Genomic DNA, 119,740 nt, shown 5'->3' with positions numbered 1-119,740 from the left:
AAATTTCAATCCACGTCCATTATGTCCCCTAATATACCTAATTTTAAGGGTCTAACAAAAAATCCTGCAAACTGATTGGTCTCCGCACCAGATTTTGCACTCTCCAGTTTTAGTAAATCAACCCAATTGTTTCTATGCTGCTGTGATGTCATCATGCATAGCTTCTACTGTCCCTCAACTGCCCCTCTTCTAGAACATGTATTTGGTCTGGTTTAGACAAGATATACAATTTTAATTTTTTGTGAAGAATCACCAACAAGTGGGACACAATTGTGAAGTGGAACAAAATCTATTGGATATTTTAAACTTTTTTAGCAAATAAAAAACTGAAAAGTGGTGCGTGCAAAATTATTCGGCCCCTTTTACTTTCAGTGCAGCAAACTCACTCCAGAAGTTCAGCGAGGATCTCTGAATGATCCAATGTTGTCCTAAATGACAGATGGTGATAAATAGAATCCACCTCTGTGTAATCAAGTCTCTGTATAAATGCACCTGCTCTGTGATAGTCTCAGGGTTCTGTTGAAAGCGCAGAGAGAGCATCATGAAGACCAAGGAACACACCAGGCAGGTCCGTAATACTGTTATGGAGAAGTTTAAAGCCGGATTTGGATACAAAAAGATTTCCCAAGCTTTAAACATCCCAAGGAGCACTGTGCAAGCGATCATTTTGAAATGGAAGGAGTATCAGACCACTGCAAATCTACCAAGACCTGGCCGTCCCTCTAAACTTTCAGCTCAGACAAGGAGAAGACTGATCAGAGATGCAGCCAAGAGGCCCATGATCACTCTGGATGAACTGCAGAGAACCACAGCTGAGGTGGGAGAGTCTGTCCATAGGACAACAATCAGTCGTACACTGCACAAATCTTGCCTTTATGGAAGAGTGGCAACAAAGCCATTTCTCAAAGATATCCATAAAAAGTCTCGTCTAAATTTTGCCACAAGCCACCTGGGAGACACACCAAACATGTGGAAGAAGGTGCTCTGGTCAGATGAAACCAAAATCGAACTTTTTGCCCACAATGCAAAACGATATGTTTGGGGTAAAAGCAACACAGCTCATCACCCTCAACACACCATCCCCACTGTCAAACATGGTGGCGGCAGCATCATGGTTTGGGTCTGCTTTTCTTCAGCAGGGACAGGGAAGATGGTTAAAATTGAGGGGAAGATGGATGCAGCCAAATACAGGACCATTCTGGATGAAAACCTGTTGGAGTCTGCAAAAGACCTGAAACTGGGACGGAGATTTATCTTCCAATGAGCGATCAAAGGCTTGGTCTTCAGTGAGCAGAGAACCGGTGACTGTAAGTCCATTCCACACTGGGCTATGGAGAGGGAGGGTGGGCTGGCTCAGGCTCTCAGCGGCTCATCGAGAGGCTAAATCAGCTGCTGGTCCAGGCATCTGGGTAGATCCTTACATTAAAGTTGGGATCCCTCCAGAGTCTGGAACAGCTAACTAGCTTGCTGTTAGCTGAATAAGGGTCACAGGAGTGTAGAACGAAGGGCACTCCTGTGATCACCAGGAGAAATGGGGCCAAAAGAGCTTTTAACTGAATTCTCCTTTAAACTTGGGATCCTGAGACTTTCTAAACAGAGCCTGTTCACTGTCCTCACCTTAGGATTATTCTGTTTGTTTGGTCCTGAAGCCCTACTCCAGAGAAGCCATTGCTTCCATACACTGCACTGTTGATGGTCAACAAGCCAGAGACAGCTGTAGACAGTTTGGAATAAATGGTGCTATAATATTTGGCTTTATGCTGTAAATTACTGTGTACAGTTCCAAAATGTATTCAAAAGAAGGAAACATGGACTTTAGAGGCACATCTGTAGCGTTGATATACAAAATTAACTTTTATTAATTATTAAAATTCACATTATTTACATAACATGTTAAAAACAAAACATGATGTTTGGTCTAAACGACCACACCACCTAACACAACCAACTATTACCACAGTGGAACAGATCAATCAATAATCATTCAAAATGAGATGATGTCAAATGGAAGGAGCAGCTGGTTGGTGGTAGAGACGTAGTGAAGAAAACTCTACATGTTACGCGCCCTTAAGCATTTCTTCAGGAGCTTGCAGAGGTGCATAGTAACAATACACGCAGGCAAACCTGGCGGGATTATCCTCCAATTAGTGGTGTCTCATGCCTTAAGCATATTAATCATATCCTCGATAGCGCAGGGGCGTGGCCAGCGACCGGGATGTGAGGACATGTTCAGCTTGAGCTTTGTCAGTGCCACACACATCCTACAGCTATCCTGCTAACCCGGCCGACATTCATGGGTCTCACTTACCCCCTGTAGTATCCAGGGAGCATTGTGCCCTTTGGGAGATGGTCAAATACGGGACACCGATGGAGGAAGCCCCGGGATTCGAGCCGCCATTGCCGACATGTGGACCGAAGCAAGATGGCGCCAGCCAGAGCGGGGAGAACACACAGTGCCAGCCTGCCTTTACATCAGTGCCCTGGAACCAGACCGCAGGGAGGGATGAGTTGCAAAGATCCCCCCCTTACTCTGAGCCCGGAGGACCCTCTGATATTCTCCCCTGATGAGGACATTAATCCTGCAACACCCAGAGCAAGCAACACTGATATAGGCCCCGCAGAATCATCCCTAGCTCAAATCATGGAGGCCATCCAACACAGCGTCACTTACCTCACAAATGGACACTATTAAAACTGAGTTATCCTTCCTTAACCATTTCAGCCCCAGAGGATTTTACCCCCTTCCTTACCAGAGCACTTTTTGCGATTTGGCACTGCGCCGCTTTAACTGACAATTGCGCGGTCCTGCGACGTTGCAACCAAACAAAATTGACGTCCTTTTTTCCCACAAATAGAGCTTTATTTTGGTGGTATTTGATCACCTCTGCGGTTTTTCTTTTTTGCGCTATAAACAAAAAAAGAGCGACAATTTTGAAAAAAAAATATATTTTTTACTTTTTGCTATAATAAATATCCCATTAAAAAAAAAAACAAACACATTTTTTCTTCAGTTTAGGCCGATACGTATTCTTCTACATAATTTTGGTAAAAAAAATTGCAATTAGCGATTATTGATGGGTTTGTGCAAAAGTTATAGCATCTACAAAATAGGGGATAGATTTATGGCATTTTTATTTTATTTTTTACTAGTAATGGCGGCGATCTGCATTTTTTTCGTGACTGCGACATTATGGCGGACACGTCGGACACTTTTGACACATTTTTGGGACCATTTACAAAGCGATAGGTGCTACAAAATTGCACTGATTACTGTGTAAATGTGACTGGCAGGAAAGGGGTTAACAATAGGGGGCGCTGCAGGGGTTAATATGTTCCCTATGGGAGTGATTCTAACTGTGGGGGGAGGGGACTCACAAGGGGAGGAGACCGATCAATGTTCCTCTGTACTGGGAACACACTATCAGCCTCCTCTCCTCTGACAGCATGGATCTTTGGATGTTTACATACACAGATCCACGGTCCTGCTGTGTTCCCGGGCAATCACGGGTGCCCGGCGGACATCGTGGCCGCTGGGCACACGCACCGGGTCCCAAGCGATGCCGCGGGTGCTCGCGACCTAGACGGGCGGGAATCGGAGGACATCATATGAGATCCCATCTGTGGGCGTCATATGTCTATAGGCCGGGGCTGAAGTGGTTAAACATGATGTCCACACTATATTGGCGAATTATAGGATGAGACATGAATCCCCATGCGACCCCTGCCACCCGGGGCCCCACCACGTGCCATGATTATTAAACTGCTTCACTTCAGGGACAGAGAAGCTGTCCTCAGAGCGGCTCGGGAGAAGGGCAAAGTATCCTGAAATGGCAATGGAATTACCATATTCCTGGACTTCTCGGTAGCAACGCAAAAGCAAAGAGCCACATTTCTAGCCATTAAACGCAGGTTATGTGAGGTCCATATACCATACGGCATGCTATACCCTGCACGCTTGGGAATCATTTACCAGGGCAAAGCCTACTTTTTTACAGATCCCAAGGAAGCGTCCCACTGGGTGGAAACCCTGGGGCATCCAGATCGCAGAAACCAAAATAGGAGATCTCCTCCCCGTTAAGGCTCCCCTTTCTTCACAACCAGCCGGGACAATTCTGTTGTACGCCATCCTCTCCTGACAACAGGCAAACGGGGATGTGGGAAAACAAAGATGGTTTGAATATTTTACTCCCCTCATTCCCTATCACCCCACTCAGTTTTCCACAATTGTTGGGGTAGACTGAGTTCCACATCCTCTAACGCAGAAAGTACATTCACTACTGATCTTGGAGGACAACTAATACCTGGCCATTTTCCTTGTTGACCACTTTCTCCTCCTCTATCCCATGATACTTCTCTACTTTTTGTGTGCTGGCCGATCTGCTACTTTTTGTGTGCTGGCCGATCTGCTCCTTCAGACTCAGGGTTACCACACATACTTATACTGTGTGGACAAGTGCAGATGGAAACCTATGGCTGTGAACTTTAACACGCTCCCCAGGGTTTGTTAGTTGGGGATCTGTGCCATGGCCCTCATGCTTGGCAAGTTTGGTTATGGGAACAAAGCTCTAACAGGTTGGGGAATGGGAGCCGGGAGGGTTAGGGGGGGGGGGGGGTGTTGAGAGACTCTTATGTTTTTCTTTTTTACTATTGATGTTATCCATATGCAACACTGGTATTCACAACTATATATGCAGTCGATTTATGACCTCTCATGCCCACAAGGCACAAAACCGGTAAATCTAATCAATGGGCTACCACTACAAATATCTAGGGTGGGGTACACCTCTCATGGTGAGCTGGACCCCAAGATGTTGGGGCCTCCTGGCGGGCCCTGGAAGGTGGGCTCCACCAAACATAACTTATTCATACAAATGTCTACATTACGCTTAGTATCATGGAATGTTCGGGGCTTAACTTCAAGGTCAAACGTTCATTGATGTTTGATTATCTGGCAAGACATAATCCGCATGTGAACCTTCTCCAGGAAACCCACCTCCAGGGATCGAGGGTCACGGCCCTAAAGAGAGCAAAAATTGCCTACGCCATACACTCCACATACGACACAGGCACATCCATCCTTACAGCCAAATCAGCTCCTATCACCATCAAACATGTCAAAATTGACCCGAACGGATGCTATATTATTGTTGTACTTGAACACCTAGGCAAGCCCTACACGATAACCAGTCTATACGCTCCCCCTCCCTAAAGTATTCTTTGAACGGGTGATGAACTCCATACTGGCGATGGCGGAAGGCCCCCTATTGATAGCGGGCAATTTTAAAACGGTCCTCGATAACTCTATAGATAGGTTTAAATGTTCTACGATATCCCCCACACCCCTATGTTCATTTCTGACACAATTTGATCTAGTGGAGATCTGGAGGTGGAAACATGGGGACAGGAGGGAGTAATCGTATCAATCTGTAACACACGGTACCCTATCTAGGATCGATCTATGTTTGGTCTCATCTGACCTGCTAAACAGGGTGAATGAGGCCAGATACCTCCCCAGGGTGGTATCTGATCATTCCTCTCTTATGGTGGACCTTGCCCTGGGTCCCCCCACTTCTTATCAGATGTGGCAGCTAAGTCCTTTGTGGCTGGCTGATCCAGCAGTTGTGGACCAAAGTGTAAACAAAATGAAATCCTACTGGATACTTAATCGGCAAGGCACCTCCATCCCGATGACCTGGGATGTTTTTAAGGCCACCACACGAGGCGCTTTAGCCGCGGCAATTGGGCAGGCCCGCAAGGCATCCCAGTCCAAACTGATGGACGCAGAAGGGGATCTTAAGAAGGCAGAGGCCGCCTACTCTGCAGCCCCTGCCCCTGAGACACATGCCACTTGGAAACATAAGTCCAGAGAATTGGACTTGGTCCTTTTGGAACGCACCCAGAAGAAATTGCTGTATCAGAATCAGCGACTCTTAGAGTTCGGTGACAAAAATAGTCGATTAGAGGCATATTTACCTAGACCTGACTATCAGCCATGCAGCATCCCGAGAATTAAAAATTTAGAGGGCATAGTAGTAGAACAAAACAAAGAGGTAATGGACGCGTTTGTCAAGTTTTATTTCTCGCTATATGCTACTAGAGCCCACTATACCATTGTGGAGCTGGATGACTATTTAGCTGAAATAACCAAATATTGGCAAAACTCCAGGACGAACAGGCCTCACTGCTGAATGACCCTCTGACAGAGGAGGAAATAGGGGAAGCCATACAATCCTTTGCCAGGAACAAAACACCGGGATTGGATCGATTCCCTATAGAATGGTATATGAAATTCAGGGACATACTAATACCACACCTACTTAAAATATACAATTCTGCTATGAAAACAGGACAGTTGCCGCCCTCTATGTAAGAGGTGCTGATTGTCCTCATTCCCAAACCCTATAAAGACCACCTACTTTGGGAATCATATAGGCCATTATCACTGATTAATTCAGATGCTAAGATTCTAGCCAAAGTGCTCGCGCGGCGACTGAACGCAGTCATCACTACTATTATTGGTGCGGATCAATCTGAGTTCATCCCGGGGCGATCAACCTCTATCAACCTCCGAAGATTGTTTACCAACCTACAAGCTACACACAATAAGACAGGTTCTAGAGCCCTGCTGGCCTTAGACGCACATAAGGCATTCGACTTAGTCGAATGGCCATACCTGCCGGAAGTCTTGGCGAAATTTGGGTTCGAGCTGAACCTTTATTAGATGGGTTCAACTACTCTATCTGAAACCCACTGCTAGATTGAAGGTAAATGTATCGGTGTCTGACCCCTTTCTGATAAAGAGAGGCACCAAACAGGGATGCCCCCTGTCGCCGCTACTATTTGCGCTAACTATAGAACCTCTGGCGGCAATGATAAGATCCAGTAGGGAGGTGGCAGGACTGACGATTGGGGGTCTAGAAGAGAAAGTATCGCTATATGCGGATGACATGTTAATATACCTTTCGGACCCCCAATCGTCTCTCCCATCCCTGCTGGAGATGATCAGGAGGTTTTGGCCACTTCTCTGGGTTCCAGGTTAACTGGGACAAGTCCCTTCTATTCATGATAGATCAGGAATCGAAGGTAACGCTACCTCACTCCTGCCCACTACAAATAGTCACCTCCTTCCGATTATGATTCAACACCCACTCTCCTCCTACATCAAAATTTATTTGGACCCTCTCATTAGCAGAATGAAAAACACATTAAAGACATGGACTAGCCTCACTCTGACAGTGCTAGTCAGGATAAATATATTTAAAATAATCTTCTTACCAAGATTCCTATACATCGTGAGTAATTCACCAGTATATGTTACAAAAGTAAAATTTAAGGAAATAGACTATCCTCATCACGTTTATTTGGAAAGGGAGAGCAGTTAGAATTGTCAAAAATACTTTACAACTACCAGTACTGGAGGGAGGGCTAGCACTACCATGCCTTCAAACCTATTATATTGCCTCACAACTGACCCATGCACATGGTGGTTTTATCCAGAAGCCAACAATGCGACCCCGGCCCTGGAAGCAGCTATACTCGCCTCCTATGAGTCCCTCCAAAACCTGATCCACCGTATGTCCCTTAGAGGGAGAGAGGGCACCTCCATTCTTGCAATGACTGAAAGGGTTAATCCTGTGTCTAGGGTGGTCCCTTCAACCTCTCAGACCTTAGATCCAATGTATTGTATAAATTCAGAGCGCTCTGGAATCAATTCTCAAAGGACAAATAAAACCACACACACACCATGGCGTCCTTCGAGAACTAATTGTATTGAGTTATTACAAAGCGATTGATATAGTATATTTCACGTCATACAGAATAAGACATGCGCAGTAGACATCAAGACGATTACAGCTGGTCAAGACAAAAACGCTATTGTTCTTTGTTCTAAGCTAGCTGAATTAATATAAGAAAAGATACATAATTCCTTCTGTAGCTAAAGAATGCTGAGAAACAGTGTGAAGGTTATAGATAAGTGTGTGAGAACACATGAGTTAGAAGAATCTCATGTTGAGACAGTTATCTGAGAAGTTAAAGGGCTGTTCAAACTGTACATATTCTAAAATGGAAGTTTGTGGATATTAAGATGGCTGACAGAAACAAGATGGATGCTTAACATAACCTTTCAACCCCCTCTTAAGTCATGGAATGACTTCTACAGATCCGCAGCCTCCTGAAATCTACGGTTCTTGCTACGTTTGTTATATTCATTTACATAAAGCTGCAGATATTGTGTATATGCGTGAGAAGGTTGGTCTGGTGTAGTACACTTGCTAATACAAAGTAGAATAAGCTTGAAAATCAGGTAGCCTATCAATCCTAACAATAGTACTATGATACTCATAATCACTATGTCCTTTAACCATGAAAACATTCCACCTAAACCCAAACTAAAAAAGGGGTTCCATCCATAATTACCTATGTCCCTTGCTTGTTTCATTAATTCATTTACCTGTGTTCGGTGTTGATTAATAACATCATAGTAGTCTGGGATTTCCAGGCTGGTATTGTGAAATCATGTACAACATTCATAATCTTGGGTCATTTCGCATAAACCTGTCAGAGCTGCACTCATGCTTTCAATAGCCAATTCGTGTAACTCTAGTTGTCTTCTAATTGCTTTGAGCTCGACATTGAGCAGTCCTATATCTTGGGAGTTTTTTTCCATAACATCATTTATTAAACTAGTGTAGTTATTTAATTTGTCCATCATGGTTATGCCCCATCCTGTCCAGGATGGAAACCATGTCCATGACTTATCTGAAGTAGAAAACATAGGTGGGGTTTCTCTCTTGTATTTATAAGTTAACCTATGTACTGGACTTGAAGTAACTTGTATGTGATGTTCCTGATTCTGGCCTAGGTCTGACATGACTGGTACCAACTGTGCTAAATAACACCATCCTTTCACTCCTGCGGGGATCCATGGGTAACAAATTTTAGCACAGCATACGTATGTATTGTTTCCCAATGAAAAACTTCTTAGAGAACTACGTTGGGGCTCAGTTCCAGCCTCAAATGCAGCACTTACAAGTTTACTCACAAGTATCCCAGATGTTGTGTTCCTGTATGTAGTAAGTTCACTAATGGTGTTGTTAAGGGATTGATTTTTGTAACTACACATATGACCTATGATAATGTTACTGGTGTGGAAGGGAATACCCTTTGAAATGTTAAATACAGACTTGGAACACATACCTATTCCGTTGGATGTATTGCCTAACTGAACACACCACTCAGGTTCATGTGTCTTTCCTAAAGTGTAAAACATAATACTCTGATTGCGGTACCCTTCCGAGACATTCTTAATACTTAAGACTAGAGTATTTTCCAATAATGACTTGAGGTTCAGAGGGACAGCTAAAAGTGGGATTTTAGCAGTTTCTGGGTGCAACTTACTACAAATCCAGCATTTTTCATATCCTGACTTTCTAGCATAAGCATATTTAAATTTTAACAGTAACATTTTTTCAGAAAAAAACTTGTTTCTTTGATCAATTCATTAGAGACATCTCTTTTACTGCGATTTCTGAGGTGAAAGTCAGTATGGTTGGTGTGTATTTCACTTTTACCACATATGAGTTTCAAGGCACCTAAGTCTTCAGGATGAAAGATACAGTTAGTTATTATCCACACTGGGACAAAGATCAGAAGTAGAAACATCACCAGAAGGCAAAAGGCCTTCCCAGAAGTCTGTGGTGAAATGAGTGACATCACTGTCCTTTATGTCTGTGCTTGTCTTTTGAGGACTTAAAACACCTGCTTCACCTCTTTTCAGCCTTTCTTGAATTCCTGGGCTTACCGTGTTTCCCCGAAAGTAAGACAGTGTCTTACTTTCTTTTTATCCCCAAAAGCCCCACTATGTCTTACTTTCGGGGTATGTCTTATATTGGAAAAAAATTGTCGAATTTTTTGTTTTAACCATAAAATTAACATTTATTAACAACCTGAACAGTATTGTATTCACCACAAAACAGTTTTATAAAAGGAAGTGCCAAGAATGTCTTGTTACAACATTGCATAACATGTAAAACAATGAAAAATGGTAAGAACGAACAGTGGAATACTGGAAGATAAAACAGATTTATGTGTGATACAGTACCACCTGCTGTATTTAATCCAGTGTGACACCTGCTGATACCCACTGGGTTACATACAGCAGATGATACCCAAGTATGCCAGTGTGTATGTTTTACTGATGTATGATTAATACTGTGTGCATTACCGTATTTTAAGCAGGAGGCGGCAGTGACAAGTGCAGGGGACGGCGCGGTGACGTATGGAGAGGGGGACGGCTCAGGCGTGGGTAGGAGGCGGCGCTCATTAAGATCAGAGGGAAATGGCAGACGTGACGACGTATAGAGAGGGGGACGGTGCGGACGTGGGCAGGAGGCAGCGCGCAGCTAGATGAGAGGGAGGCGGCAATACCCCCGTGTTTCCCCGAAAGTAAGACATATGTCTTACTTTCGGGGTACGGCTTATATTAGCCGACCCCTCTGAAACTCCCGATACGTCTTACAATCGGGGGTGTCTTACTATCGGGGAAACAGGGTAGATCAACCTTCTTTACTCTGCTGGCATGGATCCAAGTAGGACTTTCCTCTGTAAGGATGGCGGTCCTGGTGACGGCTACCACTTTGGTCACTGGTCCGAATGGAACCTCTTGCGGCTTTCGACCTTTCTGAAGCCTCTGGACCACAACTTGATCACCGACCTGGAACAGGTGGGTTGGTACCTGTGAAGAAGAAGGAGAGGTGCGAGCAACTCTTCTTTCAACAATATCAAGAGTTTCAATCACTTTTTTTACATATTCCTCCAGTATTTGTTCCAAATCACCTTTCTCTACCATCAAGGGATGATTAGCCCACGGTGTGGGGAATGGCCTACCTATGAGTACCTCAAAGGGGGAATAACCCATCACACTGTGAGGGGTCATTCTGATTTCAGCTAATACAGCTGGGAGAACTTTTTTCCACTTGCCAAAATTCCCACCCGTAGCTTTCCTTATCCTGTCTTTAATTGTTCTATTCATTCTTTCTACAATTCCTGAACTCTGTGGATGGTAGGGGAGGTGAAATTTCCAGTCTATTTTTAGAACTTTTACAAGATCTTGGCAAATTTTAGCTGTGAAAGCTGGGCCATTGTCTGAATTTATGACATGTCCACTATGACCAAAAGATATTGTTGTTTCTTTCCTTCTTTGGGCATATGTGTAAAGTCTATCTGTAAATGGGTAAACGGTGTTGTTGGGTACTCAAGATGTTCATGCTTTGATTTCTTTGGGTTTGTTGGATTGTTCCTAATGCAAGTGACACATCCCCTTACAAAAGCTTTGACTAGATTAGGTAATCCTGCAATGAAAAAATCTGCATCTAGAAGTTCACATGTGGCATGCCATCCCTTGTGACCAGTGGCGGCCCGTCCATAGGGGGCGCCCGGGCGCCGCCCCCCCTGTGTGGTAAAAAAAAATAAAAAATAAAAAAAAATGTCAAAAAAAAAAAAAAGTTTTAAAACTGCCCCTTTAAAAAAAAAAAAAAAAACGGTCTTTAAGGAAGCGCTCGAGCGCCGGTCACACTGCACGCCGGGAAACGCCACGCCAATGCAATCATGAGATTGCAGGCGTGGCGCTTCATTTGCGGGCGTTTAGCCCGCCTCAGGGCGCTTTCTGAAGCGCTGAGTAGCTTCCGCCCGGCGCTGTAGTATGTGTTACTACGGCCGGGCGGGCAGTTTGATTGACATCTGAGTTGACTCAGATGTCACTTCCTGTCTTCTCTCTCCCATCTCACCTGAGAGAGGAAACAGGAAGTAAGACGAGTAGAGCGGTGCGAGGAGCGGCTGCGGAAAGCACACAGTCAGGTAAGGTGTGTGTGTGTGTCAGTGTGTGTGTGTGTGTGTGTGTGTTATAACCTATTCAAAGACATTTCTCTTTAGTAAACATGCCCTGCAAGGGTCAGCACAGGATTACAGCACAGCATTGTACAGTCTAGAAGGAACAGCAGGTCAGGCCTCACAGGGGGAGAGAAAGCAGTCTGCTATTTGTCATCTGTTATCTTCAGTCTGCCCAAGGAGTGAGATTCGGAAGAGAGGAAAGCTCTGATGTCGGCTGGGCAGAAAAGCAGTGATCAGGGCTGCAGTGTAGTACTGTTTGCCTGCTTTTCCCACCTGTACTGGAGCTCTCACTGTCCGATCCAGTCACCCTGGGTCACAGGCCCAACCGAAATACTCTTTGTTTAGTATTACTGGACAGAAAATTGAATGCTGAACAATAATCTACAGGTTTTTAGAATGCAATTTGCACATGTCGAACGATATTATTATTAATAGAATATTAATATTAATATAAAACTGTGTGTAAGGGAGGGCCATGATACAGTCATAAACTTGATGGCCACTCCTCAGAGGCTTAATTGATCAGATGGCCTCTGTCAACACCCCTTTGATCCCAGAGATGCCAGTTTGACCGTTCTCATGTATGATCAACCAAAAAACATCTGTCAAGTTCCATACTATAATCTTGGAAATTTCTGGGTGTGGCTTATGAGAAGTGGGAGGGGCCAACCCTGGATGGGCGGGGTCTTGCGCCCCCCCATCCTAAAACTTCACCAGCCGCCACTGCTTGTGACCCAGTCCATGGTATTGTGCAATGAACAAGGGGGCGCTAGCAACAGGAATACACGGCTTCCCCTCTTTGCAGATTAATCCTGTTTTAGGATCCTTTTGTACCATCCCATCACAGTTCCATTGCGCAATATCATCAGGGGTGGCAAAAGCCTGTAGTTCCGTGAGCCAATGTGTCTCTTTCAGGAAACATGGCTGAGGTGTTAGCATGGGCATTTGAATGTTTGCCTTTTGTGTAGATGCAGCTTCTTTAGCTATTCTGTCAGCTAGTGCATTACCTTTGGCTATATCAGTCATTTGGCCTGTATGTGCCTTACAGTGCATGATAGCTAGTTTTGAAGGCAACTGAATTGCATCTAGTAATGCTGTGACTAGGTCAGAGTGTGAGATGCTCTTTCCATCTGCTGCCACATATCCTCTGCGAAGCCATATTACACCATGGTCCCAAACCACACCATGAGCATACCTGGAATCAGTGTAAATGTTTACCTCTTTTCCTGCAAACAGCTGGCATGCACGGGTTAATGCTATCAATTCAGCAGCTTGTGCAGACTGATAGGGTATTGGATTGGCCTTGAGGACAGTATCCGGCAGTTGGACAACAGCATATCCTGCATGATAGACATTATCACTCGGTCTGCTGCAAGAGCCATCAACAAAAACTGTTTATGCAGTAGGAATTGGTACTGAAAGCATATCTGCTCTAGGTGAAGTGTCCTGATGTATTGATTGTATACAGTCATGAGGTGGTGGTAAGTCATCCTGTTCTCCTTTAAGACCTAATAAGGCATTCAAAATTGGAGCTGGGCCAGAGTTTGTTTGAACTCTTTATTTTCAGGTTTGGATTGGACAGGAGGATGACTTCATACCCACTCAATCTTTGTGCTGACATATGCTGAGTATGTAAAGTTTTGAGGAGTGTGGTAACGCTGTGTGAGGTGTATAAAGTAGTGTTATGGCCCAAGGTAAATGGTGCTGTCAACTCTACAACCATAGAACAAAAAGCCAACGCTCTGAGACAAGCAGGCATGCCTTGCACCTGTACTGGAACCACCTTTGAGAAAAAAGCTACAGGGCGCAGTCTCCCACCATGTTCCTGGGCCAGTACTCCTGCCATGGTTCTGCAATTTTCCCTAGCAAACAAGTGAAACATTTTGCTAAAATCAGGGAGGCCGAGGCTCGGGCTGGTAACCATTGCACTTTTCAACATGGTAAAAGCATTTAACATTTCATCAGACCATTTTACAATGTCAGACATTTCAGAGAGGGTTGCTTGTCTCAATATATTGTCATAGAAAGAACAGTCAGGTATCCATTGGCGGCAGTAACCAATCATTCCAAGAAAGGTTAGCAGGTCTTTCTTGGTAAGTGGGCGGGGCAGACCCACTATAGCAACAATTCTTTTGTGACTGACTTTCCTAACTCCCGGAGACAGCTCAAACCCTAGGTACTCAACCTCCTGTTTACACCATTGTAATTTTTTCTTAGACACTTTGTGACCACACGTATGTAACCATTTCAATAAGGATAGGCTATCAGCTCGGCAGTCCTCCTCTGAAGAACTACAAATCAAAAGATCATCAACATATTGCAACAGTACAGAACCATGAGGGGCAGTCCAAGGCCTGAGGGTGGCTTGGAGTACTATAGAATAGACCACAGGTGAGTCTATATATCCCTGGGGCATTCTACACCAGGTAAACTGGCAATTGTGTTGGTCAATCGACACAGTAAAAGCAAAGAGTGGCCTTGTCTCCTTGTCTACAAGGACAGAGAAAAAAGCATTCTTTAAATCAATTACAGTAAAACATTTGGCTGTTGCTGGAATGGAGGACAGTAGAGATGGAACATCAGGTACAATGGGTGCTATTGGCACTATGAGGTCATTTATGGCCCTCAAGTCCTGTACAAATCTGAAGGAGCCATCCGGCTTCTTTACAGGGTTAACAGGTGTGTTGTATGGAGAAATAATTTCCTCCAGGATTCCATCCTGCAGAAACTTTTTCACCATTGGCACTATGCCATCCATTTTTTCTTTAGAAAGTGGATACTGTTTATGATAGATAAAAAATGCACCTTCTTTGAGAGTGGCCTTGTATGGTGTGCATGAAACAAGTCCTACATCCAGATCTGATGTAGACCAGACCTGGGGGTCTATATCCTCAAAATCTTCTTCACTATTTTCTTGTGACAGCATCAAAAAACCTGGTTTGCATGCTACTATAGTGATTTTATCTGAGGAAATGTCTAGACCTCCTTCTGAGTTGGTTCTAATTGTGATTCCTAGTGGCCCAAACAAGTCTCTTCCCAACAAATTTACAGGACACCTTGGTATTATCCTGAAAGAATGTGTGCATATGGTGTACCCTTCATCATCTTCTATTGGTAGGGGTGGAGTCCTATATGTTTTTGTCAGTATCCCATTAATTCCCAAAGAGGGTTCCGCTGGTTCCCATTTGCCTCTGAAATGATCTTCACAAATAGTACTCCTAGTGGCCCCGCTATCAACGAGATAGGGGAGGAGTCTCCCATTTATTGAAATAGCAACCATTGGACTGTCAGTGAAATCATCTGAGACAAAAGGAAAAGCTGGGACACTACCCTCCGGGCCCCATCATTGTTGTTGATTTCCCCATTTGATTGGAAATGTTGGACCTTGTTGGATGGATGCCTGTGGTTGTTGTGTCTGGTTAGGGACAGAGCTGGAATCGGGAGTCTGAGGAGCGGTGGGGTGAGGACACTGACTCACCCAGTGATCCTCAGCACCGCAATTGAAACATCCATTGTTTCTAGAGCGACTCATCCCTCTTCCATTTCTGTCTTTAAATCTGCCTCTAAAACTTCCTCTGCCTCTAAAGTTCCCCTTCGTATTCCCTTGGAAATGTTGTGTGGAGACATCTTTCTGTGAAAGAGCTTTGCCAAAGTCAGTTCTAGAAAGTGTTGACCATTCAGTAATCATTTGTTTGACTGGGACCACTAAATGGGGTTTGAGATTACTCAGGAAAGTCTGGATCAATAATGGATCCAAAATTGTCAGAATACCCAAACCGGCTTTCTGTCCATCCTGCCATATGATCCATCCAAGGGTTAACTAGGCATTGCTCCGCACATTTCATTTTCCTATGAAAGCAAAACAATTTACCTTGCTTGACTGCCACCTAGCGGTGCAGACAATCAGACAACGGTGTGAATCAGACAATTAGACAATACCTCAACCTAGATTCCTTTACCAAAAATAAATCAGTACTGTCCGAGATACTTTTTTTATACTAATACAGCTACAATCACTTCAAGACTGTAACAGAATAAATTTGGAACAAGTTCAAGAGTATTTCAGACATACAATAAACACACAATCTTGCTCATGGACCTGCTGTTTTGTTTCAGACAAATTTAAACCACAGATGAATTTAACTTGCAATGTACATTAATCTGTTTACCTTTCACAAAATAGCTTTACCCAAATTGTAACTTTATAACCTTCAGGAATACTACTCACCAAGTATGCCTTTTGGTTCTGGAAACAAAATAGCAGTTCACATATACACACTCAGCGCAATTCATTCAGCGTGATACATTTAAAGCAAAGCAGTTATACAATCATACACAAAGTTTACACAATACATTGATCATCAGTCACCAGTTCTGTCCCGAACAGAACTAAAACTCTAGAGTACTCTGTAAATTTTTCTAGGTCCCCAAAACCTATTCTTCTAAGATCGCCAAGATCTTTTCAAGTGTCCCCAAAACACTATATGACCCCCAAGGTCATGACCGGTCAACTTATATATACTTATGAGAGGTTCTATAACCCAACAGCAATCTCTGTGGGATGGAAGCCAAGTCACACACCTGACACCTGGACTCCGGCAAGTCAATTTCACTCAATAAGAATAGAATTCACTTACCGAGCCGTTAGTAGCTTAGTAGTAAAGTAGCTTTCCAAGTCCGTTAAGGGTTAAATAAACATCCATCCCGGACGAGCCCCCAGTTCTGAAAGGGTTAATCCTGTGTCTAGGGTGGTCCCTTCAACCTCTCAGACCTTAGATCCAATGTATTGTATAAATTCAGAGCGCTCTGGAATCAATTCTCAAAGGACAAATAAAACCACACACACACCATGGCGTCCTTCGAGAACTAATTGTATTGAGTTATTACAAAGCGATTGATATAGTATATTTCACGTCATACAGAATAAGACATGCGCAGTAGACATCAAGACGATTACAGCTGGTCAAGACAAAAACGCTATTGTTCTTTGTTCTAAGCTAGCTGAATTAATATAAGAAAAGATACATAATTCCTTCTGTAGCTAAAGAATGCTGAGAAACAGTGTGAAGGTTATAGATAAGTGTGTGAGAACACATGAGTTAGAAGAATCTCATGTTGAGACAGTTATCTGAGAAGTTAAAGGGGTGTTCAAACTGTACATATTCTAAAATGGAAGTTTGTGGATACTTACGGATCTTTAAACTGACTAAAATGTTGCCATCAACTAAGCACAAAACCTACTCGCCAAATACCCCATTATGGGGAAACCCAAACCTGCGGGAATTCTCCCGCAGAACGGATGGGGGATAGTGGTCAAAAAAAGGGGTGAAAATGATATTGCATTTATTCTTAGATAACAGGTACAGCCTATTTCCTTTATTGACAGATACGCCACATAACGTCTATGCAGTTAGGCCTGCGTACCATAAATGTTCAACCCTTTCCGCTAGAACGAATGCTAACGGATCCCTCTCATACTAAACTAGTCTCAACATTGCACTCTACTACTCATAGACTTAGCAACACGGCCAACAAATGGAAAACTGACATCCCTGAGCTGACGGAGGACATCTGGCAAGAAATACTTCCCCTCCAGGTTCCTTCGGTCATATCTTCCCGAGATAAGGTCATACAGACCAAACTGCTATATAGATCTTACTTCACATCATTATTATTGTTTAAACTCAACAAATTGCCCCCCGCAATATGCTCCAGATGCAACATGGCTGATGGCAGATTCTTCCATCTAATGTGGGAATACAGTTAGATCAGGAAATTCTGGTCGGAGGTCACAGCCTTTATTAGTTCCTTGACCCACCGTCCGTATCGCTCCAGACAGAGTGAATCTGTCTCTGACAGGTGCTGTGGCCGCGTGTATATATGGTCGGGGTGTATATACACACGGCCACAGCATCTCTCAAACAAAGACAGATTCACTCTGTCTGGAAAGATACGGACGTGGGTCTTCGTTACATTTACTGGCTCTGGCTTTAACACTGTTGGAGCTCTACTGACCCATACACTTAAAGTGGACTTTACATAGGAATAGCCATATTGGGCTTCCTCTTTCCATGTGTATGGTACTAGTGCCTAGTTCTAAGTTCCCTAGTTTCGCTTTTAAGTGGAGAATTTAAGTTTCCATCTATGGGTGGCCAAAATAAAGGTCAGAAGTAGCGTGTCCAGGGTTTTAAAAAATTATTTGTGTATTGATGTAGGCATGTGACAAGTCACATACAGACACTTGGGCAGAAGGATCATCTTAATGAGATTAATCCTGCCTACCACAGACAGGGGAAGTTTGGCCCAGACAGTAAGTTTCTTCACTTCTAAAGTGTTGATTTTCCCTGTTAGATCTGAAAGATCTGATTTTTCGCCAACTTTGTCCGACCGTGTGTATGCAACAGTTTCGGACAAGATCCGACGGGCAGAATCCGACGGATTTGGTTGTGGAAATCTCTGACCGTGTGTACAGGGGCTAATGGCATCCCAGTCTTAGGGTTCAATATTGAGTTGGCCCACCCTTTGCAGCTATAACAGCTTTCAACTCTTCAGATGAAGTTTGAAATAGCATATTAAGAACCAATTGACCAAGACATTTTGGACAATTTCATGCTCCCAACTTTGTGGGAACAGTTTGGGGATGATCCCTTCCTGTTCCAACATGACTGCCCACCAGTGCTCAAAGCAAGGTCCATAAAGACATGGATGAGCGAGTTTGAGGTGGAGGAACTTGACTAGCTTGCACAAAGTCCTGACCTTAACCTGATAGAACACCTTTTGGATGAATTAGAGCGGAGACTGCGAGCCAGGCCTTCTCATCCAACATCAGTGCTTGACCTCACAAATGCACTTCTGGAAGAATGGACAAACATACTCAAAGACACACTGCTAAACCTTGTGGCCAACCTTCCCTGTACAGTTGAAGCTGCTATAGCTGCAAAGGGTGGGCCAACTCAATATTGAACCCTACGGACTAAGACTGGGACGCCATTAAAGTTCATGTGCGTGTAGAAGCAGGCATCCCATACTTTTGTTAATATAGTGTATTTAAATGTTAAATTAAAGTTTGATATTGGACATGTCCATGCCTCAATGTATGAAGTACATACAATTACAAATACAAGTGCTCTGCATTTGTTTACTAGTCCTGCAAAACAGCACTGAGATACTTTGTTTGTGAATACAATCGTATTTCGATCACTCAGATGATGAGATTACTTTGTGAAAATGGGTGATCGATAACGTATGACTGTAAGTTACAATCTTATCTTGACTATCTATTGAAATCCACTTTCTCGCATGTGGCATATCAATTAAAGGAGTTTTTGACTATAGATCTATTTTTCCTACAGATCTGAAAGAGACTGATCATAAAAGGAATCGCTCATTTATCATTGCGTGTATGCAATTTTTTGGTTATATTTTGAAAAAAATAAATACACACACACACACACACACACACATAATAAAAAAGATTTAAAAATAATATTTTTTTTGTTATATTTTTAAATGATATTTCCTCTGATTCCTCTTGTATTGTAACTGTATTGTCTCCCCTCATGTTGTTGTAAAGCGCTGCCCAAACTGCTGGCGCTATATACATTCTATATAACAATAATTATTATTATTATTAGGGCCCTCTGATTCCTCCTGTATTGAATTGTATCTGTACTGTCTGCCCTCATGCTGTTGTAAAGTGCTACGCAAACTTTTGGTGCTATATAAATCCTGTATAATAATAATACAATTAAAAAATAAAATAATAAAATATTAAAAATGAAAAATAATAATATTTTTAAAAATATATTTTAAAATAAAACATAAAAAAAATTATATGTATTAAAAATAAAAAAATATTAAAAACTATACAAAAATATAATTTAAAATAAAAAAAAATAACATAACATATTTTTTTTTTAAATAGATCTGAATTTTGAAATTATAGATTCATTTCTTCCTATGGACCAGAAAAGGAATCACTCATTTTTTATCAAAGTGTGTATGGCTACCATAGGGGATTAGATTATTTTACATAATGCCTGCAAAAAAAAGGCAATTAAAAAAGATTATATGGCCTCTCAGAAAGCAGTTCTGCTTCCAATTGCAGCTAGCAACACCTCCACTTCCTGGCAGCTCTCCTCCGGTATGTTACTGTATGTCACCAGCAGAGTCAGTCCCTGTGCATAGTACAGAAGACGTGATCAGGGTCACAGCCACTGCTGCTTCTCTGCAGGATCCCAGGCACCAAGGTAAGACTTGACCAAGACCGGGGCTCAACAGAGAGCCAAGTGTGACATGCCAAGAGTCCATTCATGGCTGGCATCCCATTCATACTGCAATTATATTACTCTGTAGTCTGTGCCAAGGACTCGCATCCTTATGGGGGCCATACACATAACGATCTGATCAAAAAACAATCAGATAATATGATCAAATCTACGAATTATCAAAAAGACAATCATCGATTTTGAGCAAAACCGATCAACTTCATCGAAATTACTCTGATCAGTCTGGCTAGAAAAATTCAATTGTAGAAAAGAAGATAGAAGATAATACTTAAAAAGAATTTTCTAGCCAGACTGATCAGAGTAATTTCGATGAAGTTGATCGGTTTTGCTCAAAATCGATGATTGTCTTTTTGATAATTCGTAGATTTGATCATATTATCTGATTGTTTTTTGATCAGATCGTTATGTGTATGGCCCCCATAAGGATGCGAGTCCTTGGCACAGACTACAGAGTAATATGTGTAGAGTAATATCAGTCTGGCTAGAAAAATTCAATCGTAGAAAAGAAGATAGTAGATAATACTTAAAAAGAATTTTCTAGCCAGACTGATAAGTGTCTTATCAGTGATGTGTATATCTCAATAAGTGTATGTTGCATCATATGATCTTTTTTTTTTTGATTCTGGTTGTTTGAACGATTGTTCAGTCTATTAATTTGCGGAGTTAGGTTTGATATATGATTAAAAAAAATAAAAATAAAAAGTTTGAAAGCAATGTTAAGTAAACAGCATTCAACAAATGCTAGCAAGATTTCGCTTTTTATTCCTACATATAACATATCAAATTTATTTGTACATAGAAATATCTATTTAAAAATCACAGTTTAAAATACCTATTGATTAATTTGTACCAAAAAAGTATTAGTGTACATATCCATTATTATATCGATACCTTTTTAAGTTTTTGTTGTAGATTACAGCACAACATATGGGATTAGACTGGGTCGATTATGCTATTTCAAACTTGTTTTCAATCAATTTTGATCTTATCAAATAATTTTAATTAGTGCGTTGGTGCCTGCCCAATCTTCTAGACTTATTTTTCTCCTGAACAGTAAAAATTGATCTACAGTATGATCGCATATAAAATCATTCTGTGTGTTTGGCCACTAGGGATGAGCTGAACACCCCCCGGTTTGGTTCGCACCAGAACTTTTGAACGGACCGGAAATTCGTACAAACTTTAGAACCCCATTAAAGTCTATGGGACTCGAACGTTCGAAATAAAAATAATTTTAATGGCTAATATGCAAGATATTGTCCTAAAAAGGGTTTGGGGACCGGTTCCTGCCCCAGGGGACATGGGTCAACGCCTCATTTTTTTTTTTTAAAACTGACTTTTTTTGGGAGCACTGATTTTAATGACGATTAAAGTGGAAAAAAAAGTGAAATATTCCTTTAAATATCGTGCCTGGGGGGTGTCCAGGGCTCGAGTGCTGCGGGAACGCATGGGAACAGCGTTCCCGTACTATTTCCACAGCGGGAACGCCGTTCCCATTAGCTGTCTGAGCAGGGCCGGCTGAGGCTATGCAGCGCGTAGTCCGCGCCGCTCCTCAGCCGCCGAGTGACTGGTTGCTAGGCAGAGGCCGCTCCGCATCTAGCAACCGGTCACATGACTTCGGCGTGGGCACGCACTGGCACGAGCCCGTCAGTGTGACACACGCTGCGCGCCGGACTGTCCTCCCGCTCCCCTCTACCCAGTGCCTCCTGGGGAAACAGCCGCTGCAGTGCACTTTGAGTTTACTTCTTCTCCCCCCAGAACAGAAGGGAAGAAGAAAATACCAGGAGGTCAGTCACTAGTAGTGTCATGTGTAAGTAAGTTGCATTCTGCAATACCCTGCCAAATTGCCAATACTCATCCATACTCTGCAATACCCTGTCAATACTCATCAATACTCTGCAATACCCTGCCAATACTCATCAATACTCTGCAATACCCCGCCAATACTCTGCAATACATACCCTGCCAATACTCTGCAGTACCCTATCAATACTCTGCACTACCCTATCAATACTCTGCAATACCCCGCCAATACTCTGCAATACCCGCCAATACTCTGCAATACCCGCCAATACTCTGCAATACCCGCCAATACTCTGCAATACCCGTCAATACTCTGCAATACATACCCTGCCAATACTCTGCAGTACCCTATCAATACTCTGCAATACCCTGCCAATACTCTGCAATACCCTATCAATACTCTGCAATACCCTATCAATACTCTGCAATACCCTGCCAATACTCTGCAATACCCTATCAATACTCTGCAATACCCTATCAGTATCAATACTCTGCAATACCCTGCCAATACTCTGCACTACCCTATCAATACTCTGCACTACCCTATCAATACTCTGCACTACCCCGCCAATACTCTGCAATACCCCGCCAATACTCTGCAATACCCCGCCAATACTCTGCAATACATACCCTGCCAATACTCTGCAATACCCTGCCAATACTCTGCAGTACCCTATCAATACTCTGCAATACCCTACCAATACTCTGCAATACCCTGCCAATACATACCCTGCCAATACTCTGCAATACCCTGCCAATACTCTTCAATACTCTGCCAATACTCTTCAATATCCTGCCAATACTCTGCAATACATACCCTGCCAATACTCTGCAACACCCTGCCAATACTCTGCAATACCCTATCAATACTCTGCAATACTGTGCCAATACTCTGCAATACTCTGCAATACCCTGCCAATACTCTGCCAATAAATACCCTGCCAATACTCTGCAATACCCTGTCAATACTCTTCAATACTCTGCCAATACTCTGCCAATACTCTTCAATACCCTGCGAATACTCTGCAATACCCTGCCAATACTCTGCAATACCCCATCAATACTCTGCAATACCCTGCCAATACTCTGCCAATAAATACCCTGCCAATACTCTGCAATACCCTGTCAATACTCTGCCAATACTCAGCCAATACTCTGCAATACATACCCTGCCAATACTCTGCAATACCCTGCCAATACTCTGCCAATACACACCCTGCAATACCCTATCAATACTCTGCAATACCCTGCCAATACTCTGCCAATAAATACCCTGCCAATACTCTGCAATACCCTGTCAATACTCTGCCAATACTCTGCAATACTCTGCAATACATACCCTGCCAATACTCTGCAACACCCTGCCAATACTCTGCAATACCCTGCCAATACTCTGCCAATAAATACCCTGCCAATACTCTGCAATACCCTGTCAATACTCCGCAATACTCTGCCAATACTCTGCCAATACATACCCTGCCAATACTCTGCAATACCCTGCCAATACTCTTCAATACTCTGCCAATACTCTGCCAATACTCTTCAATACTCTGCCAATACTCTTCAATACTCTGCCAATACTCTGCCAATACTCTGCCAATACTCTTCAATACTCTTCAATACTCTGCCAATACTCTGCCAATACCCTGCCAATACTCTGCAATACCCTGCAATACCCCATCAATACTCTGCAATACTGTGCCAATACTCTGCAATACCCTGCCAATACTCTGCCAATACTCTTCAATACCCTGCCAATACTCTTCAATACTCTGCCAATACTCTTCAATACCCTGCCAATACTCTTCAATACCCTGCCAATACTCTGCAATACCCTGCCAATACTCTGCAATACCCCATCAATACTCTGCAATACTGTGCCAATACTCTGCAATACCCTGCCAATACTCTGCCAATACACACCCTGCAATACCCTATCAATACTCTTCAATATCCTGCCAATACTCTTCAATATCCTGCCAATACTCTGCAATACATACCCTGCCAATACTCTGCAACACCCTGCCAATACTCTGCAATACCCTATCAATACTCTGCAATACTGTGCCAATACTCTGCAATACTCTGCCAATACTCTGCAATACCCTGCCAATACTCTGCAATACCCTGCCAATACTCTGCCAATAAATACCCTGCCAATACTCTGCAATACCCTGTCAATACTCTGCAATACTCTGCCAATACTCTGCAATACATACCCTGCCAATACTCTGCAATACCCTGCCAATACTCTGCCAATAAATACCCTGCCAATACTCTGCAATACCCTGTCAATACTCTGCCAATACTCTGCAATACTCTGCAATACATACCCTGCCAATACTCTGCAACACCCTGCCAATACTCTGCAATACCCTGCCAATACTCTGCCAATAAATACCCTGCCGATACTCTGCAATACCCTGTCAATACTCCGCAATACTCTGCCAATACTCTGCCAATACATACCCTGCCAATACTCTGCAATACCCTGCCAATACTCTTCAATACTCTGCCAATACTCTGCCAATACTCTTCAATACTCTGCCAATACTCTTCAATACTCTGCCAATACTCTGCCAATACTCTTCAATACTCTGCCAATACTCTTCAATACTCTTCAATACTCTGCCAATACTCTGCCAATACCCTGCCAATACTCTGCAATACCCTGCAATACCCCATCAATACTCTGCAATACTGTGCCAATACTCTGCAATACCCTGCCAATACTCTGCCAATACTCTTCAATACCCTGCCAATACTCTTCAATACTCTGCCAATACTCTTCAATACCCTGCCAATACTCTTCAATACCCTGCCAATACTCTGCAATACCCTGCCAATACTCTGCAATACCCCATCAATACTCTGCAATACTGTGCCAATACTCTGCAATACCCTGCCAATACTCTGCCAATACACACCCTGCAATACCCTATCAATACTCTTCAATATCCTGCCAATACTCTTCAATATCCTGCCAATACTCTGCAATACATACCCTGCCAATACTCTGCAACACCCTGCCAATACTCTGCAATACCCTATCAATACTCTGCAATACTGTGCCAATACTCTGCAATACTCTGCCAATACTCTGCAATACCCTGCCAATACTCTGCAATACCCTGCCAATACTCTGCCAATAAATACCCTGCCAATACTCTGCAATACCCTGTCAATACTCTGCAATACTCTGCCAATACTCTGCAATACATACCCTGCCAATACTCTGCAATACCCTGCCAATACTCTGCCAATACACACCCTGCAATACCCTATCAATGCTCTTCAATATTCTTCCAATACTCTTCAATATCCTGCCAATACTCTGCAATACTCTGCAATACATACCCCGCCAATACTCTGCAATACCCTGCCAATACTCAGCAATACATACCCTATCAATACTCTGCAATACCCTGCCAATACTCTGCAATACATACCCTATCAATACTCTGCAATACCCTGCCAATACTCTGCAATACATACCCTATCAATACTCTGCAATACCCTGCCAATACTCTGCAATAAATACCCTATCAATACTCTGCAATACCCTGCCAATACTCTGCAATACATACCCTGCCAATACTCTGCAATACCCTGCCAATACTCTGCAATACCCTGCCAATAGTCTGCAATACCCTGCCAATACTATGCAATACCCTATCAATACTCTACAATACACACCCTATCAATACTCTGCAATACATACCCTGCCAATACTCTGCAATACCCTGCCAATACATACCCTGCCAATACTCTACAATACTCTGCCAATACTCTACAATACATACCCTGCCAATACTCTGCAATAACCTGCCAATACTCTGCAATAACCTTTCAATACTCTGCAATACTGTGCCAATACTCTGCAATACCCTGCCAATACTCTGCAATACCCTATCAATACTCTGCAATACCCTGCCAATACATACCCTGCCAATACATACCCTGCCAATACTCTGCAATACCCTGCCAATACTCTGCAATACCCTGCCAATACTCTGCAATACCCTATCAATACTCTACAATACATACCCTATCAATACTCTGCAATACCCTGCCAATACTCTGCAATACCCTATCAATACTCTGCAATACCCTGCCAATACATACCCTGCCGATGCTCTGCAATACTCTGCCAATACTCTTCAATACATACCCTGCCAATACTCTGCAATACCCTGCCAATACTCTTCAATACTCTGCCAATACTTATTCCTGTTTGTGGGATATTTTCTAATGGGCTGTGTAACAGAATTTGGAACAGGGTGTATTTGTGGTAGAAATTCCCTGCGAGGGAAAGATCATCACCCATTGTGTTGATTGTTTTGTTTGACACGTTATTTTGTTTTTGTAAACTGGCACTTCACAATAAATGTTGTACTGTATTTTCTGTGCAGTATATATGCATATGAGCGTACCTTTTTTTTTTTTTTTGGTGGGGGAATGGATCTTGGGTGGGAGTTCCCACACTTTTTTTCCCAGGACTTGACCCCTGGGGGTGTCTATAGTATGCCTGTGAAGTGCCACGTGTTTCCCGTGTTTAGAACAGTCCCTGCACAAAATGACATTTAACAGAAAAAAAGTAATTTAAAACTGCTTGTGGTTTTAATGTAATGTCTGGTTCCAGCAATACGGATGAAAATCATTGAGAAAAAAATGGCATGGGTAGCCCCCCCTGCCCATTACCAGCCCCTTTGGGTCTTGTACGGATATTAAGGGGAACCCCGTACCCAAATAAAAAAAAAAGGAAAGACGTGGGGCCCCCAGGCCCTATATACTCAGAACAGCAGTATACAAGCGGTGCAAACAAGACAGGGACTGTGTAGGTTTGTTGTTAAGTAGAATCTGTTTGTAATTTTGAACTGTCCAGAAAACATAGGGAAGGGTTATCACCCCTGTATAATTTATTTGGCCGTCTGTCTTTTTTCATCTCATTTCCTGCTGTCTCCTTCTGTTTGCAAGTAGGAGACGTTTGTAAGTTGGATGTTTGAAAGTAGGGGCCTGCCCTATATGCTCTGCAGAAATGGGGGCCTAAGGCGTTGGTGTTGCCACAACACTGTAAGCCCTCAAAGTGAATCTTGGTGGGCGCTGAAGCACCCTGCTGTGAACGATTATATCAAGAATTGTATTTACATGCCATTGTTGAACAGTGGTAGAAAAATTGGGCCTTTGGTGGTTGTGGTGGTGGTGCTGGTGCCACAACACTATAAGTCCTCACAGTTACTCTCAGTGGGCGCAGGAACGGGCCCTGCTGTGAAATATTATATAAAGAATTGTAATTACATGCCCCTGTTAAATAGGGGCTGAAAAATTGGGCCTTAGGCACTGGTGCTGGTGCCATGACACTGCAACCTCTCCCATATACTCTATTTGCGCTCGCGCTACTGCCTTCCTCTAGCTGAGTATCATCATCAGACCCTTCAAAACGCTGGGCATCCTCCTGGAGCATGTACCCAACACTGTGCTCAAACAGTTCTTTGGACTCCTCAGGAGGACATGGTGGGTCTAGGGAAGGAGTGACTGATGACATTGAGACGAGAGAAGAGGATGCGTTGGCTGCTGCTTTGCTAGTACCCTGAGCCTGGGTGAGAGAGGATGAGGAGGATGAAGAGGGCTTGGTCATCCACTCTACCAAGTCTTCAGCATGATGCGGCTTAACACATCCAGCTGCCGAAAATAAGGACAAGCGTGTCCCATGGCCAGGTGCTGATGACGATGCACCGCGTCCATGACCAGCAATAAAGGGTAGATACAGGTGTATACTGTGCTGGAGGCACACACTAACTTCTGCAGATGCCTGTATTAGAGAACAATGTGAAATTCTTTATTATGTTTAGAATAACATTTATTTATTTTTTGTTATTTTTTTAATCAAGATCTCCAGTTGTTTTTGTTTTTTATTGCAAATTATTATTTTTTTGTATGTCACGTTTCCACAACACCATTATTATCTTGTATTTGTAAATCTCAGAGAGGTTGGTTGGTGTCCCTTGTTAAATTGACATTGTATTTTTGAAATCTACCTGCCTACTCACAAACAAACTGTCCTTTTTGAAGAAAAGCACATAGGCAAGTATTTCAGAAATCAAAATACCATATATACTCGAGTATAAGCTGAAATTTTCAGCCCTTTTCTTTAGGCTGAAAGTGCCCCTCTCGGCTTATACTCGAATTGCCTCCATCTGCCTACCTGATCAGCATGTCATGCAGACAGGCGGCGGCCATTCCAGTGTTCAAAAGCCGTGCCTCCTCGTCTGTGATAGGCAGAACACTCAATTTCCCAGCAGTAAGTGTTCAGCCTATCACAAACATCCTCTCATCCTCGTCCGTGGTATGAGGATGAGTGGATGTCCGTGATAGACGGAACGCTGATTGCTGGGAAATTGAGTGTTCCGCCTATCACAGACGAGGAGGATGCGTGGCTTTTGAACACTGGAATGGCCGCTATAATGACATATTCGGCAACCCAACGCAGTTTGCTTCAGAAGTGACGTTAAATCGCTGCCATCTTGCTACACCCCACACTCGTCCACACTAAGGATACACTGAGAAGGGAGAAAGCGGACATCTTGTTACACCCACCGGAGTTTTGCATTTTACCAGATTTATAACAGTAAAAGTGAGTTTATATCTTCAAATACAGTACTTAAAACTCCGTCAGACTAGTTAGATGTTGAATTTTAATAGCAGCGGCATCCCTGCTCATCTCACAGGTTTAAAAATCTCACAGAAGTTCGCTGCATTTAAAATTCAACATCTAAACAGAACTGTATATCACTATATAAACTCACTTTACTGTTATAAATACGTGAAAAATGCAAAACTCTGGTGTACCAAGATGTCCGCTTTCCCCCTTCTTAGTGTATCCTTACTGTGGACGAGTGTGGGGTGTATCAAGATGGTGGCGATGGAACGTCACTTCCATAGCAAACTGCGAATATGTTGTTACACTGCCTTATGTTTTTATGACACGCTGATCGGTGGATGCAGAGTGGCACGCAGAGGATGCAAAACAGCAGACGGAGCTGCAGATCGGCACACGGAGGCATACACAGAGAGGATGCAGATTGGCACAGGTAGGCTGCAATGGACACAAGGAGGTACACAGGACACAGTGAGGTAGGCAGATCTGCACAGGTAGGCATGCACAGGACACAGGGAGGTATGCAATAGACACAGGTAGGCAGGCACAGGACACAGGGAGGTATGCAGCTGCACATGGGCATTGTTGACCCTCTTTTCCACTTAGAGTAGCTGCTGCATTTCTCAACCTTGGCTTATACGCAAGTCAATATGTTTTCCCTTTTTTTGTGGTAAATTAGGGGCCTCGGCTTATATTCAGATCGACCTATACTTGAGTATATACAGTAGCCATTTATTCTGGGTCATAAAACCATGAAACCAATTCTTCGTCCATGAACTCCTCCTCGCCCTGTTCATGGACTGGGCTTGTGTTAAAGTAAGAACCCCAACACCAAGCCCCCGCACAGCACAAACTCTACGACGAGTACGTACCCGCAACATGGCTTCAAAACGGTCGGTTGGTCAGAATGAACTAACAGAAAGCACTGAAAAATAGCAAGGCCTGAAAGAACGAGCTGAAAATCAGAAACGAGCGGACCAGAACGCAATGAAAATCAAATACGGTACTACTATAAATAGCACGCACTGACAAACAAATGTGAACTGACTGCACGCACTGAAGAACAGAAGCACAAACTGAAGTGCAGCAACGATCTGAAAAGCACAAGGATGAAAACGAAAATCGCCTCTAACCAAACTTCTACTAACACAAGATAAACACGAGATTAGCAGAAGGAGCCCAAAGGGTGGCGCACTGGCTATTGAACTTGCCTTTTCTAGTCCCGTCGTATGTGGTGTACATAACCGCATTCTTGGTGGTCGGAATTTGGTGTGATCGTGTGTAGGCAAGATCGCTTGAGCGGAATTCCGACGGAAAAAACGGTTGTGTGTACACGGCATAACAGGTTTTCTTTTAAGATTGCCCTGTATTTGGCTCAATCCATCTTTCCATCAACTCTGACCAGCTTCCCTTCCCCTGCTGAAAAAAGCATCCCCACAACATGATGCTGCCCCCACCAATGTTTCATGGTGTGTTCAGGGTCATGTGCAGTGTTAGTTTTCTGCCATACGTAGCGTTTTTATTTTAGGTCAAAAAGTTAAATTTTTGTCTTATCTGACCAGGGCACCTTCTTCCACATGTTTGCTGTGTCCCTCACATGGCTTCTCGCAAACTGCAAACAGGAGTTCTTATGGCTTTCTTTCAACAATGGCTTTCTTTTTGCCACTTTTCCTTAAAGGCCAGATTTGTGGAGTGCACAACTAATAGTTGTCCTGTGGACAGATTCTCCCACCTGAGCTGTGGATCTCTTCCCATGGGCCTCTCTGATTAATGCTCTCATTGCCCGGTCCATCAGTTTAGGTGGATTGCCGTGTCTTGGTAGATTTGCAGTTGTGCCATACTCTTTCCATTTTCGGATGAAGGATTAAACAGTGCTTCGTGAGATGTTCTACGCTTGGGATATTCTGTTATAACCTAACCCTGCTTTAAACGTCTCCACAACTTTATCCCAGACCTGTCTGGTGTGTTCCATGGGCTTCATGATGCTGTTTGTTCACTAAGGTTCTCTAATGCCACGTACACACGATCTGACTATCCGGCGGACTTAGTCTGCCAGACAAACCGCCGTAAAGTCCTCCGGACTGTCCGAACGAATGGACCTGCCCACACACGGGATTTTTCCGGCAGACTTTTGAAATGAACGGACTTGCCCAAACACACAGAGGAAAGTCCGTTCATTTTGAGTGCGGCTCCAGGTAGCCGGGACTAGCGAAGGAAGTCAATGTTGCAGCCAGAGGATGATGGGACTGTGACATCATAATGGGCGGGGACATCACCCGGCGATGTCCCTGTATAAGTCGCCGCACGCCCCGTCCCTGTCATTGCGGCCAGAGACAGCGACAAGGCAACATCTGAAGAAGAGAAGAACAGAAGAAGAGAAGAACAGAAGAACAGAAGGCGGCGAAGACAGCGGCGACAGAAGACTGGGCCACCGCCAGTAAAAGAGCTGGAAGAAGGAGCGGAGGCCCGGCAAGAAGAACCGAAGAGGGGGACAAGACCCCCGAAGTCGGAAGAAGACCCCCGGGCGGCGGCGAAGAAGAAAGCCGGGCGCCTCCGCTAGTAAAAGAGCTAGCAGAAGATAGAGGAGGAGTCCGGCGAGAAGACCCAAGACCCAAGACAGAAGAAGACCCCCGGAGCTGTGCAATAAACTATTTTTAACCCTTGTGTGTTGTGTTTTATTTACATTTTTTTTTACAGGTGAATGGGTAGGGGTACATTGTACCCCATACTCATTCACATAGGGTGGGGGGCCGTTATCCGGGGGCCCCCTTATTAAAGGGGGCTCCCGGATTCCGATAAGCCCCCCGCCCGCAGACCCCAACAACCAACGGCCAGGGTTGTCGGGAAGAGGCCCTCCCCATGTTGAGGTCATCAACATGGGGACAAGGTGCTTTGGGGTGGGGGGGCAGCGCGGCCCCCCTTCCCCAAAGCACCCCCCATGTTGAGGGCACGCGGCCTGGTACGGCTCAGGAGGGGGGGCGCTCGCTCGTCCCCACCCCCTTTCCTGACTGGCCGGGTAGCGTGCTCGGATAAGGGTCTGATATGGACCTTTGGGGGGGACCCCCACGCCGTTTTTTCGGCGTAGGGCTTCCCCTTTAAGTCCATACAAGGTGACAGGGCCAGCGACGTGTCAATCTCGCCGCCGACTGGAGCAGTGCTAAAATTAACGGACTTTTCTCTGTGCGGGAAAAGTCCATTAATTTCAAAAGTACGGCGGACTAGCACACACACGGCCGGACTGCGAGTCCGGCAGACAAATTTTGATGCAAAACTACTTTCTACTTTTTTTTACCCAAAAGTCCGCCGGAGCCCACACACGGGGGGATTGTCCAGCGGACTCGAGTCCGCGGCATTACAAACCTCTGCGGGTTTCACAGAACATCTGTATTTATACTGAGATTAAATTACACACAGGTGGATTCTATTTACTAATTAAGTGACTTCTGAATGTAATTGGTTCCACTAGATTTTAGTTAGGGGTATCAGAGTAAAGGGGGCTGAATACAAATACACAATACAGTTTTCACATATTTATTTGTAAAAAAAAAAGAAAAACATTTATCATTTTCCTTCCACTTCACAATTATGTGCAACTTTGTGCATCACATAAAATTCCAATAAAATACATTTACTTTTTGGTTGTAACATGACAAAATGTGGAAAATTTCAAGGGGTATGAATACTTTTTCAAGGCGCTGTAATGTACAAAATTCTGGATTATCTTTGTCTCCAGAGAGAGTAGAGTCTGATTTTTCAGTCTGTCTAAATTCATTTTTGTCCCTGAAAATGGCCTGAGTTTTCAGAATGAACTGCTACACAAAATTCCCCTTTTTGTGCGATCCAACATAGTGTATACAGTGGGGAATCTTTGGTTCACTCTTCTTTACAGATCTTCTCTAAATAGTTAAAGTTTCTTGGCTGTCTCTTGTCAACTTGAAGTTTTAGCTCCCTCCATTCTTCAGTGTCTTGGCTGAGGGAAGAAGGAGCTCATCCAAGATTTTACAATACACGGCCCCGTCCATTGGCCCCTCAATGCGGCAAAGTCAGCCTGTACCTTTAGCAGAGAAACAGCCCCAAAGCACGATGTTGCCATCTCTGTGCTTAACTGTAGAGATGATGTTCTTGGGGACATAGTCAGCATTTTTCTTCCTATCTAGCCGCTCAATTGTTATTACAAGCACTTTCGGAGGCGCCCTTGGCTGGGCTCTTCCATCCCATGAGGAGACCTAAGCTACTAGCCGGCACATTTGCCTAGTCAGAGACCCATACAAAGCTAGGATCAGCTTTGGTCAGGTCTGGTAACCAAGAAGCGATGACTTGACATTGCTTCCGGTTTACCTGGATGTCACCTGTGCCATATTGGTGTTCTGAATGCTTTCAAGGGCAGAGGATGGATTTGGGGTCTTATGAACCCCAGATCCCTCCATAAAAGGTACCCATCACATGCCTATTGTTGTAACAAAGGAAGTTTACATTCTTTGTGATAGCAATAAAACTTGTTGTCGTCCCCTCCCCCCAGCAGGCAAGGGGGAACGTGAGCATTGGTTCCGCGGGCAAACAGTGATTGTCTCACACATGTGAGGTTTTGACGTGAATGTCAGATCATGGGCAGTAATTCTAGCACCAGACCTCCTCTGTAAATCTAAAGTAGTAACATGTAAAGGCTTTTAATCGCCTATGGATAGTAAAATTTACATTGTTTGTCACCGTTGCATTGGCGTGCGCAATTTTAAAGTGTAACATGTTTACTTTTACTTGATGTAATATTATCTGTTATATTTTACAAAAAATTGGGTTATGTATTTTTTTTTTTTTACTTCATTTTTTTCTTCTTCAGAAGAATGAGTTTCAGTCCTCCCAAATGCTGCATTGTAAAACTATTGTTGTAGCCCCCGCCCCTCCAGGTGTATTTACCATGAAATACCCTTATCAGTCAATACAACTGGCCTGTGAACCCATAGAGCCCATAGATAGACACACAACAGTGCACTGCCTATCAGTCATTGACACTCACTAGAAGCTTACTATGCTCTTTCTTTTCCACTTACTTTTCTGCTTTTTAAATGCAGAAGATTGGGGGGAACTAACGAAGATTGTCACACATGGAAAAGTGCTCCAATTTCCAAAATGAATATATTCCTATGCTAAGGGCATCAATTTATTTTACCTAGGATTATACTTATGTTGAAAAAAAAAAAATGTATAGCAGTTTGCCCAGCGTGCTTACATTTGTTCTGTGAAAATGGAGTCGAAAAGACAATTGTTATTAGGCTATTTCTTAAGCTGTGTGTATAGAGACTTCCGCGCTCTATGGGAAAAAATAGGAGAGGGCGAGAATAACAAATGAAAAAAGCAGCAATCACTGAATGAGTTGTCTCTCACTGGTAAATGTAAATGAATAAAGATGTGATGCGCTAATTACAAAACATTCAAATAGCCACAATAAAACTAATAATGTGCAATTATAGAGCTGTATAAAGTGCAACCGTGCATAAATAAATCAGAGAATAACACTGTACATATATAACAATGAACTAAAGTGGAATTGCAATAAACCATACGGTGATTACCTAGTGCAAAAATCATAAAGTGACTCTATGTGCAAAAAACATGAATTTAACGTATATATCAAAATATAGGATGTGTGCACGTATTAAACGTGTAAAAAAATGAAGCCAAAAATATATATGAGCAAAGAAAAATAGACAGATTTTGAATCCAAGTGACAATTGTGATTTGTATAAAATGTCCCATACACAATCAAATCAAAACGTGCAATTCGGTAGGCACACTAAATTAAACGTGCAATGTGCTGGGTAATAAATCCATCCGTGGTGGTCCGTGCGGGTAGTGTTAATGCTATGCAATTACCTCACTGCTGTGGGTAACACAGCAAAATTAGTAATGGACACAAATCAAAATGTGCAATTCGGTAGACACACTGAATTAAACGTGCAACGTGCTGGGTAATAAATCCATCCGTGGTGATCCGTGCGGGTAGTGTTAATGCTATGCAATTACCTCACTGCTGTGGGTAACACAGCAAAATTAGTAATGGACACCAAGATGATTGCAGGGATGGCTGTATAAACAAATTTCTTTGGGAGACTTCTTTTAGCTTCCTCATGGATGGTGGGTAGACTCAGGGGAATAGATCAGAGAAAACCGCCATAGTGTAGTTGTTTTTTAAAATATAACAATTTATTTAAAGAGTTTAAAACTACTCACAAGTGAAGCAAAAGTAAGCACATTTGACAGACAGCAAGCAAAACCGGATACGAACGTCACTTCCGGGTTCCTACGCGCTACGTCGTCGAGACTTCAACTGGGATGATTAGCGCATTATTTCTTAAGCTGGTTGCATGATTTTCATTGAAACAGAACATTCCCAACTTGCCTATGAGACAGCACTACAGTGCCTTGAAAAAGTATTCATTCCCCTTGAAATGTTCCACATTTTGTCATGTTACAATCAAAAACGTAAATGTATATTATTGGGCTTTTATTTGATAGACCAACACAAAATGGCACATAATTGTGAAGTGGAAGGAGAATGATAAATGGTTTTCAATTTTCTAAACAAATAAATATCTAAAAAGTGTGGCGTGTATTTGTATTTAGCCCCCTTTACTCTGATGCCCCTAACTAAAATCTGGTGTAACCAATTGCCTTCAGAAGTCACCTAATTAGTAAATAGAGTGCACCTGTGTGTCATTTAATCTCAGTATAAATACAGCTGTTCTGTGAAGCCCTCAGAGGTTTGTTAGAGAACCTTAGTGAACAAACAGCTTAATGAAGGCCAAGGAACACACCAGACAGGTCAGGGATAAAGTTGTGGGGAGTTTAAAGCAGAGGTAGGTTATAAAAAAAAAATCCCAAGCTTTGAACATCTCACAAACCACTATTCAATCCATCATCAGAAAATGGAAAGAGTATGGCACAACTGCAAACCTACCTAGACATGGCCGTCCACCTAAACTGGCAGGCCAGACAAGGAGCGCATTAATCAGAGAAGCAGCCAAGAGGTCCATGGGAACTCCAGAGGAGCTGCAGAGATCCACAGCTCAGGTGGGAGAATCTGTCCACAGGACAACTATTAGTCGTGCTCTCCACAAATCTGACCTTTATGGAAGAGTGACAAGAAGGAAGTCATTGTTGAAATAAAGCCATAAGAAGTCCCGTTTGCAGTTTGCGAGAAGCCATGTGGAGGACACCAGCAAACATGTGGAAGAAGATGTTCTGGTCAGATGAGACAAAAATGTAACTTTTTGGCCTAAAAGCAAAATGCTAACAATGCACATCACCCTGAACACACCATCCCCACCGTGAAACATGGTGGTGGTAGCATCATGTTGTATGGATGCTTTTCTTCAGCAGGGACAGGGAAGCTGGTCAGAGTTGATGGGGAGGTAAATACAGGGCAATCTTAGAACAAAACCTGTTAGGCCGCGTACACACGCGCGGACTGTTCGCCCAACTTTGTCCGTCCAACAGTTTCGGCAAACAGTCCGCTCAAACTTAGCATGGACGGACATGGCCACACACGACGGACGAACAGTTTGCTGAAACCGTGCGCGATGACGTGAACGGCACGTACGACGGGACGAAAAATACGACGTCCTATACACTGCATTATAGCTTTCGGCGTGAAAATCCTTTCTGAGCATGCGCGCAACTTTGTTTGACGAACAAGCCTACACACGAGCGGGCTGTTCGCTGAAACAAGGTTTCAGCGGACAGTTTTTCGGAAATTCCGAAAAACCTTGTCCGTCCAACTGTCCGCTGAAACTGTCCGCTGAAAGCCCACACACGAGCGGACTGTCCGCCCAAACACTGTTCAGCGGACAAAGTTGGGCGAACAGTCCGCCCGTGTGTACGCGGCCTTAGAGTCTGCAAAAGACTTGAGACTGGGGGGGAGGTTCACCTTCCAGCAGGACAACAATCCTAAACATACAGCCAGAGCTACAATGGAATGGTTTAGATAAAAGCATTTTCATGTGTTAGAATGGCCAAGTCAAAGTCCAGACCTAAATCCAATTAAGAATCTGTGAGAAGACTTGAAAATGTCTGTTCACAGACACTCTCCAACCAATCTGACAGAGCTTGAGCTATTTTGCAAAGAAGAATTGGCAAAAACTTTAGTTAGACTTACCTGTAATGGTATTTTTCTAAGTCTTTCAGGACAGCACCTGGAGAGAGCGCAACTCCACCCATTTTCCCAGGAAACACTGCAGTTTCTTTAAAGACCGATCACTTCCACCATGGCCTCAATTGTTTATAGAGTACCTCCAGCCATGCTGAAATTAGATAAGCAGAACATAGCAATAACACCACATTTTATAACACAACTAGGGCGGGTCATCGGTGCTGTCCTGAAAGACTCGTAGAAATACTGTTACCGGTAAATCTAACTAAGCTTTTCTCACCTCGTCATCGAGGACATCACCTGTAGATAATAGTGAGTACTTACTCTATAGTGGGACCACGCTTGTGGAAAGGCTTGTCCATGTAGCCACCTTGCAGATTCTTCCCAGTGAAGCCCCTGCTCGTTCCGCCAAGGACGTTGCTACTGCCCGGGTCGAATGGGCCACTACTCCTGTGGAAGGATCTACCCCTGACGCTTTGTAGGCTTCCTTGATGGCCCTTCGCAGCCATCTTCCTATGGTGTTCTTAGAAGCACTGTACCCTTTACACGGGTGGTGGCTCCCGTGCGAATGCGTGGGAGTGACGTCATCGTGGCTTCGTCGAATGACAGCGGTAGAGCAGCGAGACCCACCGAGAAGATGGATGCGGCGGACTACAGGGGACAGCGGTGACATCGCTGGCTCCTGTGTCAGGTAAGTGACACATAATGGACTACTATGAGAGGCATAGTAGTCCATTATGCTTTACATTTGCAGGGAATCAAAGAGGAAGTAAACCCATTAGGGTTTACTTCATCTTTAATTAGAAAACAGGTGATAAAGGTGCTGGTTGGCTAAATTTTTCAAGATATTTTACAATTTTATATTTTACAATAAAGATTTATAAACAGACGAGTATATTTGCCTACAAGGGAGGGAGGTGTCTGAAGATCATGATGCCTGGTAACTTCTCTACAAAGTATGGTAGAACAATGAAAACGGTACCGCATGGAAGTGTATAAATGCATCTTCACTTTGAGACTAAAGACTATCTCCCAACTGTAATATATTGTTCTTTTATTGCAAGGTATCTTGGCCAGATCTACGCATCATACAGTTGGTGGCTTGTGAAAGTGTCATTGCCTAACATTACCGAGGAACAGTTGCGTCATGTTTTCCCTCAGAAGCAAAGATTTCTCAAAACTGTGTAAACAATGCAGATAACTTCTGCTACATTTGTGGTGAGGTTACATTTGCATATCAAAAAAGTTCAGTATGACGGCAGTGGTAAAAAAGGCACACCGCCTATATTTTGGATGCAAAATAGGTGATCCGGAGAAGAGTTGGGGCCCTCGTTATTGTTACATTACATGTGCAACTTATCTGCGTCGTTGGCTAAACAAGAAGAAAAAGTCCATGACTTACGCAGTCCCGATGGTGTGGAGGGAGTATGGAAATGTTACATGAAAAACCAATAAATGGATGGAAAGTTATGTTATTGGTATTAACAAAAAGATGCTTTTAGAATGATTGGTGTGGCACCATTCTCATTGCTATATCACATTTTGCAGAAAAGTTATGAAGCATAAGAGCACATCCCCCTTGTAATTTAGAATTATTTTGATGCATCTTTGAGCTGAAGCTGTGTCTTGGAAACTAGAGCCAATTAATACTCAGGACTTCATTTTTCTTTATTAGGCCTGGTTCACACTTGTGCGATGCGAGAACCCTGCAAATCCAATGTGGGCTCCCGAATCGCACCCAACACGCCCGGCAGTTCACACTGCCATATGCAAACTGCTGGGGAGTGTCATTATATGTTAACGACACCCCAATTTCAGCTTGCGTATCGCACTGCAAACTGACAGTTCGGACACGAATCATATCGCATATGTGTGAATACACGTGCGATCCGATTCTGGTCCAAACAGAAAAAAGGGTCCTGTGCGTGTTTGGACCGAATGCGGTGCAATATCAGCCATACTATCTGTATGACTGATATCGCACTGCACAGACATCGCATGTAATGTGAACAGCACTGCGCTGAGAATTACATGCGATGTCTGGCACCGCACAAGTGTGAACCGGCCCTTAGTAGCCCGTTCTGGTAAAATGTTGCTACTTTTATTTCTGAGGCTTTCTCCTTGTAGACCAGTGTTATCAGAGCAGCCCCATCAGTGATGCCCATTAGTGCAACCCAACAGTGCCTCCTCATGAGTGCTGTCTATCAGTGTTTCCTCATCCGTGCCACCTATCAGTGTTTCCTTATCAGTGCCACCTATCAATGTTTCCTCATCTGCGCCACCTATCAGTGTTTCCTCATCAGTGCCACCTATCAGTGTTTCCTCATCTGTGCCGCCTATCAGTGTTTCCTCATCTGTGCCGCCTATCAGTGTTTCCTCATCTGTGCCGCCTATCAGTGTTTCCTCATCTGTGCCGCCTATCAGTGTTTCCTCATCTGTGCCGCCTATTAGTGTTTCCTCATCTGTGCCGCCTATCAGTGTTTCATCGTCTGTGCCACCTATCAGTGTTTCCTTATCAGTGCCACCTATCAATGTTTCCTCATCTGTGCCACCTATCAGTGTTTCCTCATCAGTGCCACCTATCAGTGCCACCTCATCAGTGCCACCTATCAATGTTTCCTCATCAGTGCAGCCTAATCAGTGTTTCCTCATCAGTTGGAAAGAAGAAAGAAATGGCTGCACATCCAGAACTTCCGATTGCCCTTTATTTTGTTTCACAAAGATAACACCAAAGACACCAAACCATGGTTACGTAGACGCGTTTCACACATATATTTTGTGCTTAATCATTAATCATTGGTAATGATTAAGCACAAGATGTATGTGTGAAATGCGTCTACGTGACCATGGTTTGGTGTCTTTGGTATTATCTTTGTGAAACAAAATAAAAGGCAATTGGAAGTTCTGGATGTGCAGCCATTTCTTTCTTCTTTCCAAGTTTCCCACGGAGGCGGGTCGGGACTAGCACTCTGCAAGATACTTTAATCAGCCTTATCTTTATACACCTGGAGCAGCGGTTCTTTTTCTTGGATACTTTCCTCATCAGTGCAGCCTAATCAGTGTTTCCTCATCAGTGCCGCCTATCAGTGCAGCCTAATCAGTGTTTCCTCATCAGTGCTGCCTATCCGTGTTTCCTCATCAGTTCTACCTCATCAGTGCCACCTATCAATGCAGCCTATTCAGTGTGTCCTCATCAGTGCCACCCTTCAGTCCAGCCTAATCAGTGTTTCCTCATCAGTGCCACCTATCAGTGCAGTCTAATCAGGGTTTCCTCATCAGTGCTGCCTATCAGTGCAGCCTAATCAGTGTTTTCTCATCAGTGCTGCCTATCTGTGTTTCCTCATCAGTGCCACCTCATCAGTGCCACCTATCAGTGCAGCCTAATCAGTGTGTCCTCATCAGTGTCGTCTAATCAGTGTTTCCTCATTAGTGCCGCTTCATCAGTGTTCATCAGTGGCGCCTATCAGTGCCCATCAGTGAAGGAGAAAAATTACCTATTTTCAAAATTTTATAACAGAAACTAAGAAAACGTTATGTGTCATTCCAAAATAAATGGGTGCAAATTGCACTGCAAAGAATTGCATGTGATTTGAACAGGAAAGCAGTGTGATTCCTGTCCAAATCGAATGCAATGTCCCCCATGTCTCCTGTGTGTGTCTACAGAAAGGGATAAAGGCGCCATCTAGTGGGCAGTTTTAAAAATGTTAGAACTCACAGTACATATCTGGCCACATGAAAAATAATCTACATACTGTAGGTGCCCCTGTCCCGCTGATGACAGCAAATCAGGGCTGGTGGAGGTGCTCACAGGGAGGAGAAGTTTTGGGGACCCTGCGGGTATAGAGCGGAAGTGATGTCAGGTTGGGGGTGGCCCGCCTCTACATTTCCTCCAGCCCTGCGAGCCTCTCCAGCAGTGCAATTTGCGCCCATTTATTTTATAATGATGCAAATGATACCGCAAAGCATCGGTATCGGCAGTATTGATACTAGCAAATGCTTGGTATCGGCATCCCTAGTTTCTATTTTTGATAAAAAATCTAAGCTAAATGTTTGAAAAAAATAAAATGACCATTTTGACCAGAATAAAATATCTTCCACTGACAGCCTGTCTAATCACGGCCAATAAAACTGAACAATCAATGTCAATTCGTCAAAATGATTGAATCAGACCCTGATTGAGTGAAACAAAAACATGTTCAAACCAATTACAATTCTAGCCTAAAAAAAAAAAAAAAACGAATGCAGCCATCACACCTAATGATCGGTAAGCTTCAATAAATTACAGTTTTGATTTAAAATTGAATTTCGCTTTAACTGCTTTGCTGACCATATACTGTAAATATACAATGGCAAGGCAGCTCCCGTGGGCAAGATCACGTACCTGTACGTGATCCTACACTTCCAGGGCTGGGGCGCGCACGCATATCGCCGGAGACCCGCTCCCCCTGCGATTGGATACCGCGGGTCTGCGAATGCGATGTCTGCCAGGGCCCGCCGATCGTTCGGGACACAAGCAGAATATCGGTCTGCCTATATAAAGGCAGATCGCCATTCTGTGAGAAGGGAAGGTAGTGATCCTATGTTCCTACAAAGCAGAAAGATGGATCTCTGCCTTCCCACAATACAAGCACCTCCCCCACAGTTAGCAAGTGCTCCCTAGGCCATGGGTGCTCAATCTGTGGCCCTCCATTACAAGTCCCATCATGCCTCTGCCTGTGGGAGTCATGCTTAGAACTGTCAGCAACTTGCAATGCCTCAAGGGACTTGTAGTTCTGCAACAGCTGGAGGGTCACAGGTTGAGCACCCATACCCTAGGCACACATTTAACCCTTTGATCTGCCCTGATGTTAACCCCTTCACTGCCAGTGTCATTAGTACAGTGACAGTGCATATTTTGAAAACTGATCACTGTATTAGTGTCACTGGTCCCCAAAAAGTGTCACTTATTCCTCGTACACACGACCGAGTCTGCCGGACAATCCACCTGTGTGTGGGCTCCGGCAGACTTTTTTTACCCAAAAGTCTGGTGGACTTAGAAAGTAGTTTTGACTCAAAAATACGGCCGTGTGTGTGCTAGTCCGCCGTACTTTTGAAATGATCGAATTTTTCCCACACGGAGAAAAGTCCGTTCTTTTGAGCTAGCTGGGACTAGCGAAGGAAGTCAATGTCGCCGCCTTTGGCCCCGTCACCTGGTATAGACTTAAAGGGGTGGGGACGAGCGAGCGCCCCCCCCCCCCCCTCCTGAGCCGTACCAGGCTGCGTGCCCTCAACATGGGGGGTGCTTTGGGGAAGGGGGGGCCACGCTCGCTCGTCCCCACCCCCTTTCTTGACTGGCCGGGTAGCGTTGTTGGATAAGGGATCTCATATGGACTTTGGGGGGGACCCCCACGCCGTTTTTTCGGCGTAGGGCTTCCCCTTTAAGTCCATACCAGGTGACGGGGCCAGCGACGTGTCAATCTCGCCGCCGAAGGTGGCGACATTGACTTTCTTCGCTAGTCCCGGCTACCTGTATATGCAGACTAGGTCCGCCGGACTATCCGCCGTACTTTTGAAATGAACGGACTTGCCCACACACAGAGGAAAGTCCATTCATTTAAAAAATACGGCGGATAGTCCGGCGGACCTAGTCTGCCGGAAAAGTCCCGTGTGTGGCCAGGTCCGCTCGTTTGGACAGTCCGGCGGACCTCACAATGGTTTGTCCACCAGACTAAGTCCACCAGATAATCTGATCCATGTGTATGCAGCACTATTGTCCGATTTGTCCGCCGCAATGTCGCATTATTCGCTATAACCTTTGCGCAAACAAATCAATATACACTTAAAGCGGAGTTCTACTTAAAATAAATAAATAAATAATTAAAAGTCAGCAGCTAAAAATACTGACTACTAATAGTCAGACACTTACCCGTACCAGAGTCCAGTGATGTGGGAGCCCCGCTCGTCTCCCCCTTCTCTCTGTGGCACTGGCATAGTCATTGTGGGCGCCTGGCTGTGGCTTCACAGCCGGGCACACACTGCGCATGTGCGATGCGCGAGCCGCGTGACGTGCTTTTTTACCCAAAAGTCTGGTGGACTTAGAAAGTAGTTTTGACTCAAAAATACGGCCGTGTGTGTGCTAGTCCGCCGTACTTTTGAAATGATCGAATTTTTCCCACACGGAGAAAAGTCCGTTCTTTTGAGCTAGCCGGGACTAGCGAAGGAAGTCAATGTCGCCGCCTTTGGCCCCGTCACCTGGTATGGACTTAAAGGGGTGGGGACGAGCGAGCGCGAGCGAGCGCGAGCGAGCGCCCCCCCTCCTGAGCCGTACCAGGCGATGCGCAAGCCGCGTGACGTGCTGTGACTGGGACCTCTGACATGTCCCAGAAGATTGCCGAGAGGGGGGGGGGGGAGAGATGAACTGACTTCGGGAACTGCGGAGCCCCCAGGAGGAAGTGGGAGCAGGGACCCTCTAAAAAGAGGACATACCAAATGTGGCATGTCAGGGGGGTCACCTTCCCTTAAAGCGGAAGTCCCATTTTTGGGTGGAACTCCACTTTAAAGGGATTTTTTTTTACCAAAAATATGTAGCAGAATACATATTGGCCTAAATTTATGAAGAAATTTTTTTTTTTATTATTTATTGGATATGTTTTCTAGCAGAAAGTAAAAAATATTTTTTAAAATTGTCTGTATTTTTTTGTTTATAGCAAAAAAAATAACCAAATACCACCAAAAGAAAGCTCTAGTTGTGGGGGAAAAAAAAAGGATATAAATTTTAATTGGGTACAAGGTTGCATGACCTCGCAATCGTCAGTTAAAGTAACGCAGTGCCGTATCTCAAAAAAATGGGCTGGTCAGGAAGGGGGGTAAACCTTTCCAGAGGGCAAGTGGTTAAGTGTAGTGTTTCTGTAATTTTGCCCGGATTACTGTAGTTGGTTTATATTGTGTTCAGTGTTCTATTAAATATGTTATTTTTAAAGTTCCCTACATTTTTAAAATTCCAGGATGGATTATAAGAAGATAGCGGATGAGGTTTCCCAGAAGATTTTATCCTATCATGAGGATACCTCAAGCTGGAAAGTGGCCAAATCTACCGTGAGTTCAGATCATCCCAATAAGTAAAATACATCATTTCTGCAGAAGACAATGTCTAATGTGATCTATTGTTCCTCCTAGAATGATATCATTATTTCATGGAAACCATCCACTGAATACTCAGGAAATATGTAAGTAGCGACTGCCAGAGGTACGTTAGAGTGAAGGAGGTCCAAGTTGTGGGATTCTGTACCAGTGGTGACTGATGCTCAAAATGTTTGGGGGGGGGGGCAAACAAACTGAAAAACTCTGAAAAAAAAACCCCCATCAATGTCAGCCTCACTGTACCATCAAACGCAGCCTCACTGTGCCCATTAAATGCAGCCACTGTGCCCATCAAACGCGGCTATTGTGCCCATCAAATGCAGCCGCTGTGCCCATTAAACACAGCCACTGGGCACAGACACTGAAAAAATTCTGAAAAAAAATCCCTCCCATCAATTGCAGCCTCACTGTACCATCAAACGCAGCCACTGTGCCCATCAAACGCAGCCTCACTGTGCCCATTAAATAGAGCCACTGTGTCATCAAATGCAGCCACTGTGCCCATCAAACGCGGCTACTATGCCCATCAAATGCAGCCACCCTGCCCCTTAAATGCAGCCACTATGCCATCAAATGCAGCCTCACTGTGCCCATTAAACGCAGCCGCTGTGCCATCAAACGCAGCCACTGTGACCATCAAACGCAGCCACTGTGACCATCAAACGCAGCCACTGTGACCATCAAACGCAGCCACTGTGACCATCAAACGCAGCCACTGTGCTCTTCAAACGCAAGCCACTGTGCCCATCAAACGCATCCACTGTGTTATCAAATGCAGCCACTGTGCCATCAAACACAGCCACTGTGCCCATCAAAATCAGCCACTGTGCCATCAAATGCAGCCACTGTGCCCATAAAATGCAGCCACTGTGCCATCAAATGCAGCCTCACTGTGCCCATTAAACGCAGCCGCTGTGCCATCAAACGCAGCCACTGTGACCATCAAACGCAGCCACTGTGCCCATCAAACATAGCCACTGTGCCCTTCAAACGCAAGCCACTGTGCCCATCAAACGCAGCCACTGTGCTCTTCAAACGCAAGCCACTGTGCCCATCAAACACAGCCACTGTGCCCTTCAAATGTAGCCACTGTGCCATCAAACGCAGCCACTGTGCTCTTCAAACGCAAACCACTGTGCCCTTCAAGCACAAGCCACTGTGCCCATCAAACGCAGCCACTGTGCTATCAAATGCAGCCACTGTGCCATAAAACGCAGCCACTGTGCCCATCAAACGCAGCCACCGTGCCATCAAACGCAGCCACTGTGACCATTAAATGCAGCCACTGTGCCCATCAAATAGTGCCACTGTGCCCATTCAAATGCCACCACTGTGCCCATCAAAATTTTCCACTGGGGCCCCCCGCTTGCCATCTGCCCGACACTTACCCTTTCTCGGTGGCGGGACAGGCAGCGGGTGATGGCGGAAAGCTGGGGGGCCTTGCAGCGGGTCAGGCACAGTGAGCTGTGTCCTCCGTGCGTCTCCTGCTCTCCACCTGATAGGCGTCCAATCACAGCACCTCTCCTTTCAGCCAATCAGGTGATGGGTAACAGACCCGCGCTTCCTAAATGGCAGAGAGGCGGTTCAGTGTTAGAAAAGCAAATAGAGAAAATATAACCCAGAAGGTTGTGCTGAGGAGGGACTAATCGAACCAAGAAACCGGAAGAACCACATTCCACTGAACCAGAAGAGAAGGTATTCCTATATCATTGATGTATGGGCACCACTTTCTTTTTATGGAAAACTTGACCAAAGAAGAACTATATGGGTGTAGTAGGTTGATGTGTCATTTACAGATTCATTATAATTCATACATGTCCTTTTTTATCCCCCTATTCAGATACCGAGGAGAAGGGATAATCGAAGAAGTTCCAGAGAAAGTCATTCCATTTCTGTATATTGATGAACACAGGAACAAGTGGGACAAATCCTTGAAACTTTACTCCATCCTAGAGCACATTGACCAGGTTCTCCACCTTCTATTATACTTGTGATAGATTTCACTAGGGGTTTGGCTGTACAAAAAAAAAAAAAAAGTTGCAGATCATTTAATTAATGAACTCATACCTTATATGACTTGTTGTAGGCTGGTGTAGTTAGCTAGTCTGCCACTAGGTGGCTCTGTGTCAGAACAGAGTCTGGTTCTAGCAGACAGTGTCATCAGGTGCTAGGCCTCTTTCAGTTAGATCCCTCCTACAGTGAAGTCATGGGTGAGGCAGCACCCATATATAAGCCAGATTGGGAGGTGCTCTAATACAGCTGGGGCATGGAAGCCAATCACCCTAAACCAGTACATATATGACCAGCATGTGGAGGCCCGGTACAGGGCAGAAGGCTAGGAAGGAGTCGACCTGCACCGGCTGTAGACTTCCTGATCCTTATGTAGGTGGGAGCTCGGTTTTTTTTTTACACCAGGCCAAAAGTTTCCTGAGTAAGGCTGCTTTGCCCCCCCCCCCCCCCCCCCCAGGTCACCAGAACTGGTGTCCCCATTGGAAGATTTCCTCTCCATTACTTTACTGGGGACAACCCAAAATTTGGGATTTTCTTTTACTTTCAATGATAATGGTAAGAACAGGACAAAAAAAGGGGGTGAAGCTCCCTAACTGAGACATAAACAGTAATAATAGGGTTCTGATCCCTCCCAATCTATACAAAACTATTTAAAAAAAGTTTGCCTTTAGTATACTTTATAAATGTTTGTTATATTCCTTTAGTTATACTTTATATATTCCTGTATCATCAGCTCCATCTAGTGGCCAAAATGTGGTATTGTTTTCTAAAATACCAGAATGAGAAAACTATACCGTCTATAGCTAAACTTTACAAAAACAATATAATAATATAAAATAATAAGAATAAAAAATATGATAATAAAAAAAATATCAAGAGATATCAATTATATTCACACCTAAATGAAGGCCCAATTTGTCCTGGGGAAAAAAAAACATGGTGTAACTCACTCGGGTGCCTGGAGATTTTGCAGGGCCCGTTCAGACTTAGACAGCTGCCGCAGAAGAAAGTTGCAGTGATTTTTCTCTCCAGCAGCTGTCCATTCTGACTGCAGTAGGGGGCGCTGTGGTGTAAGATTCACTGCATCACACAGCTCCCTTTTTTTATAGATAATTTTGTAGCACTACCCCCGAAAGAGCTGCTGGTTAGATTTGGGCTTACCATTACCTTCAGTTCTCCTCGTTTCACATCTAGGGGTGTCCCGTGCAGGGCTGGACTTACCACTGGGCTTGACTGGGCTCAAGCCCATGGGCCCCGCCCAATAGGGGGCCCCACGGGCCCAGCCAAGATACATAGCTGAGTGTACTCGGCACGGCTCCACTCACAGTCACGCCCTATGATGGACATAACACAGGGACTGGGCGTGACTGTGAGCCGAGCCGACTACACTCGGCTACTCTCGGCTCCGCTCGATATCCGGCGAGAGGACTCAAGAGCCACCCGAGAGGACCCAAGAGCTGCCCAAGAGGACCCGAGAGCTGCCGAGAGGACCCGAGAGCCACCGAGAGGGCCCGAGAACAGTTTAAAAATGACCGAGATACAGAGTCCTGTGTATCTCGGTGGCGTCATTTTTAAACTTCAAGGCTGCAATGACACTGGACAAGGCTGCAGATGGGCACTGATAAGGCTGCATTGATAGGCATTTAAATGTAAGTTTTTTCCTTAAACTTTCCTCCTAAAAGTTTTTTTCCTTAAAATTCCCTCCTAAACTTGGGGTGCGTGTTATATGCCGATAAATACGGTAATGTATAGAAGGGAAGGCAGGGCCCGAAAGTGACTCAAGCCCAGGGGCCCCCACCACCCTAAGTCCTGCCCTGGTCCCGTGGTAGATTGCCCAATAACTCAAGAGACTGACAACAGATCTACTTGAATGGATTTTATTTGCCAAACGTAGACTCGAGATTTTTTTTACCCAAAAGTCTGCGGACTTAGAAAGGAGTTTTGACTCAAATATTGTCCGCCGGACTCGCAGTCCGGTGGACAATACGGCCGTGTTTGTGCTAGTCTGCTGTACTTTTGAAATGAATTGACTTTTCCCGCACAGAGAAAAGTCCGTTCATTTTGAGCGCGGCTCCAGGTAGCCGGGACTAGCGAAGGAAGTCAATGTCGCTGGCCCCGTCACCTGGTATGGACTTAAAGGGGAAGCCCTACGGCGAAAAAACGGCGTGGGGGTCCCCCCCCGGGTCCATATCAAACCCTTATCCGAGCACGTTACCCGGCCAGTCAGGAAAAGGGGGTGGGGATGAGCGAGCACCCCCCCCTCCTGAGCCATACCAGGCCGCGTGCCCTCAACATGAGGGGGTGCTTTGGGGAAGGGTGCAGGTGCGGGCATCATCCCGGTATACCCTCCGAAAGCCGAGTACGCACATCTTCGTACGCTCGGCGGGAAGGGGTTAAAGCTCAAAAAATAAAAAACGCACAAGAGATCAAATACCACCAAAAGAGAGCTCTATTTGTGGGCAAAAAAGGACGTCAATTTTGTTTGGGTGCCACGTCGCACGACTGCTCACTTGTCAGTTGAAGTGGCGCAGTGCCAAATCGCAAAAAGTGCTCTGATCAGGAAGGGGGTAAAATCTTCCGGGGCTGAAGTGGTTCATTTTGTTGGACTAGTAGAGTCAAATCAATATGATCGTCACCGTTATTGATGTTTTGTGCTAATAAAGTTTTCTTCTTGTAGGACACGGTGATCTGTCACACCATCACACACAGTTCTGGGATGGGGCTTATTTCATCCAGAGAGTTTGTGGATTTAGTACACATTAGGAGATATGACGGAGGAGTCGTCTCCACTAATGGTGAGTGCGCTTCTGTCATTATTATTTCTTTTTCATCTTGTGCACCTAATTATGAATCCACCCCTCTGTAAATGAGTCTAAAGCTCCCATTGGATGGCTGCAGCAGGTGGGCGGAGCTGGGAACTCAGGTGCAGAGATTTCATTGCCCTATTTCCTCCAACCTTTCGGATGATGGAACTATCTATTTCTGTGGAGAGATCCTAAACATTATTTGTATATCATATTTGTTGCCACTTTTTTTGATTTTTACATCCTAAAATTCCTCTTGGGTGGAGTTGTGCTAATATCACAATGTCTTGGTTGATGCAGTGGCGGCTGTTTTTTTGTTTGGGGGAGGGCAGCAAACAAACACCCCCCTCCCCGCCAACACCTCAAACTCCCCGAACCCCCCATTGCTATCTGCCTGTCCACCGGCACTTACCCCATCTAGGCGGCTGGCACATCGGGCAGTGGCAGGCACATCAGGGATTGGTGGGCACATCGGGCAGCGGCGAGTACATTGTGCAGTGGCGGACATAAGGCTGCGTCGGGCATCAAGCTGTAGCAGGCATCGGGCAGTGGCTCCTGTGTCTTCTCCTCCTCGCTTCCGCCGTGCGTCTCCTCCCCCCTTCCAAGCGTCCAATAGGATCCGCTGTCCTTTCTGCAAATCTGGTGACGAGTATCAGACCCGCTTCCAAATTGGCTGGGAGGAGGATCAGTGTTGCAACAGTGAATATTAACTCACTGTTGCAACACACTTGGGTGGGCTCCAGACGCAATGCTCTGCGTCCCGAGCCCACCTTATTTTGAAGCCTATTAGAGCCTCTGGTTCTAATCAGGTGCTTCAAAAAACACCCCCCCGCCATAGAAATTAATGCACCCGGTGTGCTGAAAAGGGCTGGATAGGGAGGGTGGCGGTGCTGGATAGGGGAAGTGGCACCCATGCGCCAACAATGGATGGGCCGCCCCTGATTGCTAGTAGACTTCACATGTATGCAAACCACACTGGGTAACACCAACATGTGAAACTAAGCCTCCTTAACTGATGGAATGAAATGGGCAGGAGTCCCAGGACAGGGACAGTCAGGTTGAGGGGGAACAAGCTAGATGATGCTGGCAGGGCCAGTACAAGGGGTGGGTGGAGGGGTGTTTCCTGTAGGGAATGAGGTGCCTTCCTTCTGTTACAAAGCTGACAGGATTAATGACAACGGCATCACTACTCTTGTCAGCCCAGCCCTGGGAGCAGAAAGGAGAGGAGGAGAGAGCCGGGAAACGGTGCGGGCTGTGTTCTTTCTCACCCTCCTCCTTCTTGCCAGTGCAATGCTCCTCTATTACAAGCAGGTGGCAGTGTTCACAGACGCACAGGAGCTGCACTAGCAGGAAAGATGAATGGGAGAGAGAGCACAGCCTGCACCACTGAGCGCAGAAGTGTCCAAGTCGCAAGTGGAGGAGAGGGTCATCAACACTAGCATGGGCTCAATGTTAAAGAGCTTCACAATGATTTTGACAAGCCACTGACTGCTGAGCGTAGGATTCCCCTAAGCTTGCACATCATGAATGATTTACAATTAACGTGGTTATAAACCCACTTTTTGGACTTCTACCTATAGTTAAGCCTAGAATAAGGCTATAGGTAGTAGAAATATCTCCTAAACGTGCACCATTTAGGAGATATTTCACTTGTAGTCTGCTGAAAATTCCAACAGCGCATGCGCGTGGACGAAATGAAACTAAGAGCAGTTTCTTCACTAGCCTGTGCTGTTAATCGCAGCTCCCGTGCGCATGCGTGGGAGTAACGTCACGCAGCTCCGGCGAATCACAGAGCCGGAGTCCGCGGCCTGGAAGGAAGAGGGGCCAGAAGATGGACGCTGCCTACACAGGGGACATCACTGGATTCTTTTGCAGGTAAGTGGCACATAATGGGCTAGTATGCGATGCATACTATCCCAATATGCTTTTCATTTGCAGCGAGCAAAAGAGGAAATAAAACCCATCAGGGTTTACTTCCTCTTTAAAGGAATGACTATCTTGTATTTTACAACTGCCCCGCTCTATGAGTTGGTACTGCCCTCTAATGGCCAAAATGTATCAGTGCAGGTTGAAAGTAAAACTATTCAATTGCATTTTTTTTAAAAAGCCCTTATTTATATTCCATTCAGGTATAAGTATTGATTATGAAAAATGCCCAGTAAATTCCTCAAATGTCCGAGGCTTCAATTACCCAACTGGATATATATGTTCACCGCTGCCTGAGTAAGTACCCCAGAACAATGTAGGTCTTATTTTCAAATATGTCTTTGCCTAAGCCGTAAATCCTATAAAAGCATTTAATTTGTTAAAGTGCTGTGTATCATAATCAGTTGTCTTTTTTACATTTATTTATTTTTTTATTAAATGCTTTTCTGCTTTTTACCCTTTTGTTGCATCTCAGCTTTGCAGAACTCTTGCAGCCTCATTACAGCCACTTCCTGTCTACATGCACGCCAGCAATGGCTGCCTGGCATTTCTCAGGGCAGATTTTCTAATGGTGGCAACAGTGAACCGTGCCTCCGTAATGTGCATTACAATGGCCACTGGTAGTTTCCATCAGTGCCTAGGTGACAGGAACAGGATTAAAGCTGGGAGACAGGAACAGTGTGCGTTGTCACCCTAGGAACAGGAAGTGCCCGAACAAGAACCATCAGGGCAGGATCACCAGAGATTATTTAAAGACAGAGATTGCCGCTCCAAAAAGCTCCAGACCTCTTGAAAGCACCGGCCCTATTAGGAACTCGCAGGTGCTGGCTCTGCACAAAATTTATAAGAAAAGAAAAAATCCTGGATGGCCGCACTCCACTGAAGGCACCTTTATTGAAAAATATTATAAAATCCAATACAGTCACTTCATACACAAGAAGGACAGGGAAAACCAGCTAACGCGTTTCACACCCTGCGCTGGTGCTTAATCATGATTAAGCATCAATGCATGGTGTGAAATGGAGTATGACCGTCCAGGATTTTTTATTTTCTTCAGAGATTTAAAACTAAAGTTTATTCTGCTTAAATTTTCCCCTACCTTTTTCTTTTTTCTTCCCCTCTCCATCAACATTGGTGTTTCATCTAATTAAAGTGACACTAAACACACACACTTTTTATTGAAAAAAAACTCTAAGTACCTTTTTACCAGTCACATGACCCAGCTCTTTCCTAGCCTGTCTGCAGGGAAACATAAGCAGGAGGAGCTTCTAGTCATCTGCTGCTGGTCACATGTTAAAAAAAAAAAAAAACAGCCTTTGGAATACAGAGTAAAAGTAAATAATTAATATTAATAAACAGTTTTAAATGGTCATACAAATATATATTTTAAATTAAATGTTTATTATTTTTTGGCAATAACATGGTGGGGGCGGATTTCTGTCAGTCTCAGGCTGTGTTACGCCCCTCCAGCCTGCGTTTTAGCATATGGGGGAGGTGAAGCCTCCATTAATCTACATGTAATATCCCGCCTCCAGTGTGTTTAGCTGGTTAGTGGACATGAAGGAGGAGGGGGGGGGAGTGGGCTGTCATTTATCACTGTGTATACATCCACATATGTGCCTCTATAGTCACATGAGCTGCTTTTGATGTGATAGGGGAAGGAAATGTTCAGCATAGAAACTCACTGAAAACTGAGCATGTGCAGAGTTGACACCACTGCTCTGCAAAATCCCTAGCTGAATTGGGGACATGGACAGAAGGGGGAGCTAGAGAGCAGCAGGATCAACCAGGTGTTTTGAAAAATACAGAAAACCAGTCTCATAGTGACTGAGTATGAGCAGCATGTAATATAGCATTTATTGATTTTATAGTTTTTCATGATGTGAGTTTAATGACACTTTAAATAAGTGCACCATGCTGAATGCTGGGGGTACACTAAGGATATCATCTCTCTTGATGACATCAGCAGTGCTCCTTCCCCCTCACTATGCCCAAAAGCCAGCTCATTCGGATGGGCAATGCTTCAACACTTGCTGGTAGTGCTGAAGCTTGCCTGGTTTTTCTTGCATCCCACACATTCCTAATAACCCATCATTATGATGGCTGCCTATCATCAGTCATGGGAAGAGCACAACCTACCAAAGGCCTTTTCCAGAACTAAGAAAAGCAAGACCCTTCTAAGATTTGATATCAGTGGCGTTATTTGGCATAATGCTCATTTGGTCTGATGAGATCAATAAGGATCTGAGGAAATCAATAAATGCAGTCTACTTTCCCCACTGCAGGTGGTACTCTCCGCAATGGCATTATTATTGCAAAGGAAGTCAAGAGGAGCAGAGTTCCTCTATGGTTTTCTGGGTCACTGGGGAAGCTATCCTATTGGGTACTGCCACCCCATGTGATTCTGGCAACCATCTTGGGTCAGACAGAGCCTATTTAAGTCCCTGGCTCCCAGGTTTGGCACACATTTTGCGAGTGGGCAGTGTAGGGACAGGTACCCTGCCTGTTAGGGACAGTTTTGGCGGTAGGGAACGTTTCCTGATGAGGAAGGAAAGTGTAGGGTCTGCAACTCCTCTGGAAAACCATGAGTGTGCACCCAGTTGGGTGGTCTTCCCTCGGGTTCTATTGTGAGCTGTTTCTGCATACTTCAATACAAGTTCTTTATTGCACCCATAGCGCTACACCTGAAGCAGCTGGTTACTTGTTCCCTCTAGTCCTGCACAGTCAGGCAACACAAATTTCCAGCTTGCAGCCAGACACAAGAAATCAGCCCACGGGCTTGTTTTTGTTATTTTATTGGGGAAAACAACTTGGATAGGGTATAGGGATTATGAGGTGCCCAACTTGACTTGAAGAACAACAGCTGAGGACGCCTTCCTTCCTATTACTCTGCTTGCTAGAAACACCAAGTCTCTTGGATTAGTGGCAAAGTCCCTTATGGACCAGGAGCTCTTAGCCCCCTTTTGAAAAATAGATGTTGCAAAATTGTAACCAGGAGTATCTTTTCTCCCCTTGTGTAACTGCTCCCAGCTCCACCACCTGAAGGTTCTACCAGCCCTCCTGCAGGTACTACCAGCCCTCCTGGTTGTTTGTCCAAAGATCTCCCAGGACAAAGGATAAAGGGTTAAAGTGGTTGTAAACCCTTACAACCAACTTTGACCTACAGGTAAACCTAGATTAAGGCTTACCTGTAGGTCCAAGAAATATCTCCTAAACCTATACGGTTTAGGAGATATTTACCCGAAGACAGCCACCACAGGCGCACTGGGGCAGGCCGCAGATCGCGGCGATATGGCGCGAGTGCCGGCTCCCGTGCGCATGCGCGGGAGTAACATTGTCGCGGCTCCGGCGAATCACAGTGCCGGAGCCGCGAGACCCGGAAGTCGCTCCGGGATCCATGGCAGGAAGAGGAGAGAGGAAGACGGAGGACCGCTTCGGGGGCTTCGTTCTCAGGTAAGTTATTCAAAATGAGCTATGCATACTAGCTCATTATGCCTTTGCCTTACAGGGTGTGCTTTAAAAAAAAATTGTCTCTACTCTTGTGAATCCCTGGGTGTGCTGATGTACTCACTCTGTCCTCCTTGCAACCTTCTGCTCCTAGACAACATTCTTTCTCAAACTGGACACTAAAAGGATTCCTCCAAGCCAGCCTGGAGGCAGAGCCCCCCCCCCCCCCCCCAGACCTAAGGGACCCCTCCTAGGCCACCGACAGCCACCTCAGCCCTCTATCTTCCACCCATCTCCCTTCTGCTCAAATTCCACCATATTTATGGGCTGGTTCAGCCACACTGCCAGGTGTCCTGCCTGGGGATTGGCCAAAACTCCCATCAACATTTAGACCCAACCTTTTTAGATCCCCTTCTAGAAGTTTCCAGGGACCTCCAGAACCAGGGAGAGACAATAGAGGACTGGTCTGCAGAGCCTTCCAGCCTGACCAGCAGTAACCCAACCTAATTAAAGGCTCACACAGTTACCATGAGTCATACCAAAATAAACCTAACTACACTAACACTAGTTGCACACTAGGAGGTGCTACACACCCAACTGTGTGAATTATTTCCATCTCGCCATGCTGCACCCAACCTACACGTGTTAAACTTTTGCTAAATGGTAAAGAAAGAAAAACACAACAAGCCGCGAAAATGGCCACTTCGTAACACCAAATGTGGAATTTTCTTACTGCGCACTATAATTATTTTTATCATTCTTTTGCTTACTGCAGGAACCCAGCACATTCCAAGCTTGTGGTCTACATCCAGACAGAACTTGGTGGTCTTCTACCGCGAGCTGTGGTGGAGTCGGCATTACCCAACAACATAATCAGCTTCATCACCAGCGTTCAGGAAGGAATTAAAATTTTTTACCAGGACAGAAACTGAATTATCTTTAAATGTAATAATGGCTCTCTGCCTTCGGGGAGGACAGGGAAGATGCATCACTGAATTATAGGCTACTGGGAAGATAAAAGAAAATATAAATGGACTCTGCTATGCTAAGGTGGTTGGGCCAACAACACATTTTATCTACACAGATTACACTTCTGAAAAAAATTCTCATCATGTACCCCCAAATTACCAATTTACCCAACGAGTTGGACAGTCCAACCAAATACAATATTTTAGCAGTGGAAAGCTGAATAGGGCAATATAAAAACACAAATTATTCAGTTCTTTAACCAGTTTAATATCGGGCACTTTCGCACCTTCCTGCCAAGGCCAATTTTCAACTTTCAGTGCTGTCACTTTTTAAATCACAATTGCGCAGTCATGCTACACTGTACCCAAACTAAATTTTTACCATTTTGTTCCCACAAATAGAGCTTTATTTTGGTGGTATTTGATCACCTTTGCGTTTTTTATTTTTTGCTAAAGAATAAAAAAAGATTGAAAATTTTGGAAAAAAAGTTTTTGTTTTTGTTATAAAATTTTGTATGTAAGTTTTCTCCTTCACTGATGGGCACGGATAAGCTGCACTGATGGGCACTGATAAGGCAGCGCCGATAAGGTGGCACTGATGGGCACTGATAGGCGGCACTAATCGACAGCACTAATAGGTGGCACTGATGGGCATTGATAGGCAGCACTGGGCACTCATAGGTGGCATTGGTGGGCACTGATGGGCACTGAACGGTGACACTGATGGGCACTGAAAGGCTGCACTGATGGGTACTTATGGGTGGCACTGGTAGATGGGACTGATGGGCACTGAAAGACGGCACTTATGGGCATTGATGGCTGGCACAGATAGATTTAACTGATAGGCATCACTGGCGGCACTGGCAGGCATTGGGGATAGGCACTAATTAGCAGCTGCCTGTGCTCTGATTGGCAGCTGCCTGGTCACTGGCATTTCCCTGGTGGTTTAGGGTGGCAAACCTGGTGGTCCAGTGTGAAGGCCATCCCTGGTAGGCCTGACAACATCCTGGTGGTCCTGACGGCATTCCTGGTTGTCCTGGATGGGCATCTGCGAGGGGGGGCTGTGCTGATAAATAATCAGCACAGACCCCCCCCCCCCTGTCAGGAGAGCAGCCGATCGGCTCTCCTCTACTCGCATCTGTCAGACGCAAGTGAGGAAAAGCCGATCAACAGCTCTTCCCATTTACATCGTGCTCAGCCGTGATTGGACACGGCTGATCACGTGGTAAAGAGTCTCTGTCAGAGTGTCGGTGTGTCAGACTGACGCGCCACAACAACGATTGCCGGGATGTGCACCACCGGGGGCAGCGGCATAATATTCTGAAAGACGTCATATGGTCAGGATATCGCAGCCACTTTGTCAACATCATTTTGTTATATGGCGGGCGGCAAGCGGTTAATGAAAGTTTTTTTTTTTGTAAATTCTTCTACACAGATGGAGAGCGTCTGTGAACAGCAGTTTTCAAGTCTTGCTAGACATCCTAAATTGGATTTAGGTCTGGACATTGATTGGGCCATTCTAATGCCACGTGTATGGTTTTTCCAACGGAATTCCGCTCAAGCTTGGCGTGCTTACACACTGTCACAAAAGAGTTCTCTGAACTTTTGACCGTCAAGAACACGGTGATGTGTACAACACTACGATGAGCCGAGAAAATGAAGTTCAATGCTTCCGAGCATGTGTTGAATTGTTTCTGAGCATGTGTGATTTTTTGCACGTCCGATTTGCATACAGATGATCGCATTTTCGGATAGAAACTTTTCTCGACCGAAAAATAGAGAACCTGCTCTCAATCTTTTGCTGGCTTGAATTCCACCAGCAAAAGACCGATGGAGCATACACACGGTCGCATTTTCCGACAAAAAGCTCTCATCTGAGTTTTGCTGGTGGCATTTTCCAATCGTACGCGGCATAACACATGAATTTGCTTTGTTGGAAGCCATTCAATTGTAGCTCTTTCTGTATGTTTAGAGTCATTGTGCTGCTGGAAGGTGAACCTCCACCCCAGTCTCAAGTCTTTTGCAGACTCTAATGCCATGTACACACGACCAGACTTTCCAGCAGAGTAGGTCTGACGGTCTTCCCGACTGACTTTCTGGCGGAGTTCCGACGGACTTGGTCACACACGAACGGACCAAAGTCCATTCGTTTTGAACGTGATGACGTACGATGGGACTAAACAAGGAAGTTCAATAGCCAGTAGCCAATAGCTACCCTTGCGTCGTATTTGGTCCGTCGGACCAGCACACAGACGAGCGGTTTCCTGATTTTTAGTCTATCGGACTTGAGTCCGTTGAATAGATTTGAAACAAGTTTTATTTCTAGGTCTGTCTGACTTTTGGGAAAAAAAAGTCTGCTGGAGCCCACACAAGATTGAATTGTCCGACGGATTCCGGTCCACCGGAACAAGTCTGCCTGAAAGTCAGATCGTGTGTACGCGACATTACAGGTTTTTTTTTATTTCTTATTTATCATAGGGGTGATGGCAATTACATGCCCACTGACATGAGTTACTATTTTTCAAATGGAACATATTCTGTAGCTATGGAAGATCTTTTATCATTCTTTTCTGGGAAACATCTGTTATAACCTCCTGACTGAGTCACCTACTCCTGCAAAGGGAGTCTTGACCTTGTGCAATCAAAGGCCCTGGCTGGGTATCAAGCCACGGGTGCATATGATCTCCTATATAACTAAGAGATCCATAGGAGCTGGTAAGAGGCAGTTTGTGTGGAAGTGGATGGTAGACCCTTTTCTCTTATCACCATTCTTGGGTGTTGTGTGCGGTATTTGCACAGAGGAGACCGACTATCAATTGGAATGGACTATTAATCTTTCATTATTTGATCAGTTTTGATCAATTCACTTTCTCATCTGTATAAAGTCATAGAATTATATTTTTCACCATTTTAGTTTAAAGCGCGGCTTGATATTTGAAAATCTTCACGTCTGTTTTAGCTTTGTAGTTAGACATGTTACCTCAGACAGAACATTGACTGTTTTAATGTCTGTCGGAACGCCGAATGTTTGGGGCATTTAGCGTGGACAAACAGAACAGCTTATGGCTGTCAATCGTTGCTAGGGAAGCCACAGCCGCTGTGTTCATACCAGCCTGACATCATTCACTTATGTGGCCAGGAATCCTCAGCCTTGTAAGCCTATAGGCGGGGAATGGAAACGGGCTACATCATTGCCTAAATATGGCCAGAAGGCCATATTTGGACAATGAGGTTACCACTATCCCAGCTGTCAATAGGTGTTGAAGAAGCAGTGGATCCTGTGCCCACGTAACATCCTTACCAACCACTGACTTAATTTTTAATCAGATGTAGCCCTACCAGGGGCGGACTGACAACTCATGGGGCCCCCGGGCAATAGGAGATTAAGGGGCCCCCAGGGGAATAGAAGATTATGGGGCCCCCAGGCAATAGATTATGGGGCCACACAGTATACACACACACACACACACATACTGTATACACACACAGACACACAATATACACACACACACTGAAAAGGTATTGAAGAGGCGGGGCAGCTATAATCTTGTGATTTTTTTTAAAAACACAGATTTTTACATACTGTCCCTGGTTTTATTGAGGCTGGCAACCCTGATGGGGCCCTTTTAGTGGCATGGGCCCCTGGGGCAGTGCCCGAGTACACAAATGGTCAGTCCGCCCCTAAGCCCTACCCCAACGAGGGCAGATTGCTGAAAGTGTACCCCACTGGTTGACCTGACCATGCAAGTTCTCCGACTCCTCTGACACCATGGATTCCGACATTTTCAATGATAATCAAAGCGTTAAAGGCACACACACTTTAGGTGCAAAAGTTGAACAATGTTTACTGAAAAGCTATGAGCATAAATCCCCAGTGGTTTAACCCTTTAAAGTCCACTTTTTTCAATGGACTCAAAGCTCAAAGCGTGCTCTACCAAACGTTAAAGGGTTAAACTTGACCCCTAAGGGAGATTCACAGTAGCAAGAAAAACAATAATGGCAATGATATAAAACAGTGACACAGAAGCGGTAACTTATTTGTAGAATATAAGGATTTTTTAAACTACACTCTATTCACTGAAACCTATGTGAACAGGCAGGAGGAGGGCAGAGGGGTGATCGCTCTTGTGTCTAACCACTCCCTTGTAGGCCTCAACACCACAGCTCAAATGGAGCAAAATACAACAATGTCCTTACATTGATAAAACTCGTAAATACATAAACCCTCTCAGTCAGTAAATGGAGTCCTGGGTGTAGGTACTTGTACATATGTTACTAACGGAACAGTCCCTTAGTGAGGAGCAGGATATGTTGTTGTGTCTCAGAGAAGAAAGAAGCCTTTGGTCTTCAGCTAGCTATTTAATGTGTAGCACCCTGATGTTTAGGCAGTGCTGCTATTAAATTTAGTTGCCAGGTGATAGCTGCCTTGGCCAATTGTTAGGGGATTAATTGATTTCCCCCTAATTCTGGAATTGCTGCACTTCTCTCTTCTGTCACAAGGTGGCCTGGTATCTGGTGACATTGGATAAGACAAGGGCATAGCAAGGACAGATTATGAATGAATGGGGTGTCTCAGCCAATGGGCAGGGATTTTCTTGGCCTGCTGGGAGAGCCTATTTATTTGGGTGGAGTCAGGTGATCAGGGGCTCTGTGCCACCTGGACGGCTGTCTGGGTGGAGGTGTGTTATGTGGCCCTGAGCTGCTAGGTCTTAGGCCTATCTGTCTGCTAGGCTGTCTGAGGGCCTATCCAGAAGCAGGAGAGCAGCGGAGGGTTGGGACTTCGGCTTGTAGTCCAACCAGAAGTAACGGCTCCTCTGGCCGGGGAACCAGTTATGGTCTGAGGTAAAGGGGAAGCTGTCACCACTAAGGGACCATCTGCCTTGTTACCAGAGACCACTGTGAGTAAGCTGAGGCCAGTACCAGAGCAGACTTTTCACCAGCCAGGGATAGTGAAGAAGTGGGAAAACTTCAGCAAGTCTGAGACAGCAGAGGGGACGCTTGTGGAGCATCAGTGAGTGCCAAGCCAGGGACCTAAAGTGTTAGCGGGGGTGAAGCTTGAGGAGTATCTGTGAGTGCCAACCAGGGACCCAGCAAGGAAGCGGGGAGGTGACGCTTGAGGAAGATGCTAAGTGCTAAAGTGGAAGAGGTCAGGAGAGCCAGTGGCTAGTGGATCTGAAGTCTAGTGAGAGAGACTGGGAGCTCATTGCATGAAGAACCACAGTGAGTGATTGTGGGGTAAGCGGAGAACTGTTCGACTTGCAAATAGTTGAATACAATTACAGTTAGTAACTTCTATGACTGTTACCATAGGAGAGAGCGTCCTACCTATACATAAGTGGTGTCCGGCTGTAGGCCTTCACCCTTATGGCTGTCTGCCTATAGAAGTCTTGGAGTCTTCCAATTAACATTACATCTACTTAAGGATGTCCTGGCAGTAGCCCTCTCTCCCCCAGTTCTGTTTAAGAGACAATAAATCTCTTTGCATTCAAAAAGTGTCTGCCACCCACCCTTTTCATCTTGCATTACACCCACCATGCCTTGTAACCCACTCTACACAGAAAGATGTCAGCTGTCCCTAACTGGAGGCCACCATTGGGCTTCACGGGCCCCGGGACTTTGCTACAAATGGAATACTTAAGATATCCTGGTGATTGGGAGAAGTGAAGTAGCCTGGTGACACTTTAAATATAAGGCAATGTGTAGCAAAGGGTATTTATGGTGTCCTGTGAAAAAGGAGTACTGCTGTTGCTCCCCAAAGGGTCAGTGTTGCACCAGGTCCAACAGGCTTAGATGAAGGGACAAACAATGGCTGCATGCATGTCTTTCCATGGACTATACTTCTCAAGATGCCATGCATTTCTCATAAAACGTAGTCACTCTATATTCAGGATATGACAACACAAAGTCCAGCTGAACACTAGGAGAAAACAGTTCCACAGCAGCGACGCTGCTCCTAACAACACAGGCAGCATGGCCAGCTCCTGGTTACACGGAAAAATATTTATTGTGCCGAAATCCTTGAGGATACAACACAATAAACAATACAAGAAACCCAAGGCATACAACAAAGGATATTGCATATTTCGCATACAATAAGCAAACCATAGGACTAGAATATTACATGAACCCAGATTTTTTTGGGTATCTAGGGTTCAGTATATGCCTAATACAGATATAAGGCACTTTGACGTGAAGGTATCAGAATTTTTTTTAAAACATAAACGAAATTAACCAAACAGAAGGGTCCTCTCTCTCTCTGAAGAGCCAATTAGCCAAATATAATGCACACAGTCCCTATCCCAAAAGAAAGTCAATAACAAAGACAGTCGCCATAAGATGGGACAAAGGGTGCAAATTTGAGTTCATCTTATAGAAGAGTGACTGATACTAGTAGTTCCCTTGTGTCCCAACCTAAATAAGGAAACATCTATGCCTGTAATAATCGAAACATACTGTAACTAAGTGTGGTGGGGCAACACCTGGAGTATCCAACCGTGCTTGCCAAATAGAAGAGAACTTTCGGGTGGCATTTCTGTGTTGATATGTTAAGCGTTCCCTAATGAGTTTCTGTTCTATACAAAGTTTCTTAGTAGGGGTATGAGGAGATAACCAGCTATTTGCTTCTGTGCTATATATAAAAGCCTAATTACAGCTATATTAGTTGGGGGAGTAAAGATCTCCCTGTCCACTGTACCTAGCAAGAAAACCATGGGGTCCAATGGGACCTTGATCGTATATAATGCAGAAATAGTATCTGTCACATCCTTCCAGTAGCGAAATAATTTGGAGCATCGCCCCAATAAATGAATGAGAGTTCCCTCCTTGGTGGAGCAACCACTGACTTTACCTGGTCCACTCACTTACATGGCTGGGGACCCCCAGCCACATAAGCAAATAAGAGGGGAATGGAGCTTTACTTAATGTCCTAAATATGGCAACATGGCCATATTTCGTCAATGATGTCACTTTTTTTATTTTTTTATTTGTGAATGAGTAGGGGCACTATGTACCATGTACTCATTCATATAGGGGAAGCAGTATCCGGGGGGGGCGCCCTAATTATTAAAAGGGACTTCCAGATCCTGATAACCCCCGCAGACCTCCACAACCACCGAGCAAGGGTTCTGGGGATGTAGGATGCAGCCCTTGTCCTCTTCAACTTGGGGACAAGGTGCTTTGCCAGGGGGGTACCTCCCTGGTGAAGCACCCCTCCCCCTCTTGTTGAGGGCATGTAACCTGGTATTGTTCAGTAGGGTGTGGGCTGCATCCCCCACTCCCTTTTTGGAGGTACTCTATGAATTTTGTTCACTTTTGCTCTAGGATGTGCTCCAACAAAAATTAAATTTACAAAGAAAAAACATGACAGTTTAAATTGTCAGCAAAGAAAACTGCATTGCTGGCATCTTTAAAAAAAAAAAAAAAGACCCCTCTAAAATTCCCTCACAATACATATCAGACCCCTTTGGAGTCTGTGTGCCTTTTAGGAAAGGAAGCCCGAGGGAGATGTCATTTGATGGCAATTTAAAATTCTCTTTTCTTATGAAAGTGTCAGTGCTGAAAAATTCACTGCTCCCCACCACATGGAATTTAAAAAAAAAATGTTCCCCAGGGGAGTGAACACCCCCAACCACCCCACTATTTATTTATTTTTGCATCCCTTTGCCTATTAGCCCAGAAAATGGTCATGTTTAAAGAGGGATTCCCCTGGAAACAAAAATATTAAAAGCCAGCAGCTATAAATACTACAGCTGCTTTTAATAAATGGACAATCACCTGTCCCAGGGTCCAGAGATGTTGGCAGCCGAGACCGATCAATCACTCGGCTCTCGGAATTCATGGTGAGGGAGTCAGGAAGTGAAGCGTTGCGGCTTCACTTCCCGGTTCCCTATTGCGCATGCGCGAGTCACGCAGCGCAATTGGAATGGTCCTCGCTGTCTCTGGGACCCGCGTGTGTCCCAGCAGACAGCGGGGCAAGACAGGAAACAGCATAGACTCCCGTGGGAGTCTATGCCTGGAAGTGGGTGCAAATACCTGTCTTAGACAGGTATCTCTACCCCCCTCCCCCCTGAAAGGTGCCAATTGTGACACCGAAGGGGGGGGAGGGTTCTGACGAGCGGAAGTTCCACTTTTTTTTAAATATCTGTCTCTTATTGATTTCAGTGGAGTCTGGTTAAGCTTCTGAACTTCTTAGAAGTTCGGGGAACCCCTGCTGAAACCAAACACAGGGCAGTTCGGCTTATAACTACTACTCACAAGATGAGATACTGCAGCAGGGGCTGATCCGTGTCACACATTTATGAACACCAGGAACTGCACAGGCACTAGAATGTATATAATTCTGTCATTTTTGAGCCGGCATCTCAGTCCAGAATGTGGATGGTAACCCTGGATGATGCCTGAACAAAGATGGGGACACAGACAGGAGTTGGTATGCACTCAGAGAGGGACAGTTGGGAAGATACATGAGTATACAGTACATAAGGCTGTGTGAGGTTACGGGGGGTGACATAGGTAACTCTTGAGTCTTTGGGTAAGTCACAAGTAGCTGGAGACACAGCAGCAAGCTAGACAGGTTTGTCTACAGCCACAGGGCCCCTCCAGCACAGCCATTCTTAATTACAGTTCCTCCAGAAGTTGCTTGGGGCTCTTTGAGCTTTGGCTGATTGAAGTGCCTACATAGTTTATGAAAACAATCACATGTCGGGGAATCCTATTATGAGATTACAGGGTGAAAACAGTTTGTGATTGATAACATATGCAGCACCCTTCGAGAATAGGTTGCTATGAAGAGGTTCAGGCAAATCCAGATTTTGGCTCCTCTATAAGCAGTGGAGCAGTGTTTGATTTGTTTTGCCTGCTCTGGGCTGCACAGACTGCAGGCTCAGCTACTTCTCCCTGTGTTCCAGTAGGTTCTAGAATATAGTAGGCTGGAAGAGACTGACCTTTGGCATGAATATTTATGAGTTCTCAGCCAATCCCTGGGGGTAGAAGTGCTCGGTAGGTGGCTGAGAGGAGATAAATTGACTGAGGTGGAGAGCTACAGGGTTCTTGTCCTGAAGGAAGAGATCCCGGTCTGGAGGACTGCTGCCCTTCTGGGTGTTGGAAAAGCAACAGCAAGTTATATTGTGAACTATATATATGCATTATACCTATCTATCCAGCAGGTGGCGCTGTAGTATAATAATGTGTTATCTATAGTAGGGTAATCAGAGGAAGTATCATCCTTATTGTGTTATACGCACTTGTTTATATTCTCTTCCTGTTTCTAATGCTGTAAAACATAATCTAACATCCTCCATAAAAGTAAAGCTGTTTGCTGTATCCAAGAAGCTTCTAGCCCATGGTGCAATATTCTGCACAATAGGTTATGGGCCCTGGCACCCAGGCATTGGAGAGGATATCCCAGACACCCAGCAGCAGCCAGAGGCACTGGAAAGAATACTCAGTGAGCGCAGCAAGTCAGTGAATACTGTATGCAAGCAGATGAAAGATGGCAAGTGGTTCAGATGGAATTTTGCAATAGCAAAGCTGAACAATGGCAATTACCAACTGTGGAAGTTTAAATTGGAAATGTTTCTTAACAAGGATGACTTGTGGCAAGTGATGAATGCAGACAGACCTACAAATGGAGAGACAGAGGAATGAGACAGGAAAAATAGGCAGGCAAAAGCAATCATAAGTTTACTAGTGGAAGAGGACAAGCTTATCCACATAAGAACAGAGAAAATAGCCAAAGGTATGTGGACTTCATTACAGAAAATGCATGAGCATTCAAGTCTACACAGCAAACTGTTTTGCTAAGTTATACAAGATGAAACCAGAAGAAGGCCAGCAAATGTGTGACCCTGTGAATGCTATGCTAGAGATCATAGAGCAGCTGCGTGCTATCGGAAAGGACATCAAAGATAACCATATTGTTGCACTGAAAAGTAAAGCTGTTTGCTGTATCCAAGAAGCTTCTAGCGCATTATGCAATACTCTGCACAATACTAGGCAGGTTAGCTAATGCTTGCTATCAAGGTCCCAGCTTAGTGGGCGCTGGAGGGCCTATATTTTTTGCTGGAAGCAACTATGAGTCAAGAAGAAGGGGTGCACTGAGGATGCAGCATGGAGATTCCTGGTACAGCGAATATTGAACCGGAGGTACCCAAGTATCTGGAGACACAGTAAGTAGAGGCCTGGAAATGGGATCCTAGTAACTATCTGTTGTTTAACCACTTGTGTGACTGTGTCAGTACTGTGAAAGTGGGATTTGCCCTGCTAGGAGTCCCAAAAGTGCTTGTGTTTCTAGTCTGCAAAAAGGACGGTTGCTTTCCTGAAATCAATAGACAGAATAGAAAGAGTCCTTTAAGTGTTTGTGCACAACAGTAAATTGTGAAGTATCCCAAAGCTTTCCTTGCACTCCATCCAAGTTTAACCAGCAATAAAACCAAGAAAATAAATCCATTGCCTGGTTATTGTGAGAGACTGTCCAAAGGTCATGTGCCTGGCTGCCTGGGCAAATTTAAATATTTCCTGGTGAAAAGTAGGAGCTGATTGAAAAGGTAAAAAAAAATGTAAAAAAAAAAACAAATAGTAAAAAATACAAAAAAATAGTCCATGATTAGTATATTAATCCATAAGGCCACTTTCAAACGGAAGCAACGGGTCCTTTAGCGGTAAAGTGCTGCTAGTTTTAGTTTTTACCTCTGTTATAGCTGCGCTTTGGCCCCAGAAGGGGTTAAAAGTGCCCGCTTAGCGCTGCTTTCAAATCACTTTTAAGGTGCTTTGAAAGCAGCGCCTATTCATTCCAATGGGCAGGGGTGATGGAGGAGTGGTTTATAAAGTGCTCCCGCACTACCACAAAGATGCTGCTTGCAGGACTCTTTTCCTATCCTGCAAGCGCACCGCCCCAGTGTGAAAGCACTCGGGATTTCACACTGGGGCTGCAGAAAAGGCTTTTTTCAGGCACTTTACAGCCAATATTTTTAGCGCAAAAACACCTGTAAAGTGCCTCAATGTGGAAGTGGCCTATTACATATATGCATATGAGTAGAGGTGGCTTTACGGTTCGCCCGGCGGTCGGTTCGTGGCGAACTTTGCTCGTCCGCGATTCGCCAAACCGGCAGACTTCTGGCGTTGTTCGCGGCAGACATATTCGTTTACATTGTGAAGAACTTTGACCCATGACACATCCATCATGGGGGACAGGACAGCCAATTGAGACATTTCTGTACATGGATATACCCCCTACCTTTTAAATAGACCTGATCTGGCGGCCATTTTGCATTCTGTCTTTTGTCAGTGTAGGGAAAGGACGCTGTGTAGAGCAGGGACAGTCAGTCTGTTACTATTATATTACTATTATATTACACAAAAGTCCTTTTAAGGACTGGTATAGGTGTACAGTATATAGGGTTGTAATACACTTATAATATACTTTCTTTCAAACATAGAAAGCATATTATAGTGCACTGCAGTGCTGATTGATTCTGCAGCTGTCTTTTCTCAGTGTAGGGACAGTTTGGTGTTTGGAGCAGGGACAGTCTGCAATTCACTAGCTACTAGCTAGCTACTATTAGGTCCACAAAGGTCCTTTTAAGGACTGGCATGGGTGTACAGTATATAGGGTTGTAATACACTTATAATATACTTTCTTTCAAATATAGAAAGCATATTATAGTGCACTGCAGTGCTGCTGACCGATTCTGCAGCTGTTGTTTCTCAGTGTAGGGAGGGACAGTTTGGTGTTTGGAGCAGGGACATTCTGCAATTTACTAGCTACTAGCTAGCTACTATTAGGTCCACAAAGGTCCTTTTAAGGACTGGTATAGGTGTACTATTTGGTGTGCAGTATATGTAATACACGTATAAAATACTTTCAAATATAGAAAGCATAGTATAGTGCATTTCCACTGTGCAGCATTGTGACTGCTCAGCGGTTCTGCAGCGATACTACAAAGAGTGACAAACGCAATTAGAAAAAAGTAGTATAACTGGTGTGATAGACCAGTGGCCCCCCAAAAACGACAGATTAAAGTGGGGTGTTATATACCTTCTTCCACATATACTGCACTTCTCTAGAGACTTTTGTCACAGGGTCATTTAAAAAATGACAGGCAGAGGAAGAGGCAGGCCCTTCCACAGGGGTGGTAGGGGTAGGGCAGGAGCAACAGGCTTGAGCCAAAGTGAGAAATTGCAGAAGTGCTCTCTAACTCTGTGCTGGTGTCAGTGCTCTCTATCACGGTGCTGGTGTCAGTGCTCTCCATCTCGGTGCTGGTGTCAGTGCTCTCCATCTTGGTGCTGGTGTCAGTGCTCTCTATCACGGTGCTGGTGTCAGTGCTCTCTATCACGGTGCTGGTGTCAGTGCTCTCTATCTCGGTGCTGGTGTCAGTGCTCTCTATCATGGTGCTGGTGTCAGTGCTCTCTATCTCGGTGGTGGTGTCAGTGCTCTCTATCTCGGTGGTGGTGTCAGTGCTCTCTATCTCGGTTGTTGTGTCAGTGCTCTCTATCTCGGTGCTGGTGTCAGTGCTCTCTATCACGGTGCTGGTGTCAGTGCTCTCTATCTCGGTGCTGGTGTCAGTGCTCAGTCTCTATCGCGGTGCTGGTGTCAGTGTTCTATTTCAGTGCTGGTGTCAGTGGGGGAGATAGCAGCGGAGAAGCCAATCAGCAGTGCCAGCACCATGGATGAGGATCAGCACTGGACTGGCACCTCCGGACCACCGCAGTGGAGCCCTGCATAGGTGGGGATAAGGGCCCGGGCAGTGGGAGGGGTCAGGGGCTCAAGCACAGGTTGGCACACTGGGACACTGGCACAAGACTGCGCTGCCCTGACTGTGGCACTGATCATCTCCTGAACCCCCTTCATAGCCTGGCCTGACCTTACCTCTCCTCCATGGCCTTCATGCGCTCCTGAATTGACAAAACTTCACAGATAAAAAAAGAATGCTTGTGGTTGTCGATCCCAGATTCACTTAATACTTTTGTTATGTCAGTGTCCATGTGGTGGGACTATGTGTGCACAGCTAGTAAGTATTTTGTGGCTGAAAATATGACCTGGAGATTTTTAAGGTTCGCCTGCCATTAGACCCCATTCACACCTGAGCGTTTTGTAGCCCTACGCCTGAAGCTACAAAACGCTGGAGGGGAAAAAATACATTATTCTCAATGGAGATGGTTCACATTTCCACTCCAAGTCGCCTGAAGCCCTACGCCTGAAGCTCAAACAAGTTCCGGACCCTTTTTTGTCGCGCGAATCGGGCTGATTTGGGCGTTTTCATTCCCATAGAAACTAATGGAAACGCTCGATTCGAGCGTTTAGCGCGACAACGAGCGTTTCTATGGGCGTTTTGACGCTGTATCTGCTCAATGCTTAACATTGGTGACCTTTTGCCCTGCACAAATTCGTGACAAAACGCGGCAAAAAAAAACGCCGCGAATCGCGGTAAAAAACGCTGCAATCGCGGTAAAAAACGCCGCAAATCGCGGTAAAAAACGCCGCAAAAAACGCTTGAAAAAGCTACGCTCAGGTGTGAATGCAGCCTTAGAGTGAATGGGGTCCGCCGAGAACCTTGCGGTTCGCGAACATTTGGGCACGTTCGCGGATCGCGTTCACGAACCGTCCCGTTGGAAGTTCGTCCATCACTACATATGAGTCCATATTGAAAATAAGAATAGGAGGTGGCAGCTACCCTCAGAGTACAGCCAGCTTTGCATAAAAGATAAGAAAAAGGAAAGAAAAGGGAAGTGCCACCTAAGTGTAGAGGTTAAAAATTCATATAATATCACAAGGATTAAGAATCACTTACAAGATATAGGGGGTTATTTACTAAAGGGAAATCCACTTTGCTCTACAAGTGCAAATTACAAATGCAAAGTGCACTTGAAAGTAAAGTCGCTGTAGGATCCGAGGGGGACATGCTAAGAAAATAAAAAACTGCATTTTAGCTTGCACATGATTGGATAATAAAATCAGCAGAGCTTCCCCTAATTTCAGATCTACCTCTCACATCTACAGTGAATGCATTTCCAAGTGCACTTTCAGTGCAATTTAAAGTGTAGTTTGCATTCGTAGTGCAAAGTGGATTTGCCTTTCCCCCCCCCATGTGTTATAAACAGCTCATCAAAAGGCTCATCAAAAGCAGGGAAGGGACGGGGCCATGCCACAGCATCCTCTGGATTCAGCACTGTCCATGAGGTTTGTGGAGGTTTAACTGAGTCCTCCAAGCATCTTGTGGCCACCAGGAAGCAAACCAGTGTGGAACGTGGGTGGAAATGACGTCAACGGGCAAGAGACAGCCGGGCTTGGTTGTTGGTAGATCAGGCTGCGCTTTCGGAGCTCCAGCTCCTTCTTCTCTTTTGTAGAAGGAGCTGGAGCTCGGAGCGCGTTGCCTGATCCCCAAACCTAATCTCCCAACAACCAAGCCCAGCCCTCTTTTGCCTGGTGATGTCATTTTCACCAGCGTTCCACGCTAGTTTGCTTCCTGGTGGCCACAGGACGCTTAGAGGACTCAGTTAAAACCTCCACAAACCCCATGGAGTTCATGTCGTTTTATACTACAATATCTTGCTCTATATTCTTAATCTGAATATTCATAAGCCTTGCGCTATTATATGAATTTTTAACCTTTACACTTAGGTGGTGCTTCCCTTTTCTTTCCTTTTTCCTGGCTGCCTGGGGACCAGGAGAAGTATAGAACCTGGGACAAAACAGTGAGACCAGTCAGAGGGTCTATGCTACACATACAACTGTTATGCCACATACACACGACCGGATTTTTTCGGCAGAAAAGGTCCGACGGTCTTCCCAACGACAGACTTTCAATGGAGTTCCGAACGAATGGACTTGCCCACACACGAACAAACTAAAGTCTGTTCGAAAGTCCGTTCGTTTTGAACGTGATGACGTGCGGCAGGACTAGAAAAAGAAGTTCAATATCCAGTAGCCAATAGCTGCCCTTGCGTCATATTTGGTCCGTCGGACCAGCAAACAGACTAACGGATTTCCCGATAGGAATTGAGTCCGTCGGACAGATTTCAAACATGTTCTATTTCTAGGTCCGCCAGATTTTTTTTTTTTTAAAGAAAAACGATCGGACTATCCCACACATGATCGCACTATCCGACGGAATGCTTCCGTCAGACCTAGTCTGCCGGAAAGTCCGGTCGCGTGTACACGGCATAAGTCACGATCGTATCTTAACTGTAATCTGAAATACACACACACACACACAAAATTATTTAAAAATATGTGAATCCAGGGGACACAAGCTTACGATGATGCGCCCTTAGGCAATATGGCTGTCCTTGCTTCATGTGCAGTCATATGACCTCTCGGAGAGCAGTTGTGCTTCCAGCTGCAGCTATCAACACCTCCACTTCCTGGCAGCTCTCCTCCGGTATGTTATGTCACCAGGAGAGTCAGTCCCTGTGCAAAGTACAGAAGACGTGATCAGGGTCACAGCGCTTGCTGCTGCTTCTCTGCAGGATCCCAGGCACCAAGGTAAGACTTGGCAAAGACCGGGGCTCAACAGAGAGCCAAATGTGACATGCCAAGAGTCTGTTCATGGCTGGCATCCCATTCATACTGCAATTATATTGCTCTGTAGTCTCTACCAAGAACTCACATTTTTATGGTGGCCATACACATAATGATCTGATTGAACAATAATCAGATAATGTGATTGAATCTATTAATTACCAAAAAGGCACATACAGTGTCATCGATTTCCAGCAAAACAGATCAACTTCATAGAAATTATTCTGATTGGTCTGGACGGAAAATCCGATCACACAGAACAATATGATTGGTATGTGTATGGCACATCAAAAGATTTTCTCATACGATTCTTGTTATTTTATTATTTGAAAGTAGTTGTAAAGGCAGAAGGTTTGTTTTTAATTTTTTATCTTAATACATTCTATGCACTAAGATAAATAAACCTTCTATGTGAAACAGCCTCCCTAATACTTGAGGTCCATCTAGACCCAGCGATGTTGCAGGGGTGTCTCGGCTGCCTGGAACGCTCCTTCCTCACTGGCTGAGAAGGCAGCGCGGTGCCATTGGCTCTCGCTGCTGTCAATCAAAGTTAGAGCGCCAATCAGGAGAGAGAGGGGGGCGGGGAGAAGAGGAGGATCTGGGCTACTCTGTGCAAAAATATATCTAAAAAGAAAACTGCGCTTATGCCGCATATACACACGATCAGAAAATCCGTCAGAAAAAACTCGGATGGTTTTTCCGACGGAATTGCGCTCAAGCTTGGCTTGCATACACACGGTCACACAAAAGTTCTCTGAACTTTCGACCGTCAAGAATGCGGTGATGTACAAAATTAAGTTCAATGCTTCTGAGCATGCGTCGAATGGTTTCCGAGCATGTGTGATTTTTTTGCGTGTCCGAATTGTATACAGATGATCGCATTTTCGGATAGGAACTTTTTCCGACTGAAAAATAGAGAACCTGCTCTCAATCTTTTGCTGGCTGGAGTTCTGCCAGCAAAAGTCCGATGGAGCATACACACAGTCGGAATTTCTGACCAAAAGCTCACATCCGACTTTTGCCGGCAGAATTTCTGATCGTGTGTACGGGGCTTAAGTGTGCGTAGAATGATAATGAATAAAATTAAATCAACAGCAGCACCACAATATTGTACACAACAATATAATCAAAATATATATAAAAAACGTGTTGCGCTGTCACATGTGTGATAAATTAACCATCAGAAATTGTGGGGCCCCTTACGCAGCTTTAGGCATGGACCCCCCCCCCCCAGCCTAACCATCAACATTCCCAGGGTCCACCCACTGGCTGTCCCACCGAATCCATCCACTAGCCATCCCACCAAGTCCTTCAGTGTCTCAGCCCCCCCCACACCTGTACGCTCTCAGCCCCCTCACACCTGTACACTCTCAGCCCCCTCACACCTGTACACTCTTAGCCCCCCCCCCACACCTGTACGCTCTCATCCCCCCACACCTGTACGCTCTCAGCTCCCTAACACCTGTACACTCTCAGCCCCCTCACACCTGTACACTCTTAGCCCCCCCCCACACCTGTACGCTCTCATCCCCCCACACCTGTACGCTCTCAGCCCCCTCACACCTGTACACTCTCAGCCCCCCCCACACCTGTACGCTCTCAGCCCCCCTCACCCCTGTATGCTCTCAGCCCCCCCTCTCACCTGTGTGCTCTCAGCCCCCCTCACCCCTGTATGCTCTCAGCCCCCCCTCTTACCTGTACGCTCTCAGCCCCCCTCACCTGTGTGCTCTCAGCCCCCCTCACCTGTGTGCTCTCAGCCCCCCTCACCCCTGTATGCTCTCAGCCCCCCCTCTCACCTGTGCGCTCTCAGCCCCCCTCACACCTATATGCTCTCAGCCCCCTCACACCTGTACGCTCTCAGCCCCCTCACACCTGTACGCTCTCAGCCCCCTCACACCTGTACCCTCTCAGCCCCCTCACACATGTACGCTTTCAGCCCCCTTACACCTGTACGCTCTCAGCCCCCCTCACACCTGTACGCTCAGCCCCCTCATGCCTCTACGCTCTCAGCCCCACCTTACACCTGTACGCTCTGAACCCCCCTTACACCTGTATGCTCTGAACCCCCTTCACACCTGTATGCTCTCAGCCCCTTTCACACCTGTACACTCTCAGCCCCCCTCACACCTGTATGCTCTCAGCCCCCCTCACACCTGTACCCTCTCAGCCCCCTCACACCTGTACGCTTTCAGCCCCCCTCACACCTGTACGCTCTCAGCCCCCCTCACACCTGTACGCTCTCAGCCCCCCTCATACCTGTACTCTCTCTGCCCCCCTCACACCTGTATGCTCTGAACCCCCTTCACACCTGTATGCTCTCAGCCCCTTTCACACCTGTACACTCTCAGCCCCCCTCACACCTGTATGCTCTCAGCCCCCCTCACACCTGTATGCTCTCAGCCCCCCTCACACCTGTACGCTCTCAGCCCCCCTCACACCTATACGCTCTCAGCCCCCCTCACACCTATACGCTCTCAGCCCCCCTCACACCTGTACGCTCTCAGCCCCCCTCACACCTGTACGCTCTCAGCCCCCTCACACCTGTACACTCTCAGCCCCCCTCACACCTGTACGCTCTCAGCCCCCCTCACACCTGTACGCTCTCAGCCCCCCTCACACCTGTACGCTCTCAGCCCCCCTCACACCTGTACGCTCTCAGCCCCCCTCACACCTGTACGCTCTCAGCCCCCTCACACCTGTACGCTCTCAGCCCCCCTCACACCTGTATGCTCTCAGCCCCCCTCACACCTGTACGCTCTCAGCCCCCCTCTCACCTATACGCTCTCAGCCCCCCTCACACCTGTACGCTCTCATCCACCTCACATGTTTATATATGACAAACAAGTACACACACACACAGACACACACAAAGACATTACACACACACACAGACATGTACACACAGACCCCTCCCCCCCTCACTTGTACAGCAGCCCTTATGTGTAAGGTGGTCCTCCTAGTCCCAGCCGTTGTTTTCATATGTGGCTGAGACACAGATAGGAGCTGCAGATCAAATACCACCAAAAGAAAGCTCTATTTGTGGGGAAAAAAGGACATCAATTTTGTTTGGGAGCCACGTCGCACGACCGCGCAATTGTCAGTTAAAGCGACGCAGTGCCGAATCGCAAAAAAGTGCTCTGGTCTTTGGCCAGCCAAATGGTCCAGGGCTGAAATGGTTAAAAAGTGCCTTAAAGCAGACCTTCAGTGTTTTTTTCAACTTTCCATCTATTAAATCTTCTGCCTTTGTTGTTGTTTTAACTTTGGATAGTAAAAGACTATTTTTTTTCTGCCAGTAAATACCTTATACAGCCCACTTCCTGTTTCTTATCTGGTAAAAAGCCTAGGCTTATAACATCATGCACAGCTCTCTCACTCTCAGTTTGCCAGGAAGGGAGGGGTGGGGTGAGTCAAAAGAGGGCCAATGAAAGCTGCAGGGCTGGAGATGTGTGTCTGTGTAAACCCAGGAAGTGAACAAGCAGCAGCTTCAGCTGCCCACAGTTAAAATGGTTACAGTCAGACTCAGTGGAGGGAGATTTCTGCAGCATATTTGGCAAGTACAGAATCGCAGTATATATAAAATAATATGAAAAGTGGTTTGAGGGAAGCTTCAGAATGGCAAAGATGATTTTATTACAAATTATGTGAGCTGACCCCAATGTCCCTGCTCTGCACAGTATTCTCAGCACTGTGCCTAAAATCAGAGGCCGATCAACTGACAGCTTTAAGATTTACCGCTGCTGAAGGGGGAAAAAAGCAACAGGGATGATGCAGGCTGTGCAGAGGGAACACAGATTAGGGAGGGAGAAAAGAAAAGCAAGAGAGTTGACATGACATACTCTGCTGCCAGGCAGACACAAGACTTACAAGTATATTGTCTTATCTTATCCCCTTGATTTTCTCTCCTTTCTCCCACATTGGCAGCCTGTGAACTTCAGCACTGTAAAGTATGTCAGCCTTCCTCCCTAAAGCCGGTACACACTACTAGTTTTCTTTTCTTCGACCCAGAGTCATGTATGTGAACAGCCTTCATAGGCAATAATGCTTTTTCACATGACATGCAAATCTATGCTTTTTGGATTGCATCTGATCCGCATAGAGTCCTGGTTCACACTGGTGCAATTCAGGAAAACCTGTGATTCAGTGCCGGTTCCCACACCACACCGGAATCACACACTGGTTCTCAGAGATCTGTGAACCACTTGGGGGTGTCAATGTAAAGTTAGTGACACCCCCAGATCGGTTTGCAGATTGCAGTGCGAACTGTCAAATGGTGCAGGAATCGTATCGCACGGGTGTGAACACCAATGCAACCCGATCCAGCGATGTGCACGAGAGCAGCAGCTGTCGCCACTGTCTCCCTCCTCATTGGGCAGATTGATAGCAGCGGGAGGCATTGTCAATCAAATGCTGTGCCGAGTTGCCCAGTCACGCACGTGTGCCCCGATGGAAAGCTGAAGGGGAGGGGCCTGGAGCTCTGACTTGGGACCCCAGAAAAAGAGGATCAGGGCTGCTCTGTGCAAAACTATTGCACAGGGCAGGTAAATATAACATGTTTGTTATTTTAATAAAAAAAAAAGAAAGGTTTAACCACTTGCTTACTGGGCACTTAAACCCCCCTCCTGCCCAGACCAATTTTCAGTTTTTAGCGCTGTCGACTTTGAATGACAATTGCGCGGTCATACAACACTGTACACAAATTACATTTTTATCATTTTCTTCACACAAATATAGAAATATAGCTTTTTTTGGTGGTATTTAATCACTGCTGGGATTTTTATTTTTTGCTAAACAAACAAAAAAAGATGGAAAATTTTGAAAAAAAAAAACGTTTCAAAATTTGTTATACAATTTTGCAAACAGGTAATTTTTCTCCTTCATTTATATGCACTGATGAAGCAGCACTGATGTGCACTGATAGGCTGCACTGATGTGCACTGATAGGCTGCACTGATGGGCACTGATAGGCTGCACTGATGGGCACTGATAGGCTGCACTGATGGGCACTGATAGGCACAGTTAAGGTGGCACTGATAGGCACAAATAAAGTGGTACTGATGGGCACTGATGGCCACTGATGGGTGGCACGGATGGGTGGCACGGATGGGCACTGATAGGTACTACTCATAGATGGCACTGATGGGCACTGATAGGTGGCACTGATGGGCACTGTTAGGTGACACTGGTGGCACTGATGGGCACTGTTAGGTGACACTGATGGCACTGATAGGTGGCACTGATGTGTAGCACTGTTGTTGAGGCACTGATAGGTGGCACTGTGGGCACTGATAGTTGGCACTGATGGGCACTGTTAGGTGACACTGATGGCACTGATGTGCAGCACTGTTGTTGAGGCACTGATAGATGGCACTGTGGGCACTGATAGGTGGCACTGTGGGCACTAATGGGTGGCACTGGTGGGCACTGGTAGGCAGCACTGTTGCCTACTGCTAGGTGGCACTGGCAGGGGACACAGGTGGGCACTAACGATCTGCAGCAGCTCGGCGTGATTGGGACTGATGTCCCGATCACGGCCGCCGGTGATCGGCTTTTTTTTTCTCCTCACGCTGTCAGCGAGAGGAGAAAAAATAGCCGATTACTTTCTCTGTTTACATCACGTGATCAGCTGTCATTGGCTGACAGCTGATCATGTGGTAAGGGGTCGGGATCGACCCCGTACTCCGATCTGTGATCCAGCGAGTCTCATAGACTCGCTGATCACAGAGCGCACCGGGCGTGCAGGCCGCTCAGGCACGGGACAACGTCAATAGACGTCGTCCCGGCAAAGCAGGTCCGCGATGTAGCCGTCATTTGGCTATAGCGCGGATCTGTAGTGGTTAAAGTGGAGGGCCACCCTGAAAACAAAAAAATATAAAAAATTACAAAAAAAATATAAAAAAAATAAAATGAAAAAAAATTTTTTTTTTTACTTACCAGTAAGGCCTGTTGCTAGGCACTTTCTCCTAATCTTCCTCTTCCTCCTCCGCGTAGATCTTCTGTCTTCTCTCTTCGTCGCGGCGTCTTCTGGGTAATGGGTCGCGCTGTGTTCTGGGAACTGTGTGTTCCAGAACACAGCGCCTCCCATTCAGAAAGCGCTGCGGGACTCGCGCATGCGCAGTAGCTGCGGGACTCGCGCATGCGCAGTAGCTGCGGGACTCGCGCATGCGCAGTAGGAAACGGGCAGTGAAGCCATAAAGCTCCACTGCCTGTTTACCTTAGAGGGAATGGCGGCCCCGAGAGCCGAGGGACGGGTCGGCCTCGGGCGGCCGACATCGCGGGCGCCCTGGACAGGTGAGTGTGTTTATTAAGTCAGCAGCTGCAGTGTTTGCAGCTGCTGACTTTTTTTTTTTTTTAAACGGACCTCCTCTTTAATGCTACTTTAAGTTTATAGAGTCATTGTGCATAGGCTTGGTAGAAATTATAAAATAATATAAAACTGAAATTGATAAAAGTAGTGGGAGAGCTGCTTGTTCTTGATTCAGACATACTTCATGTTAGGCTCAGTTACACTGGTGAAACATTCTTGTAGTTTGCCCTCAGAAGTATTTACCATAAAATACTCTTATCAGTCAGTACAACTTGACTTTGAACCTGTAGAGCCGATAGATAGACATCAGACACACAATACTGTGCTACTGTACATATCATTCATTGACACTTGTTGAGGCCTTAAAGTGTTACTAAACCCAGGACCCTGCATTCACTATATCTGCTCTCCCACAGTACACAGAACATGGAAATGCAATAGTTTTAATAAACCTAAATGGCTAAATACCTTTTCTTATCAGCAGTATATAGCAGTCTTGTGACTTCTATCAGTGTCTGGTTCAAGCTTGTAGGGGGAGTTTTCCTTCTACTTTGACTGTCCTATGAGGCTGCAAGACCCCTGACCCTCTGTCTGGACAGTTCTGATTGGCTCTGTGCTGATCACATGCACTCTCCCAAGAAAAAGAAAACTCTCTAGCAATACACACTAGAGCTGCACAATTCTGGCTAAAATGAGAATCACAATTTTTTTGCTTAGAGGATATTCTCGCTGTTTGTTGGTTTTTTTTTTATTCATTGAAGTGTATTTTTTCCCAAAAAATTGCGTTTGAAAGACCGCTGGGCAAATACAGTGCGACATAAAATATTGCAGCAATTGACATTTTATTCCCTAGGGCAGTGATGGCGAACCTATGGCACACGTGCCACAGCTGGCACGCAGAGCCATCTCTGTGGGCACGCAAGAGGGTCCTGGTTCACGGTGGGGAGAACATGGCAGCAAACAGCGGCGAGGTGCAGGAAATTAACTGCACGAGTGAGCGGGTGGCTCCGCAGCCTCCGCGCGGAAGGCTACAGACCTGAGAGCACGCGAGGGAGAGAAGCAAGCAGCGGCGAGGTGAGGGGGACACTGTCTGCACGAGTGAGTGGGCGACCCTACAATCCCCGCGTGGTAGGCTACAGGCCTGACAGCACGCACGGGAGGGAGAGAAGAGGGGTGCAGCATCCCTGGTGCCTTCCGGAGCTTGGACTCCTCAAACCTCTTTCAACAGTGAGGCCCGGAGAACAGACTGACTGTGGGCCCAGAAGACAAGGACAGACAAGAGGCGCAGGCTGTGAGGGAGCCGCTGGATGGAACAGGGATGGAGACAGGTACCGGGCACAATTATACCCTGAATACCTGCAGACACAGACTGGGGCAGGGAGGCAGAGCAGGGATTGCACATAAGGACAGAGCTAGAGGTCTCCCTTTCTCTCAGCTCTCCTCTTTTTCAGCCCCCGTGTCCCCCTCTTTATGCTCCCCCTCTCTGTGCCCCCCCTCTCTGTGCCCCCCCTCTCTCTCTCTCTATCTCTCTGTGTCCCCCCCTCTCTCTCTCTCTGTGCCCCCTCTCTCTCTGTCCCCCCCTCTCTCTCTGTGCCCCCCCTCTCTCTCTCTCTCTGTGCCCCCCTCTCTCTCTCTCTCTGTCCCCCCCTCTCTCTGTGTGTGTATCTATCTCTCTCTCTCTGTCCCATCTCTCTCTCTCTGCCCCCTCTCTCTCTGTGTGTGTGTCTCTCTCTCTCTCTCTGTCCCATCTCTCACACCCCTCCCCCTCTGTCCCCCCTCTCCCTCTCTGTGGCCCCATCTCTCTGTCCCCCATGTGTCCCCCCTCTCTGTGTGTGTCCCCTATCTCTATCTACCTGTTCCCCCTCACTCTCTGTCACCTTTCTCTCTCTATGTGTCCTCTCTCTCTCTCACAGCCCCCTTTCTCTCTATCTCACAAACCCCTATCTCACAACCCCCTCTCTCTCTTACACACACCCCCATCTCTCTTACACACACCCCCATCTCTCTCACACACCCCCTCTCTTTTGCTCAGCACCCCTCTCGCGCAAATTGCCAAGTTGGCACTTTACAACACAAAACCAACTTATTTATTTCAGTTTGGGCACTCAGACTTAAAAAGGTTTGCCATCACTGCCCTAGGGTCTCTGCTAAAATATATATAATGTTTGGGGGTTCCAAGTAATTTTCTATCAAAAAATATTGATTTTAACTTAAAGCTGGATTCCATCCTAAAAAAAAAAAAAAAAAAAAATTATTACCGTGCTTAAAAAAAATTTGGAGACAATTTTTTTTTTACTCACCTCTAAATGCCTGTTGCTCGGGGGTCCCTCGTAGTATGCCTCTTTCAGTGCCTGGGCTCCTGACGTCACTTCCCTCGGTGCAGGAAGGGAGATCACCTCCCCTCCTCCCTCTTGTCAATCATCTGGGACACGTCACAGATCCCAGATGATTGCGCGGCCAGTCACGGCGTGTGGCGCGCGCATGCGCAGTGGGTGCCTGGCTGTGAAGCCACAGCCGGGTGCCCACAGTTAAAATGCCGGTGCCGCCGAGCGAAGGGGGAGACGAGCGGGGCTTCGACCCCCCGCATCGCTGGACCCTGGGACAGGTAAGTGACCGATTATTAAAAGTCAGCAGCTGCAGTATTTGTAGCTGCTGACTTTAATTTTTTTAAGAAAGAAGTGTAGAGCTGCAACTAACGATTAATTTGTCTGTCGACTAATCTATCGATTATTTTTTCGATTAGTCAACGACTATCCGATTATTTTTTTTATTTTTATTTTTTAATGAATCTAGTGGTTTTTTTTTGATTAGCTAATTAATCCTTTGGATAACCTTGAGAGTATTGCATTGCAGAGTATTGTATTGCATTGCAGAGTATTGCAATGCATTGGCGGGCAGAGTATTGTATTGTTTTGGCGGGCAGAGTATTGGCGGGCAGAGTATTGAATTGTATTGGCTGGCAGAGTATTGGCGGGCAGAGTATTGTATTGTATTGGCTGGCAGAGTATTGGCGGGCAGAGTATTGTATTGTATTGGCTGGCAGAGTATTGGCGGGCAGAGTATTGTATTGTATTGGCTGGCAGAGTATTGGCGGGCAGAGTATTGGCAGGCAGAGTATTGTATTGTATTGGCTGGCAGAGTATTGGCGGGCAGAGTATTGTATTGTATTGGCTGGCAAAGTATTGGCGGGCAGAGTATTGTATTGTATTGGCTGGCAGAGTATTGGCGGGCAGAGTATTGTATTGGCCGGCAGAGTATTGTACTGTATTGGCTGGCAGAGTATTGGCGGGCAGAGTATTGTATTGTATTGGCTGGCAGAGTATTGGCGGGCAGAGTATTGTATTGGCTGGCAGAGTATTGGCGGGCAGAGTATTGTACTGTATTGGCTGGCAGAGTATTGTACTGTATTGGCTGGCAGAGTATTGGCGGGCAGAGTATTGTACTGTATTGGCAGACAGAGTATTGGCGGGCAGAGTATTGTATTGTATTGGCTGGCAGAGTATTGGCGGGCAGAGTATTGTACTGTATTGCAGCAGAGTATTGTTTTGCAGCAGAGTATTGTATTGCAGCAGAGTATTGTATTGCAGCAGAGTATTGTTTTGCAGCAGAGTATTGTATTGCATTGCAGAGTATTGCATTGCAGAGGCTGGCAGAGTATCGGGCTGGCAGAGTATTGGCTGGGTATGGAGGGATGGCTGCTTCCATCCGACCTCTCCCCTCCACTGCACAGATCAGTACAGAGAGGGGAGAGAGAAACCGGCATCATGTCATGACGCCGGTTTGTTTACAAGTGATCGCTCCGTCGGAGCGATCACATTGTAAACGCCTGGGTGTAGAAAGATGGCCGCCGCTTCGGAGCTAGGCCGAAGCCGCGGCCTCTCCTAAGGCCGAGACCGCAGAGCGCTCCGCGGATTGCGGCATGTCCGCTCGGATCACGGATCGGTGACGATCCGTTGCACCCCTAGGGACGGCGGCACGGAGGGGGAGAAGAGAGGGGGACGGCGGGGGAAAAGAGAGGGGGACGGCGGAACGGAGGGCAGCGCTAGATACCAAGCACTGCCACCACTGTGACGCATCGACGCCGAGAACGCACGTCAACGTATTTTCTTAGTCGACTACGACGACGCGTCGTGGCAGCTCTAAAGAAGTGTCAGAAAAAGATTTAGACTTTAAGTGGTTAAACTTCCTGCATTTACACGTTGTTGAAAACTTGTCAGACTGCCTGGATTTTTTCTTTACACACAGAAGTGTATCCCTTTGATCTAATGCCGCATACACACGACCGGACTTTTCGACAGCAAAGGTCCGATGGAACAAATCCGTCGGACAATTCTATCGTGTGTGGGCTTCATCAGACCTTTGCTGTCCAAAAATCTGACTGACTTTAGAAATAGAACATGTTTCAAATTTTTTCGTCGGAACCAGTTCCTATCGAGAAATCCGTTCGTCTGTGTGCTAGTCCGACGGACAAAAACCAACGCTAGGGCAGCTATTGGCTACTGGCTAAGAACTTCCTTATTCTAGTCGGGTCATACGCCATCACGTTCTAATCCATCAGACTTTGGTGTGATTGTGTGTGGCCAAGTCCTTTCATTTGGAAAGTCTGTCGGAAGTCCGCCGAAAGTCTGTTGGGAAGACCGTCAGACCTAGTCAGTCGAAAAGTCCGCTTGTGTGTACGCAGCATAAGAAGGAAGCATTTGTTACAACGTTTCATATTAAAAACTTGGCAGACTGCCCGGATGTTTTCTTTTGACAGCTGAGTGAGCGGATAAGTCTCTTCACTTGTTATATGAAAGAATCGGTAAACTCTGCAATAGAGATCGTCAAAGGGGTTGAATCGAGATAGCGATTTTTTTAACGATTAATTGTGCAGCTCTAATACGCACCAAACTGAGCATGTGCAGAGTGCTCCCAAAGCTCTGTACTATAAGGAGACGGTTTGGGGACAGTGGAAGAAGGGCAGGATCAGAGAAAACCGTATCAAACAGCCTTTTTACATAATGCAGAGGATTAACCCCTTAGGTTCCACAGTGAGTATAACAAGCATGCTTTACTACATATACAGTCTGATTTTACTGTTGTGGGTTCAGTAACACTTTAAGCAGGCCAAACATGGATTGAAATTTGGACAGTTCAGCAGGGACTGGTAACATTTTGGGCTAGCTGGTTGCATACAAGTTGATCTATACATAGGCACATCTTGAAGCTTGTGTGCCCCAATGCAAAAGTTGACCTCCCCCCCCCCGTCAAGTTGACCTGGGGACCCCCCACCCGGGCTGGGGTGGGCGGTCCGGGCCCCCTGACTTCCAGATTCACATACAATCCCACCGCACCCTGCCTGCCCCCACCTTGTGTACAAAGGTTGAGCAATGTGGTAGGTGGTCAATGGTATCGAAGGCGACAAAGAGGTCAAGTACTGTAGTAGGAGTATGCAGTAGTGGCCATTGGTATAGCAGTTAGTTATTCGTTAGTGAGTTTTAGTAGTTTTAGTTTAGTAGTGAGATAGGAGTAGTTTTATTTGCTCCTTTGATGAAGGAAACCAGTAAGTCACACCACTAATGCCCCATACACACGATAGGATTTTCTAATGGAAAATGTGTGATAGGACGTTGTCGAAAATACCAACCGTGTGTAGGCTCCGTCAAGCTTTTTCCATCGAAATTTCCATCACACAAAATTTGAGATCTGGTTCTCAAATTTTCTAACAACAAAACGCGTTGTCGTAAATTTCCGATTGTGTGTACACAATTCCGACGCACAAAGTTCCACACATGCTCGGAATCAAGCAGAAGAGCAGCACTGGCTATTGAACTTGATTTTTCTCGGCTTGTCGTACGTGTTGTACGTCACCGCGGTCTTGACGTTCGGAATTTCCGACCAACTTTGTGTGACCGTGTGTATGCAAGACAAGTTTGAGCCAACATCCGTCAGAAAAAATCCAATGGATTTTGTTGTCGGAAAATCCTATAGTGTGTACGAGGCATAACTCATCCCAGTAATTTATTGCTTATTGGACGGCTCAGTCTGACGTTTGTATTTTAGTATATTCTTTATTTAGAAGTAAGGTGTGTACAGGCCAAAGTATTCTGTGCATACCATGCAATCACTAGTTGTCAGATGTACAAACATTGTGATACGTGGAACATTCGCTGAAACATACATAGTGCGGTTCACGTATGTGACTATAAAATTCCACATATACATTAGATAGAGATCCACAGGTGTCATAGGAGATTAAAGTCTCACAATTAATGGGCTATAACTCCCCTCACTCAACCGTTTACCTAACCGCATAACATAGTTATAGTTTAGTGGCTCTCCTGCGCTGGATCACGTACTTGCCACATGATTGGGCACTTCTGGGTGGGTGGTAACTGCCGCCACCCGCTGATCGGCCAGGAGGAAGACAGGACAGAGCTCTGCTACAGCGCCTTGAAAAAGTATTCATACCCCTTGAAATTTTCCACATTTTGTCATGTTACAACCAAAACCGTAAATGTATTTTATTGGGATTTTATGTGATAGACCAACACAAAGTGGCACATAATTGTGAAGTGGAAGAAAATGATCAACGTTTTTCAAAATTTGTTTAGAAATAAATATGTGAAAAGTGTGGTGTGCATTTGTATTCAACCCCCTTTACTCTGATACCCCTAACTAAAATCTAGCGCAACCAATTGCCTTCAAAAGTCACCTATTTAGTAAATAGAGTCCCCCTGTGTAATTTAATCTCAGTCTACATACAGCTGTTCATTGAAGTCCTCAAAGGTTTGTTAGAGAACTTTAGTGAACAAACAGCATCATGAATGCCAAGGAACACACCAGACAGGTCAGGGATAACGTCAGGGATAAGCAGGGTTAGGTTATAAAATAATTTCCCAAGCTTTGAACATCTCACAGAGCACTGTTCAATTCATCATCTGAAAATGGAAAGAGAATGGCACAACTGCAAACCTACCAAGACATGGCCGTCCACCTAAACTGACAGGCCGGGCAAGGAGAGCATTAATCAGAGAAACAGTCAAGAGGCCCATGGTAACTCTGGAGGGGCTGCAGAGATCCACAGCTCAGGTGGGAGAATCTGTCCACAGGACAACTATTATGCCGCGTACACACGGGCGGACTGTATGGCGTACTTAGTCCGTCGAAACACATTTCAGCGGACAGTCCGCTCGTGTGTGGGCTTCAGCTGACTTTTTCAGCGTGCAGTCTGGCGTACTAAGTATTTCGGATTTTTCGAAATTCTGTCCGTCGTACTTTGGTTTCAGCGGACAATCCGCTCGTCAGTAGGCTAGTTCGACGGACTAAGAATGGCGCATGCCCAGAAAGGATTTACACGGCGGAAGGGTGCATTGCTGTGTATTGGACTTCCTATTTCTAGTCCCGTCGTACGTGCTGTACACGTCATCGCGCAAGCTTTCGACGGACTGTTTGGGTATCCGTGTGTGGTCAAGTCCGTTCATTCGAAAGTAGGACGGACTGTTTGGGTATCCGTGTGTGGTCAAGTCCGTTCAGTGGAAAGTATGACGGACTGTCCGTCGGATTGTATGACGGACTAAGTACGCCATACAGTCCGCCCGTGTGTATGCGGCATTAGTCGTGCTCTCCACAAATCTGACATTTAGACCCCTTTTACACCGAGGGCATTTTGCAGGCGCTATAGCGTTAGAAATAGGGCCTGCAATCCGCCCTCAAACTGCTGCTCCGTTGTCTCCAGTGTGAAAGCCCGAGGGCTTTCACGCTGGAGCGTTGCGCTGGCAGGAGTCAGGAAAAGTCCTCATGGAAGAGTGGCAAGAAGAAAGCCATTGTTGAAAGAAAGCCATAAGTAAAAGCAAAACACATTGCGGTTGATTTACTAAAGGCAAAAAGACTGCACTTTGGAAAGTGCAGTTGCTCCAGAGCTTAGTAAATGAGGGGAAGCTCTGCAGACTTTCATCAACCAATCATGTGCAAGCAAAAATGTTGTTTTTTTATTTTCCTTGCATGTGATTGGGTATTCTTTGCAAAGTGAAGCTTTACCTCATGTACTAAGCTCTGGAGAAACTGCACTTACAGAGGGTAATTGCACTTTCCAAGGTGCGCAGTCTATTGGCCTTTAGTAAATCAACCCCACTGTATGTAAACGATACAGAGTGCTGTCCTGGCAGTGGGGATGTGCTGGATTTGGTTTCCCTGCAAAGCAAGGAGTATACATAAACAGTCACAGTACACACAAACACCGGTTAGGCACACATTTAACCCTTTGAACACCGTAGATGTTTAACCCCTTCCCAGCCAGTGTCAAAGTAGCATCTGAGCTGACATGACAGTGGATTTCTCCTAATGTGCCCCTTATAATATCCACAGTGTCTGACAGTCATTCCATCTGGCTGCATTGCTATCAACTATTAGGTCCGTTTTCAAGTGTATGTGAAGACAGAACTTATTCTTTTTATTTTGAGTCAGGGAGTGGGTAATGTTAGATGCACTAGCAGATTTAGATACACTAAAATATTAAAGCCAAACCCCAGCTCACACTTTATAAGTAGTTACAGCAACCTTTTTTTTATAAAAACTGATTATTGTAAATTTATAACCCCCCCCGCCGTCAGTGGTAAAAAAGTTTGTCTCATTAACTGCTACACCTGCAGACAGCTTGTTCTGCTGAAAAACAAAAGACTTCCTGGCCTGATCACCCGGTGAAAATAAAGGAGAGAACGCCTGAAAAAGGAAAACAAATGCAGCCATTGCAGCTGGCCATACACCTATAGATTATCTGCAGATTTTCTATGGTTAGATGGAAAAAGGGAAATCTCCCACTGGGCCAAGCTTCAGTATCTTGCTAGTCGGCCCAGTTGGCTCTCAACCTAAACAATGCCTGTATCCAATCAGAATATTCAGGTATTGTGAGAGCCAGCGGGGCCGACTAGCAAGATATGGAAGCTTGGCCCAGTGGGAGATTCTTCCATCCACACAGTTCAGCGTAGATGGAGGAATCTGTTCCACTTTTTCCATCTGACCATAGAAAATCCGCAGAAAATCTATAGGTGTATGGCCAGCTGCAATGGCTGCATTTGTTTTCCTTTTTCAGACGTTCTTTCCTTTATTTTCACCTGGCGATCAGGCCAGGAAGTCTTTTGTTTTTCAGCAGAACAAGCTGTCTGCAGGTGTGTATGGCCAGTCTAAGAATTGGTAAGCTGCAATATAATATATGTTTGCTTTTGGGCTTAAGACCTCTTTATGGGTAGCGTATCTAATGCCTGGATTACTACACCACCTATTGCTTTAATTACAGCATTTCGTCTGTCAGGATTTGTCTTTACTAACTTTACTTATGTAGCGCCGGCTCCTGACGAGCACGTGCTATATGTTTTCTTTTTTCAATTTAATATTCCTAAAACCACAGTTGGATTTTGGGGTTAATTATGCCAAATTATGGTTTCAGTACCAGCCTTGCTGGTTGCACTGGGTTCTCCTTGGCCACAGGTGTTGCTGTCACCCCTGGCAAGTGTGAGAACGCAGTTGAGCTAGGTGTATTGAATGCCATTCTTTCTCGGAACCAGCCCAGTGGGAGTGTCATCCTGCTTTGCATTCTGGGAGAGGGTATTTAAGGTACTGACATCACGTGCTTCTGGGTTCCGGTCCAGAAGATTCTTCTGTCTGTTTGGTCCCGGTCCTCCTGACCAGCCCCCATGGCCCTCATGGCCTGGGGTGCGGATCCAACCAATTATGAGTCTCGGGGCTGGATAGCCCGAGGTGAAGTAACTGAAAGGAGGATCCAAAGGTGGTCCGGTGCCGTCTCACCTGAGGAGAGGCCCAGCAACTGGAGAAGCAACCAGGGAAGGACTCTTCAGGAGGAGGCTATGCATAAGGCTGGCTCTTCCGAAGGAGCCTGCAGGCTCAGTTGAAGGACACTAAATGGATCTACACTCATACGGTATCGCCGGACCGGCTGCGAGATACTGGTACCGTATGATAGCTCTCTAAATTTACCTACGCTTCTCAGTTACATCCAAGTCTGTGGCAGAGACTTTGTTCTACTTAAACACTCTATCGGCTGCTAGGCCTAGTGAGAGGAGGTCTATCCGGTAGCTGTGAGAATCCTGTGAGACGGTAATTCTCTGGATTTCTAGTGTGAGAAACTTCCTATTTCTGCAGTTCCAAAAAAGTACCTGAACTTCCTTCCTAACCCTCTATCCTTCATTTAAGAGACTGTGTTATCTTTTAAATGAATATCCCAAAAAGAGGATCTAGTGTCAGTTTCTGCAGTTCTGTGGACCATCTACCACGGGAAACCCCTAGATGCATACGAGGTCAAGAAGGTAACAGTAAGCCCAATAAAACAAGCAGCTCCTTCGGGGGTCAGTGCTACACATCTCTAGAATTTGCAATATTTGCCCGTTCTTCTTTGCAGAACTGCTCAAGTTCAGTTACATTTGATGGTGACTGTTTGTGGACTGCAGTCTTCAAGTCATTCTGCAGATTTTCAATGGGGTTTAAGTCCGGGCTCTGACTAGACCATGCAAGGACATTCACCATTTTCTCCTTCAGCCACTGTGTGCTTTGGGTCATTGTCATGCTGGAAGGCAGTGGTGGCTGGTGCTCCATCGGTTGGGGGGTTGGGGAGCGGCAGACGGACCTGACCACGACCCCGCCTCCCCCGGTCGCCAGGTCAAGAGGCCCCCCACCTCCCAACATTTTGAGATGGGAATGAGGGACACCTGTTAGCAAAAGTATGTAGGCACAGGACACACATAGGATGTCACTCTCCGGATGACACTGCCTTGCCTGCAGGCTCTGGGCTTTCCTCCTTCTCCCTTTCAGCTCCTCATCCGAGTGCTATGGTGGGCTTGCTCTCCCCAATGTTTGAATCCAATGTCAACGGCAGCTTCCCCATCTGTTTCCTCCATGTCCTGACCTCCGTGTGCCCCCTCCATCTTTTCCTCCCTGCCAATAAGCTTTTCGGTCTCCTGGCCAATGGGGTCTCAGGAGCCGCTTCCTGATTTGCAGACAGAAAGACATTAGCAAATATTAATTCACTAATGTCACACAACAGTGTGGGCTCAGGGTGCAGTGCTCTATGCCCCAAGCCCACCCTTTTTTTAAGCCAATTAGAGCCTCAGGCTCTAATCATGTGCTTCTAAAAAAAAAAAAAAAAAAACTAATTGGAATCTAAGCATCCGGCATCCTGCATGTAGATTAGGGGCCTGACACATTGATGGGGGGGAGAGGGGGCAGCGCCCGTGTGCCCCCTACAGATGGGCTGCCACTGTTGGAAGGTAAACCCTCTTCCTGTTGACAACTTTCTGACAGAGTGCAGCAGATTTTCCTCAAGAAGTAGACAGTATTTTGCCCCATCCATTTTTCCTTCTATCCTGACAAGTGCCCCACTCCCTGCTGCAGAGAAATACCCCCATAACAGGATTTTACCACCTCCATGCTTTACTGTAGGAATAGTGTCATTTGGATGGTGAGCTGTATTGGATTTCGACCGGACATATCATTTGCTGTTGAGGCCAAATAATTCAAATTTAGTCTCATCTGACCACCTTAAATGCACCTTGAAGATTCTGAGGCCACATGGAAAAATTTGTTATGGTCAGATGAGACTAAAGCCTCATACACACGATCGGATTTTCCGCAGAAAAGACTTCAGACTTTTGTTCCGAAGCCGTGTGCCTGGATTTTATCTTGCATACAAATGGTACACAATTGTCAGCTGACAAACACGAACGTAGTGACGTACTAGACATACTACGAGCTGAAAAAGAGGAAGTTCAATTGTCAGACGCCACCATTTGTGCTCCTTTTGCTAATTTCGTGTTAGTAGAAGTTTGGTGAGTGCTGATTTGCATTTTTCAGTTTGCATTTTTTAGTTAGTTTCTGAAGGGCCATTCGATTCCGCAACATGTCTGGTTGACGGAGGAGATAACGTGTTATTTATTATTGGCCTTGGAGTTATTGCTTTGACCCAAGTCCAGTCCAGGAACAGGAGGAGGAGGATTTCTTGGACCAAAAATTGGTTGCTTTATTAATCGTGACCAATTATGTCATATGCCTTTGCTGCGGGAGCTCCAGGAGAATAATCCACATGATTTTTGGAATTATCTCCTGGTGACAGACCCCTGCTTTCACCAACTCTTGGCATTGTTGACCCCCTTTATAACCACTTCCCACCCGGCCAATACACATATACGGCCAGGTGGGAGCCATCTACTTCTGATAGGACGTTCAGGAACGTCCATCAGAAGGAGCGGGATCGCCCGCGCGCGTGCCCGCACAGCGGCGCGATCCCGATGCGCCCGTGTCACCCGGACACGGCGCATCTCAGATCGGCAGGAGGGCTCTGTGATTGGCCCTCCTGATCACATGACGGCCGTGGTCAATCACGGCCGTCATGTGATGTAAACAAACAGGCGGTTGCTAGGCAATCGGCTCCTCCTCTCCTCACACAGAAGTCATCGCTGAGGAGAGGAGAGCAGATCGCTGCAGCCGGCTGATGATCAGTGAGTATGAGCTGTTTTTTACAGCTTTTTACTCACTGATCACCAGTCTAGTGTAACCACAAATCACCACACAGTGTAAACACACCACACAGTATAAACACAATGTCCCCACACATGTCCCCAAATAATAAAAACACATGTCCCTAATAATAAAAACATGTCCCCCACATATGTCCCACTAAAATCACATGTCCCAATGATTATCTGCACACATATGTACGTGATCACCTGCACACATATGTACATGATCATTTGCGTACATATGTCCGTGATCACACAAACCAATTATTATACACTTAACGGAATTTTTTTTACCAAAAACATGTAGCAGAATACATTTTGGCTTAAATTTATGACAAAATTTGATTTTATTGGATTTCTTTTAAAATAGAAAAAATAAAATATTGTTTTTTTTCCAAATTTCCGCTTTTTTTGCGCTTATATCGCAAAAAATAAAAAACGGAGTCATGAATAAATACCACCAAAATAAAGCTCTATTTGTGCGAACAAAATGATAAAAATTTCATTTGGGTACAGTGTAGCATGACCGCGCAATTGTCACTGAAAGCGCGAGAGCGCTGAAAGCTGAAAATTGGGCTGGGAAGGAAGAGGGCGAAAGTGCCCTGTATTGTAGTGGATAAAGAAGCAGGACACATGCATGAAGCTTTTATTTTATTTTTTCGTTGAATAATAGTTATTTAATTAGTTATATTTTTGGATGCATAGAATGCATTTTTTGGTTATAGCGGAGTTCCACCCAAAAATGGAACTTCCGCTTTAAGGGAAGGTGACCCCCTGACATGCCACATTTGGCATGTAATTTTTTGGTGGGGGGAGGGCAGATACCCTCTTTTTAGAGGGTTCCAGCTCCCACTTCCTCCCATGCACCGCGGCACCGAAAGGGAGATCACCTCTCCCCCCTCCCTGTCGGCAATCATCTGGGGCACGTCACAGGTCCCAGATGATGTCACAGCTCATCGCGCGGCTCACGCATGCACAGTGGGTGCCCACAGTGACAATGCTGGCGCCACAGAGAGGAGGGGGAGACGAGCGGGGCTTCGTTGCCCCGCATTGCTGGACCCTGGGACAGGTAAGTGTCTGATTATTAAAAGTCAGCAGCTGCAGTATTTGTTTTCATTTATTTTTTATTTTTTTAAACGGAACTGCACTTTAAGTTCTATTAGCAGATAACATGTCTAATTTTATTTGTTTTATTTTTTTAATGCACAATAAAAAAAAAATGTGAAGAATAATACTTGGCTATGTGTTTTACTTCCAATGACAGTTTGGGAGTAGGCAGTTACATTTAAAAAAAATAAAATGTAAAATTAACAAGGGACACCAACATAGTTGTATCTTTCATCTTAAAAACTATGGATAAAAGGTGCTGTGGTAATTTGCCCAAAAAAAATAAAAATAAAAAAATAACAAAAAACAAGCATAATAATATTATTCTTGATCTCACTAGAAAAAAAAGTCTTTTAAAATGTGTTTGCAATAACTGCATCAGTATCACCAGCAAAGCAGCTTCATTATTATCCCATTAAAGAAGAAGAGAATTGTGCGCTGCATTTGGAGATTTCATAATTTGCCACGTCACAAATGTTAATTCTCCATTAAAGCGGAGCTCCACCCTAAAGTGGACCTTCCGCTCATTGGAACCCTCCCCCCTCTGGCGCCACAATTGGCACCTTTCAGGGGGGAGGGGGTGCAGGTACCTGTACAGTACAGGTATCTACACCCACTTCCGGCGTAGATTCTGCAGAAGGTACGCCCCTTTCCGCAGAATCTGCGCCCCTTTCCGAAGGTCCCCCCGCTGCCTGCTGGGAAACACACGGATCCCAGAGACAGCGGGGACCATCCTTATTGCGCAGCGCGACTCGCGCATGCGCAGTAGGGAACCGGGAAATTAAGCCGAAAGGCTCCACTTCCTGATTCCCATACCCCAGATGGTGGCGGCAGCACCTGAGAGACGATCGAGAGATCAGCTTCGGGTGCCGACATGGCGGGCGCGCTGGGCGGGTAAGTGTCATTATTTTAAAAGTCAGCAGCTGCAGTATTTGTAGCTGCTGGCTTTTAAAAAAAAAAAACGGCGGACTCCCGCTTTAGGAGCGCTAGTTTACAAGACCGACCGCTTCCGGCTCGTCCTTGCTTCCGAGTGTGTGTTTGTACTTTGGACTTTTGTCCGATGGACTTGTGTACACACGCACGGAAAATATGACAACAGACATTTGTCCACCGAAAACTTTAAAGCCTGCCATCCAACATTTGTCCGCGGAAAATCTGACAACAATTGTCTGATGGAGCGTACAAACGGTCGGATTTTCTGCCAACAGCCTGTCATCACACATTTCCCGTCAGAAAATCCGATTGTGTGTACGAGGCTTAAAATTGAATTATTTGGCCTCAACACCAAACACCAAATAACACAACAAAATGTGATTATTTTTTAAAGGGGGGGTTGATTATTTTCTATACCCACTGTATATACTGTAGTGCTTAGTGTTCTGCTATTACATGTTCCCTACATTTCTCCAGGATGGATTATAAGAAGATATCGGATGAGATCTCCCAGAAGATTCTATCCTATCATGAGGATACGTCGGGCTGGAAGCTGGCCAAATCCCCCGTGAGTTCAGATCATCCCGATGAGTAAAAACAATCATTTCCCCAGAAAATAATGTCTAATGCAGAATGTGTGTTCCTTCTAGAAAGACATCATCGTTTCATGGAAACCATCCAAAGAATACTCAGGAAATATGTAAGTAATGACAGCCAGAGGCATTGTCAGAGTGGAGGAGGTCCAAGGAGTGGAATTCTGTACTGCAAATCATTACATTGGATAGGAATTCCCTACTATTCCCTATTCCCTATTATTAATAGATAGCGTATTTCCTTCCGCTTCTATTTCGCCTTTCTTGGTTGCTCCTCTCTGAACTCATCCACATGCCAGTGATTTCTACACCGAAGCTTTTCATTCTCTTTATATACTTTATTGTAGCCCCTGTAAATGCCAACACTGGGTCTCTGTGCTTCTCTATGTGATGCAGGCAGATCGTGGCTGGCTGGAGCGGCTGGCAGGGTGCTGTACATACAGTAGCTTCCTAATTTAATCACAGCACCCTGCCTCTCAAAGTCTTTAACCACTTAAAGCGGAGTTCCACCCTAAAGTGGAACTTCCGCTCATCAGAACCCTCCCCCCCTCTGGTGCCACAGTTGGCACCTTTCAGGGGGGTGCAGATACCTGTCTAAGACAGGTATTTGCACCAACTTCCCACGAGAGTCTATGCCTCTTCCTGTCCCGCCGCTCTGTCTGCCGGGACACACATGGGTCCCAGAGACAGCGCGGAGCATTCTCATTGCGCTGCGTGACTCGTGCATGCACAGTAGGGAACCGGGAAGTGAAGCTGCAACGCTTCACTTCCTTATTCCCTCACCCAGAATGGCGGCAGCAGCAGCCGAGAGCTGAGCGATCGATCGGCCTCGGCTGCCGACATCGCTGGACTCCAGGAAAGGTAAGTGTTCATTTATTAAAAGTCAGCAGCTGTAGTATTCGTAGCTGCTAGCTTTTAATAAAAAATTTTTTCGGGTGGACTCCCTCTTTAAGTACCGAGCCTCTTTTTGAGACTTGTTTTTTACAAGTTAAAATCATTTTTGTTTTGCTAGAAAATGATTTAGAACCCCCAAATATTATATATATATATATTGTCAGACACCCTAGAGAATAAAATGGCGGTCGTTGCATTACTTTGTGTCATACATTATTTGCGCAGCGGTCTTACAAGTGCATTTTTTTGGGAAAAAATACAATATTTTGAAATAAAAAATAAGACAACAGTAAAGTTAGCCCATTTTTTTATATTGTGAAAGACGATGTTACGCTGAGTAAATTGATACCCAACATGTCACACTTCAAAATTGCACCCGCTCGTGGAATGGCAACAAACTTTGGCACTTAAAGTGGAAGTAAACCCATCCATAAAACTGTTTCATATCCGGCACGTGCTGGAAATGTAACACTCCCATTGGTTGTGATCTCAACCAACCTGTCAAACCATCCAATGGCTGGTGTCATAACTGATCACATGTGCAGCATCATGGCAGTTGTAGATTAAATACTTGCAGACCGGACAATTTTGCTGGTCAAAGACCAGACCACTTTTTGCGATTCGGCACTGCGTCGCTTTAACTGACAATTGCGCGGTCGTACGACGTGGCTCCCAAACAAAATTGACGTCCTTTTTTTCCCACAAATAGAGCTTTCTTTTGGTGGTATTTGATCACCTCTGCGGTTTTTATTTTTTGCGCTATAAACAAAAATAGAGCGACAATTTTGAAAAAAACGCATTATTTTTTACTTTTTGTTATAATAAATATCCCCCAAAAATATATAAAAAAACATTTTTTTCCCTCAGTTTAGGCCGATACGTATTCTTCTACATATTTTTGGTAAAAAAAATCGCAATAAGCGATTATTGATTTGTTTGCGCAAAAGTTAGAGCGTTTACAAAATAGGGATAGTTTTATAGCATTTTTATTAATAATTTTTTATTATTTTTTTTTTTACTAGTAATGGCGGCGATCAGCGATTTTTATTGTGACTGTGACATTGTGGGGGACCCATCGGACATTTTTGACACATTTTTGGGACCATTGTCATTTATACAGTAATCACTGCTATATAAATGCAGTGATTCCTGTGTAAATGACACTGGCAGTGAAAGGATTAACCAGTGGGTGGCAGTGTAGGGGTTAAGTGTTCCTAGGGGTGTGTTACTAACTGTGGGGGGGTTGGGCTTTCATTTAGTGAACACTGATCTCTGCTCCAATCACATGGAGCAGAGATCAGCGTCACTAGTTGCTAGGCAGAATGGAGAAATGTTGTTTACACAGCATTTCCTCCATTCGGCCGCTCCGTGAGACGATCGCGGGGATGCCCGCGGCGATCGAGTCCGCGGGTCCCGCGACCGGACTCAGGGTGGTCCTAAACAGCGCGGGAGCGCGCCGCAGGCGGCACGCTCCCGATGGCAGGGCGGCATTGAATATTGGACGTACCTGTACGCCAATATGCCTGCCCGTGCCATTTTGTCGACGTACATCGTCGTGCGCTGGTCGGGAAGTGGTTAAACAGAAGCCAAGATGGCCGCTTCCTTGGCGGGGTTTACTTACACTTTAAAAATCTCCATTGGCGACGTTTAAAAATTTCTACATGTTACCTGTTTTCAGTTACAGAGGAGGTCTTGCACTAGAATTATTGTTCTCGCTCTAACGATCACGGTGATACCTCACATGTGTGCTTTTAACACCGCTTTCATATGCGGGCGCGACTTACGTTTGCGTTCACTTCTGCGCATGAGCTCAGCGGGACGGGGCTCTTTAAATTAATTTTTTATTTTTACTCTTATTTATTTTACTTTTAATTTTTACACTGTCCTTTGCCAGAGAGCCCCCTTACATCAGGGTCCCAGAGAGCCTCCCCCTTAAAATCAGGGTCCCAGAGAGCCTCCCCCTTGCATCAGGGTCCCCAGAGAGCCCCCCACTTACATCAGGGTCACCAGAGAGCCCCCCACTTACATCAGGGTCCCCAGAGAGCCCCCCACTTACATCAGGGTCCCCAGAGAGCCTCCCCTCCCCTAGGGGACCCCTGAAGAGATTCAGGGCTATGGCCCCCAGATTCGGGGCTGTAGCCCCAAAAGCCACCCCCTAGCAACGCCGCTGGGTCTAGCACTAAGTCAGTGTAACCAATAGGTTATTGAATTTTGGTTACATGTACATTCTAATTCATACATATTTTTTTTTTTTCCCCGAAAATCCAGATACCGCGGAGAAGGGATAATCGAAGAGGTGCCCGAGAAAGTCATTCCATTTATGTACATTGATGAACACAGGAGAAAGTGGGACAAAGCCTTAAAACATTACTCCATCCTAGAGCACATTGACCAGGTCCATCACCTTCTTATACGCTTGTTATAGGTTTGGTTAAAAAAAAAGTTGGCAAATTCATGAAACTTAATTTATCAATTAGAGTACAAGTCAATGAATGTCACAAATGTGTATCAAATAACATTACCGTGTTCATAGTTTTAGGGTTGTTTTAGGTTTGTTTGTAGTTTTGGTGAATCTAAAGCAGGGTTTCTCAACCAGGGTTGCATGGGACCCTGGGGTTCCTCCAGAGGTTGTTAGGGGTTCCTTGAGCAATGAGCAATTTCTGCCTCTCAGATAATTTCCCACTGACACCATTGGAGAGTATCTAGCTTGTGTTGGAGACTGAGCTGGACTGACTGGATTGGTCTCTGGTCCTGGGTGGGTATTCATGTGGGCAAAAAGGAAGGGATGCCTTCCGGTGGATAGTGCCCAGTGATGGATGGTGGCGATGGCCCTCTTGGGGATTCGGATTCTGCCTTTTCTGTGTGACCTTAAAGTCCTTTCAGCATGTAGACTTGTATAAAAAGAAAGGAGTGCCCAGTGTCTACAGAAATGCGACTTCTAATGTATGGTTTGTAAACGTTTATTAAAAAGTAGCGACATGTACAGCAAGCAAACATGTTTTGGGGAAATAGACCCCCTCTTCTTCAGGGCTGTTGCTGCTTACTATTTCATGGGAACAATTGCCACGAATGGTTATGTTGGATCAAGATTTCAGAAACCAGAATGGCAGGATGCCGGCTCTAGTTGTATAGGCAGCCTATAGTTGTTATTTGCTGCCTATACAACTAAAGCCAGCATCCTGCCATCTTGGTTTCTGAAACCTTGATCCAACATAACCATTCATGGGAATAGTTCTCATGGAACAGTACTGTCACGAACCAGACGGGTGAGCCTGACGTGTAGCAGGAAGGTCTCACGTACAACCCCGGCTCAATGACCACCAATGTTATGAACAGTGGCCACAAGTGCTGAGTGGTGTAAGCCCCTGTATACACGGTCGGAGATTTCGACAACCAAATCCGTCAGATTTTCTCAGTCGGATTTTGTCCGTCGGATCTTGTCCGAAACTGTTGCATACACACGGTCGGACTAAGTTGTCGAAAAATCCGATCTTTCAGAACGTGATGACGTAATTTCGTTATGATGGGACTACATTCAAGCGGAGGTCCACCCTAAAGTGGACCTTCCGCTCATCGGAACTCTCCCCCCCTTCGGCGCCACAATTGGCACCTTTCAGGGGGGAGGGGGGTGCAGATACCTGTACAGTACAGGTATCTGCACCCACTTCCGGGATAGCTCTCTGCGGAAAGGGGCATAGATTACGCCCCTTTCCGCAAGTGCCCGTCCCTTTCCGCAAGTGCCCCGCTGCCTGCTGGGAAACACACGGATCCCAGAGACAGCGGGGACCGTCCTTATTGCGCAGCACGACTCGCGCATGCGCAGTAGGGAACCGGGAAATGAAGCCGAAAGGCTCCATTTCCTGATTCCCATACCCAAGATGGCGGCGGCAGCACCCGAGAGACGATCTAGAGATCGGCTTCGGGTGCCGACATCGCGGGAGCGCTGGACAGGTAAGTGTCACTATTTTAAAAGTCAGCAGCTGCAGTATTTGTAGCTGCTGACTTTAAAAAAAAAAAAAAAAACCCGGAGTCCCGGCGCACTCCCGCTTTCAGGCTAGTAGCCAATAGCTTTGATGTAGGAATTTGATCTGAGCATGCGTGGCACTTGGTCCGATCAAAATTCTCTACACATGATCGGAGTATGTCCGACCGGCCCAGTTGGTCGGGAAATATTTCCAACATGTTGGAAAATTGGGTCAGACGGATATTCGGACGGAATCAGTCCGATGCATACCACACACAGTCGGATTATCCAACGACACGGTCCGATAGGACACATTCCGACGGATTCTCCGACCGTGTGTACAAGGGCTAAATGTGCCTGGATCGTCTCTTGTGCAGCTGAAGAATTCCCAACGTAGACCAGCAGGTAAAAGCAGGTGTAGTCAGTTTAGCAGACAGGAAGTAGGAAACAGGAAGCTGGAAGATGCAGAGCTGTGGAGACACTGGATGCATGGTCAGACAAGCCAGGTTCAGTAACAGAAGATCAATCAGACACAAGTGGCAGGTAAAGAATGGTCAGTATACAGGCAAAGATTTGGCAACAGGATATCAGTCAATGTAGAGATAAGCATAGTCACAAGGCAAGCCGCAGTCAGGATAACAGAATTCAATCGTAGTCAAACAAGCTGGGTCAAAACAGGAAACAGATCGGATCTCTGAAACAGGTAGACACAGGAAATGGCATGATCTGCAGATCAGACAGCAAAGTCTCTGTGCAGCTGAGGTGTTTAAATAAGGCAGCTTGGTGCCAATCACTGCAATTACTCTGTACCATTGTTAACTCTTAGGTGACCCCTGCGCCGGGTGGCAGATCCATGACAGGTACGCAGCAACAGCCCTGAAGAAGGGGGAGTCTATTCCCCCGAAACACGTTGGGTGTGATGTATATGTTGCTATTCTTTAATAAATATTTACAAACCATACTTTAAAAGTTGCATTTCTCTGAACACCGGGCGCAACTTTCTCTTCAGCTACTGTAAGTCTACACACTGACACTGTTGATCTTTTTAGCTATCTGTAAGGGGGTAATTTTTCCCAATGACCGCTTGTGTAAGGAGCATTCTTCCCAGTGACCACCACACTAATGGTATAGTTATTATTAGCATGGGTTCCCTGAGACCAGAACATTATTTTATGTGTATTGCGGTCCAGCAATTTTTACTTTGTTTCTTAAGAAGTCATACTGATACCTTGTAGGACGGGTGATGATGATGATCTGGACAGTGTAAAGAAGGGGATGGTATAAAGATCAGATAGTGGCTTAAGCACTTGCCGCCCGCTGTATAGCAAAATGACGGCGGCAAAGTGGTTTAGTTATCCTGATCGAACGTCATATGATGTGATCAGGATAACAGAGCCGGTGTTCTGCCAAGAAAGGTCCCCCCGTCGGATAGTGTCCGCCCTGTACTGCCCAGGCGCAGCGATTGCACAGTACGGAGGACAAAGGAGACGCCGAAAGTCTCCGAACATGAACAGCTGTTGATGAGCTGTACATGGCGCCTGCGCAATTAAGACTACGTTCTGCCACACGCTCCCGATGCTCGTGCAACTCTGCAAGGGGCGGGTGTATGAGCTCTACCATAAGTCCAGCAAACCCACCCATCAACATTGCAAAACCCACAGTAAACACGCCCCGCAAAGATCCGCCCCTTTGAGAAATCCACCCCCATCGTATGAACTCTGGCCATAATGCGGCCTCTTCTGTATGTATCCGTCCCTACACCCGCCCCTTGCAGAGTTGCATGAGCATCGGGAGCGTGCGGGAGCGTGTGCCAGACCGTAGTCTTAATTGCGCCGGCTGTGTACAGCTCATCAACAGCTGTTCGTGTTCGGAGACTTTCGCTCCTTTGTCCTCCCTACTGCACAAGCGTTGCGCCTGCGGCGGACACTATCTGATGGGGAACCTTTCTCGACTGGACACCAGCGCACAACTCCAATCGTGGTATGAAGCCTCTGTCAGAGGCTACATACCATGTGATTAGCTGTGACCAATCACAGCTGATTATCGCGTGAGCCAGGACGTGCCAGTAAGCAGCTTTCCTCGGTTCACGCTGACAGGGAGAGCCGATCAGCGCCTCTTCCTGTCGGAGGGGGGGGGGGGGGGGTCTGTGCTGATAATCAGCATAGCCCCCATCAAAAGGTGCCAATCAGTGCCCATCACCTGCCAGCCTGTCCCCCTCTATAAAGCCTGTCAGTGGCCATAAAAGTGCAGCTCAGTGCCCAAAAAAGTGCCAATCAGTGCCCCATCAGTAATGCCTGTCAGTGCCGCATCAAAGTGCCAATCAGTGCCACTCAGTAAAGCCTGTCAGTAGCTCCTCATCAGTGCTGCCTATCCAGTGCCACCTATCAGTGCCATCAGTACCGCCTATTAGTGCCGTCAGTGCTGCCTATCAGTGCCCATCAGTTTTTTATTTCAAAATTGTTACTCTTTTTTTCGTTTATAGCGCAAAAATTAAAAACTGCAGAGGTGACCAAATACCACCAGAAGAAACATTTAGTTTGGGTACAGTGTTGCATGACTGCGCAATTGTCATTCAAAGTGTGACAGCGCTGAAAGCTAAAAAATGTCCTGGGCAGGAAGGGGGGAAAGTGCCCATTATTGAAGTGGTTAACAACCACTTTAACTCTTCAATAAGACACAGAATTTGAATCCAATGCCATTTTAGTTCAGACAGATGCAGTACAGGGGATGGTTTCCCAGTCTTTTGAAATGTGAGAAGACAGTGACTATCCTATTCCCTGTCTCTGCAAAGTACTAACACTGACTGAGAGAACAGGGAAGGAATTGTGACGCTCTTGATTGATAGGACTGAACTAAATAGTACTAAACAGGAGGGGAAGACAGAAGGAGAAACCAAAACCACATAGAAAACAAGTTTTAGTGGCCTAAAACCACCCCAAGATGTCAGTATACTAGTGAACCCATACCCTGATGCAGTTCAATACAACACATAAAAAAAATACATGAATGTGGGACAGAACAGACATACCAGGCACCCTGCAGTAATCATAAAGGTTAGGAGGCATTTTGACAAATCAGCATTGGTCATGAATGTTCGCTGTATGTTTTCTAAGAGAATAATTCCTGTATCATCAGCTCCTTCTAGTGGCCAAAATTCAGTATAGCTTTCTGAAATACCTTTATGAAAAAGCTATACCAGATTTTGACCACTAGATGGAGCTGGTGATACAGGAATGAATCACTTCAAAAACATACAGTGACACTTCCTTCTTTTCTGAATGTTTCTCACATTCATGTAATAGACCCTTTAGTGTCAGTATGTTTAGGTAGGAAAAAAAGAAAAAGAAAAGGGGCACTGTGTTTCTTGGCCCTACTAAAAACAAGATATAATCCTCATGCACTGAATCATGGTAGTGGCATAAATTACTTAGCTAAATGTTTACAAAAATTATATTTTATTACCATTTTGGGACGGTTTTCCTATCATAATAATAATGAAAAAAAAAAACTATCAGGATGTAGACATTAATATTTACGCCACTAAATAAAAGCCCAATTTGTCCTAAAAAAAAAATGGTATAATTCACCTGGGGTACCTCAAGATTTTGCATACTTTTTACCCTTTTGCTGCCATCGCCTTGTGTATGGCTGGTTCACACCACCACGTTTTCCAGTGCATTTTTAACCACTTGAGCCCCGGAAGTTTTTACCCTCTTCCTGACCAGAGTACTTTTTGCGATTTGGCACTGCGTCCCTTTAACTGACAATTGCGCGGTTAAGCGATGTTGTACCCAAACAAAATTGACGTCCTTTTTTCCCCACAAATAGAGCTTTCTTTTGGTGGTGTTTGGTCGCCTCTGCGGTTTTTATTTTTTGCTCTATAAACAAAAAAATAGCGACAATTTAGAAAAAAACACAATATTTTTTACTTTTTGCTATAATATCCCTCAAAATATATAAAAACAATTTTTTTCCTCAGTTTAGGCCGATATGTATTCTTCTACATATTTTTGGTTAAAAAAAAATTGCAATAAGCGCATATTGATTGTTTTGCACAAAAGTTATAGCGTCTACAAAATAGGGGATAGTTTTATGGCATTTTTATTATTTTATTTTTTTATTAGTAATGGCGGTGATCTGCGACTTTTATCGTGACTGCGACATTATGGCAGACATATCGGACACTTTTGACACTATTTTGGGACCATTGTCATTTATACAGCGATCACTGCTATAAAAATGCACTGATTACTGTGTAAATGACACTGGCAGGGAAGAGGTTAACCACTAGGGGGCGATGAAGGGGTTAAGTGTGTCCCAGGGAGTGATTCTAACTGTGAGGGGAGGGGCTACCTAGGACATGACAGTGATCATTGCTCCCGATCATAGGGAGCAGTGGATCTCAGTCATGACACAAGGCAGAATGGGGAAATGCCTTGTTTACATAGGCACTTCAACGTTCTACCTCACCACACCACAATCGCGGGCCGCCGGAGAACATTGAGTTCCCATGACCCGCGGGCACACTCCAGCGGCATGCAGCGGGCACGTGTGCTCGCTTGAAAGGCGGCAAATTTAAAGGGACACAACCGTATGCCCATTTGCCTGACTATGCCATTGTGCCGGTGTAGATCTGTGTGCGGTAGACGACAAGCGGTTAAAACATACCCACAATACACACAGTAATTGCCATGTATTCCAAGGTTCCTGGTTCACACCAGTGCTTTACACAAAAGTCAAGCATGCTGCAGTTTTTTTCACCTGGAACGTGTCAAAACTAGTGGTGCACTGAAATGAAAATTCTGGTGCCAAAACTGAAACCAAATTTTATTTTTTTCGCCATACTTACCTTTAAAATGCTTTTCTTTTGAGTACATCATAGGACACAGAGTTAGGCTAATATTCATTACCTACTGGGTTATACTTCATCTCCAGGTGAATGGACTCTGGTAGGCCAAAGGTCTTTAGACAGGAAGAGATCCTGTATATAACTCCTCCCGTACAGGAAGTACATCAGTTTTGTAGCAAGCACTGAATCTCCCAAAAAAAGAGGGGAGGGACCTCCGTGTCCCATGATGTACTCAAAGAAAAGGATCTTACAGGTAAGTATGACGAAAAAAATCCTATTTTCTTTATCATACATCACGGGACACAAAGTTAGGCTAATATTCAATACCTACTGGGACGTCCCAGAGCAAAAGCCTTGAGGGGAGGGAGACACCCTGCCAAACATTAGCCATCAGAACTTATACGGCAGCCCGCTGTACACTGCGACCAAAAAGCCGAATCCTAGAATGCATTAAGGTGAAAAAACGACAAGGGTTTACAAGCCCTTTAACCGTGCCTGGGGAGATAAGGACATGGGGGAATCCAGGGCTTGTGCTCTCCTGTTCCAAGCCGACAAGATGTCTTGTTGTATAGGCCTGGAATGGAATTATGCTTAGGGAACTGCCACGAAGGAGGACACCATCCTTCCCAGAAGACTCATACAGAGCCGAATGGAGGGTTGCCTGGTGCCCCTTACCTGACGCACCTGATCCTTCAGGGCACAGATCTTTATGGGTGGCAGAAATACCTTTGCCTGGACCCGATCCAGGATCAGACCTAGATACTTCAGACTCTGAGCTGGTCTCAAGGCTGACTTTTCAGTATTTATGATCCAGCCCAGGTTTTCTAAATACTGTACTGTGCAGGCTACACTGTGTTCCAGGGCTTGTAGTGAGTGATCTCTTAGAAGGAGGTCGTCCAAATGTCCGAGCACCAAGTGCCCTTAAAAGACCCAGTACAGGTGCTTGGGTCAAGATTGGCCTTATGTCCCCATTTGGCTTTAGAACCGTGAACAGGTTAGAATAAAACCCTGTGCTTCTTTCGGACACAGGAACCTGTATGATCACTCCCTGATGCACTAACTCTAGTGCTTGAAACAAAAAGTTTCTTTTTGGAGAATCCGCAGGAAAGTTGGATCTTAGAATCCTCTGCAATTCCAGCTTGTAACCACGGGACACTGTTGAGGTGACCCACTCGTCCTACACCATTGTTCTCCAAATGTCCGCAAATTGGAGCATCCTTCCCCCCACCCGATAGAGTGGAGGCGTCCCCTCAAAAGAAGGCTTGGTGCCGGGTTTAGGAGAGTTCTGGACCCAGGGTTTTTTCTGGCCTTGGCCCTGTGGCTCGCCCCTGGCTCTAGTACCCTGTTGGTGGCTGAACTGCCTTGGTGCTGAAATACCTGGGGAAGTCCCAGAGGTTTTAAACGAGGGACGCCTGGTCCTTCTCTTTACAGGAAGTAAAAAAAACTCTTTCCTCCGGAAATCTTTTGAATGTATTTGTCCAGATCATCACCAAACAAACGTTCCCCATGAAAGGGGAACTCTGCCAATAACTTCTTAAAGTGAAACTTGGCTGACCAGTTCTTAAGCCACACAAGTCTGTGCATGTGTAGAGACAGGAGAGCCAAACGAGAAAAGAGAAGAAGAAGGGGGCGCCTCTGGGTGTAGATTTTTAAAAGGCAATTTATTCACAGGTAAAACAAACAGATGATGCACTCACATTTTCCAAGGCATAAAAAGGCATGTAGAATACAAGGGGGGCGGTTTTTTCATCTGATTCGTCCGTCACATAGGATCCGGTCCGCGGGTGTCATGTTGTCCTCTCCTGGCGTTACCACGAGTTTGTTGTTAAAAAATGCCGGCTTGGTGGACGCAGAGGATGTGTTTCCAAAGCGAGGCTTGGTTAGCGGTGACACGCGGGTCGCGGGGTTGTGACGTCACGGCGGGCGACGCGTTTCCTGAGCGTTCGGGTCGAGGTGGAGAGACGACCGCGCTCTTTCATCAGGCCAATCAGATGAGAAGGGGAAAATAGGGGATTAAATAGAGGAAGAGAGATTGAAACAGGAGGCGTGGTTGGGCGGAGAGTGGGGCGTGGCTTCGGGGTAAGCATACAGATGGAGAGAGACTAAGTGGAGAGGGGCGTGAATCAGGAAGATAGGGGAGGAGACAACGGGGAGAGGATGTAATGAATACAGATGAAACGAGCAGACAAGCGGGGACAAAAGGACAGAAGAGAGGGAACTATAATTTGAGCCATCTAAACAGGCATAATATATAAATATATGGGCATGTTATTAATAAAGCATATGGAGAAATCATCAAGGTGTATATTGTAAATGTATGGTATGAGGGGGATGAAAGGAGAATAAGGAGGTATATCAGAAGAGAAGGTGGAATTGTAGATGAGAGAGTTATAACTACCTCGGAGGAGAGGGGGGGGGGGGGGGGGGTGGGCCAAGAAGTATATACGAACTTCTTTGACAAGCACTGTATCATATAACATGCTTTGTTCCCGTCCACGCTATAGCCGAATAACGGCTACAGCACGGACCTACATTGACGGGAGGTAGTCAATAGACGTCCTCCCCTTTGCATGCTCCCCACGCGCCCACTGCAAGGCACGCTCTGTGAGTCAGTGAGACTCGGGTGATCACAGATTGGAGTAAGGGGCTGATCCTGGCCCCTTACCACATGATCAGCTGTCAGCCAATGACATCTGATCACGTGATGTAAACAAAAGATCAGTAAAGCCAATCACCGGTTTCTGTGTAAGGGACATCGGTCCCAAAGAGGAAGAGGCACAGCCGCCTCATCTGTGCCAACCAGAACCGCCTTCCAGTGCCACCTGCCAGAGCCCACACTGTGCACATCAGTGCCAACCAGTGTATATTAGTGCCACCAATCAGTGCCAACCATCAATGCCCACCAGTGGTGCCAATCAATGCCTCATCAGTACCACCTAGCAGTGCTGCCTATCAGTGTCACCTACCAGTGCCCATCACTGTCCATCACTGCCGCTATCAGTGCCACCTATTAGTGGCCTTCAGGGCCACCTATCAATGCCCTTCAGTGCTGCCCATCAGTGCCCCCCATCCGTGCCACCTCATCAGTGCCCACCAGTGCTGCCTTATCAGTGCCCATCAATGCAGCCTATCAGTGCCCATCAGTGCAGCCAATTTGAGTACAGTGTAGCATGACTGCGCAATTGTCATTCAAAGTGTGACAGCGTTGAAAGCTGAAAATTGGTCTGGGCAGGAGGGGGGTTTAGGTGCCCAGTAAGCAAGTGGTTAAAGGAGCAGGATCGATTTTATTTTTTATTTTTTTTGGGTTAACAAACACTTTAACCAATCTTCAAGCATAAAAAAAAAAAAAAAGATTTTTTAAATCATGCACTGTAAGCAAAAAAAGGAAAAGAAAAAACGGCTTTGGCAGTGAAAGTGTTAAAAGATGCAGGAAAGCGGGAAAGCGTTAAACTGACACAAGGTTAAGAAACGCTGTCCTGGCCTATGGCTTATCTGTAAAACTTTCTCCCCTTCCCCAGTGTTTGGATCGGAGGTGCCCTTGTTGGGCTAGTATTAGTCAGATTGGTTTGATCTTCACTGTGAATGGCGTTTTTCTGTATTGCTGTGCTAATAACGTTTTCTTATTTTAGGACACGGTGATCTCTCGCTCCATCACACACACTTATGGGATGGGGCTTATTTCATCCAGAGAGTTTGTGGATCTAATACACATTAGAAGGTATGACGGAGGAGTTGTCACTACTAACAGTGAGTGCATTTCTGTTATTTTTTTTCATGTTGTGCTCCAGGACTGATCCTGCATTCACACTTATGCCCCGTAGAGATAATCAGAAATTCTGCCAGCAAAAGTCCAATGTGAGCTTTTGGTCAGAAATTACGACCCTGTGTATGCTCCATCGGACTTTTGCTGGCAGAATTCCAGCCAGCAAAAGATTGAGAGCAGGTTCTCTATTTTTCGGTCGGAAAAAGTTCTGATCAGAAATTCCGATCGTCTGTACCAATTCCGACTCCTGCTCGGAAACAATTTGACGCATGCTCGGAAGCATGGAACTTAATTTTCTCGGCTCGTCGTAGTGTTGTACATCACCGTGTTCTCGACGGTCGAAAGTTCAGAGAACTTTTGTGTGACTGCGTGTATGCAAGCCAAGCTTTAGCGGAATTTCGGCGGAAAAACCAGAAGTTTTTTCTGACGGAATTTCTGATCGTGTGCATGAGGCATTAGGCTGCTTTTACAATGGGGCGGGGTACATTAGCGGTAAAGAGCCACTAGTTTTAGCGGCGATTTACCGTCGTTTTGGCAGCGCTTTTCAGATGCTTTTAACCCCCCGCTAGTGGCAGAAAAAGGGTTAAAAACGCCTGTGTTGCTCCCGTGCACGCTGCCCATTCATTTCAATTGACAGAGCGCTTTGGGAGTGGTGTATATACCGCTCCCAAACCGCCCCAAAGATTGCAGCACTTTTTTTCCCATTGCGCAAGCGCACTGCCTGAGTGCCTGAGATGCGCTTTTCAGGTGCTTTACAGGCACAGCGCTAAAATGCCTGAAAAGCACCTCAGTGTGAAAGGGGTCTAAATGTTTTTTAAATGCATGCAAAATTATAAAAATTTAAAAAGCAAGCCATGTTTTGGCATGCGTAGGGCAGCCGATTCATATGAATGTCTTGCCCTATGCGTGTGGCGCAAAAAAATAGACGTATGTGTAACGCAATTTTGCATGCGTTCACAAAACCCTAATGCCGCGTACACACGATTGGAATTTTGACGTTTTTTTAGTCTGAATTCCGACGGGATTCCACTCAAGCTGTCTTGCATACACACGGTCACACAAACGTTTTCTGAACTTTCGACCGTCAAGAACGCGGTGACGTACAAAACTACGACGAGCCGAGAAAATGAAGTTCAATGCTTCCGAGCATGCGTCAAATTGTTTCCGAGCATGTGTAAAAATTTTGCATGGCGGAATTTGTATAGACGATTGTAATTTCCGATCGGAACTTTTTCCAACCAAAAAATTGAGAACCTGCTCTCAATCTTTTGCTGGCCAAAATTCTCCCAGCAAAAGTGGAGCATACACATTTCATTTGTTTCATTTTCTGACCAAAAGCTCTCATCAGTCTTTTGCTGGCAGAATTTCCGATTGTGTGTACGGGGCATAGGTGTCAATGCAGGCTAAATTATGAAATCACCCATTTGCCCCACCACTTGTACTTCCTACTGTAATCTTTGTAAATGAGTCTGAGGCTCCCATTGCATTGGCTGCAGCAGGTGGGAGGAGCTGGGAACTCAGGGGCAGACATTTAATTTTATTTCATTGCCGGGATTTCTCTTACCTATTGGGTGGCTGAGAATATCTACCCAAAGCTCAACTATCTATTACTGTGCAGAGATCCTATACTTTATTTTTAAACCATATCTGTTGCCACTTTGGATGTAGTTATGCAAATATCAAAATGCTATGATGGGACAATGTTAGTCTGGAGGAGCCGGAGTTCCTAGGTAGACTTCATTTGCATGCTGACCACCCCGGGTAACTCCCAAATATTATGCTGAGCTTCCATGAATGAAGGAACTAAAATCCAATGAATGAAAAGGGACGGGCTAAGCACAGTCAGTCTGGGAAGGGAAGGGGCTAGATCAGAGGTGGGCAATTCATTTTTCCAAGGGGCCAAATGAGAAACTGGGGCTGAACCAAATTTTCTGATTAATCGCCACTGGGGTTTTTGTTTCTTTCTAAACAAACAAAAAAAGACCAAAAATGTTGAAAACTTTTTTTTTCTTAGTTTCTGTTATACAATTTTGTAAATAGGTAATTTTCCTCCTTCACTGATGTGCATTGATGAGGCGTCACTGATGGGCACTTATGAAGCTGCACTGATAGGTGGCACTGATGGGCACTGATGAGGCTGCACTGAAAGGTGGCACTGATGGGCACTGATAGGCGGCACTAATAGGTGGCACAGATAGGCGGCGCTGATAGGCGGTAGTAATGGCCACTGACAGGCATCACTGATGGGCACTGATAGGTTGCACTGATAGGTAGCATTGATAGGCGGCAGTGATGGGTACTGATGATGAGGCACTGATGAGGCTGCACTGGACAGGGGCAGTCAAAGGGCTGCATTTGGCTCTGGGGCTGCAATGTGTCCAGGTTTGGGCTAGATGATGCTGGATGTGCAGTCAGGATGTTGGGTGGGCTTTATCTGACTTGCTGCAGCTTCTAATGCACATTGTGAGAAGCTCACAGTATGCAGCGAGATCCGAATAAGCAATTTAATCATTGCCCTGGACTGGCTGATAATGACAATAGTGGACCATGCTGGTTCAGTGTGTGTTGGCATAGCTGCTTGTAGCCTCAAACAGAGGAAAGTTAAAATGTTCAATGTTTTTAATAAACTCTTATTTATATTCCATTTAGCTATAAGCATTGATTATGAAAAATGCCCAGTGAATTCCTCAAACGTTCGAGGCTTCAATAACCCATGTGGATATATATGTTCACCGCTGCCTGAGTAAGTACACCACAAAAATGTTTTAGAATGTGTCTTCACTAGTGATGAGCCGAACACCCCCCGGTTCGGTTCGCACCAGAACTTTCAAACGGACCCCAAATTCGTACGAACGTTAGAACCCCATTGAAGTCTATGGGACTCGAACGTTCGAAATTAAAAGTGCTAATTTTAACAGCTAATATGCAAGATACTGTCCTAAAAAGGGTTTGGGGACCTGGCTCCTGCCCCAGAGGACATGGGTCAATGCAAAAAAAAGTTTTAAAAATGGCCGTTTTGGCGGGAGCACTGATTTTAATAACAATTAAAGTGAAAAAAAGTGAAATATTCCTTCAAATATCGTGCCTGGGGGGTGTCTGTAGTATGCCTGTGAAGTGCCACCTGTTTCCCGTGTTTAGAACAGTCCCTGCACAAAATGACATTTAACGGAAATAACGTCATTTAAAACTGCTTGCGGTTTTAATGTTATATCTGGTTCCTGCAATATGGTTGAAAATCATTGAGAAAAATGGCATTGGTAGCCCTCCCTGCCCATTACCAGCCCCTTTGGGTCTTGTACGCATATTAAGGGGAACCCCGTACCCATATTAAAAAAAGGAAATGCGTGTGGCCCCCAGGCCCTATATACTCAGAACAGCAGTATACAGGCGGTGCAAACAAGACAGGGACTGTGTAGATTTGTTGTGTTAAGTTGAATCTGTTTGTAATTTTCAACTGGTACATTTTTAAAGTGTAGCTCAATCTCCTACAACTGACTGCAAGCTCTATTTAAAACGAGCAAGATAGTTAGCTATATAGGTGGATATAGCGGTGTATACTGCATTCATAGCACGCAGACAGCATGCACAATCTCCTAACACTGACTGAAAGCTCTATTTAAAACGAGCAAGATAGTTAGCTATATAGGTGGATATAGCAGTGTATACTGCGTTCAGAGCACGCAGACAGCACGCACAATCTCCTAACACTGACTGCAAGCTCTATTATAAAAGATAGATATATCGCTAGCTATATAGGTGAATATAGCGGTGTATACTGCGGTCAGGACACGCAGACAACAACCACTACAGAAGAGCAAGAACGAAAAATCGTCCGATAACGATCGGTGTATACTGTGTTGAAGGTACACAGAACACCCACTAACTGCTACAGATGCCAACACACTACACAAGGCCACCGCGCTGGCGGCCTGATATAGTGTGGGGCGTGTACTACACAGCCTGAACTATGATTGGCCACAGGCATCCTGGCCAAGCATGTGGGATCACAGTGCATGCTTGGCCAATCATGAGCCAGCGATGCACTGCGCCAACGCAGTGCATTGTGGGCCGTGAGCGCCACACAAATTTGGCGCGAACGGCCCATAACGTTCGGAATTCGCCGAACGGACGAACAGCCAATGTTCGAGTAGAACACGAAGCTCATCCCTAGTCTTCACATTACATTGTGGGAATGTGGCGGTATGCTGTATATACTGGCAAGGGGTGCTTGGACATGCAGGTAAGCACCCCAAATTATCTGCTTGCACCCCCAAACAGCAGCTGCCAAAGAGACTCCTATATCCTATTCGTATGATTAATTATATCCTTAGATGGCACTAGGTTATCATGAGCATTAACTGATACCAGGCAGTGGGACTACTTAGGTGCAGTCAAGCCAACCATTTATCCTGGCTGCATTTGCCAACACTTATTTTTAGTTGTGGACCAGCTCAGTTAGTCCCCAGCAGGGGTACCTGCACCTATGCTCTGACAAAAAAATCCCTGGATAGATGTAAAGCACTGTGTATCACAATTAGTTGTCTTTTTACATTTTGTTTCAATTAAATGCTTCTTTTAACCTCTTTTCTCCCTTTGTTGCATCTCACCTCTGCATCTCCTGCAGCCTCTTTGCACCTTATTCCTGCTGCCAGCAATGGGATGGATTTCCCAATGGTGACAACAATGTGTAATGTGTATTACGATGGCCACTTGTTGTCTCCTTTTTACATCTGAGTGACAAAGAAGAAGTACATCTGGGAGACAAGAATAAAGCGTTGTCACCCTATTACAGGAAGTGGCCATCATGGCAGGATCACAGGGATTGTTTTGAAGCTATAGTTTAATCTGCTTATATTTTACTCTCCCCGGTTCCTTCCTCCTTTATCAATATTGGTGTTCCATTTAATTAAATAATTCACCATGCTGAATTCCCCATGGACTGATTTTCTCTCACAACAACAAGGCTCTTTCAACCTCACTATGCCCACACGCCAGGTCATTCTGATAACCTCAGCTCTTCCCGGAAGTGCCAAAACTTGCCCAGTCCTTCCTGCATTCTACACATTCCTATTGACCCATCATTATGATGGCTGCCTATCTGAAACCATTGGAAGAGCATAACAGCTAGGCAACTAGCAATTCCAGAAGGAGAGGGCAACAAATGCAGCCTTTATAGTCTCTCGCTGCAGGATCTCCCTGATATGCAGTCAGTATCTCCCTAATAAGTAGTTGCTTGAGGGGGAATCCACCAATCTATACAACACATAGTCGTTAAAATTGTGAACACCTAGAAAAGTCTAGGTCTAGCAATTCCAGAAGGAGAGGTCAGTAAATGCAGCCTTCATAGTCTCTCACTGCAAGGAACTCCCTGATAGGTAGTTACTATCTACCTGATAGGTAGTCACTATCTCCATAATAGGTAGTAACTAGAGGGGGAATCCACCAATCTGTACAAGATATAGTCATTCCAATTGGGAATACCTAGAGAGGTCTAAGTTCAGCAATTCCAGAAGGAGATATCAGCAAATACAGCCTTATAAGTCTCTTACTGCAGGGTTCCTTTATCAGGATCTCCCTGATAGGTAGTCACTAGAGGGGGAATCCACCAATCTGTACTAGACATAGTCATTAAAATTGGAAACACCCAGAGATGTTTCACATCAAAAATGCCCATGCACTGCTTTTCCCTCTTGTCTGAATGGCAATTAACATGACCTATTTGGGTCAATGTTCCAACTTGGTTACATTCTATTGTAGCACCCGCTAGTGTGTGCTAGAAGTAGAGTAGGCAAATCTAATCCTGATGCTATAGTATACATCATGCTGTACATTTGTGAGTCTATAATTGGGTCAGGGTCATTGGAGTTCAGGGCTGGATCACTCATCTTGGCAGTTCTCTGGTGCCTCCCCCTGATGTCTGGAAGGTTGGAGAACCTTTTAGAATTAGAGGGCGAGGGTTAGGAGGAGCAGTCATGCCTATTTATGAGGTCTCAGATAATTATCCCCAGTGGTGGGATGGTAGGGGACTGAGATAACCTCACAAATAGACATGGGCCATGCCAGCAGGGCAGTCAAGTGGAAGATGGAGATACAGTGTTAGATAGGCTATCGGTGGCCCTGAGAGGTACCCCCTAGTCTGGGGGGTGACCTGCCTTGAACCGGGGGCTCAGGTTCTGTAAGGATCCTGCTAAAGACAAGGGAGGAAGCTTTCCTGGAGGCATGGGAGCAAAGAGAGGACAGAGTGAGTAATTCAACACTGGTGGGGACTACAAAGGGCAAAACTGTATTCAGTCTCCCTTGAAGACAGGGGTGGGCTTAAGTCTTCTACCTTTCCCCAGATAGATCTCCAAAGAGTCAGTGTCAGGGACCATAAACCAGGCAGAGACTGTTTGATGTGATGTAAGTAAAGACAGCAAAAGCTATTACTGTACTGCACAGAAGCCATGTTCATTGAATAATACCCAGCAGGAACAGGAAACACCACACAGGAAGTAATACAACAGAGATGCATCATAGAGTTGCATATAAACAACCATAACATCCATAACAGAGACAGAAATGCAGTTAAAAACACACCTTTAATGTACAGTAATAGTAAAAATAATACAAATTAGTAACATAGCCAAAAACAGAAGCCAGGGTTAGGAAGCCAAAACGGGTGATCAGATGAGCCAGAATCAGGGAGCCAGGAATCAGCGTAGTCGGAAGCCAAAGATCAGGATCAGAAACCTGAAAAAACGTCAACCAGGCAAAGTCAAACAGGAACTCAGCTAAGAGACACACTGGATACGTTGACCACGATGAAGGAATGAGAAAGGCAGTTTATATAGCCAAAAGTGGCTGGCCGTAGGCTGGACTAATGAGGCAGGTAATGGTTACCAGGTGAGTAATAGTGGAAACAATGAGTGGCTGGTAATTATCAGACAGCTGAGCAGTCTAAGCATTGAGAAGAGAGCTGCTAAAAGCCCAGCCCTGACTATGACTGGTGTAGAGAGAGACAGCCAGGAGGGTTGGTGGAAGAGGCAGCTACAGCCAGGTAGGCTAGCATTGCCTGAAGAAGTGGTGCTGGGATCAATGGTCACAGAGGAAGCAGAAGGAAAGGTTATACACTGTTTCACTCCACATGTGCTATTTTAAGGGACTGTGAGTTCCTTCCTGTAAGGGGCTGTTGCTCAGCTGACAAGGAGTCTGTCAGATCCTTCAGGAGTGGATCAGCAGAAGTGAGCGCAGGAGGAAAGCTGATGAGGAGTCTGTATATAGGAAGCTGCCCCTGAAGTTGTTGTTACTTTCAAATGGGCATCCCATAAACTCCCTATCCCAAGCCGAGTTGTTGACCAAGTTGTTGACCCCCTAAAAAACCACAAAGCTAAGGACTGTTTTCTGACTTTGTGTGCCTGTGAAGATTCGGTTTGCCTGGCTGTGCCGGAGTAGGGGATCCCTGTTCACCTGCAGCTCCTATGTGGGGTGTGCTACACTATTTTGAAATTATATCATGTATCTCCAATAAATATGATTATTTCAAAATAAAATGTAACCAAGTTGGGTAATTGACCCAGCTGGGTCGTGGTAATTCCCATGCAGATGAGGGGGGAATACAGTGTCTAGCCATTTTTGATGTGACACGCGCTTGGTATTCCCAATTTTAAGTCTTGCACAGATTTGTGGACTGCCCCTTCATTTGACTTCCTACTGGGAGACAATGAGGTTTCTTTACTTTTACTCCATGTACTTTCGCCAAATGAAAAAAAAAAACATACTGACCCACAAAAATGGCTGTTCAATGACACCAAATATGGAATTATCTTATGATAAATATAATTGTGTTTTATCCTTCTTTCGTTTAATGCAGGAACCCGGCACATTCCAAGCTTGTGGCCTACATCCAGCCGGAACTTGGTGGCCTTCTACCACGATCTGTGGTGGAATCAGCATTACCCAGCAATGTTGTAGGCCTCATCATAAATGTTCGGGAAGGATTAAAAAAATGTTACCAAAACGGCAACTGAATTATTTATAACTGTAATGACGGCTCACAACTTCCTGGGAGGACCATGAAGACGCGTCACTGAATTGTAGGCTACCAGAAAGACAGATGAAAATATAAATGGACTCTACGCTATGCTAAGGCATCTGACAAAATACTGATGTACTACCAAATTACCCACTGATTGGGACCGTCCACCCAAATACGATATCTTAGTCCTGCAATACTAAACTCCAGCAGATATAAAGACACAAATTACGCAGCTCTTTATTCAATAATTTATCATTAAATGTTTTTTTATTTATTTTTTTATGTAAGGGGTGAATTACCTGAATCTGACGGTATCAGCCTTTTGTTCCTGTACAGTGGAGCTCAGAGTAGAAGTGGGAGAAACAGCATAAGAAACCAATCAGTTCTGCTGAGTAGTAGAGAGCAGTAAAGGAGTAGAGAGCAGAGAGATGAGCTCATTGGTCTGCTGCTACTCCTTACATTTCTAGTCACAGGGCAGAGGTAGAAAGAGACCTGTACATGAATCTGCGGTAGGGAAAGGTCAGGTCCCCTCCCCTGACAGACAGAATTGTGCTGTGTGGTAGGGCTCTGTATATCTCGGGACTAGATTCAAATCTATTGACAGGCAAAACAGCTCCTATACATGCATTTCATTTGTGTATTTATCTATTTGACTGACGTTCAACTTTAACTCCAGATAACCTTGTATCCTTTGATGATTTATTTTGTGAAATCTCCCTGATACAGTAGCAGGCTATGCTTCCTTTCACACTGGGAACTTGTCATGAGGTTATAGGTAGGCTGTCATCCTTATGCACATGCTAGTAGACTGGATGTCATGCTGATCCCCTGATTTCTACTTTGCCACCAACCCAGAACAAGCATGCAACAAGCAAAGTCAGGCAGACCTTTCAATAAGAGGCCATCAGTGGTAGTCTAACTATTTCTCTTATCGCTGGTTTCCTCTACATTTGAACTCCGGAAAAAGTAAAAGTCCTCGTTAACGGCTAGTTTACGTCTAGGGCAGTGGTTCTCAACTCCTGTCCCCAGGACCCACTAACAGGCCAGGTTGTATGTATTACCTTGGGGAGATGCAGACTAGAATACTGCAATCACTGAGCAGCAAATGATATCACCCGTGATGTATTTCGGCTATCTTGCAAACCTGGCCTGCTAGTGGGTCCTGAGTAGTGATGGCCGAACGGTTCGCCCGGCGGTCGTTTCGCGGCGAATTTCCGACTTTCGCCGTCCGCGGGTTCGAACGCCTTTTTCCGTCGTTCGCCCCGGCGGACTTACGTGTTTAATGTATACAAGAACTTTAACCTTTCGTGACACGTTTATCATGTGTTACAGGACAACCAATTGAGACATGACAGCTCATGGACACTTGGACATTCCCCCTAACCTATAAATACACCCGATCCGGTGGCCATTTTACATTCTTTCTTCTGTCACTGTAGGGAAAGGATCCTGTGTGGAGTAGGGACAGAGAAAACGCTAGCTATTTGGTACACAAAAGTTCTTTTCAGGACTGGTATAGGTGTTAGGTCAGCAGCCTGAGTTTCTTTTGTCAGTTTAGATAAAGGGACAGAGCGCTGTATGCTGCTATTTTAGGGACAGCTCAGCCAGATTAGTCTTTCTTCATCATCATCATCATCATCATCATTAGCTGTTACTATCAGGTCCACAAAAGAGCTGTTCCAGCTAATCGTTCCAGCCTACTCTTTTTTGCCAATTTGTATAGGGACAGGCAGGAAGCAGTGTGTCAGGCAGTGAGGATAATTTTAAAGACTTGCTGTTACTATTAGTTCCACAAAGGTTCTTTTCAGGACTGGTATCAGTGGTACGGTAATAGGCTTGTACACGTATAATATTCTTTCTTCCAAATATAGAAAGAATATTATACTTGACTGCTGCCCTTCTGCTGCAGTCTGCTAATCATTCACAACTCACTTGTTCCACAAAGCTCTTTATCAGGACTGGTAACTTGGTCTGTCTAGGGTGCTACGGTACATAGGCTTGGGTGCGGTACAGTCTGCTGTTCTGTAAGGACCGCTATCGGTCCACAATACATAGGGTTGCCGTGCACTACTGCTGACCGCTGCCCTATACTGCAGCAGTCCTTCATTGGTATAGGGACTGACGTACAGTCTGCTAATCACTAACACACAACCTGCTTGGTCCACAAAAGTTCTTATAAGGACTGGTAACTTGGTATAGGGTGCTACGGTACATAGGCCTGAGTGCGTTACAGTCTGCTGTTCTGTAAGGACCGCTATCGGTCCACAATACATAGGGTTGCCGTGCACTACTGCTGACCGCTGCCCTATACTGCAGCAGTCCTTCAGCGGTATAGGGACTGACGCACAGTCTGCTAAACACTAACACACAACCTGCTTGGTCCACAAAAGTTTTTATAAGGACTGGTAACTTGGTATAGGGTGCTACGGTACATAGGCCTGAGTGCAGTACAGTCTGCTGTTCTGTAAGGACCGCTATCGGTCCACAATACATAGGGTTGCCGTGCACTACTGCTGACCGCTGCCCTATACTGCAGCAGTCCTTCATTGGTATAGGGACTGACGTACAGTCTGCTAATCACTAACACACAACCTGCTTGGTCCACAAAAGTTCTTATAAGGACTGGTAACTTGGTATAGGGTGCTACGGTACATAGGCCTGAGTGCGTTACAGTCTGCTGTTCTGTAAGGACCGCTATCGGTCCACAATACATAGGGTTGCCGTGCACTACTGCTGACCGCTGCCCTATACTGCAGCAGTCCTTCATTGGTATAGGGACTGACGTACAGTCTGCTAATCACTAACACACAACCTGCTTGTTCCACAAAAGTTCTTATAAGGACTGGTAACTTGGTATAGGGTGCTACGGTACATAGGCTTGAGTGCGGTACAGTCTGCTGTTCTGTAAGGACCGCTATCGGTCCACAATAGATAGGGTTGACGTGCACCACTGCTGACCGCTGCCCTATACTGCAGCAGTCCTTCAGCGGTATAGGGACTGACGTACAGTCTGCTAAACACTAATACACAACCTGCTTGGTCCACAAAAGTTCTTATAAGGACTGGTAACTTGGTATAGGGTGCTACGGTACATAGGCTTGAGTGCGGTACAGTCTGCTGTTCTGTAAGGACCGCTATCGGTCCACAATAGATAGGGTTGACGTGCACCACTGCTGACCGCTGCCCTATACTGCAGCAGTCCTTCAGCGGTATAGGGACTGACGCACAGTCTGCTAAACACTAACACACAACCTGCTTGGTCCACAAAAGTTTTTATAAGGACTGGTAACTTGGTATAGGGTGCTACGGTACATAGGCCTGAGTGCGTTACAGTCTGCTGTTCTGTAAGGACCGCTATCGGTCCACAATACATAGGGTTGCCGTGCACTACTGCTGACCGCTGCCCTATACTGCAGCAGTCCTTCATTGGTATAGGGACTGACGTACAGTCTGCTAATCACTAACACACAACCTGCTTGGTCCACAAAAGTTCTTATAAGGACTGGTAACTTGGTATAGGGTGCTACGGTACATAGGCCTGAGTGCGTTACAGTCTGCTGTTCTGTAAGGACCGCTATCGGTCCACAATACATAGGGTTGCCGTGCACTACTGCTGACCGCTGCCCTATACTGCAGCAGTCCTTCAGCGGTATAGGGACTGACGCACAGTCTGCTAAACACTAACACACAACCTGCTTGGTCCACAAAAGTTCTTATAAGGACTGGTAACTTGGTATAGGGTGCTACGGTACATAGGCCTGAGTGCAGTACAGTCTGCTGTTCTGTAAGGACCGCTATCGGTCCACAATACATAGGGTTGCCGTGCACTACTGCTGACCGCTGCCCTATACTGCAGCAGTCCTTCATTGGTATAGGGACTGACGTACAGTCTGCTAATCACTAACACACAACCTGCTTGTTCCACAAAAGTTCTTATAAGGACTGGTAACTTGGTATAGGGTGCTACGGTACATAGGCTTGAGTGCGGTACAGTCTGCTGTTCTGTAAGGACCGCTATCGGTCCACAATAGATAGGGTTGACGTGCACCACTGCTGACCGCTGCCCTATACTGCAGCAGTCCTTCAGCGGTATAGGGACTGACGTACAGTCTGCTAAACACTAATACACAACCTGCTTGGTCCACAAAAGTTCTTATAAGGACTGGTAACTTGGTATAGGGTGCTACGGTACATAGGCTTGAGTGCGGTACAGTCTGCTGTTCTGTAAGGACCGCTATCGGTCCACAATAGATAGGGTTGACGTGCACCACTGCTGACCGCTGCCCTATACTGCAGCAGTCCTTCAGCGGTATAGGGACTGACGCACAGTCTGCTAAACACTAACACACAACCTGCTTGGTCCACAAAAGTTTTTATAAGGACTGGTAACTTGGTATAGGGTGCTACGGTACATAGGCCTGAGTGCGTTACAGTCTGCTGTTCTGTAAGGACCGCTATCGGTCCACAATACATAGGGTTGCCGTGCACTACTGCTGACCGCTGCCCTATACTGCAGCAGTCCTTCATTGGTATAGGGACTGACGTACAGTCTGCTAATCACTAACACACAACCTGCTTGGTCCACAAAAGTTCTTATAAGGACTGGTAACTTGGTATAGGGTGCTACGGTACATAGGCCTGAGTGCGTTACAGTCTGCTGTTCTGTAAGGACCGCTATCGGTCCACAATACATAGGGTTGCCGTGCACTACTGCTGACCGCTGCCCTATACTGCAGCAGTCCTTCAGCGGTATAGGGACTGACGCACAGTCTGCTAAACACTAACACACAACCTGCTTGGTCCACAAAAGTTCTTATAAGGACTGGTAACTTGGTATAGGGTGCTACGGTACATAGGCCTGAGTGCAGTACAGTCTGCTGTTCTGTAAGGACCGCTATCGGTCCACAATACATAGGGTTGCCGTGCACTACTGCTGACCGCTGCCCTATACTGCAGCAGTCCTTCATTGGTATAGGGACTGACGTACAGTCTGCTAATCACTAACACACAACCTGCTTGTTCCACAAAAGTTCTTATAAGGACTGGTAACTTGGTATAGGGTGCTACGGTACATAGGCTTGAGTGCGGTACAGTCTGCTGTTCTGTAAGGACCGCTATCGGTCCACAATAGATAGGGTTGACGTGCACCACTGCTGACCGCTGCCCTATACTGCAGCAGTCCTTCAGCGGTATAGGGACTGACGTACAGTCTGCTAAACACTAATACACAACCTGCTTGGTCCACAAAAGTTCTTATAAGGACTGGTAACTTGGTATAGGGTGCTACGGTACATAGGCTTGAGTGCGGTACAGTCTGCTGTTCTGTAAGGACCGCTATCGGTCCACAATAGATAGGGTTGACGTGCACCACTGCTGACCGCTGCCCTATACTGCAGCAGTCCTTCAGCGGTATAGGGACTGACGTACAGTCTGCTAAACACTAATACACAACCTGCTTGGTCCACAAAAGTTCTTATAAGGACTGGTAACTTGGTATAGGGTGCTACGGTACATAGGCTTGAGTGCGGTACAGTCTGCTGTTCTGTAAGGACCGCTATAGGTCCACAATAGATAGGGTTGACGTGCACCACTGCTGACCGCTCACCTATACTGCAGCAGTCCTTCAGCGGTATAGGGACTAAGAGTTTTGTCACAGGGTCATTTAAAAAATGACATGCAGAGGAAGAGGCAGGCCCTTCCGCAGGGGTGGTAGGGGTAGGGCAGGAGCAACAGGCTTGAGCCAAAGTGGGAAGTTGCAGAAGGTGCGTTCAATTACTTTAAAGGATGCACCAGACTTGGTTGAGTGGCTCGCTCAGCCTTACTCTTCTGCACCCTCCTCATCCTCTCGATCTGCACCCTCTTCTTCACTCTCTGCTATGTGCACCCCCAAAGACACTACCACCAACAACACGACCACCACCACCACCACCACATACCTTCCGCTTGAGTCACTGGAATTATTTTCCGATCCATATCAAGAGGACATTTCTGATGCGCAGCCACTCTTGGTATTGGATCAGGAAGAGGAGGTAGCAACAAGCGCTACTCAGCAGTCTGACGCCAGTACCCAGATCAGCCCAAGGAGGAGGTTGGTCCCCGGTGTTGCTGCCTACTCTACTTATAGCGGTGGGGAAGGTGACGTTGATGATGACGTGTCTAGTGATGTCACGTGGGTGCCCACAAGAGAGGAAGAGGAGGGGAGTTCAGAGGGAGATATGGACCAGCAGATAGGGAGGAG

General features: G+C 45.5%; 2 protein-coding genes across 2 annotated transcripts; both read left to right on the top strand.

The window, feature by feature from the left end:
- The first annotated feature begins 20,000 nt into the window (after positions 1-20,000).
- Positions 20,001-55,546, top strand: LOC143941063 (stAR-related lipid transfer protein 6-like). Its single transcript, XM_077462993.1, has 7 exons — positions 20,001-20,138; positions 43,768-43,858; positions 43,940-43,989; positions 45,744-45,870; positions 48,591-48,708; positions 50,847-50,940; positions 54,866-55,546. Exons 2-7 carry the CDS (start codon positions 43,769-43,771, stop codon positions 55,020-55,022), a joined length of 636 nt encoding a protein of 211 aa, XP_077319119.1. The 5' UTR covers positions 20,001-20,138; position 43,768; the 3' UTR covers positions 55,023-55,546.
- A 14,832-nt stretch (positions 55,547-70,378) lies between these two features.
- STARD6 (StAR related lipid transfer domain containing 6) lies at positions 70,379-113,776 on the top strand. Its single transcript, XM_077462991.1, has 7 exons — positions 70,379-70,539; positions 91,903-91,993; positions 92,076-92,125; positions 95,181-95,307; positions 105,355-105,472; positions 108,138-108,231; positions 113,338-113,776. Exons 2-7 carry the CDS (start codon positions 91,904-91,906, stop codon positions 113,492-113,494), a joined length of 636 nt encoding a protein of 211 aa, XP_077319117.1. The 5' UTR covers positions 70,379-70,539; position 91,903; the 3' UTR covers positions 113,495-113,776.
- The last annotated feature ends 5,964 nt before the right edge of the window (positions 113,777-119,740 follow it).

Source organism: Lithobates pipiens, unplaced genomic scaffold (assembly GCF_037356315.1).
Source record: "Lithobates pipiens isolate NorthernLeopardFrog02 unplaced genomic scaffold, aLitPip1_a1.2 Scaffold_3, whole genome shotgun sequence".
NCBI lineage: Eukaryota > Metazoa > Chordata > Amphibia > Anura > Ranidae > Lithobates > Lithobates pipiens.
Note: the sequence above shows the minus strand (reverse complement) of the source record. Positions and strands in the feature narration are given on the sequence as shown.

Coding starts and splice junctions, on each gene's coding strand:
- LOC143941063 (XM_077462993.1), top strand. CDS start 43,769: ATGGATTATAAGAAGATAGCGGATGAGGTTTCCCAGAAGATTTTATCC. Junction 43,859..43,939: donor GGAAAGTGGCCAAATCTACC/GTGAGTTCAGAT, acceptor TGTTCCTCCTAG/AATGATATCATTATTTCATG. Junction 48,709..50,846: donor AGGAGTCGTCTCCACTAATG/GTGAGTGCGCTT, acceptor TATTCCATTCAG/GTATAAGTATTGATTATGAA.
- STARD6 (XM_077462991.1), top strand. CDS start 91,904: ATGGATTATAAGAAGATATCGGATGAGATCTCCCAGAAGATTCTATCC. Junction 95,308..105,354: donor TCCTAGAGCACATTGACCAG/GTCCATCACCTT, acceptor TTCTTATTTTAG/GACACGGTGATCTCTCGCTC. Junction 105,473..108,137: donor AGGAGTTGTCACTACTAACA/GTGAGTGCATTT, acceptor TATTCCATTTAG/CTATAAGCATTGATTATGAA.